This window comes from Diadema antillarum, unplaced genomic scaffold (genome assembly GCF_040938485.1).
Source record: "Diadema antillarum isolate AM-2024a unplaced genomic scaffold, OU_Dant_1.0 scf00000098, whole genome shotgun sequence".
NCBI classification, from domain to species: Eukaryota; Metazoa; Echinodermata; class Echinoidea; order Diadematoida; family Diadematidae; genus Diadema; species Diadema antillarum.
The window spans coordinates 3,023,188-3,167,366 of record NW_027270987.1 but is presented as its reverse complement, the minus strand read 5'-3'; the positions used below and the strand labels follow the sequence as shown (position 1 = coordinate 3,167,366).

At 39.3% G+C, this 144,179-nt stretch overlaps 1 protein-coding gene and 1 long non-coding RNA gene across 2 annotated transcripts; both read right to left on the bottom strand.

The window, feature by feature from the left end:
• Nucleotides 1–25,633: 25,633 nt before the first annotated feature.
• On the bottom strand, nt 25,634–131,185 carry LOC139718667 (reelin-like). Its single transcript, XM_071630123.1, has 56 exons — nt 130,972–131,185; nt 123,695–123,914; nt 109,021–109,124; nt 108,341–108,413; nt 107,398–107,546; nt 106,985–107,081; nt 106,082–106,322; nt 105,458–105,624; nt 99,388–99,539; nt 98,569–98,684; nt 97,424–97,764; nt 96,133–96,245; nt 95,333–95,402; nt 94,308–94,547; nt 93,601–93,762; nt 92,810–93,046; nt 92,224–92,345; nt 91,325–91,505; nt 90,897–91,034; nt 90,063–90,249; nt 88,912–89,123; nt 87,858–88,017; nt 85,052–85,216; nt 84,267–84,502; nt 83,578–83,729; nt 82,963–83,173; nt 81,968–82,212; nt 80,803–80,982; nt 79,840–80,116; nt 79,225–79,365; nt 58,722–58,908; nt 56,009–56,218; nt 55,399–55,679; nt 53,954–54,062; nt 53,040–53,266; nt 50,832–51,052; nt 49,851–49,998; nt 48,303–48,561; nt 47,880–48,017; nt 47,106–47,250; nt 45,839–46,007; nt 44,137–44,277; nt 43,250–43,433; nt 42,118–42,311; nt 40,998–41,367; nt 37,388–37,602; nt 36,705–36,900; nt 35,817–36,007; nt 35,232–35,338; nt 34,325–34,498; nt 33,709–33,929; nt 32,605–32,843; nt 30,158–30,315; nt 29,060–29,279; nt 27,603–27,902; nt 25,634–26,680 (listed from the first exon to the last, which is right to left on the bottom strand). Exons 1-56 carry the CDS (start codon nt 131,183–131,185, stop codon nt 26,632–26,634), a joined length of 10,356 nt encoding a protein of 3,451 aa, XP_071486224.1. The 3' UTR covers nt 25,634–26,631.
• A 2,428-nt stretch (nt 131,186–133,613) lies between these two features.
• On the bottom strand, nt 133,614–140,175 carry LOC139718642 (uncharacterized). The gene is made up of 3 exons (XR_011710044.1): nt 139,863–140,175; nt 136,935–137,034; nt 133,614–133,673 (listed from the first exon to the last, which is right to left on the bottom strand). It is a non-coding gene; the product is annotated as an uncharacterized lncRNA (long non-coding RNA).
• Between the last annotated feature and the right edge of the window lie 4,004 nt (nt 140,176–144,179).

Sequence of the window (144,179 nt, the reverse complement as noted above, 5' to 3'; positions counted from 1 at the left end):
CTCACCTCTCTGATGATTATGCAGTTAAGTAAATACTTCTTAATGTTCTCAATGGCAGACGAGCAAAGTGTAAGTTAATGCAATGCCTATTCCAAGCGGCACCATGGTCAAGGACGTTAGTTCTTGTTAGCATAATACAAAATCATTTAGCCGTATAGACTGCATAGTCACAGTTTGATAGAAAAGTAATAATTCAATTGTACCGAATGGATCCCTGTGGTTTCACACTCAAACGGTTTGTGGAATAGTTCAAGTATGTTTATACTTAATGCCAGATGACTGTTGTGAGTGTTGTGCCCACTGCAACGCAAGAGACCGGACCAGCGAGAAGCGATCACACCATTATATTAATGTAACGGTGCAGATCACCATACGTTGTACTTGTCGCATTGAAAGGACCGAATCCAATTAAAGGGAGTGTACTTTGGCATTTCCTGTGTTGTATATATATATATATATATATATATATATATATATACATATACACATATACAGTGTGTTCCTAAAAAAAGGTAACACAAGTTCAAAGGTCAGGCATTTGAAAAATGAAAAGTTTGAAATCATATGGTTAATTGGGATAAGAGAGCAACTCTCTGGCTTTCATTTGACACCAAGCGTGTAATCCTACTTCCATCGGTCACTGAATTAGATGCTTCTGAAGGTAATAGGTACAATATCCATTTTTCCAAGTTTTTAAAAATCAGAACCCGGAATAACGCTTTAAGAAATAATCAAATCGTAGTTTCTTTTCTGTTTGAAATCTTAAAAATGTGTGATATCATTCAACCCTTACCTTTTATGGGCCAACACCTTCGACGTGTCCACCTCCCCTGTCGACACAAAGCTGTGAACGACGTTGCATGTCTTGCACTGCTCTTCTAACCATTGCGGGATATGACGAATACGCGCCTGCAAGTCATTAAGTGGAGGTGTACACCCTGCTCTTCAGGTATCCCCAACTCTCTTAATTTCTAGGATTTATTTTTAAGTCCTAAGGATTTATTGCTATAAGTCCTAGCGGACTGTAAATACAGACAAAACCTTAGGACTTAAAAGTAAGTCTTAGCTAGGATTTAAAAATTTAAGTCTATGTTCGACTTAAATTTCACGTCTATAGGATTTATTTTTTAAGTCTTATTAGATTACATTTAAATCTTTCTTAGACTTGTTTTTAGAATAAATCCAGCTTGGATTTAAACGACGAAAGACTTATTTTAAGCCTTCCTTGGATTTATTTCAAATAAATCCATCATGGATTTAAACTCAGACTACTGAAAATGACAGCCAATTGATGCACTTTCTTCACATGTAAAGGTCTATTTATTTTAACAAAATCAAACTGATGCATTTTTCACAAACAACGATAAGTTACAAAATATACAGATGATTGTCATACACATGTAGGCTCCAGAAAAAATGAAATACCACATGATGAAAACAGAGCATATTTTGCAATAGTCTCAGATGGTCACATCTTCACATTCATGTTACTGATGCTTCTTTCACTGTGTTCTGTAAACAAGTTACTAGACGACTGGAACCTTCATTGCCAAATAGATTACTTTTTTTCACTTTTTTTTTAAATCTTGCAAGATGACTCCATACGACTCGATTCACTTTCATTTTATGTATTTCTTTCCCTGGTGAGCATCGTTAAGTCGTAAGATGGAAACTATGAACAAATATAAGATTATATATAAATTCTAATAACTTAAATTTTAGAAATGATGCCGTGTAATAAATAATACAGCCTCCATTAAGTTGACGTTTAGATTTACACGCTTTGTACGTCCCATGCATGCAATTTAAAGAATTATTTGATTTTTTGGAATGATGCATAGTATATATTTAATCAAGAGGGAAGTAAAGGCCAAAATTAGTGTAATCACATTAGAAAAGAGAAGAAATTTCCCTACACAGAATGGTGTAAAGACTATGAAAATCAGCTACGAAATAAGGAAGATATGCCTCTTTTCAATTTCACACATTTCCAGAAAACAGATCTTGTCCAGTCTTTACGAACGTCCAAATGAGGGAATTGATGATGTCATTCCTTCAAAATATTTTTACACTTTTCACCTGCATGTATTTGCATATTCATACGGACTATTCAAGAAATGTTTTCTGAAAACGTGTTACATTTCCTTATTTCTTACCAGACTTCCCTAATTTTTCCACTATTCCATAGGGAAAATTTACAATTGAATCCAAACTGTATTACATACAACAGTAGGGAGCAAGATCTATGTAAACTCTGAAGTAAATTCACCTTAAAACATTAAGAAGCTCAAATAACAATTAACATTCTAAACTTACTTCTAAAATTCCTTGAATATCGATTGTCTGAAATGGATTTACATAAGTACATTTCCATACTGCATTTTGGTAGACAAAATGTTTGACAAAAGAATATACAAATTCCTGCTTAATCTATTGATATTTAAGAATCCATCTCAACTGATGACAGGGAACCATCTCAAGAGACTGTTCAAGTGAGATGGACCACTAGTTTCTTAATTACTTTGATGTCATATCTCGTAACAAAGCACTATGTTGAAGTGATGCAATCTGAATTTTTAACTAGAATTATCACTCATTGTGATTAATAAACCCCCACCCACAACTGAGGGAATTAGCTCAACCAGGATTATTTTTTCTTACTTTTTAATAAAGAAAAAGAATTACCATGGCAATGCACTGTTCCTCCTCTCAAATCAAGTGCTCAAAAAATGAGTGAGCAAGATAAATAAACTGACGATTTCTATGGTTTTTACTAAAAATTGTGTAACCATGGCAACACAATGTTGGACATTAAGAAAAAAATGAAGTTTGCACAACTATAGGCCCTATATCATAGCCGTCATATGTGCCAAATTTCAAGCTAAATGCTAAAAGGGTGAGGGGTTTAGTTGAATTCACATTAGTGTATCATTTTCATGCAAAATATACTGTTACCATGGCAACACATTTTCCACACTGACAAAAGATTTTTTGCACATCTAGGTAATGTAGAGGTAACATGTGCCAAATTTGAAGCCAAAATGCTCTAAACAGAGACAGGAGAATCGAAATGTTTGTATGATTTTCATTGAAAATGCACCGTTACCATGGCAACACATTGTTTAACAATGATGAAATATGAAGTTTGCATATTTCTGAACTACAATGGTTGCAGGTGCCAAATTTCAAGCCAAATGCTCAAAGACTGAGGGAGTTACCTGAATCCAAAATATTTTTGTATGATTTTCATTCAAACTATGTTGTTACCATGGCAACACAATGATCAACAATGACGAAAGGTTAAGTTTGCACATGTACGTACCATAGTGGTCAGGTGTGCCAAATTTCAAGCTAAATGCTCAAAGACTGAGGTTGTTACATGAATCCACAATATCTTTGTATGCATTTTAGTGAAAAGATGCTGTTACCATGGCAACGCATTGTTCACCATTGATGAAAGATTAAGTTTGCACATCTATATGCTAAAGTTGTTGCATGTGCCAAATGTCAAGCCAATTACTCAAAGAGTGAGGGAGTTAACTGAATCCACAATATTTTTGTATGATTTTCATTCAAAATATGCCGTTACCATGGCAACACATTGATCGACACTTACGAAAGAATACGTTTACACATCTACATACCACAGTGGTCTTTTGTGCCAAATTTCTAGCTAAATGCTCGAAGACTAAAGGAAGTTAGCTGAATCCACAATATTTTTGTATGTTTTTTGGTTTAAAAAAAGCTGTTACCATGGCAACACATTGCTCACCACATTGTTTCCATATCTATATACCATAGTGGTCATGTGTGCCAAATTTCAAGTCAAATGCTCTAAATTTGTTTAAGGTGCCCATCTGCGCTGAATCTATCCTTCCTCGTGGGTTCAAGCACATATTTTGGCTGGAAAACCAAAGTTTATTTCTTTATAAATAGAGAGTTTCATATTAAAGTGTTTAGCCACAACGTCATAATGAAAATAGCAACAAATCAGCGCTCAATAAATGTGATGGACAATGGCTCAACAACACTGTGGGAGTGATGAAAATTAGGTAATCGTTGAACAATTACAGAAGTGTTCAGGGAACTTAAACTTTCTTCTTTCAATTTAAATCAATGCGGATCTGGCATTACTTTTTTTTTTCATCATCAACCAGACATAATATACAGAAAACAAGCCAAAGATGAACAGTAAATAAATTGAAACTGGACATGTATAAAAACTTGAAATATTGCAAAAGTGAGGCACACACATACATGATAGCACCTCTAAAGGAAACATTGCGGCATTAACTTTCCTTATTGTGTTATTTTCATTTAAAAATGCACACAAAAAAATTACAAGGAAACTTTACTACAACCAGGGCATGACAGACATGCTTCTTGTGTGCATGGATTTGTAGCTCAATATAAATGGAAAAGTGAGGCACACATAACATAACTCAATATCCATGAGTCAAACATTATGCATGATAGTATCTTCAAAGGAAACATTGCAGCATTTTACCTGTTTTACTTTGATTTAAGAATTCACCGAAAATTAAGAAAACTTTGCTGCACATCAGGGCAAGTCAGATATGCTTCTTGTGTGCATGGGTTTGTGGCACAATGTCGAAAAATCTTACTAGCATCATACACTGACGTGTTCTTGAAGTTCGTGGCTAATGCCCAGAACGAAGCCCTCACTTGGGATTGTAGCAGTACATGAATATGCCGCCACAAAATCAAAGAATGCTTCAAGCACCCAAGCATATTTGACGATGAAGACACAGTGGGCTTTAAAGAGTCTGTCAAATTCTTGCTTCCGGTCATCTCCAGCCTGGACTTAGTATGGTCTTGTCCAGGATGAGAAAATACTGGATGTACGTCTAGTCACTCCCTTATCTGACTAAGCAGGGCTGGCTGAAGGTGGCATCTTTAGCATCACTGAACTTCGCGCTTCTCGCTCGTGATGTATACGTTTCGCGCGGATCAACTTGGCGTTTCCCGTTTGCTAGGGCTTTCAGGTGGGAGAATCTCCAGATCAGAAGATGCTTTGGGCTGGGGTTGGAGTCTCTGCATCAGCAATGCCATGAACATTGGTTCCTACCTGAAAAGAGATTAAACATGTATAGCACTACTGATATTTCGAACTAAATTTCACTTGAATCGTTTGAGCAAATGACAAAGGCTACAATTATTATCAAATAAACTTTGCATCACATAGAGGGAAGTTAAGTTCTCAGTGAGAGGGCACTCTGGAGGGAAAAAATATTAAGATATAATTTTACATATTGATCTTAAATACAATGTACTAATAACATATTCATCACATAACTTTTAGTTTGTGATGTACAAGTAAATATTTCTGATATATTTCGGAACATATTATTTTAAAACATTTTGTCTCATCTGGTAAACCTCAAAGCCTTGAAAAAAGTTCCCAGAAATCAGATTACTTTTTGCCATCATCGGGGTGGGGCCTACTTGATATTTACATGTTCCAGACTCATAAGATATTTGATGTACATATTATTACAAATCAATAGAAGTCAGCATGCATTTTTAATCCGTAATTTAATGAATTTAAAAGAAAACTGTCAAAACACGGTAGATACCCCTACACAATACTCATTGCTGAATGTTCTAAAGTTTGTTTGAGAAGAATCGCTTCAAAAACACTGATATATCAGAGAAGAAAACTTTGTATTTCTCACGACAGCATGAGAAATTCAGATTTTTAAATTCCACCTGTTACTGAGTACATGCAGATTCTACACGAGTCTTGCTTTGTAAGATACGAAGCTCAAATATTCTTCTCTAAACATGAGCTGGTACCTAAAAGCCCAATGAAACATGCATATTGATAATTCTCAAAATTGGAAGCTCAATGATTTGATCATAAACTGATTTCAAGTCTATAAACATTAAGCATATACTGTACTTACAGGCACATAGTCATTCTGCACCAGGTACTGCTGGGCATCCCTCGGGAGCATGAGAGGTCCTCTCCCTTTCTTCTACATGGGGATGTTGGGTCTGTGAAGCATCGCTGCAAGTAGTGACATTCTACAAAATTCCTATAGAATGGAACACAATACAATTTTTTTTTTCAACTTTAAGTATTTCACCCATTCTCTTTAACATATTAGATATGACGTATTGTATCAGCTCTGACAATCCCTAACATTCAGTTTTCAACTTATTATCAATATCAGTCTATGAAGAGCAAACTCGTACACATTCACTTTCCTGAAAGGTGTAATAGCAATGAAGCATAAACAAATGAGTAAGTTTTACTCTCACACTTTGGACAGAAATTGTTCCAGTAATTATAATCAATGCCACAAGATCTACGAGGATTGGCGGAAGGACTTACTGTCTCCATCCATGTCTTCACATCTTCTTACGATGTCTTGCAACTAAGGGTGGTTTCGCTTGGCAAGTGCAAGATTCTATTGACGTAAAATGGCCCCCATCTGTTCACCATCTCCTGCACTTTTCTCGGTACAACTGGGCAAAGTCCGCATTGATGTGAAAATAAACACAAAAACTGTGAAATATCAGTGATCAGGAAGTGGAAAATGAAAAACAGAAACGCTTGACAAAAAAAAAGGAAGAAAACAAATATGCTTCGGGGGTATAAACGGTCGCCATAGCCACATTATTAGATTTTTATGTAATTAATTATTTCTTATTGGTCTCGAGGGTTGTATTTCATGCTGGAGGAAAAAATGAGACCGATATCTCTGATTTTTGTTTCAGATGTTATCGTTAAAATCAATTTTTAGAAATACCAGGGATGTCTTGCATATCTAAACACCAAGAAGGGATAGTCCTGACAGAGTACTCCTTGGAGTACAAATTATACAAATAACAGGTAATTTGCATTCCCTTTATCTTAAAAAAAATTAAAAGTAAAAAATAAAAAAAGGCCTCATATATTGTAAAACTTCACTACATTCTCTCACTGATGTATGTGATGCTTAATGCATACATCTCAGCCAGAAGTGTAGATCTGTAGAATTTTTAAGTCTAGATCCTTCTACTCAAACACAGATCACCACATTGATTATGCTACAAAGAGAAAGACTGGAGTAGAATACCTTTATCCAGGTGCGAAATCTTGTTCCATTGCACGAGTTAATCCCATACATTATTTGTTTCACACAACGCCTTCAACAATAACACTAACAGACTTACTAGTTCAAGAAAGAGTCTTGAATTCAGTGCAGAAATGGCAACCATAAGGCCTAGGTGTCCAGGCCTACTACTGAGTGGTAGTAATAATAGTAGAAGTATTTTCATGGAATGCAAATCAGTAGCACATTCACATTACATACACATGTATGCAGCCGAGTGCAAGTAGCATTGAAGTTGATTATTCCAGTAAAATGAGTGACATGATGCACGCTTGATAGTAAGAGTGTTGAGTGCACACGCCAAAGGTAATTGTTTATTGTGACATCAGACTCAGTAGACCTAGTCATGCAATGGAACAGAAACTGTTTATTAATTGTAGACCCCCTATTTTAATATGGGAGTCAATGGAAATTGGTGATGTCAGCCAATATGGCCCATGCGATAGAAGTTTTTACAGTTCAGAGCTTGACGCCACTGCACTGGCATTGCAACATTGGCGCCCTAAACCCTGGGGCGCTCATCACACAGGGGGCTTCGTGTTTGGGCTGGTCGCAGTTCTATTGTAGCGCCCATAGGGTCTACGTACTATTGGTGGCCTAAACACAACGTTAAAAATAAAACCCATCTAACAGCATATGCCCTACATTTTATCACAGCATAGTGGGGCATGATAAGGCCTAGAACTGTGCCTTTCTACGTAGAAATTGATAAATTAAACCTTACAAGAGTGTAAGAAGGGGTGAACTGACACTAACTTATTACTGTTACTCAGTGTTAGACGACAGTTAGGCCTACGCTACAGTAGCCTGTAGATGCCCATACTAGCTTTACCTTTCAGTCAAGACACCAACATCGTAAATCATTGGGTAGAATGGGCGCTTTATAAGAGTCCCTGTATTATTACACTTGTACTTGCAGTTTCACCGAAATAGAGCCCCCACAATACTAGTATAACGTTAGCCTACATGTAACTTGTTACAATGTTTGGATAGACACATTAGCCATGAACAGCTAACGTTAGCACTGGCGCTTCAGGGATGGACAGCGCTGTATACAGCGGCAAGGCTTAAACTCGCCAAAAATGTAGGGCGGTTAGTGCACATCTTAACATCTTTTGTCTTTGGTTACTGAGTCCCAGAGTTATCAAACACATTCTTAAGCACTCATACAGTAATATGCTCACCTTTAAGCAACTTGGTCAAGCTTCCGTCAGATCATGCCCTCAAAAAACTCCGGCCTGCATGACTTCTGCCTTCAAGACCAACTCAACTGTTCGAGTCAATAGCGTTTGTTTGCAAATGGTCGATGGTAGGTACAAGTACTATAGTACATGTACAATGTACATATTGTGCACTGAATGTGTGTGTATGACTACGCTATCTAGCATCGCATGAAGCAAAGTGACGGCCAGCGCCAATTCCGGTTTTAGGCGGTTCAAGATAGCGCATGACGTCATTTACAAGTCATCTGATTGGCTGAAAGTTTAAGTCCTTGTTAGATCTAGATTGCGAACAGCTTCGACACTCAACTTTTAATCGAAGCCACCTAAAATAAGTCTTAAAGACTTAAAATATTTTAAGTCGTAAGAAAGATTTAAAATTTAAGTCCTAGAAATTAAGAGAGAAAGGAAAAAGTCACAGGGTGTCAAGTCAGGAGATCGTGGAGGCCATTCCACTTCATGATTGAGGGCTATTATGCGTTGGCCAAACAACTTTACCAGCCTCTCACGGACAGCTCGAAGACGGTGAGCTGGAGCACTATCTTGAACCCACCAAAGGTACCGTAACACTTTTGTACCCGACAAACCAAAAACTTCGAAAAAGTAGGTTTTGTACCCTTCTCCTTCGATGGACCCTACCTCAGTGACCCGTGACAATGTTGACGCAAATAAGGTGTCAAAATTATGAGAGCTGATGAGTTACTTTGTACTTTAATAAACAAATCACAAGAATAAAACAAGTATTCTTTATATGGCTGACCTTTGAACTCGTGTTACCTTTTTTTTAGGAACACAGTGTGTGTATATATATATATATATATATATATATATACTTCTTTTGCCAGGCATGATCCTGATGTAGAACTGGTGCTCTTTTACACTTATTGTATGTAATATGATAATTATGCAGAAACAAATGATTGCTGTCCGAACAGCTTCGTATCCTCTGTAATACCCATTGCTATTATACTTATTCTGTATGAGCTGTTATTTTCACGAAGGCTTAATTTTCGCGAATTTCGGGAATCACATGTATGGATCGCGAATTAAACAACACGCGAAAATGTCTATGACCTCCTCATTCGCGAAAATATCTGTACACGAAAATAATAGCGTATGTATACAGAGTAAGTATACTGTCATCGCTATGCGCATTTACTTCACCCCGTGTCGTGAGAAATGATTCAGTACCTTAAATAATGTATAGGTCCTACTGTTGACCTATACAAAGCATAGCAGCAATCGCAGCGAGTGTGCTAAACTGCTAGCACCCAACAATCTGACAATTCAGGGTGATCAAAAAAGCTGGCGTCACACTGTCCCGAAAGTCGCACGGGATGGCCACTCGAATACGGAAATTTCAATTCGCGCGAAGATGGTTCCGGACTGTTGGTTTTTAAACTGTCAAAGTATGGCTTGAATGAGAGTACGCTCTCATGCATGGTTCACCAGTTACTTTACCGGGAGGGAACAATGCGTGTCTGTCAATGGGGTAATGTCGGATTTTAAGTCTGTTCAAACAGGTGTAGTACAGGGGTCACTTCAGGGACCGTTGTTGTTTTCCGTTTTCATTAACGACATATTGTGTCATTTGCCTTATGACAGTAATACCAAAGTTTGTTTCTTGTGGACGACACAGCCGTGTTTGTCCTCTCGAAGAATAGCATTGTTTTCTCAGAGCTGCTTCAAACGGAAATGATCGAGAAAACTCTACGTACAAGTGGTTGAACAAATTAGTACTATTAACATGATAGGCTCCAAACGGAGAACTACGGTCATTCCACTTTCAGTGAAGCATGGAATCGAACCGATCAAGCAATTGAACGATTTTAAGTACCTTGGTGTGATAACAGGACAGTCACTTGAAATGGGCCAACCGCACTGACCACACTGTACAGAGAATTTCTAGGACGATTTGTTAACTTTTATGGATTACTCGGTTAATATATGATAGTGTAGTTATGATTTTACCCCATTTCTGTGAATGATGTAGGGAAAACGCAGCCAGTTGTTACATAACAAGGTTGCAGAAGCTCCAAAACAGATGCGCTAGATTAATTCTCAATGTAGGTTTTCTTTAACCCCACACAAAATAGCTTAAGAGATGAAAGTGGCAATCAGTGACGTAATGAATCCAGTACTAATATTGCGTTCTTACATACAAAATTGTAAATGGACTAAGCCCAACCTTTCATTATCATGGATCTAAAATTTGGAACAATCTACCTGATTTCATTCGAAACGTTACATCTGTAAACTCATTCAAATGTCATTGCAAAAGATTGATAGACTGTAGATATCTCATTCGCAAGCACAGGTGTGTTTGTGGGTGTATAAGTGTGTGTGTGCGTGTTTGTGTGTGCGTACAGTATGCGTGTGGGGGGAGGGCATTTCGTAGAATCTTGGAATGAAGCGTATTCTAGAGGTAGTTTATCAATATCTCAAAGGCAAGGATTTATCACATTGATAGAAAAGGATGGTAAATTGTGTAGATTCTTTGAATTTTAGAGTTATAGACCAATTACACTCTTGAATGTTGATTATAAGATTCTTTCAAAAGCATTAGCAAAGAAAATAAGAAAATTTGAGTGAAGTAACACATATGGATCAAGTGGGATATATAGAAAACTGACATTTTGGAGAGGCAATACGATTAATAGACGATATGATTTTTCATTGTTTGACATACAATATTGATATTTATTCAATAGCTGTTGATTTTGAGAAAGCATTCGGTGTCGCACTCGTTTTTATATACTGCATTAAAACGTTTTGGATTTGGCCCATCATTTTGCTCTTTGATAAAGATTATGTCTACAGATAAGCAGTTGTGTATTGAATGGGGGTCCTCCACGGGATATTTTATAGGACGTGGAGTTCGTCAAGGTCACCCAATTTTCACCCTATTTGTTTTTCCTTGTTACTGAAATTTTAGCACGTGCTTTGAGAAGAGAGAAAACTTTGACAGAATTTAATGTGGGTGATTTTGAGGTAAAGCGAATACTATATGCTGATGATATGACAATGTCAGTAAGGATGCTGAAAGTTATATTTCAAACGTTCTTTGAAGTAAGTACTGTAGTCGAAAGGTTAACATGGATAAAACAAAAATTTGGTTGATTGGTAAGAATATCGAGGATAATACAATTTCAATTTGGAAATGTAGTTTGAAGAAATATTAATACAGATTTTAGGGATTGTTGTTGTTTTCATCGGATAGGAAAAGAAGTGATGAATTTGATTTTGAGGAAATATTGAGTAAAATGTAAAGATCAGTGGGGTGGTGGAAGCAAAGAGACCTTACTTTTAATTATGCAGAATTCGGCATCTGTAGTCCCAAAATGCCCCTTTGCTGAAATTCAAAAGATTTGTTTTGATTTTGTTTGGAAATGATTGGGTTAAAAGGATTATAATGTATCAGGATTAAAGATGGTGGTTTAAGGATGGTAAATTTTGAATTGTTCGTAAAACTCAGAGGTAAAACGGTGAAAAGACTCTTGTATGGGGAACGAAACGAGTTGGAAAATATATTTTATTATAGTTTTAGGTCAGAAGGGGGTAGAAACATTTCCTTTGCAATTATGAGGCCAAAAAATATCAAGACGTCTTTGTTTAATTTAGAATGTTACAAGCTAGGCAGGATCAGCACAACTGCTGATTACTTATGTATTGCTTATATACACAAATATCAGTATGGATACAGCAGATTTTACAATAACCCAATTCCATGTCTTATTGGTCGAATGGCTGGAGAAATTATGCAATACAAATCTTCTCTTTTTTTCGGCAAACGATTTTCACTGTCAAATATAGACATCGATAGACACCGAAGTTAACTGGGAAGACACAATAGACCGTGTTTTCACATAGTCGGACTCACACTTGCGAAACGGCACTCAGTATTGAATTCTTATTTGTTTGATGATAATACAAATATATCATATTAAACTCAGTGTTTTCGAGAAAAGAAATGAACTGTTCATTCGCAGAGTGCAACAACACGCTATCAGTAACGCCACTCCTTGCTTAAATCAAAGCATGGATGATTCTTCCCACAGGAGTAACAAGAGGAACCTTTTCCTCTTTAAGGTCACTGGCGTGCATCGCTTAAATCTGATTCAGGGGATCTCCTCTCAGTCAGATAATGCGTCATGGGAGACTGCTAAAAACTGCTAAAAGCAGAATGGGAGGCCAAAGATTGGCTCGCTGTGTCCGGAGGATGGAGGAGGGGGTGGCGCGCTCCATATGACTTGCTACGCACTCCCGTCGAAAATCACCGCTCATTCTTGTGGATTAATCACATAAATGCGATATATTTTAACTTGTATTCCTTCTTGCAAAGTAGTTGAGTGTGGGTTTGTTGATGTTTACCAATCATTGTGAAAAGCATTTATCAAACTTGGTAAATCGGATTTGATAAAATAACGGGGGGAATGTCATTTTATGTAGCGACGCCTGGCGACGCATGTAGGGCAATGTTTGTATACCCGGTACATGTTTCTATTTTTTCCATGCCATATTCGTGAGAAATATGAAATAACTTTAAGATTGACAAAACTGAATTCAATACTTTAATGCAGTCCTTTTCAGGGGGTGTTTCATCAATTTAGTCAGCGCTGACAAGTTGTCAGCGCCGACAATTTATCAGTAAAGGCTTGGTTTTGATTGGCTGAGAAGCTCTGGTCACTGACTGATACTATGGTTATTGTCAGTGACTGACGTACTTGTCAGCGCTGACAACTTTCGTGAAACGGTGCCTAGGACTATATGCCTGCATACGCCATTTAGCCTACATTTATGATATTTAGGTCCCGTTTAAGAATTGCAATGAATACAGTAGTATGATTTTTTTTTCTTTCATTGTCTATTTGGAATTAAGCATTGCCATACTGACGATAGTCACATTTTGGGGTTTTTCGCAGTCTCTCAGTACATGTAAATCACACCCTCTTTATTAGTACTGATCCATTTTTGGTGCATCATAGGATTGCAAATTTGCATGTATCATACATGTCTAAATGAATAGAACCGACTTCCTTTTTTTTCTGTGTAAGTGTGTGTGTGTGTGTAATTGTTTGCTCTTTTTTACACTAAGAGGATTAGTTTAATTTCTCCCCATTCTCACTGGCAATACAGAATTGCATTTTACGGTGTAGAATCTTGACCAGGAAAGATGGCATTAAAGACATTAGGCCTACCAAGCAAAATCGACGACACAAACACACACACACACACACACACACACACAAACACACACACACATACACACACACACACACATGTAGGAGCATGTTATGCCCATTCAGCCCTCTTCCACTTTTCAAACACAAGGCTATAGGATGAAGCTTTTCTAAACTGCTCTCTACATTTCGATGTTTGTTTGTCGTTTTGAAATTAATGAAACCCCAGTCATCTTTTTTTGCATGACAAGTGTAATGATATGCTGCTTACTTCACAAGATGAGCAAGTTAGACAGGAACTGGTTAGTCATAATGTGTTCTTTAATAGGGTGCACTGCAACCCATATCTCTGTGTACAAATGTAGTCTGCAGTGTGGTCACATACATAGGGTATGCATGTACAGTAGGCATGCATGTTAGTGGGGTGCCCTGGCACTCAGTCATTTCAAATTCATGCAAAAGTTTCAATTTTGGTACCAAATTGAAGGTTATGATCTGTAGAACAATTTTGGTTCGAGTGTCAAGCATGTATCATACAAAATTCAAAATGGCGGCCAAAATCCAAAATGGCCGCCAATTTCAAGGTTTTTTCGCATTATGACTCGTAAATCTTGTACTATTGAGTCTAGAATGAAGATTTTGCTCTCTATACCTATGATTGCATATGTCAGGAATTGAATACGAGTAAAATGAACACATTTAGAGCACATCTTCAATTCAAAATGGCCGCCAAAATCAAGATGGCTGCCGTTTTCAAGCTTATTTGCAGTATGACTCGTAAGTCTTGTAGTATTGAGTGTAGAATGGAGATTTTGATCTCTATACCTATGATTACACATGTAAGGAATTGAATAAAAATAAAATGAACACAATTAGAGCACATCTTCTAGTCAAAATGGCCGCAAAAATCCAAGATGGCTGCCATTTTCAAGCTATTTTGCGTTGTGACTCGTAACACCTGTACTATTGAGTCTGGAATGGAGATATTTGTCTCTACACCTTTGACTACACATGTGAGGAATTGAATATGAATAGAATTAACGCAATTAGAGCACATCTTCTATTCAAAATGGCTGCTAAAATCTAAGATGGCTGCCATTTTCAAGCTATTTTGCATAGCGACTCATAACTCTTGTACTATTGAGTCTAGACTTTAGATTTTGGTCGCTATGCCTATTATTGCACGTGTCAGGAATTGAATAGAAATAAAATGATCACAAGTAGAGCACATCCTCTATTTAAAATGGCCGCCAAAATCCAAGATGGCTGCCATTTCAAGCTTATTTGCTTTATGACTCGTAACTCTTGTACTATTAAGTCTAGAATTTACATTTTGGACTCTCTACCTATGATTGCATGCATTATCAATTGAATGGAAATAAAACGAACACAATTAGAGCACATCTCCAATTCAAAATGGTCGCCAAAATCGAAGATGGCTGCCATTTTCAAGCTTATTTGCAATGTGACTCGTAACTTTTGTACTATTGAGTCTAGAATGGAGATTTTGTTCTCTATACCTATGATTGCATGTGTAGGGAATCAAATAAAAAAAAACCCACACAATTGGTGCATGCATTCAATTCAAAATACCAACCAAATCCAAGATGGCTGCCACTTTCAAGTTTCCTTTTTTCTGCATCATGCCTCATAAGATTCATACTTATGCTATTGGTAATAACAGTCTCTCCACCAATTTTATTTACTTGTATGAGGAATTGACTGCGAAACAAATAGACATCATGGGAGCATATCTTCTTTCATTATTACATAAACAGTTGCTCTAAGAAATCCGTCCACAATGCATTAAAGTAACAGAATGGTTGACAAGTTATCCAAATATACATATTTTTGTGGTCGCATTGAAAAATGTTGTAGTCTAGCAACTTCTGGCATGTAAACACAATCTGACATGTGCACTTCAGCTTTGTCTTAACACATTTGCACTAAGAGCAGGCATTTGGGCAGGTGCACCTCGCATCCAGGTGAAAAACATCCTTAGCGAGGAGTAGCATGGTCCAAATGGGAAGCAGCTTACCATCTTCTTTTTTCCATCCATGGTTCATTGGCCAGGTTGTTGGCAGGCATCACTAACATTAAGGCTTGCTTCCAACGACGCTTGAAAACTGGCCTAGCGCTCATAGACCTTTCATCAGCATACAGCACAGTGTGGAGACGAGGTCTCCTTTTGAAATTTTCTCAAATCCTGAATTGCCAGACTACTCTGCGCTGCTTGTCTTTGGTCTAAAATTCAGGGTCACTCTGGGTAAACAGACCAGCTCTGTGTTGGTTCTGTGTTGGTTCCATTCCTTTTCAACATATACATGAGTGACATGCCCACCACTTCATCCAGGAAATTTACTTATGCAGGTGACCTCGCCCTTACATCTCAAGGAAGGTCCTTGGATGACATCAGCCAAGTCCTAACCCAAGATCTGAAGACAATGGAGGAGTACTTCACCTTCTAGAGACTTAGCGCCAACCCTTCAAAGACTACCATTACTGCTTTCCATTTTAGTAACCATCTTGCCAAAGCTAAGCTGAAGGTTGCCTTCTGTGGCAAGCCTGGAAGCATAAGGAGTTTCCAAAGGACCTTGGAGTTATGTTTGACCGCACTCTCACTTACCAAGAACACCTAAAGAGAGTTGCAGACAAGTTGAAATCACGGGTCAACATCATCAGGAAACTTGCAGGCAACACTTGGGGTTCAAAAGCCAGTACTCTCCGTACTGCAACACTGGCCCTCGCCTACTCAACTGCAGAGTACTGCTCGTCTTCGTTGGCCAAAAGCTGCCACACAAAATGAGTGCACTCAAGTCTACCCTCTTCACTGGCTACCTGTTTTGGCACACATCACTCCCCCCTTCCCACGCAGGATGGAAAGGATGGTAAGTGTCGCCAATGCCATCAATGCTGACCCTGACCTCCAAATCCACGACGACCTGAACAACTTGCCATCAATGCGCCTGAAATACCGCAGCCAGTCTAGATGTTCCTTCCATAACGCTGGAACACATTGACTCCAAAAGTGAATGGCGCAGATGCTGGTCTGATGCTGTCTCAAACATAACTCAAGTCACGTGCAACACCATCACTGACCTGACTTTAAAGCCAGAGGGCTTCAACCTCCCTCAGAAACAGTGGCTTACCCTAAACCTCATCTGAAACCTCCATGCAAGGACATATGTCACCGTCTACACAAATGGGGTTCTCCATGGCTAGCCCAGCGTGTGACTGGGGCCATCCTTTCCAAACTCTGTGCCACATTGTGGAAGACTGCCACCTGCCGAAGTTCCCAGCAGGGCTCAAAGAACTTATTCAAGCAAGTACGCGATGCTACCCTGAACTGGATCTGCAGCTTAGATATCAACTTATACTGTAAGTCTATAACCCCTCACCTACGACAGGAGAAAAGATAGACATGTGGGCTGTTACCCAGGCATTCGATTGAAAAACAATTCTCTTAGATGTGGATACAAAGCATCTCTGGATGGAGGAATTCTCTCCACGTCCATAGTCTTCTGTGAGAACAACTTCACTTGGACGAGGTCAACATCATTGTCTTCACGTGATTCAGTAAAGTAAAGGATTGTCAACAATACTTACAAATTGTCCCATGGGAACGGCATTTCATGCATCAACATGCAGCGGGATCGCTTACCCTTGAACTTGAAGGAAGAAGTACTATCTGATCCAGTTTATGCGTGGAAAAGGGTCATGGCATGCACACTGTCGCACCCAGGTTTGTGGCTATACTGTTCAGGGAGACCATTTAGTTGTATTTCTCATTTTGAAGGAGATCCAGATTTCTTTAGTCGGTTTCGACTAGAGCGTTGATGTGATGGAAATCACTTAGAAGGATTGCGACATTAGTGTCTCCAGTATACATCATACCAAGTGATGAAGAACAGAGAGCATTGGGCAGATGTACTACGACGTGTGTCAATTTGCACTGATCTATCGGTGAACCGTTTCCAGCATGGAGCACTTGATTGCCTGACATGACACAGACACTCTGTCATCAGCAAAATGCTCTCCTATGATCTTACTGGACAGGAATGAGAATAAAGATCCTCCTTGTTGCTATCATTTGCTAGAAACTTTTGACATGACAATTTCCCAGAATTATTGCGGAACCAGATATTCGTCATGTGCCCTTTCCAAGTTATTCTCTTGTCCCTCCTTTGCTTGATACTGGTCCCAGACAATCTCTAATCTTGATAATCACTTCAAGTTGTGGCAAATACCTGGGCAGAACATCTTGTTTAAATCTGATGAAAAGTTGTTGCCTCGGACAGTTATACCAGGAAGTGAGCGTATCAGTGCTACACCGTCGATGATAATGATGTCGTAACAATCTGGTGCGAGTGGTTCCCTGCTGACATAAATGGCACTATCTTTTGTATCTTCTATGCCAACAAATCTGACTTGGTACAAGAGTTGAGCTACCTTTCGGATGACAATGTAGGTGGGTGTGGGGAAGATTCATAATGAAAAACTGTTCCCAATCCCCTCCGCGATAGTATAGTAGGAAAGGTCAGCTGCCTTTTTATGCAAGGTTGTACAATGCTTGGTCAACTACCAACACTGGGACTTGGTGTAGGTCGGGGTGCGCAGTTTTCTCTTTCACCCGTTTCACTCCATGTGAAATCATTCATGGAGAGGCGGCCTTTTCATGGTAAAGTGGCAAGGAGGCTTCAATGTTTTGCTGCTTTTTTTTTGGGGGGGGGGGGAGGGGGTCCCTGGTTGTCCAACAGTGTTGAGCTGCACGGTAGGAAGACTATGACGCTGGAGTGTGCATTTTTTTATCTTAGGATGTCATATAACTGCAGTCATCCATGCCTGTTCGTGCTGTTTCTCCTCATCAAGCAAATTCGTTACTACTGCAAACGGTTGCGCATCTTTCATGGGAGGTTGGGTGACAAAATCTTGGCCCACTGGTGGTGCAAACATATACGAACGAGGAAGGATGGGTAACCCATCCTTCCTCGAACCCATCATGGGTTCACTGCTACATGTTCCTGCTTTCTATGAGTTGATTCGTAAGCATTCTCTGTCCAACCCAGGCTTTTGTGATGAGTTAAACTGAAATATTAAGACGCCAGTTCCCTGGAAGGATGAGCTTTATTGCAGTCCCACACCATGGTGTGGGACTGTGATCCAGGTTATCCAGGACTGAAACTGTGAAAATGTCTTGATGCAATTTGTAGCACAGTCTATACAAGTTTTGTTCCTTGTTTAATCTGCAACAGCCAACGACAGCCTCTGCAAATCTAGATTCAGTGCTAAGGACTTTATTGTGTGACACGCTGAGACTATACTTGTTAAGTAGTTCCACCAAGGAGGTTCGAGAGAATGGAGCCACATTGTCTTATTTTCTTTGAAACAATGTTTGTGAAAGAATTTACGAAATAAGAATCAAAATTACTCGACTGGACTTGCCACTAAGCTTACATGATAATCTGTAAGGAACTATACTTGATCATTGTACCACGGAATGAAGCAGAAAATGATAAAATCTGCTTTCCTGGAGGACACTGTTTCAAACATTTTGCATGATAGAGCTCTGATTTACACTTTTTCACATATTTCTGGACAGGATTGATTTTAGTTATATGATTATGTTTTATCATTAGGTGAAATTTCAGGTCTTTGATGATTTGACTGTCCATCTATTGAAAACTGACAGCTCATTATATAATTCAAGCCAGTTGGAACACCATGCTCTTGAACTTCCTTGGTTCTACAGTCCAGCTTCTTGCTCCTTGTTTGGGAAAGCAATCTGAGGAACAAAAACACTGGAAGAGGCAGCTCACAATTCAGATTCGCAGAAAGAGCAGTCATATTTAGCATGGCTTTCTGACTCACAGAGTATCTTCCGGAATTCTCTTTATGGCATTGATTTGGGTTTTGAGAGGAGTTGACGGAAGAAATACAGATGTTCTTTGGAACCTTTTGGGGAAAAAAAAAATCACCAAACCTGAATGCGGTTTCTTCATCCCAAACAGCTTTATTGAGAATAAATGCTGCCATTAATAATATACAAACTTGTACGTGCTGCCTCATCCACGTGGTGTTCGAGTTGCATCTGATATGACCTTTTTAGCATCTTTTAACAAACGATTTAAACTAGGTCTTTCCTCTGTCAAACTAGGGATGTGTTCTGGTATTCTTTCCTCTAGGCGTGTATGGTTGACAGTTTTCTTGATCACATATTGTTCTAATGTTTCAGTCATCATATCCGTCACATCAGGATTTGTACAACTTGTTGTCTCAGATAGATGAAAGCAGGTATACTTTATCACAATAGTCACGTGGGTGCGCTAGCAGTTCCAAGACCTTTCTTTGGAGTATAATGCCTCTGTAAAACATGGAGGTATTGACCCCATATTCATCGGATGTGCTGAAAATGTATTTTAGGACATTTCTGGAAGATTTTGCTGTAATTCTTTCCTCATTATCATTTCCTTGTGATTATTTCATTTTTATATACATTTTGTCTCTAAATAATTATATTTTTTTAAGGAAAAAAGCTTAAAAAATGGAATTTATGTAAATTTATGCAAATTAAGCAAAAGGCATTGATTGTTTTTATTTCTAAATGTGTCCAATAATCTCATTACCCTTGAAAATATCAGGTTCAGCACTTAAATCACTTCAAATGGAGAGTTTTATCCAAGTTTTTGACAAAAGTCTAGAAGTTGGCGGCCATCTTGGATTTTGGCGGCCATTTTGAGTATTTCTTACTTGTGTGCTTGACACTCGAACCAAAATTGATCTATAGACAATTACCTTTACAATGGTACCAAAAATTAAACTTTTACATCAACTTGAACTGAAAATCAAAAATAACACATGCAAGGCCCCCCACTATGTGAGAGCATGAAGGCTGAAGGCAAGTATAGCATATGGAATGCCAAATGTGCATAATGAAGGTGCAACGTATGGAATGCCAAGTGTGCACATATTACAACAAGAATTCTGAAGCTGATCATTAGCTTCTAAAACTTTTGTTGGTTTTGTTGTGGACAGAATGACTTGACTTGCTGATATCTTTAAAAGAAATTAACCGCCATAACGCGCGACCCTGACATGTGCTTCAATGCCTATTGTAATTGGTGTAATGTACATTGCACTAAACCCATGTATAAGTCCACAATTGGATTAACCCATCTGGTTTCAGAGTGGCGGACAACGGGCGGGGAAAATCATACCAATTATGAAAAAGATAGACAAGCACGCCAAAAATCGACACAAACAATCATGGTGTCTGCCATCTATACAGATAATGTCAGTCAGGACCACACTATAGCATTTATATAAGACTGTATATACTTTTTTTCCTTTCTTAAAGGTCTAATTTCTGCATGCAGAGTCATCAAATATAGAGAGAGGGAAATTATGCAAGCTGAAAATTATTACTGCTAATGCTCTTTATTCAAAATGGATACTGTCCAGGATAATTATCATGACATGAGCCTGTTTTAGCCAGATTACGATATATACAATTTGTTTGCATTTCAGGCCCAACACCTGACCAGTAGACAGGATAAAAGGGTTTCCTCTTCTCATAATAGGACATTATTTTAAATAAAATGTATATGTCTACAGCACCAATGACATCTTAGGCTACCAGATTTCATCACATATTAACCCCTTCCATACTGAATTCTGAAATATCCATAGACTCAATACACAGGCTAATAGGTTCCCTTATGGAACAGGTTAAATGTAAAAATTATCACAGTCACAAATCTGCTGGTCTTCATTGACAGTTTCCCTGTGTTTGCATGCATGCTGTAAAGTTATGATTCGAAAAACCCAGTCGGTAAGAGTTGGTTGGTATTTGTGTGTGTGTGTGTGGGGGGGGTGGGGGGGGTGGGGGTGTTTGATAAAAGAGCAGCAAGTCAAAGTGCAGAACAAATGGAGGATGAATCCATAGATTATGAGTCGAGTAAGTCGATCATGTGACAAGCTGCTACTACTCCCTAGCATCTTGACGCCTGTGCATTCACACACATATGCACACACACACACACACACACACACACACACACACACACACACACACAAAATGCTAGCTCATGTGTGGATGTGATTTTAGCTTACACAAAAAGTCACTGAAAAGGACTGTTAAGCTTTGTGACTATTAGGTACATTGGTGAACAGAGAACTTGGGTGTGAAAAGGTCATCAGTGGCGTATGGATCAAAAAAAATAGAAAATCAATGCAGAACATCAAAGAGGTGTTGAAGAAAAAAACGATGTCTGAAAATGCAATATGCACTCGGCGGAACATCAAGCTTCGATGAACGTTATCATGTATTGTTGCTCACTGCTGGCTGGCTTTTCATTGAAGGACACAGGTACTATATTTCTGTGCATTGCTCTTTATATTTACATGTGACTGAATTTTCACAATATGTGCCTTTTCCTACATAGGCATATGTAGAGAATACCAGAAATATGAGAAACATACAACCCGTTACTCACCCCCACATACACAGTACAACATACATTGCTCACACACAGCGCACACACGCTCATAAATGCTAGATAGAGATTGATGACATTATGGAAGACTGGCTCACTTTATATAGGGAATCATCACTGTCATTATAGAATGAATCTACATGACTCACAATCGACCATACAACAGCACAATAATTAATTACTTATAGAAGAAGAAGGAACAAGATATTCTGTAAAACAATATGCTATTAAATAACAATCCTTGCCAACACATAATGCAAAAAAAAAAAAGAATGATTATAGTGGAGAGATACCCATCAAACAGGGGTAACGTTTTGAATTGTGATATAGTATATATAGGTCATATATTTTCATTGCAAATTGCAGCTCCTTCAAGAAACAATGCCCAGTAGCACCCAATGAACAAGCTTTCTTACTTATTAACTGCCATATCATCAAGACACCTGGTGTCAACAGCAATATATGTGTTTAACCTTGTAGCAAACTACAGTCCAGTTTTGGTAAATTGGTATATGCAGAGGGGTGGATCTTTCCACTTACCTGGTACATATATGTTTCGACATACAGTCTGTATACCAATGCAATTACTCTTTTAAGCCTTGTCAATGCCTATGGGCAAATTAATGTTGTCAGAATATTTAGAATGGTTACCGTTCGTGTAGCTGAGTGAACTCCCATACAGAACCCTTAAAGCTTCAATAATGGAGGCTACAATAACTTCATCTAAATTTTGACATAAAACATGTACCACAGTGTAAGCTTAGGCCATCTCAAACTCAAAACCCAGGTTTGGTATATTGGTATAAACTATACAGTCAAACTCGGATACCTCGAAGTCGTCGGGACTGAAGAAATTGGTTCGAGGTACGCGAATTTCGAGGTACGCGTACGTCGAATTTTCTTCGACTTATCCGATTTTTGTCGATGTTCAACATGGTATCTGTTACAGTGCCTACCGATTGTTTGTATGCTTGTCAATTGGATTTGAATCAACTTTAATATGAATGAATTGAATGAAAATCGATGTTCTTCTTTCATCAGTGTTTTCTGGTGAACAATTAAATGACTTAAATCACCATAAAAACAAAAAGAAAATACCGGTACGTAATCGAGCGCAAGACAGGGTTGCAGAACATGCGTGCTGAATGTACATTGTCGCGTCGGCGTAGGTACCCCCTCGATCACTATTCGTTTTTCCTCCTTTTCTCTCTCTAAGTCATCATCTCGTACACAATATCCAACACAAGAATCAGTCTTAGCTTTGCAAACTATTAAAATTTCGCACAACTATGGGTGTACATGTAGCTCACCAAGACTGTGTAGAGCTACAGGGAGCGACGGCAATGTCGCACCGCTACGCACCGGTCTTCCATGTGTCTACCAGCAGCACTCACAGTCAGCAGGCGATACCGTTAATCATTTCCAAATGTAAAAGCAACGATCAGTTATTTATTTTAGTATCATACGGAGCAGAATATTACTGTTATTCATTTCTAAATTTCCAAGCAAACATCCGACATTCGTTTTACTACCATACGGAGCCCAATATTACTGCTGTCCACTTCCAAAAGTGAAATGAATTATCTGACAATCATTTTATCATCGAATGGAGCTGAATGTTACTGTTATTAATTTCGAAATGTATAATAGCAAATATCCGACATTTATTTTAGCATCGTATGGAGCAGAATGTTACTGCTATTCACTTCCAAATGTAAAAGCAATCATGACTGTGATATTTATTTTGGAATCTTCCGCAGCCGAATGTTCTTGCTATTTACTTTCGAAAGTAAAAGCAAACATCCGACATTTATTTAATCATCGTACGGAGTTGAATGTTATTGTTATTCATTTCCGAACATAAAAGGGATCATTCGACATTCATTTTAGCCTATCCCGGAGCCCAATGTTATCGCTATGTACTTTCGAACGTAAAAGCAAACATCCGGCATTCATATATTATCATCGTACGGAGTTGAATATTATTATTTATTTCCGAACGTCAAAGCAAACATTCGAAATTTATTTTAGCATCTTCCGGAGCCGAATGTCATTGCTATTTATTTTCGAATATAAAAGCAAACATCATACGGAGTTGAATACTATTGTTATTCATTTCCGAACGTCTAAGGGATCGTTCGACATTTATTTTTGTATCTTTCGGAGCCGAATGTTATCCTTGTTTATTTCCAAACGCAAAATCAAATATCTGACATTAATTTAAGCACCGTACAGAGCTGAATCTTACCGTTATTCATTTCCAAAAGTATAAGCAAACATCCGACATTTATTTTAGTATCGTATGGAGTCGAATATTACTGTTATTCATTTCCAAAATCAAAAGCAATCATCCGACATTCATTGTAGCAACTTTCGGGGCCGATTGTTACCGCTGTTCATCTCCAAAAGTAAAGGCAAACATCCGACTTTTTTTTTTTGGTGGCCCGACGTGCGTTTTGGTGGCCTCGGGCCACTGTAAGTGTCGAGCCCTGAATAAGTGCAGCACAGTACATTAAGGATGGGCTACTAGTGAGTGATATCGCTAGATCAGATTCCGGCTATGGCTTCTGAGGACAGTGCTATTGCTGTAATCATAAACATTTACTGAAGAGGATTGTTCGCATTAAAAAAAAAAAAAGAAGCGAAACAATCTTAGGGGGCCTTGACGATTGTGTTAGAAAAGAAAAGAAAAAAAAATACCGAAAACTCGAAAAAGATTCAATTCAAAACAGGGGTAAAATACATGATGATTTCTTTTTTTTTTTTTTTTGTCTGAAAATCGTAAAGCGTATTATTCCGTTACTTCGAAATTTATCAAAATAAACTGTTGTTAAATCATATCTATACTATTCTTTATTATGCTAGGCCTATACTTCCAGATCATATACCACACTATTATGCTTCATAATCTCATTGCTGGAAAAAAAAATATTCAGAGCTTGCGTTCTCGGGGAGGATTAATGAAACAAACTTCGTGAAAGGAAAAAAAAAACTAGCGGGAGATTGATGTTTGGACAGTGGACCTTGATTAATGCCAAAGATATAACTGTTAACACCTAAGCAGGTGCGCCACGACGGTTAAGAAATGTACGCGCACGGCATGACTATCACGATCGCAAATCAAAACAGAGCGTAGTGCTATTGTAAGCTCTCCATTTGCACGGCTGCTACAAGTATGCATTCCGGGTACGTGTGTAGGTACAGTAGGTGTTGGGGATTTTCCTTGTCAGCTGTGTATCGGGTATTTGAGCGCACGATCGTTCTGGGGCTCAGAATATTTACAATCGAGTGTGAAAAGATTTGTGACATGTCTTCGCTGTCCACGCGCGCTTCATCGGAAATGCTGAGTGATGTTTGCAATTTCAATTCGAGCAACATGCTGGGAAAAACAATAAGTTAATTAAGATCGGGACATGAGATTTCCCTTCGAGGTAACCGAACTTCGAGTTAGTTTTTTTCGAGCTACGCGAATTTTAACACACGAAAACTCCATAGGAACAATCGGGACTTTCATTTTGCCTTCGAGGTAAGCGATATTCGGCTTATCCGAGTTCGAGGTATCCGAGTTTGACTGTATATGCAGGGAGGGGAACCTTCCACCTCCCTGGTATATCATGTTTTGATGCATAATTTGGATAATTTGGATCACATTTGCTTTATATACATGTAGCTCGTGAATGCTTGAGGGCACATATAAAATGTAATTACATGAATAACATTTTTGTAGATGCTTGTAAGTATGGTCCCTTCCAACATCTTCCATCTTGAATAATCAAGGCTACATTTATTGTTTTTTGTCTTTCTATCTGATTTTTACATGTACATTTCCTTTTGTGCATCAGAACATGGGTGAATGACATTCTGTCAATAGAACTGTAGCTGTAACAGGTGGGTAACTATTCAGTGGAGGTCTTTATTTTTTCATGTAGGGCAGACGAATATTTATTCTTTTACAAGTAATTGATATAGACTTATCTTTTACCATTACTATAAAAAAACAGATAAAGAACTGTGAAAACAAACAAGGTACACAAGCCTTAGAAGTGGCTGGTTACAAGGTTTTAGTACACACTTACGAAATAAATAGGGTACAGGAAAGCATCGTAGCATATTAAAGGAAACTTGCACACATATACCAATCAGTCAGGTTGTCAAATATACATGTCGTGCCGCTTTATATGTCCTTAAGTGTGTTCAAACTGTCAACAGGAGCATGGAGAACAGACACCACTAGGAGAGAATACTGGAGTGATACGGAAAGGAAATATTATCACACGGTTGTGAGACTACCACTTTCGTACAAGGGGACTGTTAAATGCCCTACGAATCAGAAGAAACATAAAATGGATGACCAGAGTGGCCCAGAAGTGTGGTCAAGGACACACGAAAACTTTTATATCAGAGTCCACTGCAGATACCATCACTTGCAGCTTGGTACTGATACACGCAGAGCTTCGAGTAACGCTATCTTGGTAACCAAATCCTCACAAGGATGAGCAAAAAATTGTGTACGAGTTTGCCCGCTTGCAATACGAACAACTGTCTCTCATATAAGTCAAAAAATTGAAGTCTCTCTGGCTGGACGATGACTTATTTCCATCTATTCGTCCTCTCTGCATTATGGCTTCCCGGCGTCAACACCGGCACTTCGTCTGTGTCGAGTTGTGCTGAAATAAGAGAGAATAATGGGCAGAAATGGAGCAAGGTTCGGCTATGTACACTGTACCTCTTCACCATACATCATCATCTCATATTTCATTAAAATTTACATTCATCTGTTCATAGAATGGGAATTAACATTCGCTTGAACTTAAATGCAATTCTGGAAGCTGATGTATATAAGTCATATGATATGTTGGTTCGGAGACGAAGTGAATCACGTATGGCATGAGCATGATTAAGCAAATGGCAAGTCAAATCATCTGTTCCAGCTCATTGAATTGAGTGCCCAACGGTGATGAGTGACATAAATCACAAGTTCAGGAGGAAAACTACTTGAGATTTTATTGCTGTTGCTGTTGTTGAAAATTTGTTTCAATAAGTCATGATTTCGACAAAATTCAGTGGAAACTGATATGCAAAGACAGCATTCCAAGCTATCATATTGTGATTATGAAAGTAAGAACACAAAATGGGTATAAGTATACCAGAAAAGAAAATAAACCTTGAAAAACCACCACAACAATAACAAGATCAACGATAATACACGACAGGACTTTAAACAGGTACAATGTATTCATGCCTGATTTCATACTCAATTGTGATGAAAGACGGGGTTGGTGGAGAGCTACATAACACGCCTGAATACTCAGTGAAAACGTTCTTCCTCTTTTGGAATCAACGTAACGGGAGGAAAAAAAAGGCCACAATTCAATTTACTGACTTGGTAATAATTCTTCGCTCACGAGATGAATAGAGCTGGAACATGTCAACATGCTTGCATGGGTAAGAGCACAAAAGCCTTTAAACTTGGCACTGCATACAGAGTTCAGAGGTCATAGAAGTCTTTTATTACAATGTAAACCACACAAAACAGAAGTCTGAGTTGTCTTTGAGTAAGAATTCTGTGAACACCAAAGGGCATCTTACCCGACAAGCTCAATGTTGTCCAATGCCCATTGGTCGTGGTTCTCTCCATCGTGGCGAGGCTGCCACCACCGGAAGCGGATGCCCAGGCCGCGGGCCTCTTCGGGCAGGTCATAGGTCACTCTCGTGGGCTGGCCGTAGTCCTCCGGTTCGTGGGCCTGGACTAGGTTCCAGTGGACCCCGTTGTCTGGACTGAACTGGAGGAGAACCGACTTGGCCCGAAGGTTGGGTGAGGCCCAGTTGATGTGACAGGCAGAGTTATTAGGATCAAGACTGCCTATCTGCAGGACATATCCAATCTCACTATAGGCAGAACAGGGGGAAGAATTCAAAGAAATAACTTTTCTCACCTGAAAGAAACAATTCACAAAACTGTCTGAATTCAAATTGACTGACAAATATTTTATACAAGCATCACAACATGGATTCCTAGTTACATTTAGAATGATGTGAAAATTGCCTAGTCTGGATTTGCAGCCACAGGAAACGGTGATCAAAAGTCTTACACTGAATAAAGGGATGCATCTGATATAACCAGCTTCATGTCAAGCACGAACAGGTGTCATCTCAATTACAGCAGCTGTCATCAATGGATTGACAAATATCAAACGGGATAAATCTTACACTCTCTTCCATGGTACCCTGTATCTGTGTTTTAAATTGGGTGCATAGCCTCTCTTTATATGTAACCAAAAAAAAGAAGAAGAAAAAATACACAACAAATAAGGAAAAAAAACCCAAAATTTACATAATTGTCTTTCAAATTTTTTAAACAAAGGTTTACGGAACACCATACTACTTGCATTATAATTGCTTGATCTGCCATCTAAAAACATGGGGGATGAGTATTTTCATTGACAGTGTGAACCAGGCTAAAATGACTAAACAAAAAGACAATTAGTGTCTGGCTTTCACAATATAAACTAGAGAAGCACTCTGAGAGCGCACACCCCTGCCAAGCAGCTCATTTCTAGCACTGATCTTGTTTTTTTCGTGTGCGTATGCAAACATAAAAAAATGCACAGCTTGAACTCCCAAATTCATTGACTCTTCCTGTCAAAATATCAAAAATCCTTCATAAAAACCATACAAATTCCCTAATCACTACCAAAATTTAATCTACTGTTCCTTGTGTCATTTTCAACCTTCCTAGTAAGTTTCATTCAAATCTGTTCACAACTTTTTGAGTTATTTTGAACACAGACAAAGAAGCCAACCAACAAACAAACAAACGCTGATAAAAACATAACCTCCTCCCTTGGCAGACGTAATTATCTCTCATTTTAAGGAGATTATGAATTATGTCCTTCCATAGTTTTTAACGTCATTAGATAGCAAGCCATGATTCTGAAGATGTCTCAATCAGATGTATAAAATTGAATGATATACACATCATTGAAACATATCATGTCAAAAATGCAGGATATAATCATATCACAGAACCAATTTATCCCACTCACATTATGCGCCTGGTATCCAGCTCCATGGTAACAGCCTGTCTCAAGCCACACCCACTGAAATAGAGGGACATCCCATGGGCGTGGGGAAGGAGGGGGCTGCATCCTTGGCCCTCCTGCCCTCCATCCACCACCTTCCAGGGGTTCAGAGAGGGAATGAGTCCCTGGTCCACCCCATAGCGGAAGAAGGTCGGTAGTCCAACTGCTGGGGTGCAAGAATCTCCTGTGAAGAGGGGACACATTAGGTGCAGGTCAGAGATTTTGTTATATGGTACATTTTAAAAAAAAAACTGCAAAAAGGCTTTCCTCATTTTCAAAATTGTTAAAAAACTGCATAATTTCCATGCATTGCTGCCATCTTATCATTCTCAGTAAAGATTTATTCACTCCATGTTATTGCATGCATGCTCTGGCCTGGAAATAAGTACAAGAACCTATGTACAAATAATAGAGTACTGGTATTTGGAGCATTTGCTTTTATGACTTCACTGTAACAAAAAGTAATCATACTTTTGTCTTGCAGTCTATTGGCCTTTTTTACAACTGAATAAAGACAGATGACTACTAATTAAAAATTACTGATAAAAATCTTACAAACACTATCACAAATGCTCTATTAACTATTGTTAACCTGTTGAAGACTATAGTCCTGAATATTCTCAGGCTGGGGTAAATGGGGAGTGTGTGTTGTAGGAAAATCAGTCCATCTTCAACGGGTTAAAATACTCTAAGAAGATGTGCAGTGCCATTGAATGTTTTCTCTTTGAAGATGAAAAGAAAGAAATCTATTGATGCTTCATATGACCTCCATACAATGGCTTCCAGCACACCAACAGATACTTAAATTGGTAACGCATTTCAGATGACTGAAATGATACATTCCTATTTCACATCAGAAAACTTGTGTATTTTTTTTCCTGCACATTCCATGAAGTCAACCAGTTCTATCTAATCTTTCTGAAATATATGATATTTACATTTGAAAGAAAAAAAAAAGAGACAGAGGTGCCCTGTTCATGGTGCCAAGTCTATAACTTCTGCAGCAAAATTACACCGGGACTTCATGAAGTTAATACGCTGAAATCTGCTCTGAACACCTACCTTCATATCCCTGATTACACAAACATCTTGCCCCTTCTGTACACTGCCCATGACCACTGCACATATTGGGACACTTCTCTCCAATGTACACGTCGTCCACTGCCCACGAGGGCGCCAGACTAGAAGCCTCTCTTTGAATCCAGCGGAACTGGGTTGTGCTACACGTGCAGGGTGAGAAGTGAGGAGAAAACAATATTTGATGAATTTCCTTGTTCATCTGGCCTCTTTCTTTGCCACACTCAAAAAAAAAAAAAAGTCATACTTTCATTTATGGACAAGGCTTGACATTACTACTTGCCTGCTTGCCCGAAGCAAGTATAAGGTTGTATGTTGGGCGAGTGGAATTATGAAAATGCTTACATCGGCAAGTAAGGTTTTGACCCAAATATGAAAATCAAGAGCCCCTCAATTCAAATGATACATTGGTGTTTAATTTTCAAGCATGCTCTGTTTTTTCTTTCAGGTATGTAAACATTTGAAAGCATTCCTATTTAACAACAATCAGGAGCTGTTCATCACAATTGTAGAAATCCTTTCATCAGATCAGCAGAATTTAAATAAACACTTAGCAGAAAAATTTGAAGTAACTGAACACAATGCCCTCTAGCAGGAGGGGATGGTGTGACAACAAATTTGATATCTGTCCTTGTCACTTTATTACATGGCCACTTGCATGGGTATCCCTAGTTGTTTTGCATACAAAACAGAGTAGAAAGTTTCTCTTCTAAATTTTCACAAATAACTAATCTTCCTTGATCTTGAAAGATGTGCAACGACATGTAATATCTGAGACTAACTTTAAACAGAGTAATGCAGATACGGTGTGCTTTGAAAACAAGTCAGTATAAATGTATAAAAAACTAGAAATGTCGCTATGGCGACTGGTATGCCTCCGCCATAATGCATGATTCTCCTAATAGGTCTATAGTACATGTGGACAATGTGTGATTACATTTTCACAAAATTGGCAAAATATTAAAATGACATGTTTGTCACAAATGTATTGAATGTTTACCTTCCTTGACCTATGTTTAATTGGATGAATTGGAGAGCATGTACTTGGGGATTTAAGAACTTTAACTTGACTTTGACCATTTCATAAGTTTATGCACTGAGTAATTTTCAAGGTATGGAGAAAAAGTGCAATTTCTGTATTGAACAGTAATTTGTTATCATTTTCATCTGGCCTTTGATTTATAAGAGAAGCACTGTCAGGCAGAACATACATAAATTCAGCATGTACTAAGTTTCAAGATAACTTGAGCCACTTCCGAGATATGGAGAAAAAAGTAAGTTCAGCACTTTCACTTGATCTTTGACCTTTTGACCTTTGACCTTCTTGGCAAAAAAAAAATCCCAGAGAATCTCTATTGGGTTAGACATGCATACATCAAGTTTAAAAAAAAAAAATATCCTGCTGGCATTGCATAAATATAAGGAAAATAGTAAGATTTTGAAGTATTGCCCTTGACCTTTGACCCCTGACCTTTGACCCCATGAACCCTAAATTCCCTAGATAACCACTGCCAGTCAGTAGATGCATATACACTATGTTCCATGAAGATACCTTGAACAATTTCCAAGATACAGAGAAAAAAGTGAAATTTTAACATTTTACTTGACCTTTTGACCTTTGACCTTTTGACCTCATGACCCCAAACTTTCACCAGAGAATCTTAATTGGGTAGTACATGTATACACTAAGTTTCAAGAAAATATCTTCAGGCATTGCATAGATATGGGGGAAATTATAAAATTTTAAGCATTTGACCTTGACCTTTTGACCTTTGACCTTGAGCATGTGCACCCAAAAGTTGATAGGCACAACTTCACCCCCTAATACACATACATGCCAAGTTTCATTAGGATACCTCAAAAGGTTTTGGTAGTTACCCTGTCCACAAAATTCATTACGGACGGACGGAAGGACGGACGGAAGGACGGACGGACGGACGGACGGAAGGACGGACGGACGGACGGACGGACAACCCGAAAACATAATGCCTCCGGCACCACTTCGTGGCGGAGGCATAAAAACAACAACAACAACAAAACATACTATGCAAAGAATGTCCCATTCAAATCTCCAAGATTTTGCAAGGTGTGCTCTTTAGACATTTATTATTACATGACTTGGTGGCATTCAAATAGTACCAGCAAGCAATATAATTATGAATATAGAATGTATCTGCTGATTCTGATCATTTTTTTTTCCTTTTTGACTTCACTGCTTTCCTTAGAGCTCACTCACCTTCATATCCTTCCTATAGATACAGAGGGTCATAAAATTTCCACTTGTTTTTTCTGACATACTACTAGGACATCATGCACTGTAAGACTGATGAGGGATGGGGGGGGGGGGGTAATCCCTAATAAAGCACTGAAGGAGACAAAAAAGGAACCAAGTTGACCCCTCTCAAGTTCTCCAATAGTCAGTCAGTGTGTACCTTGAGATGGCATCCTCAGGAAGTTCCAGGGTCACTCTCTCCCATCGGTGGAACTCGTTCTCTGTGTACGAGCTGCCATCGTGGTATTCAAACGGATCGCATCTCGGGTCCTCCCCATCTCCCGGTAGGCATGCTGGTCTCAGGACTTTCCACTCTGTCTGGGAGGGATTGGTGGAGTACTCCAGCACGACTGGATGGCTCAGGGTGCAGGAGGGGTTACCTTGGCAACCAACAACAATCTAATACACAAGGGGGGGAAGCAACAAAATGCTTGAAATCATGTATAGTGACACATAGTGAATTATTGCAGACACTGCCATTAATAATAATAATAATAATTAGACAAATTTGTATAGCGCAGCTACTATGTAAATATACTCTACTGCGCTGTGATGTAACAGAGCTCTTGAAATTGTTACTGGGAGACCTTAACTAGAAGTTCATGGTTTCTGAAGTGCATTGATAAGATAAATTAACTATGTCTGAGCTCTTTTGATCAGTGCAGTTGAGTATTCTGATGTCTTTCTGTGAATGAGGGACAAAAATGGGACACAATTTTGTAATAAACATTCTTGAAAATGAAGAAACTCTTACAGTGCACTCCCATTATAATGAACACGATTAGAACGAAATTCCGGTCACAACAAAGTAAAAATCCAAAATGCAACATTATCTGCTCTATGTTTTTAATTGCTTATTTGTTCCGTTATAACAAAATTTCCATATAACGAACGAAAACTACTGGTCCCGAGGACTTTGCTATAATGGGAGTCCACTGTACAATACTTTCACATAATCATCTGACTTGGATACATCACCACACTCAAGATGCTGCTCTCTGCAACATCATTTGAAAAAAATAAAAAATAAAATAAAATAATGCCTCCAGCACCATTTTGTGGCGGAGGCATAACAAAATACACACATAAATACCCTGTACAGGTAATAATTTACAAAGGGAAGACACAAGTACAAGTAATTCTGTCAAAAAAACAGAGTAAAATTTATATGAACATATTGTACCATCTTTTATCTCTGCAAAGCAGCATCTCTCCATATACATGTAGTTACATCCTGCAAGAAAGGACCATCATGAAGACTTACCTTAAACTGTATCATGTAGTTCTTATCGACAATTAACTGCCTTGTGATGGCAGCACTGTCATACGGCGCATTCCTCTCATTTGACCAGTAGAGGGCGCTATTGCTCTGGCGGCAGACCCCAAACTCTTGGCGGCCGTAGGGATGGAAGTCCCAGAGGAGTTGACTGCTGCCACCATCTTCAAAGGACTCCAGGAGGGTGCTTGGGTTGATCTCAGAACCACCTTTGGTTTTCATCACCGTGGCAACAGAATGGAAATGGAAGAATTGGGTGAGAATATGCAATCAATTGAAGAATTAAAAGAATGGAAAGAAAGGAGTGATGCAAATGTAATAGAATATGGTTTAATGAGAGAGGGGTGGTATTAGAATAAAGCAGGTCATGAGTGAGAACAATGAAACAAATATAATGAGGCATGTAAAAAAAAATGAGAGAGAGCTAACAGACAAACAAACAGAGTGAATTTAGAATATAACACAATGTATTCAGATCATTCAGACTGTGTCCTAATACATTGTGCAGTATAAGTCCAGACACCGACATACGGACCTACGGCTGTAGGCTGACTCTGAAGACAAACAAACATTTTGCCAAAGGGAGGATATACTCTGTACCCACCAATGTAAATGTTGTCTAGAGCCCACTGAGCCTGGATGCGATGAGTATCCAGGGGCTGCCACCATCTGATCTGGGTTGCCCAGGTCCTGGCCTCCACCGGTAGAGGGATGTATTCATGCTTGGGGGTGGGATACTGCTGGTAGTCCAACTCCTTCAGCAACCTCCAAGAGATACCTAGGGAAATGAATGGAAGTCAAATTTTATTTTACCACTATATCATAGCATAGTAACATTCCTTTATTATGAACTAATAAACGAGTTTTGCTATGTTTGGATGAGTCCTGAATGCCATGTCAATACAGTAGAGATGTATACATACACATACAGATATATTCTACTTGCATCATATCAATCCATATGATAATGCTGACAATTACAGCTTTTTCAACATTGGCAGCAGACTTATTTTTTTCTGAGACATGTAACCTTTTCCAAGTACAATTATAGTCTCTCTAAATCAAATTAGCATCCATCCACCACTGCCTCCTCAGATTTTAGATCTGTATTTTTTTTGTATCCAATTTGAATGAAATTTTATTTACAATAGCATGTTTTTGTTGCCAATACAAATTCAAGGAAAACAAAACATTCAATGTATTACAACAATATACACATACATAATTTTTATGAAACTAATTGTTTTCAAAAAATTGTGTTATTGGAAAAGAGAGGCTCTATTATACTTCCAACTGATTCTAAAGTCAGAAGCTACAAAGTTAGAAATTATAATGATAACTGCTTTCTCCTTGTATAAGTCTTAGTTGCAGCACTTCTCATACACAAAAAAAAAAGGAATGTAAAAGAGTACAGAAAGAAAGAACATTTAGTTTAGTGGATGGTTTGTAAAAATTCGATTAAAAACTTTCTATAAAACAATGATTGTCTAGACAGAGAGTGATGGCCTTACCTCCATCAACTGAGAACTGCAGGATGACCGACTCTGACCTTTCACGTGCTGTAAGACAGGCGGCTAAATTATGCTGGCTGCCAATCACCAAGTAGAACTGGACAAATCTGACATACAAGAGAACAAGCAAGACGTACAAGACTGGATATTCCAGAATCATGACTTTTCAATATGGATTCGGACATTGTTGGGTGTTTTTTTCTCAAGATGAGGGGGGGGGGGGGGGGGGGAATCAGTAAAATAAATTTTGATCGTTAAATTGTCAATACTGCTTGTAAATGATTATGAACTCATTATGAAAACACTTACATGGCCAAAAGAATGATAAGAACACAGTGGAGTGGAGTATAAAAGCCAATATATGATTTCAAATGATGTTTAACCTGTTGAGGATGAACTGATTTTGCTATAACATGCATTTCCAATAGAAACATGCCCAAGTATTCTCAGGACTTGTCTTCAACGGGTTAAAAGAAAGATTAGTTGTCAATGTCATCTGAGACAAGAAATTATGAGTACTACCAAGCCAATTTGCAAAGGTTAGAACTTTACATGCTCTTGCTTAAATGAGACACACATACTCACCTGGCACTCCTGAGATCCAAGGGGGCGGTCTCTGCGAGTCTGGTACCATTGCCACTATAGTAGAGGGAGCGCCCCTCCCTCAGCACCCCACAGGTCTGGGCACTGCTCCCCTTGGTGATGACCCCGCCCTGGACCAGAGACCAGTCCTCTCTCTTCATCTCCACACCAACGATCTCATCTCGCAGGAAGGTCTGAAAATCAGGATCAAATATGAAAATATTTCATTGTCATGGTCTACGCCCATCAAACATACAATTCCTTCATCCATGTGCCACAATTAATGTCTGCCCACATGCAGTTGCACTTTACATACACATAAAATGTATGGTCTGTTCTCTCAAATCTGTTTATTTTTTCTTCATTTGTTTTTTGTTTGTTTGTTTGTTTGTTTGTGTTGTTGTTTTTTGCAGAGATTTTAGGTTCACATCTTAACAGCTTTCCAAAACTTCTAATAAAGGCAGAGAAATTTTAAATGGAAGAGATATCTCAAGACAGTGCAAAAGGCAGTCTGACAGCTATTACAGCAGTCAGTCTGAATTTGTTGGTTAAGGACCCAACTGATAGAGAGGAATGATGATAATGAGTCACAAATTCAACAGTGTCACCAATTAATGCAGGAGGTGAGTGTACTTCTTTAATTGGCAAATACATAGCACCAAAAATACTACTCACATACAAATCAGCAAAAATATATCGTAAATGTTAACTTACAAAGCTTAGACTAACAAGGAAGACTTGCTTCTATGCATTAAAATACAGATTAAATACAGATTGTGGCTGTGTATCTCAGGCACAACGTAGTAGCAAATTTGTGCCATAATTGAGATGAGAAGGTGAGAGGGAAAATGAGCAACAGTGGCCCAGTCCAGGGAGACTATTAAAACCTACTTGTAGTCCAGAGCTTATCTCGCAGGAATCTCCCGAGAATCCTTGGTCACAGACGCAGACTGGGTAGTCACATGACCCGTGACCGCTGCACATGTTGGCGCAGGGCCTGCCGATCCTCACGTCATCCAGAGCCCATCGCTGGGGACCACTCTGTGGGGAGGAGGTTGCCCTCTGGTACCAGCGGAATCTCAGCGGCCTGGAAGCACAGGGATGCATCATGGGAGAAAATTAATTGTTACAGTGATCTCTCCTTAATTCAAGAGAATCAATAGTTATTATCAGCATGACTAAAATTCTTGATAGAGGTACATGTATATATCATTCAACTACCATTTAACCACATTTATTTATCCTATGTGTGTCCGATGTGATCCCATCCCAAATCACTGCTTAGCAGCTTGAGATACAGTTGATTCCATGAGTACTCCTCTATCAAAGTTTCTAAGTTCTCTCAGTTTTTCACCTAACATCCTCAGCATTAGTTATTCATTTCCTTGTCAGCACTATGCAATTTCATCTTTCTACTGCAATGCTTGAAGGCTACACAGAAATTCTGCAAACTTGAAACTTCGATCAGTGCAAAAACAAGACAATTATGAATTTTTTCACACTCCTACCTCAACTCAAAAGGTTGTCTATTTTGGGAAATGGCAAGTCTAAGCTGCTCATATATACTCTAATACCTTCCGGTCATCCTGCTTGTCAGGGGAATAACGATGCGACGCCATCCCGGGAAAGAGTAGAAGATACTGGGAGGGGTCACCTCCCCATCACAGCGGGGGTCGGAGGGCAGACACTGCCGGGTGACCAGTGTCCAGCCAAGTCCATTGTCAGTGGAGTAGAACAGCTCTACGGGCTGAATGGGGCTGTCCCATGATGCATTGCAGCCCACACTTATCTGTAAAGGAAAGTATTTTGAACAGAGAAATGCTGAACAAAGTCGTTTATGAATCCCCCTCCTCAAACAGAAAAGACTAGATGGTTACACATGCAATCTTTCAACACTTCTTCCTCTAGTTAGGTACAGTACATTATAAAAGAGTATCTTACAAACCTCCCACACTCCCATGCTGAGGGACAAGGTAACATTTTGTGTAAAATTTGTAAATTCTGGGTAAGCATGAAAGCTGAAGGATACTAACAACTTACAATGTGTTAGAACCACAGTGTCGTATAATCATCAACATGTGTCCATTAAACAAGGAGTAGGGATCAGATCACTGCACTGTGCACTAAGGCTAAGAGAAAGAGCTAGACAAAGAGAAATAGAAAGAGGGAGAGGGAGGAAGCAAATGAGGGAGACAGAGATGGATCAAGAAAAAAGATAGATAGACAGACAGATAGATAGCTAGGTACGTAGAAAGATACATGTTTAACATAAGATAAGTAGATAGATAGATAGGTACATGTAGATAGATAGGTAAACAGATAGGTTGATAGATAGATAAGTGACAGATTGACAGATCGATAAATAGAGAGAGAGATGGGAAGATAGATATATAGAAAGATAGAGAACAGATACTGTAGATAGATACATCGTAGATACTTGTTGTAGATAGATAGATAGATAGAAAGATAGATAGAAGATAGATGACAGATAGATAGGGGAGACCCAGGAGACTTGAGCCACAAGGAGAGTTGATCCACCCCCTAAATCTCACACTTCCACTTTAGATAAAAAGTTAAAACTCCCTCTGCTGGTAGTGTATAATATAACTTTCTTGCCAGTTAAGTCAGCAAGATCCATGGTAACTCATGGGAGATTTTGTGAAAGGAAAACCAAATATCGCGCTGAAAAGTGGATTTGAGAGTTAGAGGTAAGACCCTTCTTATTATTCATATACTAGCAGTTACTTTGGTCGCAATATGGGCAACGCAGAGCCTCTGCATTGTTGATTATTTCTGATGTTTTTGGTTAAATATGATGCAACTGCTCTAGTGGTAGTTAAGTCACATGCAAAAATGGCCGACCTTTGGAGAGTTGAGCCACTCATCATGAGGAGACATGATCCATGGCTCAACTCTCCTTTTACCATTATCTTATTTATACACATTTTTACTTTTCTTTCAGACAATGCCACAAATATACAAAAGGACATCAGACCGTGGGAGTGATCCAGGATTGCTCCAGCGAGGAGCAAAAGCAGTCGAAGAGTTGAACAGTGTTCGAGCTGCCGCTCGAGCATTTGGTGTAGATCGAATGACACTCAAGAGATACATGGATAAACAGAAAAATGACCGTTTTTGTATAGGGTTCTTTATACATCGTAGAACCCTATAAAAAGGGTCTATAAAGAATCTTAAATACGGGACAAGAAGAGGTTCTAATCAGCACATTTTTTCTAAGAGTGAAGGGCACCATCATTAATTGTGTCATTATTGCTAAAGTTGTGTTGGTTCACACTGCAATCATGGTATTCTACATTTCGTTAAATCTAACAAATCATTTGTTGAGGTCATTTTGTTATTTTGTATTGTTTTGCCAGGTAGATGGAAGAGTGACTGGTTGGCATTATGTTGTTCATGGGACTACATTTCTTGAGCAGATATTGTTACAATATGATATCATCGTCTGAAATTTGAAAGGATGTGACTGGAAAAGATGTGACTGTATTCAGGCAATTCTGGAAAGTTTTGTGGCCCCTTGTTGTCTTTAGACGTTGAATGAAACCCCATGGAAATTGAAATTCACAACAAAGAGGATGATACATAAATATCAATAGCATAGCCTGAAGCTGACGTGAGCTAAATGAAACAAAATGTCATGTTAATTTCCACGCACTACAATCTTTATCTCCTGTTCAAGGTTGCATATCTGTTTGAGCGAGCTCTGAAAAGCATTGTAAGATCTAAGTAAGGGTTACATCAGTTGTGTTTTAATGTTCTTTTAAAGTTTTAATTAAGCTGCCAATGGTTTTTCGCTTACTCAATTATTGTCTTCATGAGTAATGGCTTCTCAAAGAAGTTATTGTGTTTTAAAGGGTGACACGACATATGCTCCGCCGACAATTATTGCTCTGACATTAATATCTCTCCGAAGAGAGAGTGAGCCTCGTGGGTATGATTGAGTTTTTGGGTCAGAGCAGGGTAAGGATTTTGATTAGGGTTAGGGTTAGGGTAGGGGTAAGGGTTTGTGTAAGCTAGCTTCAACATAAGCAATTCGTGCCGGAGCATTTGTCGCCGGAGCATATATCATGGAAGTGTTTTAAAGTTATTGATTGTTGGCCCCAGGTAGCCAACTCTAAGTCAGAACATTTCGATGACATCATCAATTTGTCTACAACTTGGAAAGCCTATCTTGAAGTTCTTTCTATCTGAAAAAAAAAATAGTTCTCTGTTAGAGTCACTGTATTTCAATTCACAAAATAGTGATATTCGATAAGAACAGCACATTAAATGTATTTATGCGGGCCCATCCTCACGAGATATACGACTTTCCCACTCCCTAGTACAGTGTGGCACAACTCTCCCATGGGCGGCTCAACTCTCATTGCGGGTATGCTCAACTCTCCTCGTCCTACAGGAGACTTGTGCCATTTGACATCTTTTTTTCAACGGGCTCTTATTCTGAAATGCAATCACCTTCCGTATAATTAACAAAACTGGATTATGACATATGATCTTAACTTCCAACCATAAGAAAGTCTTCAGCCCAAAATGCAATTAGGGGGAAATATGACAAATTATGTAAAAAGTGGCTCAACTCTCCTGGGTCTCCCCTAAATAGAGAGAGAGAGATGGGTAGATAGATATATGGAAAGATAGATAACAGATACTGTAGATACAAATGTAGATACATCGTAGATACTTGTAGATAGATAGATAGATAGAAAGATAGATAGAAGATAGATGACAGATAGATAAATAGAGAGAGAGATGGGTAGATAGATATATGGACAGATAGATAACAGATACTGTAGATAGATAGATAGATAGATAGATAGATAGATAGATACATGTAGATAGATAGATAGATACAGTTGTACATGTAGATAGATAGATAGAAAGATAGATAGAAGATAGATGACAGATAGATAGATAGACATATGGAAACATGTACACTAATTGAAGGAATAAAGTGTGAGAGAGGAAACAGCAGTCAAAACCCATTGAGGACGGAATGATTTTGCTAAAACACGCATTTCCCATAGACACCTGCCCGAGTATACTCGGGACTCATCTTCAACAGGTTAAGTAACCTGAAAAGACCAATATACGAATAAAAAAGCCCTGGAAAATGACTCACAAAGACAAGATACTAGAAAAATCTTGCTATTGCATGGTCAAACAAACCTTAAATTCCAGGACATCTCCTGCTTCCAGCACTAGGTCATGGGTCGTCAGAGAAGAGCTCTCCGAGGGGTCCACCGATCCAGTCCAGACGAATCCTCCTCCCAGCATTTCTCCTCCTCCCGTCACCCCCGACGATGCTGTGGACTGGCAGAACCCTCCCACGGCTGCATTATCGGAGAACAGCCAGTGCTCCTGCAGCTGCTCAGTGGCAAATGACTCCCTCAGAAGGTGTGGTAGCGCGGCGGACCCCCCTATGAAGACATTGTCGATAGCCCAGTCAGCATTGTTTAGTCCCCCATGAGTGGGCTGCCACCATTTCAGACGGGTGCCGTTGTATCTTGCCTCCAACGGAAGTGTCAGCGAGACAAAGCTGTTGATAAAGACAATTATCTTCTGCATGTGAATTCAGCTGATTGTTTGGATCTCTGGCAAGTATTACTGGAGTACTCAGAAATGCTAAACACTTTAAATTGTACTCACTGTACATGGAATATATGGGCATATCAATCAAATGAAAGAAAAATTAATCATTAGAATCAATACAGCATCATTAACCTACCATTTGCATCCCTTCCTGCCTTGGTTGACTATTCACACTAACTAGATTTGCATTTACTCTTTCCTATCTTGGTTGACTAAATATCACTTAACATACAATGACTCTCATTTTGGCTGACACATCACTATCAGGCTCGTTCACAGATGTAATATGCTGGGTACCTGGTCACTCTTATGCATCAGTTTTTTCTTATTTTTTGTATTTTGTTTGACCTGTCAAACATGTACACTGACATTTTTTTGAATGCTAACTCTAATGCAGTGACTTCTTATCATATATTGACTCTTTCTTGCACTTGCTGACTATAAACTCTTAGGCACTGACATTGCATTATGTTGGTTGACTGGTAACTCAAGATCTTATGCATTGACCCTTCCCTACTGCAGGTGATAGTTGACTCTTCAGTCTTATGCATTGACCCTTTTCATATTGATTGACTGCTAACTCTTATGCACTGACTATCTCTTATGTTGGCTGACTGCTGACTCTTATGCATTGAATATTCTCTAATCTAGGTAACTACATGTACCAACTCTTATGTAATAATTTACTCCTTCTTACGTTGCTTGCTGGTACTGGTGGTGATACAACTCTGTGATCAGACGCCAAGAAATTCCTCCGTCCACCGAGTACTCCAGAAGAACGCCCTCATCTCTATCACTTGGCGCCCCAAGGCAGCCAAAGCGGAAGTAAAACTGAATGTAGTCAGCACTGGTCAGGTCCAGGTCAGATGTAATGAGCTGCCTAGTGCAAGACTGCATCAAGAAAAAAATATAATGACAAAATAATCCTTATTTTCTCAGCCACACTTGCAGTCACTGAATAGACTATCGGAAAATCTATGTACTTCCGCATACTTTATTTATTTCTGAGCATGAAATTATGTGACTGATATACAATGTATATTGAGAAATCTACATTGTAGCAGTTTTGGAAATGGGAGATATATTTTTGGTATAATCAGAGCATACTAGACTTGGTGTCATTTGTCATTTGGCATGTTTCACTGTCAACATAAGGTACATGTGTATACGCCTTAAATAGGAGGATGACATACAAGAGTAGAGCAATCTCTACATTCATGCGTTTTTCCGGTATCTTATCTATCAAGGATCACAATTGCCAAACAAATCTTTTTCTCCTTCTTTGTATGGCTCAATGTGCCTGGTTGACACAGTTTGCTGACTATTACTATAGTCACCTATTGCTATGAGGGGTTGTATTATGCCCATATTCTGTGTGGGTATGTGGGTGAGTACACCACTTCACCCAGTTTAGCACCCTGCTCTTTGAGATGAATGAACTAAGTGGGATCTTTTACGAGCATGTGTCATGAATAGCTCGTATACAGGACCTCCATTGAATGCCCTACCTTCCCGGGACAGACTACTGGGCAAATAATAGCAAATGATGATCATGCATGCATGCCATTTTTAGCATTTATGTACTGCTCATGTAATATGAGAACAAGCTTTCATTGTTATATTGTTGATGCACTATGCCTTCACTGTAGTGACTGTAATACTGCTTCTGGCACTACATTCTTTGGGTAAATATTTGTTTTGGATTCTCTTTTTTCTCAATTTGGTGTTTATGTACACATGAGACAGCCAGAAGCCATAAACTTCACATAGCTGTAATGTGACAAATAGATATTACACTTATTGCATAGACACTGCATATCTTGTATTACCTCCCTGAAGTGGAGATAGGTCCCAGAGGCCACCGGTCCACACAAGTCCGAAATGACTGCTCCATTGACCTTTGACCAATGGCTGGCAAGTGAGACAAGATTCGTTGAAAAGGTGTCGCGGAGAGACTGACCGAGGCGAGACAACGGACGGCGGCAGGACGGTCCTCCCCAGCCCCGGTCGCACCTGCATTGCAATGAAAGATTCTTCAGTTTTGGATAGGGCAGAAATCTTCAATGGCACACCAATCATGCACTGCACATCTTTCATACAAATGCATATTAACATATTATTCTTGCTGCATGTGATGCACTGTCATGCTAGTGACTAGAAACTATGCAAATATACATACTGCTCTCTTCTATCTCTATGCTATTTTAAATCTTACAAAGCAAAACATATACATTGTACTGCATATAGCACATATTTACAGATTTTGGATTAAAGGAAAAAAAATAGGCAATAGCAGCATAAGACATTCAACAATAATAGGATGGGAAGGGCAACAAATGAGAAAAAAAAAAACCACACAATCAGAAAAGTTACAAAAGGAGGAAAAACATTGTTTAATTTTCACAGATTACTTATCCAGATAGGGATAAACTTATCCCCTTGTTTTGGAGATTTCTATTCATGAAAAGTTTTACATATTCAAGCAAAAATTTGAATGTGATGTGAACACAGTATCTAATTCAGCATTTTTTTCCTTTCACTTTGTAACAAAAGTCATCATCTAAATGATGCTGAAAGTATCCAGAATACACACACAAAAAAAAGAAAGCAGAAATTATCTAGTCTCCTACAAATTCTTTTCTATGAAGCTACAAAGTATATAATAAATTGGATTGAACCTGTCAGCTAACATCATTAATTCCACCAATATACTTACACACAGCTACCAACACTGCATGACCCATGACCCGAACAAAGGTCATTGCACTCCGACCCTATGTAGACGTTACTGAGAGCCCACACATGACCTGGGTCAAAGCGGGGTGGCTGACTCCATCGGAAGCGAGTACTCTTGGACCTTACAGGGCAGAAGGGAGATTAAAAATTATTGTAAGTCTGTGTGAGGAACAGGCAGACATCAAATGCTGCTTTGAAGTGAGACTACACACATGTGTACAATTTTTCATGAGCCCCTAAAATCAGCATGAATACACTAGCATTAGATGAACAATTACAGACATTTTGAAGAAGGAAATATAATATTCACAATAATAAGAAGGGAATGATCCACAATAATAAGGGAACTCTAACTGAATAACACTAAGTACAAATATGTACAGTACTGAATAACACCATTTACATGTACATGTATATACACTCAGCAAAAAAAGTAAGTTCCCCCCTAACATTTTTGGATATATCTCAAAAAGTTTTTTACGGATGTTCATAATTCGAACGGGAATGGATAGGGAATTTCGTTACTCATAACAAGAATGGCATATCATTGCCACCAGATATGATTATTGGTGTAAAAAATCGCATTTTATGTCAAAATGCATGGGAAAAAAAGTTGCACTTTAGGCCATAGGAAGCATATTGTATACATGTCCTATGTAAGTTAGCAAATGATCTTTTTAAATTGTGTAATTCTCAGGAATTTCTTCAGGTACAATGTGCTTCCCTATTAAACAGATGTTATGCATACTTTTTAAACAATAGGCCTTCACAATATGAAAATATTGGTAGAAGCCATGTGATTTGTAATTCCAATTTAGGTTGATCACATTAATGTGCCTCTGGGCATTTTGCATCATGCCCTCAAGTTGTAAATCAGTTTGCTGAGGGAAATGGCATCGAACGTATGGAGTGGCCTGCAAGATCCCCTGACTGTAATCCAGTATAGAATCTTTGGGATATCATGAAGTGGAAAGCGAGCAAGAAATTGAAAGATGACATTTCACTGCAAGAATTTCAGCGCATCTTGCAGAGAGCATGGGCCAACATTGAGCAGCGCCAAGTACAAACTTTAGTTAACAGTATGAGGAGGAGATGGCGGCTGGTTATTGCGGATGGTGGACATAATTATCAATTATCAAATGCTTCACTGTATGCTCATGAAAAGAAAGAGATAGAGAACTATGCAATAACCCATGCTTAAATGTTCAGAATCATGAGTGATTGTTTGATTATTTGTGTAAAAGTCATTGCAAATCACTAAAGTGCAACTTTTGTTTCCATGCATTTTGACATAAAATGCATTTTTTCACACCAATAATGATATCTGGTAGCAATGGTTTGCCACTCATGTTATGAGTAATAAAATTCTTTATCCATTTCCGTATGAATTATGAAAATCGGTTGAATACTTTTTGAGATATATCCACAAATGCTAGGGGGGAACTTACTTTTTTTGCTGAGTGTATATCATGATTTGGATTAGCTCCACTCAAAAAACAAACAAACAAACAAACAGTGATTACATCTCATTGCGTATCAACTCTTGATACAGTAATTAAAAAATTCCAGCATAATGTACACCTCTGTATAAATTCAGAATTGTAATTTTGTGTGAAATTTTAGACTTGGTACCTTTTTGTAGATTTGAGGAAAAGATCAGCAGACCTGCAATATAAACAAACCTTGTGTACTGTGGAAGTGGTATGGTAACCCTGTTCCATCCATAGTGGACGTCTGCAAGAAAGACACTCCTCATGCGATAGGAGGAGCACTCGACTTGAGATGGGAAACACTCAGTGTACAGTGGCTCCCAAGTCTTCCCCATGTCCAGTGAATACTCCAGCAACACACCTGTAACCAATACAAAGCAGACAGGTAACCTCTTCAGCACAAGTTTCCACCAATTGTTCGATGACATTTGCTCCTGCGACAATTTGCTCCCATGAAATATCTGCTCGCTAAGCCAAACATGAATTCTACTCACAAACACAACCCTAACCCTAATCCTAATCCTCACATCAAACTAAAGCTAAAAACCCTATCAAAATCCTAACCCTAACATTAAGTCCTTGGAGGAAATAAGAGCGGAGCAAATGTCAAAGGAGCAAATGTGTCATCTCCACCAATACAACAAATTGATACTGTAAAAATTGACATTTTTGCAGTGTGAAAATTCTCAAGAATTGTGGGTGTCTTGAAGGTAGTCCAAAAATAAAAGCATGTAAATTTTTATTTCCTTATACAATGTATAATAACATAATTTTATATCTTTGATCTTGATGTAGGTATTGTAGGAGGTACAGTTGTTTTTTGTTTTGTATAGTTGTTATGGCATTGCAGTTTTCTTAAAGTTCACTAGTCCTGTTGCATGAGTGCATTTTCTGTCCTTACGAGGACCAGTTACCATCTACCATAGATATGAGTTGTGCTGCCAAAGCTCTTAAATGCCATGATAGCAGTGAGCTGTTTGAAGTGCTCACTCAGTTGCTGTGAGGATTTACCTTACTCGGCCAAGTGTACATGTAAAATATGGCGCGTGCAAAAACTTAGAATAAAAATAAAAAATTGCTCTTACAGTACTACACAAGTGGAGAAAATAGTCCAAAGTTGCTCAACGTAGTCCACTTTGTTTCTCACTCTTGTCATTCCCACCTTGTGGCTACAAAGTTGGATTCAATGAATGTCATTTAACATGTATATTTGAAATATAATGTTGTACACTAACTTTGGTCAAATGGACAGATAAATACTCAAAGAAATGTTATTAAAGGTTAACTTACGTACCACTCAGGAACACAAAAAAAACATGTATTCTTGAACATTCTTGTTATGCTTTGTGAATCGCTGTTTAATACTGGTACTGGAATTCAGCAGATGTAGATTCTCCTTTTTTTTTTTTTGCAGAAACTATATCTTAAATGGCAGTTGTACTTCGCAAGCAAAACCCACCATAACAAGCTCGTGGTTGAGAGCACCCCAAGGCTATTTCAAACTGGAGGAAAGTGTGCTCCGTTACCATGACGTCGGATGTAACAGTGTATCGCATCAGCTCATTGCTTGAGAAGTACAGGGCATTGTGGGAGACTCCACAAACCTGCAGAAAAAACAAAAGAAGCCACACAACAAACGATCACTCAATCCAGGGGTTTCTAGAAGATTGAACATAATATCGGGGCAAGCAAGCAGTGAAATATCAATTTAATTATCTTTAATTGATATTCATTAATTTTCCTATAGCAACATTTGCATCACTCTTAGATATTCAGCGGAAACAAAGCTGAAATCTACCTCCTTGTTTCCAGTTCTGTGTTATAGAGAAGAAAGTATAGTGTACTGACACGTTACTGCTGTGTATTTTCATTTCAATCCAATCATCTAAAAATGTGTGGGCAATGGAACTCATGATCTCATCTCTATAAACCAAATCTGGAGCTTCATATTCAAGCATTGGAAGCAGTCATTCATCTTAACAGTTCATACAGTGTAGTGTAGATACTACAAAAATGAGGTTTTTGAGTAACCAACAGCTTTTAATATACCTTGGCCGATTCATGTATTTTACATCCCCTCACGAGATGTAGTTTATAGACACACACACATGAAAGCAGCCGACGCTGACAATGCAAGCACTCTTATGCAGGCTACGGCAATGTTATCTACTACTGCACTGGATAGAGGCTATTTCAACACTCTCACTGAAGAAAGTTTGGGTTTCATATCTACCTGCCCCAGTGTACTCCCGGGCGAGATGAGCCAGTTCTGGTCGTGGTATGTGAAGTACTGGTCTCCATCGTTCTGGAAGGACGTGGTGAAGTCGTCCTCAAGCACACGCTGGCCATGGATGAAACCTCCAACAAAGATCTGGAGAAAGCAGGAGAAAAGAATACATGAAATCACAGAACATGTGACAATAATTTGGACACACTTGGGGAAAAAAAAAAACATGATCAAGGATGGGGTGATGTTGAAAGACTGAAATAACTATCATGATAACTACTGTATAACGTTTATAACAACTATCATGATAACTACATGTATAACTTTAAACAAATATTAAAACAAGGATAATTATGATAATTTTAATAACTGTAAGGATGTTGGTTAGAATCAGTGCAGGAAATTCTACATAACCAGTTGGATGCCTACCTGATCAATGGCCCACTCATCGATGTAAGCCCCGCCCCGGGATGGCTGCCACCATCGGAGCCTGGTGGCATTGGAGTGGGCACCGCTGGGCAGCAGGAAGGCCATGTAGGTTGGGGCGTGGTTGGAGGTGTCAAAGGTCATCTCCTCGACGACGTCCCAGGTAATGCCACCATCAACGGAGAACTGGAGGATGACTGGAAGGTTCTTGTGGGACGTGGGCCGCTGGGAGCAGCCAAGACGGATGTAGAAGCTGATGGTGCTACAAACAGAGAGGATGCAGAAACAATATGTAAACGGGGTTGCATATCCAAAAGTTGAGACACTAAGATCACACTTTGGAGAGCCACTATGGAAACAAACTCATCAAGATTTCCTTTAGGTCCCATCATTCCCATTGGATGATATGTTTCTCATAAAATTGCTCACTCATTACCACTGCATACGACTGATAACACCAAATCATTATGACAACACTAAGTGCATGCTCAGTTGTTTTGTACACAAATTGTACATTGTACCCTTACTTTACAGTTTCATTACCATAACATTTGTCGATGAAATGCAGTCCTTTGGTAAGAAAATACACAGCAGCTCTTCTCAGATGAGATTGAAACTATGGACAAAGTTCCTTGCCATTGTATTGCTGAAGGGCTCAAGAAAATCAATTTTCACTCAGTCCATACCAACTGCTTGATTTTTTATTTCCACTTCGTAGTTTTTATCACACTTGAACGAGATGATTCTGAAATAGTTTGATACCATAAGTGTAATTTTTATGGCATTTGAATGATAATTTGTAAAAGAAAGAATTATTTTTCTTTTTCTCTCCATCTCTATCTATCTATCTATCTATCTATCTATCTTAGTATCTATCTATACCTGTCTATCTATCTACCTATCTATCTATCTTAGTATCTATCTATACCTATCTATCTACAATATCTATCTATCTATCTTAGTATCAATCTATACCTATTTATCTATCTATCTATCTATCTATCTATCTATCTATCTATCTTAGTATCTATCTATACATATCTATCTATCTATCTATCTTAGTCTCTATCTACAGCTATCTATCTATTTATCTTTCTATCTATCTATCTATCTATCTATCTATCTATCTACCTACCTACCAACCTACCTACTTAAATGTAGCTACCTAGAGTGTACTTACTTCTCGTACTTACAAAATTTACCTACCCATCTGTCTATCTATCTACTACATGTATCTTTTTATGAATCTATCTATCTATCTATCTATCTATCTATCTATCTATCTATCTATCTATCTATCTTCCTACCTACCTACCAACCTACCTACCTAAATGTAGTTACCTACTTACTTCTCGTACTTACAAAATTTACCTACCCATCTGTCTATCTATCTACCTACATGTATCTTTCTATGAATCTATTTATCTATCTATTTATCTATCTATCTATCTATCTATCTATCTATCTATCTATCTATCTATCTATCTTACTACATTGTATTTACTAACAAACATACAATCTAATCGAAGATTCAAGGTGGCTATTCCTCACCTGGCCATGGTGAGGTCCATGTCAACTGTGGTGAGCATTCTCCTACCAGGCCCAGTGAAGTGGAGGCTCTTCCCCGTGATCAGGGTGCCACACTTCTGGGTGATCTCAGCACCACTCCACTGGGAGAATTTCCTGGGGTCCAAGACACCTGTGAGGGGTAGGAGGTAGTCAACAATGCCACAGGTCACTGGAAGTCACTGCATTACCAAAGGGTCAAACTTTCTATAGCAGATGTTGAGAAATCTGTCACAAGATGTTTCATAAGGACTATCAATCTAGTCATTAGAGAGTATCAATATGTACAATGTAATTTCAACTCAATTCAAACTTTCAATTTTCATTTTATTCAACAAAACACACAGAGTATGATTAAAATTGGACATGCATTTGAATGATACACAGGAAAGCAAAAAATAACAGTACGTTCATGTCAAAGATATACAATGTACATTGTGCATACAAATATGCATACGGGAAGATCAAATACATAACATACTGATTCATGATTCTCGAGTGGGGTACTATAAGCAACTGTGCAGTGCATGGTGTAAAGTATAAATACACATTGCAGGAGACACGTTGTCATGAAAACAGGATACCACTCTTTGCACACTCTTATTCATACACAGTGATCTTCAAAATGTCTTGAAAAGAAAGCACACAATGCAGCAACAACAGCAATTATTTAATCATTCACAGGTCATGTCATAAGTTCCTGCTTTTATGCTTCAGGGAGAAATAAAAATACTTTTACGCAAAAAAAAAAAAAAAAAATATGCATCCGATCAGCATTATCATAAATTCCTGTGGGGAACATGCATTGGAGTATTAAAAACAGAGCCTCCTGACACACACCTGCTCATCATTTTGTTTATAAGTCAGTCATAATTCATGGTAAACCTGAACAAACCCTCACCCATTCAACTGGATCCAAATTCGACAGCCCTAAAAGTAAGAGCAACAAGACTGAGAATATGTTACCTTCGAAAGCTTCCTTCAGAAAGAAAGGGTTGGCAGCAGTGGCATAGCAAGATGGTCCCCCATAGCCGGGGTCACAGCGGCAGCTGACTCCATCCACACACGTTCCATGGCCGTTGCAGTTGAGGGGGCACCTGGGACCGATGTAGACCCCGTCAAGGCCCCACTGTTTGGGAGCATCAGCTGCTCCATACAAGCCCTGGTACCAGCGGAAGCGGACAGTGCTGGTCATCAATAGAAACAAAGCAATAAAGCATGACATTATTGCTTGGAATTTATTGTGATATTGCATGTACATTGTACTTGTGACCTGACTTCATAAAACCTGAAACATTGCACGATGGGCTATTTCAAGTTATATGTCAGATTTTGATAGGAGAGATTCCAAGCTTTAAAATTCCCTATACCTCATGAAAATGCTTCTGACCACCTCACATGATTATGATTGTCATAGAAAATCCAGCTTCTGGGAAGGTTACTTCAAATTCAAGTTCATTTCCATCAAAGAAGAAAAAGAAAATATGATTCAAAGCCGTACAAGTTTTCAATTTGACTTTCATTTATCTGGTAAGGACAGTTTGTCGAATACTTAAACAAGGAAAAGTAGAAATTACGCGGTGCGTAATATATGTCCCCGCCGGAAGTAGCATTTAGTAGCAAAATGTACGATATAGGTAAAAAGATCAAGGTCAACGGTCAAAGAAGTCAAAGGTCAAAATGCTATGTAGAAGTTTTGAAGCCCTCACCTAGTGTCATCACATAAAGCAAACGGAATCGAAATCGGGTTAGAAATGGCGAAGGAGTAGCATTTCGTAGCCAATGTACAATATAGGTAAAAAATCAAGGTCAGAGGTCAAAGAAGTCAAAGGTCAAAATTCTGTGTAGAAGTTTTGAAGCCCTCACCTAGTGCCATCACTTAAAGCAAACGGACTTGAAATCGGGTTACAACTGGCGAAGGAGTAGCATTTTGTAGCAAAATGTACAATATAGGTCAAAAATCAAGGTCAACGGTCAAAGAAGTCAAAAGTCAAAATTCTGTGTAAAAGATTTGAAGCCCTCACCTAGTGCCATCACATAAAGCAAACGGAATCGAAATCGGGTTAGAAATGGCGAAGGAGTAGCATTTTGTAGGCAATGTACAATATAGGTAAAAAACAATGTACAATATAGGTCAAAAATCAAGGTCAAAGGTCAAAGAAGTCAAAGGTCAAAATTCTGTGTAAAAGATTTGAAGCCCTCACCTAGTGCCATCACATAAAGCAAACGGAATCGAATCGGGTTAGAAATGGCGAAGGAGTAGCATTTTGTAGGCAATGTACAATATAGGTAAAAAATCAAGGTCTAAGGTCAAAGAAGTCAAAGGTCAAAATTCTGTGTAGAAGTTTTGAAGCCCTCACCTAGTGCAATCATATAAAGCAAACGGAATCAAAATCGGGTTAGAAATGGCAAAGGAGTAGCATTTTGAAGCAAAATGTACAATATAGGTCAAAGGTCAAGTTCAAAGGTCACAACTGAAATTCTGTATAGAAGTTTCAAAGCTCCCATCTAGTGCTATCATATAAAGCAAACAGAATCAAAATCGGGTTAGAAATGGCGAAGGAGTAGCATTTTGAACATTTTAACACGGACGCACGGATGCACGGACGCACAGACGGACACACGGACACACGGACACACACACGTACGGAGCCCGTTTCATAGTCCCCTGCTCGAACTCGTTCGGCGGGGACAAAAAACAAGGCCTTTGAAATAAGAGGGTTATCGAAATGCACTAAATTACACCCACTGTTCTCGGTGGTTGGATTAGTTTAAAATTTGTTATTAGTGTGTGCACTTCAAACTCTATTGAAACTCCTGTGAAGGGATTATCAGATAATCCCCAAATGTTTCACACACATTAAGCGTACATTACATTCAGGATTATTTCAAAGTATTAATGCTACTTCAGAATCTGCATACGCCACATATTTCACAAGGTTTTTATTTTTTTGACTTTCATGAGTAGGCCCTATTCGTGAATTTTACAATGTGTGAATGTACTACCTTTAATCCCGACATGAATGCAACATGCATGCTTATTTTTCTTCATCCATTACCGTAGTCAACGATCTCGCATTCATCCACATAGGAAGTTCCAATAAAAAAAAAAAGAAGATATTCACTGGCTGCATTGTAAATGGTGTATACAGTCTTATGAACTTGGTGGCTCACCCACAGATGTGGAGTCTGGAGAGTGGTATGGTGTGGCGAACCCATCTCTCGCTCTCCCCGCTGTAGTAGACAGTGGGCGTGTCCAGGTGCTCCGAGCACGAGAGACTGGCGGACTGGTTGGCGAAGCAGTCCGGTGAGAGGAGCTTCCAGGTGGAGCCAAAGTCTCGAGACACCTCCAGCCTGACTGGGTGGAGGGCGCTAGACTGGTTGGTGCAACCAACATTGAGCTGGGGGAGGGGAGAGGGGGATTGAGATGATAGAGTTTCTATTCATATATCACACTCTAGATAAACAACAACAACAAACAAAATATAAATTATCTTGGTGGCTATATACACGTCCATGTTTACCAGTACCAGCAACCACAAAGAAAAAAAAAAATGACAAAATGCAAAATTATGTTGATGAGGGCTTTATACATATTTACATGGTGGGTAGGTGACCATCGATTTTCTTGTTGTTTTTCTACATGACTGATTTTGCTATGAGACACATTTTACGATCACTCACCTTGAAGTGCTTCTTTTCCCTTTTCTACCTTCTTCAGAGGTCATAGATTGAAAAAGTGTTGTGCAACTAGATAAAAATCACTGATTATCAGTCCTACAAAAATTTGTATGTGCTACCATCACCATCTCTCATTTTGCCATTTTTGAACCCAAAGATGATGCATACCTTTTCCTCTTTTTTTCCTGATATATCACAATGATATTGGTCTAGCACCAGGAGGGTGTTCACACTCAACCTATATCAAACTTATACATGATGACAACATGAAGTTACTTCAGTGATATACAACAACTTCCCATGGATATCTATAGCTTTTGACAATAATCATAGTCAAAGCAAAAAATACTTGAGATGTTCATGTATTTACTAATAGTATGAGAAACAAGACAAGATGGTCAGCTCACCTCAAATTGTATGATGGTGTTTTCATTGACGTCAATGTCCCTGGTTGTGACCGAGTGCTCCCCGATGCTGCGGGGGAAGACCAGTGAAGGGGATTGGCCAATCTGGTACCTAAAAGAAAAGTCAACAGACAGAAGAAAAAAGAAGGACTGTTTAATACACTGGGAGCTGGAAGTTACATGTAGGTGTTGTTTGCACTACACTCTGCTAAGGTATGTACATTTCAGCCGAGAAGGGACACTGCTCTTTTCTTCAGTAACTCCATTATTTTCAGTATAATTTGATCCAGACACTGGCTGACAAATATTTTGTACATCAAAAGTTTCCTAGAAATCAAGTTTTCCGTAATTGAGAGACCAAAAAGACATAGATTGGTCTATACACTCACCTGCATAAATAAATAGGTGTACCAAATTATACACAACAAATAAGAACTGCATGAACATGATAGTGTGGTATGCTAATGAGATGTAGACATGAGGTGTCCAATGAAGGCACATTTTTGTGCTGTCATTAGAATGAACATATGACCAACCAGATATGGAATGCTACGTGTTATAATAAGTGTAGAAAGGGCAAAATAATGTGAAGTACAATGTGAGTGGAAGAAAAAAAAAGTTCCACTTTCAAAGGAAAATGCATTCCATTCATTAATCTGTTCGTAAAATTCACCTGTTTGTGCCGGCTACCATGTGCCTGGCTGTCAACACTGTTCATACCCAAGCTTGCAGTTTTCTACTCTGGTAATCATTTCTACTACAAAGGAATGACAAAATTTCTCTTTGAACCCCAATCTCGCATCAACCCATTTTTCATGACATCCCATCACACTTTCCCATCACACTTTGCAAGAAAGCTCAAAGATTCCCAAGTTAAAAGTACCAAACACACATCTGATAAGTATGAGATGAACCAACAAAGTGCAGCCTTGTGAAATAGACAACCTGTTATTCATATAGCAAAAGGAATCTTCTATATATACACACAGCACAATGTAAAGAAAAGGCACTAAACAGAAAACATGCATGCCATACGGAGCACTGGTCTGTGAGTGTCATGAATGATACTCAAAGAATGTACGTGTCTTTACTGCTGAATTCTATATCATGTTGATGCAATTTCTCCTCCTGTTCAAATGGACTCTGTTCATTTTAGTCAAAAGTTCCATTTCAGACTCATCATTTGTACTTATTTTTCTCAGTTTAAAATATCGTAAGAAAGTGGGACATAAAGATACTTTTGTGGCTATACCACCAAAGAACTGGTATTAAAGTATCTCAACACACATTGCAAGATGTTAATCAGAAATGTGGCAGTCTGAAGTGTTAGAAAATTATGAAATTTGCCTTTCAAGTGTCAATGTTGAATGTTATTTATGGGAGTTTAACCGATTGAAATATTAGGAATTATGAAAATAATGCTTCGTCATTTTGAGACTTAAAGATACCTCTCCACCCTTCTCCTTGCTACCTCATAGGGGCCAGAGGGTACATACGTGGCGGCCTGTGCCCCTCGATGGGGGCAGTACTGGTTGAACCACGCCCCCGGGTAAAAGAGCCAGTCGTCTCGGTTGAAGCTGTAGGGCTCAAAGTTCTCCCGTATGGGACCCCGCTTCATGAAGTTCCCGCCGATGATGAGGTTGTCCAGCGCCCACGTGTCTCCCTGGAGGGAGTGGCGGGGCTGCCAGAACCGGAAGCGGGTGGAGTTCGTCTTTGCCACCATCGGCAACTGATGATAGACAGAAAAGCATTGCAAAGATATGCTATCATATCTCTCCAATATGAGACCACTTTCATACATAGTGTACAACTTGTACTTGTACAAGTCAGGCAAATCATCAGCTACACTGTACCTCAGAGAAATTGTAACCAAACTAATATGTTTCTGTTTTGTTTTTGTTTTTCAAAAGCAAATCTAGCCCTTATATCACAATTGACCATTGATTGCCAAAGGTAAAAAATAAAAAAAAGAGGGAATAAAAGAGCAAAGACATGTCCTGTCTTTCAAATTTCAATATTTGGAATGACACTGTTCAAACTGGACTCAAGATACCTTACCTTGATATTGAAGAACTTTGCGGGCGTGGTCGTGTACGGCAGCTCCTGTAGGAGCTCCCAGGTGATGCCACCGTTGATAGAGTACTGCAGGAGGACAGCAGAGGACCGACCACTCTCAGCATCGTCATAGCAACCATACTTGAATGTGAACTGGATGTACTCCATCATGGAGGCGTCAACATCCACTGAGATAATCATTCTAACACCGGGCTGAAAGAGACAGAAAGCATTGCAACCATTATTTGGCAGATCTTGTCTGCAAAACTATATGTCTTAAGAAAGTTCCTGATATTTTGAAAAAAACAAAAACAAAATGTTTCCACAATATTTTTTTTTTCAAAAAACAGACCTATATTACTCACATGCAGTTAGCATATCATGTCTAAAGGAATTTTAAAAAATCAAATGGTAAGATACAGGAATGATTTTAATGTTGCAAAAGTTGGAAAATATATTTCCTTGAATTTCTAAAAAGTGCAGACACAGAGATTTGTGGTTTTGCCAATACAAGGCCATTCAGTACCTCATTTTCATTTTGAATGATTAACAATGCTAAAAACAGCAAAAACAAACAAACACTAAACAAACAGAATAAAGTTCAAACATACAAATTGTACAGCCACTGATATACCACCAATTTATGTCAAGTATCACAGAAGACAAATCATGTAGATGTTATGCTGCATTATATTCTTCATTCAGCACTGTATATGGCGTATACAATGTATTCTTCAACACTGCTCAATATATATCCCCAAAATTTTGTTCAAATACATCATCTGTCACAGTTGGACACAACAAAATTCTTGGACAATAATAAAAGTTAATGTTTGGATTTTTCTGTTCATGCATCTGAGGAACATAATACATGTAGTGTACTCAACATACATGTACAAATGTTCATATTGCCTACTTTATATCATTTCTTCCTCTTGTCCAGATCTACACATTTTTTGCTTTCACATCAGAGTTTTTTTTTTTTTTTTTTTTTTTTTTTCAAACCGCCTTATGTTTACTGGTAGCAGATCCTTTGCCAACTGTTTTGCTACAATAGCACATGCCATTGATATTATCATGCTACAATAATGTCATGTTATAAAGAGATAATAAAACATAATGTATAAAACTTAACAAATATTCGTGAAGAAGCTGCTTGCTTTCACATTCTTATCAGAGGATAGCATCACAAAGTGTCTGACCATTACAATAAAAAAAGAGAGGAATTCTGTAGGTTAAAGAATGATGAACTAGATATATCGCTATGGCGACTGATATGCCTCCGCAATAATTCATGGTTCTCCTAATAGGTCTACAGTACAATGTCTTGACAATGTGCGATGACAGTTTCACACAATTGGCAAAATATTAAAATGACCGGTTTGACACATTTAATGTGCTGAATGTTCACTTTCCTAGAACTAGGTTCAATTGGATGAATGATTAAAATGTCAGAGTGCAGGTATTTGCGGAACTGATGATTTTTACTTGACTTTTGGCCCTTTTATAAGTTTAAATGCATTTAGTTTCAAGGTATTGAGAAAAAATATAATTTCAGTATCAAATGGGAAAATAGCATTATCTAAACCTGGCCTTTGACCTTTGACCTCACAGTTCCAAAGAGAATCACTGTTAGGTTGAACATGCATAAATATGTAAGTTTCATGATGATACCTGAGTTACTTTTGAGATATGGAGGAAAAAGTGCAATTCAGCACTTTCACTTGACCTTTGACCTTTTGACCTTTGGGCAAGAAACTTCCCACAGAATATATATTGGGTAATACATGTATACATCAAGTTAAAAAAAAAAAACCTTTAGGCATTGCATAAATATAAGGAAAGTAGTGATATTTTGAGGAGTTGACCTTGACCTTTGACCCCCTGACCTTTGACCCATGACCCCCAACTTCCCTAGATAATCACTGCCCATCGGTACAAGCATATATACTAAGTTCCATGAAGATACCTTGAACCATTTGCGAGATATGGAGAAAAACATGAAATGTCAATTTTTTTCACAAAATAACCTGTGACCTTTGACCTTTGACCCTGTGACCCTAAAATCCACACAAAGGATATACCCTCATACCAAGTTTGATGTAAAACCACCACACGGTTCTTGAGATATCGACAAAAACAAAACGGGACGTACGGACGTACGGACGTACGGACGTACGGACGTACGGACGTACGGACGTACGGACGGACGGACGGACGGACGGACGGACGACCCGAAAACATAATGCCTCCGGCCACTTCGTTGGCGGAGGCATAAAAAAGAATGTTGTCCTGTATACCATTACTATCTTACAAAAATGTATACATACAGGTACACGACAACCATAAAATATGATAGTGAAGTCCCCTGAATTTGACAGATGATAAATAGCTTAGTGAAGTCCACTACATGTAGAGACTGCAGTGTTTGGCAATACTGTAAAACATGATATATTCGCGGCATGAAATTTTGGCGAATTGGAGCTGACAGCCTTTTTCGTGGCATGAAATTTTCGCGAAGTGCCACTGGCGTTCAATGCATATACACGTGTAGTGTAAACAAGAACTTTCGCGTGCATTTTAATTTCGCGAATCTTGGCGCTCGCGAAATTCGCGAAATTAAAGTGCACACGAAAATTCCTCGTTTTACAGTAACACTTTCAATCATGACAAAATGAATGCAAGTTACACGCAGGGTTCACAGAAAACACTGTACCTGGTTGAAGACGGCAGAGTTTCCCGACACCAGTACACCGTTGCACTGCGTGTCACTTCGTGACATACCGTACACCTGAAGCCAGCGCGTCGCATCCGTGGACGCTGCACTGTCGAAGGTGTCCTTCAGCTGTTTCGGTAAGGGCACATTGGGCACGCAGAAGCTACCGTCATAGCCATTGTCACACCTAATATGGTACATTTATAGCAAAGGTGGAGACACCATCAAGATAGCAACCTTAATCACATCAACTGCTTAAGTCTAGTTTTAACACAGTAACACAAATTCTCCACTAAAGCACAGACAACATAATTAATTATTATGATGTTTCAACACAAATATATAGATTTTTCTAGACTGACATTTCATCTTCTGTCCATACTAACCCCAAAACTTCCATCACACTTTGATGGTTCAATCAAGCAAATCATTTGGGTTCCTTGATATCGACAATTATGACTGACGTGTAAGATAGATAATGGTTGTGTCCAATACGATCAATCCATGTTCATGGGTGTTGAATTCAAGTATAGACAGATGAATTTCTTTAGGCACAACAGAAAAACTGTGTTAGGGAGATATCTTCGTCGCGACGATATGAGACAAAAGATCGTCGCCAATCGTCCCCGACGATCCAAATTTTGGGCCTCATGTGCTCATTACTGCGCTCTTTTTGGCTCATTATAAATATCAACAAAAGATGGTTCCGACGAGTCGGAACGAAGTCGTCTCTTTTCGTCGCGACTAATCAATTAAGGAGGTCTTTTGTCGATCGGCGAAGCGTTTCAGTGATTGTTCAAACGTCGCACATCGTCCCCGACGACTGCGTATTCAACTTGACTAACCGTTTTGTAAAGGTTTTGGTGATGGTTTCGCGTCGCTCATCGTCCCGACGATTGACCATTGAATTTAAATCACCGTTCCGTGGCGAGTTTGTTAATCCATAATTGTTCAAACGTCGCACTTATCGTCCCGACGATTGTCCATTCAACTTGAATCACTGGTCAGAGACGCGTTTAGTAATTGTTAAAGCGTCGCGCATCGTCCCTAGGCTTGCCCATTGAACTTAAATCACCGTTTGGTATGAGTTTGAAACGTCGCACATCGTCCCGACGATTGCTCATTCAATAATAGAAATTGCTCGATGCTGAGGTGTTTATTTTTTCTAACATCGCGAGTGGTCCCGACGATTGCCCATTGAATTGAAATTGTCGTTCAATGATTGCCACCAGGGTAATTCATCTTCTGTGAAGCCTCGCTCTCATGTTTGCCATACTTGTCTGTAAACAATACAAAAACATCGTAACGAGATCCGATGGCTGTCAGACTCCCGAAATTCTTGAATGAATCATGAAAAAAAAAGTAATGAACGTACATTATTATCTTTCCACAAATCCAGAGCTTGAAAGAAAACATCCGGCATTTATTTTATCAACGTACGGAGTTAAATATCATTGTTATTCATTTCCGAACGTCAAAGCAAATTTCCGACACTTATATTAACATCTTTCAGAGCTGAATGTTATTGCTATTTACTTTCGAACGCACAAGCAAATACCCGGCATTTATTTTATCATCGTACGGAGTTGTATATCATTAGTAGTCATTTCCGAACGTCAAAGCAAACATGCGATATTTATTTAATCACCGTACGGAGTCGAATATTACTGTTATTCATTTCCGAACGCAAAATCGAATTTCTGACATTAATTTTAGCACCGTACGGAGCTGAATCTTACCGTTATTCAAATCGAAAAGTATAAGCATCCTTGGTATATATAAGCAAACATCCGACATTTATTTTAGTACCGTACGGAGTCGAATATTACCGTTATTCATTTCCAAAAATAAAAACAACATCTGACATTTATTTTAGCATCTTATACGGAGTCGACTGTTACCGCTGTCCATTTCCAAAAGTAAAGGCAAACATCCGACTTTTTTGGTGGCCCGACGTGCGTTTTTGGTGGCCCCGGTCCACCGAGCCACCGTTAGTGTCGAGCCCTGGTGTACACCTCACTAACCTCAGCTTGTTGGGGAAATTTATACTGCCACACGAGGGGAGATGCTTTCATCTCTTCTAGAGAGCTTCCCTATGAGCGAATGAAAATCTTTGTTTGGCATTTTCATTTCTATACTCCATAATCATTCGTTGTTTCCAAACATTTTCATGATGTCGGTATTTCAATATCATAATATTTTTCTTAATGTATTCCATTTTCATTCCTTGACCAAAGTCAGTATGTCCGCCACAAGTACGGTAATCGCTACGTTTCGCGCAGTGCAATATGTGCCGAAGTGCGAAACACGTGGTTATCAAGTTCAATGAAACGCGCCGTCCATGCGTGCTTCTTGTTTGGTTTCGTAGTAGCTCCATGGTTACGGCAAAGACAATAAACGGAGGAGGCACTCCGTATAGTTTTTTTTTTTTTTTCGTTTACAGTAAACAGTTTACATTCGATACAAATAAATTAATAGTCACGTCTTTTACTGTTTGATGATCGCCAAGTCGGGAAGAAGTATCTAGAGGAACTTCTCAGTTGATATGTCCGTGATGTTCATTCTAATTTTCACACGCAGTGGTACGCAGATTTTATGAGTGTGAGATCGAAAGAAGTTTCAATATATGTTGCCATGATATTATGTAGGCCTACTGTTGTGTAATTGGGTAGGTATAGCTCTTACACTATAAACTTCAGCTTGTTGCAGCGGCATCTAGGAAAGCGATATTTTCTTCGGCATTCGGGACCTTTTTTATATCATCATTATTTTTTTTGACACGTGATTTGATTGTAAGTATGAAGCGACGAATAACCCCTTTGTTTTGTTTTAGTGTTAACATTAATGTGTAATACACCAATACTGTTCAACGTGTGGTTTTTTTTTTTTTTTTTTTTACTGTTAAAGAAGCCAAGATAAGGCGACATTTTAATAGAATTATGCCGTTCGGTCGGTTTACAGACTGCTTATAACCTGAAATAGTTGCAGTGCGCGCATTTTTTTTTTTTTTTTTTTTTGGGGGGGGGCCACCTGTTTTCGCAGAAATTTATACTAGAAGGGTTGTCAGTTTTTTTCTTCTGCCATTATTTCCTCTGATATGATTTGTCGTGGCCATTAAGTTAGTTTCAACCTAAAAGATACGTGTCACGTAGGTCTATTGGTTGCCAGCACGCATTTATCTGACTTGTTGTGCGGTTAAGTCTGTTGTTGTTGTTGTTGTTGTTGTTGTTTTTTATCATTCATGGGAGGGGGCAAACAAGAGTGAGAAATGAGGGAGAGGTGAAATCAGAACAAGGAAACATCTGTTCATTTAGCTGTCACTTATGCCAGCAGTAGTAATTGTCATCACCATTGCTATTCAGATCAGTTTTATAGTCATATCCTATAACATTCAATACACGACTATCATCATCATGACATGAGAGAGAGAGAGAGAGAGAGAGAGAGAGAGAGAAAAAAAACCGCCACCCGTTCAAGGGCGTATACAAAGCAAACGAATCGCAAAGTAGATCAACGGGGGGGGGGGGGGGGGGCGTTTCATCAACGAGTTCGTCGGAGGTTTTCACCGACAAATTTGCCATCAGCCAATCAGACGCAAGGATTTCAGTAGCTTTTAACAGTTGTCAGTGTAAATCACTGACAAAAAGTTTCATGAAACGGTCCCCAGGAAGGTGGAATCATGGTACAATATTCCGTATGGCATACCAGCAATACAAACAGACACGTTACTGCAAAATAAATGATAGAACACAGCAAGCGAGCAGGCTAGAATCAAACCTCCTTTTGTAGGAAAGTCCAACAAAAGTCTTACAACATACCTGTAATCGGGGGTTCACACGTACACAAATTAGCATGTTACAGAACTCAATTTTTGTTACCCTTTAGCAAACTCCAGTCTTTTGCACATGTGGACACACACACACACACACACACACACACACACACACACACACACAACAGAAAATTAGTGCGAACCAGTAGCGCGATGCATAACCTCAGAAATCTTGCTGATATTTCTGAATGAGCGCGGTATTTGCCCCGGCAGTACTTGAACGGTCGGGTTTAGAAACTTGATTGAGTTCTTTTATTCTCATCATTAACAACAGCGTGCTCTCCACACCACTGTGAGGCACAAGAACAATAGTTTCATCGATTGGCAATTAGCGGGTTATTTTCTGTACGTGTGAACGGTTGCAAAAAAAACCCCCTCAACTTTCCGAGGGTGGCTGGAGCGTCTGAACCAAAAAGTGTACAATCCTCGCGTGCACACTCTTTTGTCTGAGAAGTTGGAAAAAAAAAAAAACCTCGAGTATTGGAGCATGTTCAGTAACGCGCTATTTTGCACATCGTGAAGGCGGGTATTGATATATCAGACTCAGCATGGGGGGGGGGGGGGGGCTGATGAAATCTAGCATTAAAAGAATGAACTACACTGACATACTAAAAATGATAAAACTGGACATGAAGTTCATGACCTCTATCCGAGTGCCTCGGACACGGGAAGTACTATGCATGTATCTACAAGCTACATTAAAGTAAAGCATAATGATATAATCATAAACGCTGCGATTCAAAGTGTTCTTCTGTTTTGCTTTCAGCAATAACCAAAACTGTATTTTTACGCTCGATTCACAGTGGAGCACTAAATAAATCGAGTGTATAATATCAATACTAACTCTTTAACTCTTAATGTGCCACGTTCGCACCTCCGACTCAGTCGACGGCGTGCCAACTTCGCATATTCTGCTCAACAAACAAAGCCGCCAAGACGGATCAATAAACCGCTAATTACTGCTAATCCCGCGGCACAATGAAAGCGTTTCTCGTGCTTTTGTTCCTCTCATACTAACATACTTGCATTCTATGTGGTGAACGACTATCAAGCGATGTTCCCAACTAGATTTACTCGTACATTCTATGTTTCTGTCACGGTTTAATGTGCAAAAGTCATGCCTTTATAGTAATGTAGCAACTGGTCATTAAAAAAAAAAATGAAAATAGAGTCGGCATACAATTTATATCGAAACAAAGCTTGGCATTCCTCTTTAACTTTGCCTACTATTACGCCCATCTTAACAGAAATTTGTAGAAGTTATACAAATTGGAAAAACAGTATTCTTTCTCAAAGCATGACTACCTTCGTGTCTCAGAATAACGTGGCACACAGGGTGTTTCCACCATGGCACATAAAGAGTTAAGAAGCAGGCCTGTGATTAGTCTGTTGAAGTATCTCATTGATATGATTTTTTTTTTCAGTCAATTGTGCTCCCCTGACTAAGCTATCAAGAGTATAGCTTTTGTGTTCGGAAACTGGATTTACGCAAAGCATACATTCACCATGTATAGTACAATGCTCCAATATTGATGAAAGCGGTTTCGTGTGTGATATACGTATTCCTCTTTCGGGTGAGTGTGCTGTGAAATCCGGTCATTTTGTTTTATTTTCAACTGCATCTCCTTATTTTGTAACTGTGGATGAGACTTTATTTCATTTTCTAAATCATGCAGGATGAGCCATACGATTATTTTTCGGCATAGATAGATAATTCGCCTTTTTGAATGACGAACCTTCGTGTAATTTTTGGATTAACAGATTTGTTACAGCTGCACTGGGATGTCTTCTAAATTATATTTTGAGGCCACTGAGATCAAGATGATCATGCGTAGGCGTATATAACTCTCTACACTTTAATGTACATGAAGTTGATCAATTAAGAAAAAATAACATATTTACTTTTGCTTACAATCCAGCACATTACAACGCATCGCACATCAACCTGCCATTGCCCAATAATCTTGGTAACAGCTCATTATTCCGAAGGTTCGTTATTCACAAGACTCTTTAGTCCGAAGATTCGTTTTTCCGAAGCTTCGTTATTCCGAATTTCATTTTCAATCTAACGAATCTCCGGAATAACGACCCGTCGGAATAACGCAATGTTCGGATTAACGAACCCTTTTTCATTTTCGGATTAACGAACCTCGGTATAGGAAATTTGTGCGTTTCAGATTAATGACCCTTCGGAATAGCGAACCTGGGAATAACGAACAGCACCAATAATCTTATAAAGAGAAAGGATGCCCGATATATACATTAAAAATATTGAGGTATAATTAAGATACAGCATTATGTACATAACAGCAACAACAATAACAACAACAAGATTAGGATTGAGTAAGCAGACAAGTTTTCAACAATGATTTGAACATATCGACACTTTCAGCTATACGAATATAGAGAGGGAGTTTATTCCAAAGGGGTGGGGAAATACAGAAAAGGTCATATATCACCATAGCGGGTATGTGCGGGACCACGTGATAATTGGAGAGAAGAGAGAGAACAGGCTGAAGTGGAGGAGCGGAAGGGAGGTAAGATTAATCCATAATATTTGTCTTGTAAACAATAAGGATGATTTTAAAGGTGATAGTTGATGTATGGGGAGCCAGTGGAGGGATTGGATAACTGAATTAATTTGGTCAGATGTTTTTGTCAGGGTTACAAGCCTTGCAGCTGTATTTTGAATTTTGAATTTGGTGCAATACTCGAAGCAGGGAGACCAACAAGAAGGAAATTGCAGTAGTCAAGATGAGAAGTAACAAATGCGTGAATTAGACGTTCGGTGGAAGACTGCTCCGATAACTTACGGATATTAATAATGTATTTTTACAAATACCCCTGAAGCAGCAGAACGACATGAGTTCTTAATGTGTGTGTTATTTCATTTGTTCGTTTGTTGTTGTTTTTTAAAGTTCAGATGCTTATCTACCATAACTCCTAGATCTCTGACGGACTGGGAGATAAATTTTTGTGAGAAAACTAGCCCGCCTGACAATTCTGATTTATCAGAATTCAATTTCAAATGATTATCGCGAGACCATCGCTTAATATCATCAACACAACTATGAAGTTTGCAGAGCTCTTCGACGTTGGGTATTTGGTAGTATGATTATGTAAATTTGAGTATCGTAAGATATCTTCACGACCTTTCACAAATATTTCTTAAAATAATGATCAATATTGGATGCCCGCGTTCTACAGCTGATCTAAATTACAGCGAATTATGTGTCCTGTCAATTGGAAACCTTCACAATACCGCAATTTAACCGTCAAACGCAATAGAAATGCCACAACCTAAGGATTTGAATCCTCGTTCATCATTATGGTTTCTATTAATGAAAAAGAAGGGACAGAACGAAATGAGATTAAGACTTTTATGTTAGTGAAATTTATCACTCTCAGCTGCATATATTTTGAAGGAAAATTAATGATTTCGGACATGTGTTAAAAGCATCGTCGACAGCGCGATGCTGCTCCATTTGGCATGTTTGGTGAAGCCTATTATATCCCCTACTCCATTCCCCCTTTCTTTATGAATTTTGGGGATCACATAATAGGGTACGCGCTCTTTTGAAATGAGTCAAGTCTTAGTTAGGCATATAATCTTACCTGTACAGTGATCACACTAAAGAACCCGATTCCACATCATTCTATCTAATCAGAGAATCGAAAAAGATAGCTTTTCTAATTGATGTTTGTTGATAGACCAAATCAGTGTATCCGTCCCGTGATTGCCTATCAGTGACGTAACAGCGCGAATACTATGCCCATACAACTGCTTGTGTTATCATAGGCCTAATCAGTTACACTAAGAAGCTGTTCGTGATGTGTGGTGTTTGCACCAAAATTAGTATGTAAAATTCATACAAATTTTACACTATTAAAATGGCTTACATGATTTCTTAGCTAGTTGGCAAGAGGGATACCCCAACTCACAAGCGAGCGCACCCTCTGCGAGCTGTGTCTAAAACGAGTCTCGTTGTGTGTGTTGTTGAATCAGCGTGTCTTATTCGATTCTTCTTGTATTGTTCCGCCAGGATGGTGTCTTTCAAGACAGCTGGACACTGCTTTCATTGTTCCTGGGAAAGGGTCATCTTTCTTTTGACGGTCAAGCCTTTCATTACTATCGTGGTGAACTTCACTAATCGTCCCCACGCTAACGTACAAAGGAAGGAAATGCTTTTATTATGTATCAATGCACGCGTAATACCATCAGTATAGGCCTATAAAACGAAAGTTTGACTCTATGTCCCGAACTGTAGGCCCTGTAATAGCAACTATACATGAAGTCAAGTATGGAAACGATGGATTCCCACTGCCAATCAAATCTCTCTCGACAAGGACGCGATCGGAATCGATCTGGATGTGATCGATCTACCTTGATCGACATTGGTTTTGGCTTCCTCCTATACACGATATTTTTTAACACTCTGTCGGACTATAGATCATAACATGCAGATTTGATCGGCAGTGGAACCCAGCCCTAAGGCGGATTCTTGTTCGAAAAGTAATAGCAGAAAATATCCTACACGAAATTCAGCATTGCATATACCGAAAGACAGATAGAGAGGAAAACATCGAGAAAGTAGTTCCAATCTAGGATTGAATGGATGGTATATATATGTAACTGAATGCCATAAAAAGATAGATAAATAAATAAAGAAATACAGCTCCAAAGTTATTCGCTTTGCGACGACCGCCACGTACACAATCCGAAAGTGAAGTTGGCTGTATGATTACATATTGCGCATAATGTCCGTTGGTCTGTCGAGGCGGTTGCTCAACCAAAACCCGTAGCATTACACTCTTAAAAAGAAAAGGGTAAAACAGCGTTTTAAAAGGGGCGAGGAGCGACAGCGTTTTCAAAATGTTGTATTCACCCTTTTTCTAGCTGTATCTAGCACATCTAACGTTGGATTCAGCTGGATAGATAGGGTGAATGCAACATTACCTTAAAAACGTTGTCACTCCTCAGCCCTTTTAAATGTTGATTTACCCTTTTCTTTTTAAGAGTGTAGGAGGCTAATTTCAATTTCAGATCGAACAGATATAGTCACGAGTTGTTTTGATCGATGCCATGCAATTTGCCGTAATTCGCGATAACGGGTTCGGTTCAAATTTACGAAGGTGATCGGAAATTCTATATTTAGCGTTCTCGTCATTTTGGTGCAAGTTGGTACTTGTTTAATTTGATAAGTCCCCATGGGTATGAAAATAGGCCCTACACTAGCGCCTGATTCTCTTTATTCGAGACAGTGTGTATATTGGTATTGTGCCATCATCACACTTGTGCTTGTTTTGTTCAAAACAAACTGTCTTTTTCTCCATCCTTTACACGTTACTTTCAATACGCAGTAGTTCAAAGGATGTTTTGATATACAGGAAGGTAAACGAGTAATTGCTGTTCGATCACCGCGATCCCCTGACTTTCAGCTAGAGCCGCGTTGGCCAGCACGCAATGCTAAATCCCTCTAACCAAAGATTCTACGGAACAGTATTACCCAGTGATGAAAAAAAAAATCCAACAAATCTTTATTTCCCGTTTTTTGTTGTTGTTTTTTCTGTCTCAAACACTGTCATTTCTCGTTGTAAAGTTATCTTTCGACATTATTGCAATAGTCGGGTAACGGGAAAACAAAACGTAAGGATTTTGTGTTTGATTCCGCACATATTCTCTTTATTTTACATATGTAGAGAAAGAAAGAAAGAAAGAAAGAAAGAAAGGAAGAAAGGAAGAAAGGAGACAGACAGACAGACAGAAAGAAAGAAAGAAAGAAAGAAAGAAAGAAAGAAAGGAAGAAAGAAAGAAAGAAAATGATCCCATGCTCGTCTAAAGAAGTTTAAGCTTTTCACGCTGCAACCTATTAGGTGACGTCTATTCGGTGTGGCGCTCTCTCACAATGAGTACTATGTCGCACGTGGAGTTTTCCAGTATTGAGCCAGAGATGAAGGGGATGCACTACTCGGGTCAAATAGGGAAGTTATTTAATGACGGATAATGATTCCTTGGTGTTTCATTTATCTGTTCAGAAAATTTCAGTGTGAAAAATTAGTAAAAGTGTCCCAAATCACGGTTGCTTTGAGACATTTTTTTTTCCGTTACATTTTTTTTTTCCAACCATCGACTTTACGGTGCGCTTTGCACCCATTGTTCTTGCCCGATCGTAGCCTTTTGTCAAGGCCCTCTCGCTGTAATGGGCGAGCGAAGCGAGCCCAGCCGACCGCGCCAGCGCGCAACCCCACTCAGCTACATTTGGGCTTTCTTCACCATACAGGCAAGAGGGCCTTGACAAAAGGCTGGCCCGATCGAGACTCCGCTTCCGTTGTAGAGCATAAGATGCTAATGAGCATTGCTCTTGACCCCATTGAAGACAAAAGGCATAGAGCGTGCGGCGGCGAGGGCTTTAGAATTGCGCAATACTGATGAGCTGAGCAAGACTCTGATCGGCGATATACACGCACCACATTTCATGAAGTGGTGATTGGCATGACGCACAATGGCGTTTGAAAAGTGTAGACACAAAGTACTATATGTATATATATATATATATATATATATATATATATATATATATGTGAGATATTTTATAACAGCTAAAACACAAAATAGCGAACTTACGACAGCTCTCCGTGTGTACATTTACAAAGGTTATTGGCTTCATCAATAGATAATTCATTCAAATAATGATAATAATCAGCTGTTCCCTACTATGTGACAGGCTGTTCAAAGTTTATCTTTGGAGATATACAAGGTTAATTTCCTTTTCGCAAAGACAATTCGTGTAATAATTCATTCGCTAATTCGCCAAATGAATATATGTGTACTTTTCCCAGTCCAAAGACTTATTGAATAAGTTATTGCCGGCAGGGAGAGAAATCGGAACAATAACTGATGCCCATTTTTAACTCGTGTTCTCTTTGTGAAATCTCTTCATCTGAGCACTTTTAGAAGTAGGGCCTATTTGAGAAAATGACAGAAAGCTTTGTCGCTACACAAAATGTGTTTGTTAAATAAGAATGTTTTTCGTGTAGTACGTGTACCTGACAGTTCAGAGGTCAAGTGTGCAAAGAATTTGCCTCAACAGCTTTGCGAAACTCGAATCAGTTGCCTGTATTGAAATGTGTAATCAGAATGAAAAGACTCGGACCTTCACGCCTTGTAACTGAGTACCACAGAACCACACACAACGAAACACACACACAAGAAAGGTGAGCTTCCTGCAATCTCAAGGAATGGATAATCAAGCAGCCATCATCCTTTCTTCGCCATTGATAGCAGGAAGTGACGTAATGGAGCGATGCTGTTGGAGAATCTGCATAAATGTCTGCTACAAGTACTATGTACAAAAAAAATTCAGACCCCCTTTGTGTTCATGTTTTGCCAAAACAAAAGAACCACAGTCAGTGAGACGCTAACTTACTTCATGTCCTATAAACCAGGGCTCCACACTAACTTTTATTTTTGGTGGCCCAAAGGTAAACATCCGTCCTTTTTTGGTGGCCCGATCAGGCCACCAAAGTCTTCATTTCTGAAATTTTGGTGGCCCGATGTGCGTTTTTGATGGCCCCGGGCCACCGGGCCACCGTTAGTGTCGAGCCCTGGATAAACTATGGTTACTATGAGTTGAACGTTGAAACTGCCTTTTGCCTCCAGGCTTTTATAATAGCATACAAAGCTCTTATTGTTTGCCTGTATAAAAAAGGCGGGAATACATGTACACCCTTCTCGCAATCATCCTGATCTGATAACAGAGTGATACATTTTTTTTTTTGTTATCTTTCCCCCGACCAAGACCGATGCCATTAAAAAAAAACAAGATCAATGCCATTAAAATAATGACCAAACAAACAAATAAACAGATCCATGCATATAACGAACAGAATATGCGTTTGTTTCATGTTTGTATAGGTTATCTCTTGATAATTGTTTTTATACCGTTTCCTAATAAGTACCTCTAGCGAAAACCCGACTTTTTTGTTCTTTTTCTCAAGGAGGGAAGTTAACTTCAACGTAAAGATAGCTTACAGCTACATTCAAATGGGGCAATCATACATTTGCATTGTCAATTGTAAATTTGTCGGATGACGCTTATAAACGTTTGATGATTTTTGTCTCCTAAGGCATTTTGGTTATGATTACAGACGTATCTATTTACAAGACATAAGTGATGGTTTAAAGAATTGATCTTCAATTTAGCAAGGATTAGTCTTATAAAGTCATGAATTCCCTTTACCCATCATGGTTAATGGAACTGCGACATCGTTGAGGTAACCACACCTTTCAATTTTCATAGTTCAAACCTAAATCGTAACATAATCAAAACTTAAGCAAAATATCTCAAAATGCTCAGAGGATGGCATGAATCAAAACTTTTTACGGAGATTGGATATGGCAATCTTTATTGACCTATGTTTAATACAAGTTTTCCACAGCTATAATTTCCGCCTATGATAGCATTCTGATGATTTCGATTGCGTTTTGAACACTTACCGAGCTATACTATCGAAACAGCTTTGACCTTTATACATGTAGTTCAATATGAACGAGTGTTTCGGACTCATAACCATCGTTCGTAATCGTAACCACACAGTAACAAATCAAACGAATATTGAGTAACGACTATCTTTATACATAGGCTGCCTAACTGATCACATGGTTTGACTACTACTTCAAGCAGGCTGAAAATAAAAGAAGAATGAATACACTTTTAATAATGATACGATGCTTTACAGCGTATTCACAGTATAATGTTTGCTTGCGTTTCTGTGTGCAATACGGACGGAAAATAAAATGCAGATAGATGCTATTAAATGCTAACACCCAACGCATCCAAATGTTTTTGAAATACATTTCATTGTTTTACTATACTGTTTGAAACGTCGAATTTACGAGTCCTTTAAAGGGTTACTACTCATATTATCAGGCAAAAAAAAAAGTATTAGGATTTCGATTTGCTCGCAAGACTAACGATGCTATGGCGATCGTTCGCAGCAGTGACAATCCGCTTCAATAGATCTATTCAATTATTCTGTTTACATTGAAAGAAGAAGGAGAAGTCAACTTTAAACTTCATTAGTTTTCTCGCCTTTTAAACATGTTTTCATGTATCATGCGTGGTATCGCTATTCCTTCTCATGGTAGTGCGTGAGATGGAGCGTGAACGCCGTCGCTAAGCAGGACTGCTTTAGCGTTTCGTCCGAGAAAAGAAACAGGTTGTAAGCCTCTCTGATATACAATTCAATGGTACGCGGCAGTTTCTTTTTGAATGGACTCCTATATTGTACTAGCTACTTTCAGGAGATTAAGATGACCACGCGCTTAACGTTTCACATAATAAAAGAACCTTCTTCATCCCCATCCCGACAATAGAAAGCGTCGCCTAAGCATCCACATCCTGTGTACCACCGATGCTTTTCGTCCCGTCTCTTTCGCGTATTCTACTGGGAATGTCTAGACCATAAAGTCTTTATAGATCCGAGCATGAATCATAAGAGGGCTTGCTCCAGTCGATTTGAGCGACATCATTAGTCGTCTTTAAGATGACAATAGCCTTTCAAACACAAAGTTCAAAATTGATGCGCCCCTCTAGCCTGAAATAACTATCATTCTCATATTCTATATAGACACTGAGGTGTCCACCGCGTACAAAAAAAGAGGGAAATTTGGCTCTTGCATAAAAATGGGCCAATGGTGCAATTCTAAGCATACTAATTCTTAGTTGTAAACTTACTAGACATTTGATAGAATGCATGGTACTGAAAAAAAAAGCACTTTGAATATGTTTAATGTAACAAACCGTTGTCAAGAATAACTCTATTTGACATCTAAAGTCAAAAATAACTCTATTCAATATCTAAAATGGCGCATGTCCATTTTGATACATAATATATATACTGAAAGTTAACGTAAAAGACGAAAATCGCAAAATTATAATTAAAGATTACAGGTAACAGTGTATCGTATAAGACTCGATAACTTATAAAGGCGGGCACCTATATCTCAGCCATTTCAAATCGCACTTCTCTTTGGGTTTTGGATTCACGATGAGCCCTTCCTGTCATACTAAAAAAAAATAATCACTGTCTGATTATGTCAATTACTATCGCAGTATATCAAAGTGAAATGAATATCCCTACTAACTAGTTACTACCTGTAAAAGTGGAAATTTTCGCGGTGTTGAAATTTTCGCGAATTTCGCGCAACCAGAAACTAGCGTGAAAATAAAAGCACGTGAATATTTTTTGCTTGCTGTATGTTCCTGTGCGTGATGTCTTTATTCCGCGGAATTAAAAACACGCGAATCTCTTCTTACCCGGCCAAACGCGAAAAATTAGTCGCGCGAAAATATCCACTTTTACAGTACATGACACAAACATAATGATGTCTTGAAATTTGTTGTGAAGATGATAGATGAATGCTACAAAGAGATAGGAGGTAGAACATATCCTAACCGCATTCATGCAAGACTAATGATATTGTAGCAATAGTACCCTCCCCCCCCCCCAAGAAAAAAAAAACAACCCCGCAATAATCATAATAATAACAATAACGATAACAATGATGATAACTGCAAAAAACTCTTCTCTATTTAGAGTAGCCTCTTCAATGCTATCAGTGCTCTAGCTATAAGAGGGCCCGCCTGACATTATTATCGTATATAGAGTTGCTATAGGACGGAATAGGACGTAATCGCTGCGGGGAGGGAATTGAACTCGGGTCCTTCGACTGGGAGTCGTGAAGCTTAAATATCCACCGTGCCACGGCGCCCTCGCCCCCCAAAAAAGAGGAAAACCAAAAAACACCCAAACAAAAAAAAAGAAAAAAAACAATGTTATTTGGCATAAAACAGTCATGATTATGCTTGATTTTTATGGTTCATCCCTGCAATACTGAAGATTTGCGATTCTTAATATCATTAAAGTATCCGTGGCATAAATAATAATTATGCTTATTGTCGCTGGCATTCAATGCATATAGTGTAGGCAAGAACTTCCACTTGCATGCTAATTTCTTGGTTCTCGGGAAATTTGCAAAATTATCATGCACGCAATTATTCCTCGTTTTACAGTAAAACCTTGTGTTCGCATGTTGCAACTTAAGCGGTAAAACAATACAAAACCAAAGGCAAGGTTAAACTTCGTCTTCTTTACACATCATTCTTAGGATGATCACTGACATGACAATTTTGTGTGTCCACCGCTTCAGAAAGATTAACTGTCTTATAATTTGATCGACATTGTGGGATTAACATCTGCAGGAAGAGAACCTGAAGCATATTCCAAAATTCGGTTCAAATATATTAGGCGCCAAATCTTCAAATTTCATTCTATGTTGACGAATTCATATACACGGACGAAAGGGGAATGGTTAGCAATGTATACAAATTTCCGTCAAACTTCCAATGGCCCATTTAAAATATTATGCAACATGTAGGTTGATTGTCAGATCATCAAGTGATCAGCAACAGTGTGAATACCGCTGTGCCAGCGTGTAGTCATCACAACAAGCAAGAATAGCTTTTTCGTATAATGTACAAGCACGTCAACAGTACGCGGCAGTTTCTTTTTGAATGGACTCCCGCTATCTACTTTCAGGAGATTAAGTTTGCTACGCTGAACGTTTCACGTTATAAAAGAACCTTCTTCATCCCCATCCGGACAATAGAAAGCGTCGCGTACATCATCATCCCCATCCCGACAATAGAAAGCGTCGCCTAAGCAACCGCATCCTGTGTACCACCGATGCTGATGTTGTTCTTTTAGTTTTGTGGAGCTCTCTGCCGGGTGTGCCGGGTGGGCAATTTACTCCAAAAAATATATTCAATTTAAATATACACTTAAATTCAATTATAAAAACCTACACTATACTTCTGATTATTTACAAAATCTAATAATAATAATAATAATAATAATAATAATAATAATAATAACAATATATATATATATATATATATATATATATATATATATATATATATATATATATATATATATATATATATATATATATATATATATATATATATCAATATTTACAATCGAGATATTTACAGAGAAAGAAAGGGGACACGTTTTAAGAAAAGATATCGCCTGCCTATACTCCTGCACCGACATGCAGGGTTACGCCGTTCCCGTCGGCAAGCAGGTAGAGGACCCGCCCGCCGACGCCGGTGAAGTCTCGGCCTTTCCCGGGGGCAGGCGCCTCTAGTGTTAGCCTATATGATAGGCGGGGATATCATGGAAGAGGAGGGATGATAGAAGAATAGAGGAAAGGGTGAGGACAGAACAGAGAAAACAGACACCGATGCTTTTCGTCCCGTCTCTTTGTTGGGTATATCGGAGCACTAGACCATAAAGTCTTTGTAGATCCGAGCGTGCATCGTAAGAGGGCTTGCTCCATTCAGTCGATTTGAGCGACATTATAAGTCGTCTTTAAGATGACAATAGCCTTTCAAACACAAAGTTCAAAATTGATACGCCTCTCTAGCCTGAAATAACTATTCTATATAGACACTGAGGTGTCCAACAAGTTCAAGAAAAGGAAAATTTGGCTCTTGCATAGAAATGGGCACATGGTGCAATTCAAAGCATAAGATACTCATTCATAATTGTAAACTTACCCCAACGTTTGAAAGAATGCATGTAACTGAAAGAAAATATCTTTAATATGTTAAATGAAACAAACCATTGGAAATCGGAGAAATCTCTCCACCTGAAGCTTAACAATATATTGTTATATCAATAACAGTCAAGTTTCTTTACAACTCGTCGTAGCTACCATCAACCTTCTTGGCGACCATTTCTTCGCACTCAGCCGGAAAAGGACAGCTGAAACAAGTTCTGCAGTCGAATTCCCGTTTGAAAGCTGGACAGAATCTCTCCTCCAGCTCTTAGGTATTACAGGACGACATAGATTTTAGCAATTATATTACAACCATCACGAAGGCCGACGACCAGTTGAAGTAAATGCCGCAACAGAATAAAAAGGCAAACCCGGTGTTAAAATACAAAGATTTGATTCAATGGTGTGTCAAAGAACACAAATATCAATGTATTCTACAGCAACAAGAATGACAGAAGTTAACGGAGTTTGACAAAGAACGACGACCAGCTGAAATAAGTATTAGAATGTTAGTCTAGTTCCCGTTTGGAAGTCGGACAAAATCTCACCACCTGATGCCAAACAATATTATATCACTAACAGTCAAGTTTCCTTACAACTCGTAGCTACCATCTTTTAGTATCATCACAAGCCCCTTTTTACACTTTCACGGATTGCTTCACGGATGACCACGGATCGTCATCCGTGGTGTTCCGGCATGCAAAATATCGATTTTCCTTTCAATGCCGGTGTGAATACAGTCCCAACTGGTTGTCTACACGGACAAGTACGGAAGCTACAAGGACAAGTACGGTGCCTTCACGGACAGACAAGGAATGAACGCGGACCACAGCGGAAACGATACGGAGCTAACACGGATATCAAGGAAGAGCACGGATGCAACTGGGTCCCTTCGCGGTGTTTACGCGGATATCCCCAAAAAGTTGACACATTACATTTGCTTTTTCTTTTGATACTTTATCATTCTTGGGCGACATGCTTCCAGAGCTAAGTAATATGTAACAAGCACACCAGAAAATCTACAGCAGATTACATACGCATCTGCTTGTCGACATCATAAAGGCATATCTCTTTGTTGCAAAATCTCATTTTGCGGGAACATAACAACATAAACAAAGCAAAACGAACTAAGACAAATCAACCCCCCCCCCCCCCCAAAAAAAAAAAAACAGCAAGAAGATGTGTGTGGGTCACTTGAAGATTCTCATGCGATATAAACCTACTAGATGAGTCTATTGGTTGTACTGATGGGTGAAGATGTGAGCAAATTTCTTTGACTTTCTGAGCTTGTATTGGCAAAATATACACGAATTTCTCATCCCGGATGGAGCCGATGCTAATACGGACGTTCCGATGTCTTCACGGAGGCAACACGGAGTAGCCGGTGCCTACAAGGAAGGAATACGGATGCAACACGGAGTAGACGGTGCCGACAAGGAAGAGTTTGTATTGATTTCCATCCGTGATGTCCGGGATGAAAAATTAAGCAAGCTCATTTTTTTTTTTTTTTTCGGCGGACATGCCGGATGATCAAGGATAATGTCGGATGACTTCACGAAGTCAACACGGTCATGCCGGAAATAGTACGGATGATCCCAGACCGACGATCCATGGTCATCCGTGATGCAATCCGTGAAAGTGTAAAAGGGGCTTATAGCGACCAATTCTTCGCACTCGGCCGTGAAAAAAAGAGTTCCGTGTGTGTGTGTGTGTGTGTGTGTGTGTGTGTTGTGTGGTTTATTTTGTATGTGTGTGTGTGAGTTCCCGAAGACATCATCTCCCGAAACATAATGGCAAGTGAAAACATTTGCATAATTTTCCTTTGGTGCTAGTTTCTGGTTGCGGAAAGAGGGCGAAAAAAAAAATCCGCCTTTACAGTAAAGTTAAAAGGCGAACGCAGATGACATTCTATGGTATGTTGACAACATGAAATCAATTTTTTCTTTGTTTTGTTTCTTTTTCTAAGAATAAAAAACAATAAGAACAGTTAACAGGGATCGACAAAAGCGGGATGGACAGCTGAAACAAGTTCTTCAGTCGAATTCCCGTTCGAAAACTGGACGGAATCTCTCCTCCCGCTCTAAAATTTTACAGGACGACATAAATTTTAACAATTATATTGCAACCTTGACGAAGGCCGACGACCAGTTCAAGTAAATGCCGCAACAAAGTAAAAAGGTAAACCTGGTATTAAAATACACAGATTTGATTCAATGATGTGTCAAAGAACACAGAAATCAATGTATTCTATGCAGCTACAAAAATGACAGAAGTCAACGGAGTATAACAAAGAAAGACAACCAGCTGAAATAAGTATAAGAATGTTAGTCTAGTTCCCGTTTGGAAGTCGGACAAAATCTCTCCACCTGAAGCTTAACAATTAATTCGATAACAGTCAAGTTTCCTTACAAGTCGTCGTAGCTACCATCAACCATCTTAGTGGCCAATTCTTCGCACTTGGCCGTGAAAGAGAGTTTCGTATTTTACCGAAACCAAGACATCATCTCCTGAAACATAATGGCAAGTGAAAACATTCGCATAATTTTCTTTTTGCGCTAGTTTCTGGTTGCGCAAAGTGGGTGAAAAAAAATCCGCCTTTACAGTAAGGTTAAAAGGCGAATGCAGCTGACATTTTTGGTATGTTGACAACATGAAATCAATATCCTTTTTTTAGCATAACAAACAATGAGAACAGTCAGCAGGGATTGACAGCTGAAACAAGTTCTGCAGTTGAATTCCCGTTTGAACGCTGGACAGAATCTCTCCGCCCGCTCTAAAATTTTACAAGACGACATAAATGTCAACAATGATTACAACCACGCGAAGGCCAACGACCAGTTGAAGTAAATGCCGCAACAGAATAAATAGGTAAACACGTTGTTAAAATACAAATATTTGATTCAATGTTGTGTGAAATAACAAAAAAAAAATCAATGTATTCTACAGCAAAAAAAAATATGACAGAAGTTGTCGGAGTTTGACAACGAACGGCGACCATCAAATAAGTTTTGCAACGATGGTCAAGTTTTCGTTTGTAAACCGGACAAAATCTCTCCGCCGTGTTTCCTACGCGTAAAGACAAGATAATACAAATTCAATGTCTATCGACTGCGGTCAAGTCTCCTTTCACATCGCCGTAACTACCATTTGCACAAAAGACAGAAAGTCAGCCTGTTATTCACAATTATCTATAGCAGCGAGAATACTTTTTTTTTTCTCGTGAAAACGCAAAACTTCCCATTCATTATCGTACTCGGCATTGCGAATCATATCACCCAGCGGATTAGCTGTAGCCACGCGTTTTGGACGTTGCTCGACGATGGAACAGAGACGGAATTTCGGTGGTACTGTACAGTAATGGTAATTCGTCGGGACGATATGCGACGTTTTAGATCACACGGATAACAGGCTTTATGCTGTGACAAGTAAAGCTGAACAAAACATAAACTTGAACACGAACGGCATTGAAACGAAGCCATGTAGTCAGAACGTCTCCCGACGGTTGAACAATGATTCGTCGGGAACGATATGCGACGTTTTTAACAAAAGAAACGCAAGGCACAATAGAAGCCGAACTTTGAAAATAGCTAGTAAGTCGGGACGAAGAGCGACGATTAGTGAAAGGGAATCCTTTCTCTATCGTCGCTTATCGTCGGGACGAATAAACAAAGGTATGAATAGAAAGTACGTGTATTCATATGCACGGTTGCTTATTCATATGCACGTGACGCCTGTTCATATGCAAATCATCAAACATGCACAATGCGACATCGTCGCGACGAAGATATCTCTCTATCAGGTTTTTCTGTGGTGCCTTAGGCTACTGAATATGAATTCTGGTGTGTGGTATGCAGTCATACAGCTGTGTGTTCATCAAGATTCAGCCATGTTTAGACTCTCCTAGTCTTGCTCCAAGGCTCTCTCACATTAACCATCAACACATGCACAGACATCATCCATCCAGCAGAGCTATAATTTACAGAACAAACCAATACTCTTCAAAATGACTTTAAAGCATCACTGTTAGTCACTGTTTGACATACATGCAAAAGCCTCTGTTACACCAGCCATGGCCCGAACACATCCAAGGGCAGCCGTTGCCAAGGTACACATTATCGATGGCCCACGTATCCCGCCCAGCCCGGAAATCTGGTTGCTGCCATCGGAAGCGTGTCGAGGTTGATCTGGAAGAAAGTCCATACAGAGAAACAGATGTCATAGATTTCCCAAACATCATACGAGTGATGGTGTTAAGGATTCCAAATATATGTCCACACATGAAGATACAAATTTATAAAAGAATGCTAAAATTGCAGATTTTACAGCAGACTACATGTAGTACCTATGATTCTTGCTGCAGTTGTAACAGGGCAAATATCCTACAACAAAGCTACTTAGAAAAGCTATAAAGAAACGTAAGCTCCATACAGCAGAAACTTTGCTTAACCTTGCTCATTCCTGTAAACAATACTTGCAAGCTAAAATTTTGTCTCAGCGTCTTTGTGAAAGAGTTCTTACGTCATTTTTGCAATATAAGATATGAAACTATTATACATGGCAGTATACTTTGTGTTGAAATGACATTGAATGACATGAACTACAATGTACGCATAACTTTCTACTAGGCGCTAATAAAAAACAGGGGGTTCCCCACTCACATGGCAGCCTCCGGAAGGTAGATGGTCACCCTGGTCCAATCCATGTGCATCTGGGAGACATAGCGACTGCCCATTCCGTAGCGGCCACACCCTACGTTGGGCGGGGCGCACTCCTCCTCCACTGGGTGCCAGGTTTGGCCCATGTCCAGTGAGTAGTGGAGCTGGACGGCGTAGGCTGGCAGGGAGGGGTTGCCCCCGCACCCCATTGAGAGGTCAAACTGGAGAAAGGAGGTCATGGTGATGTGGAAGTCCCACGTCTCGGCGTAGCGAGGCATATCTGTGAGAGGGCCAAGCCAGTGTCATCATGATACTTTGTGCTCAAGTAAAGCTCAAAGAGTTGAAAGGTCACTTCAACACAAAGGTATTCTGCAAGAACTTGTTGCTCTGGATCAAATAATCATGACTGATCTCAAGTCATACAATTGTACACCTGTAGGTCATCTTAACAAAATGATAATTTCGACCAAGAAGTTTAAAATCTGAGACTGGTTGTCTTTCTGGCCTAACAAAAAATCTGGCCCTATGGGTCCATGTGCATCTACAAAAATAATGTGGACCAAATTAATCAATATGTATACATGAATTGTGATTTGTTTTCTTCGGTGCATTCAAAGATGTCAGCATCATAGAACAAGGAACTAATAATTGAGTGCCTTAATAACGTAACAAAATTGTCAACCATATTTTGGACACACCATATCACTCTCATTACTGTCAACTAGGTTTTTGTAATGGTTTCAGTGTAGCCATACAGTTTGTAGCTGTTAACCCGCCAAAGACTAGTCCCGAGTATTCTCTGGCTCGGGTGACTGGGAAATATGTGTTATGGGAAAATTAGTCTGTCTTCAACGGGTTAAGTAAAGTTACTTGAAAATGAGTCATATCTTGGCAAAATTAAAAGCACTTTATCCTTGCTTAAAGAGTTTAGAAAGTAAAAACTACAAGTACAACGTATATGATCACCTGTGACAGCATCAAACACCAAAGCATTGTTCCCTACACAGAACGACTTGGCGACTCCTCCCATGATCATATACCAGCTGTCGCTGGGCGATGAGTGGAAGGCATCCTGGAAGCCAAAGGAGCGTGTCTCGTTGGCTCCGATCACGACGTTGTCCAGGGCCCACTGGGCACGAGGCAGACCTGATGATTGATCACAGAGAAAATATGTAACAGCAGGTGAATACAGCAAATATAACATGCAGTTGCTTTACCCCTGCTCTTGCATCAACATTTCCTTGCTTTGAACATTTGACCATAAAGTATGTGCGATGCAAACTCCCACAACAGTTTGTAATCCATTAGCGTTTCGTGCAGGAAAATGCTTGAATAATGGATAGTTTCTGCTCTACCTATCCTTTTACATCGTACCTATACTGTAAAAGTGGTTTTTTTCGCGTACAGAAACTTTCGCGGTTTCCATCGGTGCCAACTTTTTCGCGTGTGTTTAAATTCGCGGTCGGTAATGATAGCATTGTAACAAGCGACGAGTTCAAGACATTTTTGCGTGATTTTAATTCGCCGTTCAACCTCAAAGCGCGAAAAGCGCGAAAATAAAACCACCGCGAAAGAAACCACTACAGTATGTTGATCTATCCATTTCTGTCTGTCTAGATGCATCTATTTCACTATTTGCCAAACAGTCAAACTTTGTGCATATTCTTAGCAATCGTTCTGTATGCAAATTAAGATGTGCATTGTGGCTCTTGTGATTATATTACAGATGTATATATTTGACGATAATTTTTGGAAATGGTCATGTTACTGTTATTTTGTACAATGTTAAGATAATTGCAGAAAATTGAAGGAGAGCAAAAAATAGATAGAGGTTTGATTTGATTTGATTTGATTTACATGTATTCTCTGTATGCCATTTACTTTTTACAAGTACATCAGATGTCCGTGTAAAAAAGAAATGGCATACAGAGAAAACATGTAAATCAAATCAAATCAAATCAAACCTCTAACTATTTTTTGCTCTCCTTTTGCTATCTATGTATATAAAAGTGCACACATTGTATATCTTATCTATTACCTTTCATATACTTATCAGTCTTCCCATTTTTGCCTTTATCTTTTTCCTCTTTCTCTCTCCTTTCTCTCTCACCTTCATCTGTAGCTTCCTTACCTAGTGACACAAATGGCTGCCACCACTTAAAGATGGTGTCTGGGGTCTTGGCTCCCAGCGGGAGTGAGATCGTGACCTGTGTTGACCTCTCGTCCAGCTGGGTGGGGTCAAGCACCTTCAGCGTGTGCCACTCAATGCCCGAGTTGTTGGAGTACTGGACGATGACCGCCTCGCCGCGGTCAATGGCGGCCACACACTGATCACCCTGATGGGTACTGCCTATCTGAATATAGAATTGGACAATTCTGTGTGGGGAATATAGAAAAGTAGAAGGAGTTGAAAGTTTTGCATGATCAAACATATTTCTTTCACGATAAAAACTTTTTATTCAATTGAACATATCAACACCATTTCATATGCAAGGTAGCATACATCATGCAGGTACAACAAAGGCTTGAAATGGACCTAAGAATTGTTTGTCATTACTGGAATGTTAAATTGAAAGAAAAATATGAAGAAGGACCGTTATTTCAATGAATATATTTATGCTGATACAGTATGCATATCAAGCTAAGGACTACATACTTGCAAAGTACAAAACACAGGACTTCCAGCTTCACTTATCCCATATATTACTGCATCATCTGCTTGGAATATCAATCAAATACATGTAACACTAAAATGTCTTGCTCAATCACATGGATGACATGAAGAACTATTATTTTAAAGAATATAATTTTGCTGATTTGACTGTACATGCCATATGCATGTATTTCACAAGATTATTATGTTTGCAAACTTGCGAGTCTGGCGCTATGCCCAATTGAACAACATGCAAAAATATTAACTCTGATCCCCAAATGAATTTGACATGCAAGCAAACATACATTTACATGTTCATTAGTAGTACTCAAAGATTGCAAATTTAACCAAATGCAAAATTGTTTGACTTTTCAATTTGCAAAAAGTAGACTCGCTGACTAATGGCATTTACAGTAGAATGCAGAAAAGAAGCCACATCAGATCAGAAAAAGAAAGTTTGGAATGCCCCTCACTTGATGGAGGTGGTATTGATGGGTGCAGTCTGGGCCTCCCTTGGACCAGAGGAGCTGAAGTAGAGGGAGTCGCCCATCTTGATGATCCCACACGCCTGGCCCACACTGGACCCCAGGGTGTGGTCCCACTGTCCACCAGTGGGGGAGTCTGAGGCGTCAAAGCCATCCTTCAGGCTGCGGGGGTTGGTTCCCTTCGGGGTGCAGGACACACCTGCATCAGAAACATTAAAAAAAAAATTCTAAGTGTATTCTCCCTTTTTTAAAACTGTTTTTAGCTTAATCTATGCACACAAGGATATAAAAAGAAAACACTTAGAGAAGTTAAGGTTCAAAGGTTGTGTCACAGAATGTCTTTGATGATGGTACACAGTATAATAACAGGGATATACAATGTACAGAATAAAGGGGATAAGAATTCTGGTTTTGTCAGCACAGCCATTGAGAAAACTTGTGCATGCATGTAGGTTATGATGGAAGATTACATGTATTTCTGTACACAAACAAGTCAAACAGATCACTTGTCTGGAAATACTGTTCCTTTTTTTAATGCATTCTTTACTCTTCTTTAAAAACAACAACAACAGCAATGCAAGTTCATTTTTACGGAAGCATTACCATGGTAACCAGAGTCACAGTCGCATTCTCCGTTCCTGCACACTCCATGGCCGTTGCAGTGGCTGGGACAGGCCTGGCCGATGTAGACATCATCGAGACCAAACGCCGGAGCATAGGGATCGGCTGCTTGCCACCACCTAAACTGGATGTTGCTGGAATGAGAAGGCATAAAAATCAAAATGATGCTTAGCTGGTTTGAATGTAGAGATACACAGTAGGATATACATATAATAAAGATACAACATGTAGCAATGATACAATGTAGTATGATAATGATGATATCATGGTCTCATTTACAGAGAGTAGCCTCCATCAAAAGTGTAATAAAGATCAATTACATGTACAATTGTGTACATCAGGAACCAAACATTACACATACAATGTTCATAGTTGTACAATTGTATGAACAACAACTGTATTCACCGAAGTATATAATAGAAACAAAACAAATTTTGCATTCAGCATACTAGAATTCACACACCAGTACTCTTTTACAGCAATCTGCCACCAAGATTTACATTCTTAGATTTTATTACGTATATCGACAAAGTACTTTTGTACTTGTGATAAAACTGGACTGGACAAATACATAGAAGTAAAACTTGATACAAGAATATATATTTTAGAATGTATATGGCCTAGAGAACGTTGAAAAAAATAAAAGTAATTTGTTATGTAGCATCTCTCACCTGTGTGACATGTCGCTAGTGACAGGAACAACAATGAGCCTCCAGTCGCTGTACTTCCCCGCGTGGTACACACTCCCATCGGTGAGTTCCCCTCCCTGGCCCTCACACAGTGCACTGCCGTCTGTGAAGGGGTAGCAGGGCGTGGTCACGAGCTCCCAGTGCAGACCCCCATCGCTGGACTTCTCCAGGTAGACGGGGGCAAAGTGGGAGAATGCCGACTGGCATCCAACCACCACCTGCCAAGAAAGAGATATCCCCATCATCTCACTGAGAACAGATTAACACTTTTCTTGCCAGAGGGCTTGGACAGTGTTTACAACACTACGTCTTTGTCATCGTCGTCGTCGTCGTCGTCGTCGTTGTCGTCGTTGTCGTTGTTGTTCTTGTTGTTGTTGTTGTTATTTTGTACAGTTCTGCACTCAAAGCACACAAACATTTTAATTGTTTGTGCCCTTATTGAAGAAGATTCCTCCTAGGGCTCCAGTAGAAATGTTATCATCATGCTCAGAAAACAACTCACATGCTACGATGTCTCAAAAAAAATTCTTTTGTTGCCTACAAAAATGTCAGTAAATTGGTTCAACATTTCCTCTTTAAGAGAGGAGATGGTGCATATTCAGCACTGTTATATGTACATTGTATCATATTCTCAGCCTATGATATGTGCTTTACTGTAGGTGCAACAGAGAATTTTAATTTTTTCCTTAAATTCATTGACATAGTAAAATGTCTGCATAGAATAAAATATGTATGATTACTGATTGGTAATGTGAAGATAGTATTACCTTAAACTGGACCACATCACGGGTGGTCAGTCGCAGTGACCGAGTCACAGCGAATCTATCTTCACCAACTGCATCAAAGAAGAGAGCTGGACCTCTTGAGCCACAGTGGGTGCCCACTTGACCACTGCTAGTGGACATCCAGATTTCAGGCTGTGGACTGTCATTCTGAAATAAAGATGTAAATCATTTCACTTCTTCAACAACTACAATCATGTAAAAGTGATGTTGAAGAAATAAAACAAAGAATTCATGTGTGAAAAGTCCATTAAGTGCAAAAACTTGTGAAGCTTCCACTTTTGCTGTAGCAACTACAGCGTAGTCTATGAATGAACGAAAATGCAATGTCTTGCATAACTTTCAGAGCCAGGGTTTTCGCAGCAGCTGTATAAACCATCAAATTCTCTGACTGGATCAGTCCATGGAGAGATGCCCTCTCACACATTCAACTCACACAAGTTACTTCAATTTGACTTTATAGGAAAGGCTAATCTTACATTGAAAGTTGGTGATGAGACCATTCATTCCACACAGAGGGTAGCAAGGGCCACTAGTCTTTGTTGAAGACTGCAGGTGATATTCATAATTTGCAAACAATCATGACATGGAAAAAATCAATGGATCAGCAAAACATACAGTATGCATCACATACACCTGGCATCAGTTTCACTCTTTGAGATGAAAGGACAAGAGAGTTCAAAACTTTGCAAGCTGTGAGGGAAGTCAAGTCGAAAACATGACCCAGTTAAAAGGGCATTGTACCGGTTTTTTATTTTTTTATATGTTGTTCTTTTAATTCTAAATGACCCAGCGGTGCAAACAGAATCAAAATTTCATAACGATTTAGCCCGTAATTTCATGTTGAAAATGGAACTTTTTCAGTGAGAATTATGCTAATGAGCTGACGAGCCCGGATGTCGTGATGTCACAGGTGCCAAATATATCTTTGATTACAAGCCCTCGCATACGCGTGCGTTAAATCGTGTCGAGTAGCAGACGACGCTTAGGCCCAATTTAGCTAGCAGGCGGCACTTGTGTACTGTCCTATCCATGCAGCTGTCTCAAATTTCGCTGAACCAAATCGCACCAAAATTACAGGATATACTTCTAAGCATATTTCAAAATACTGTATTATATTTGAATGAAATCGGTAATCGAGAAGTATCAATATTGACGCCAACTTTCAAGTTGTCACTCAAAAAAAACTCACTCTTCCCGAGAGATCTTGGTAAACGCGACATGCACAATCTAGAACTAAAGTTAGCCGACTAGTACTGTGCGAACGGGGAATTTACGCGGGAACTAAACTAAAAAATGTCATGATTTTGGCGATTTGTGTGATTTACGAACTTTGTTTTTCATTCAACTTAGCTCAAATAATTCATAAATTGATTTTTTGCTCCCGATTACTTGAAAGATTTGTCTCATGATATCAGATGGCTAACTTCATTCTGTGCGTGCGCAGGCCGTAGGGCTACTACGCCGCGATCACTCTTGTTTAGTCGTACAGAGCAGATTGTTTTATAGCAACGACAGGAAAGTCGACAACTTCACTTACGCTTCCCGACTTGCGATTTGGTTCCAATTAGCGTGAGCAAGTGGACATGAGTCATAAAATATTTCTTGTGATTTTGGTGCAATTTGGTTAAGTGAATTTTGAGATATCTACATGGATACGGAAGTACTCTAGCACTATGCCTACACCAGCGCTTGGATCGGGAAGCGGCAGCACTGTTTGTATCTACGTGGTCAGGCCACTCTCGAGGTATGGCTCCTACTAAAACTAGATCTAAGTTAGTCCTTGGTGTTAATACGACCACCATGAGAATTATCTCGACTACAAAAACATTGAAAATCCATAAAGCAGATACCTTACCTGCAAAATTCAGCACAGAAACAACAGGGCCTGCAGGGCAAGGGCCTAGATCTAGCGGCAACGCTAGACCTTGGAAGTTGGAGTCTGGACTTTCGTCTGGACTTTCTTCAAGTTCTGGCAGCAGGGGTATGTATTGCATACTAAACGTTTACGCTGTGTCTATTGAGCGCTGTGCACGTACAGCTGTCGACGGGGCGGCGAGTAGAATCTTCTCGGTCCTTGACTGCTCACTAGTCCTAGTCCTAGTTCTAGTCTAGAGTCTATATGTACTGGGTGCTGTTTTCTTCTAACTAGGCGTAAACCGTGATTGCCGTTGACTATTTTTTGGATTTAGATTTTAAGAATCACTCAGTCCTCATCTTCGTTAGATAGTTTGAACTGTGATGTCGAACCATTATCGCTTATCATCAATGCATAGTTAGTGCAACGTTACTTACACACAGTTTTCTATGGGCAGCACGTTCGGACAATGATGCCAATTTCATTTTGCATATCTGGAATATTCCCCACAAATTTTATCTCAATAAAAAGCTTTTGAAGAGATTCCTTTTAAAAATTAATAAATATTGTTTAACATGTTTATTTCAGCTCCATATTGCAATTTTACTAAATAACAGTTTTTGCAGTACTTCGTGTGAGATTTCATCAGTAAATTGACATGTGTAGTTCATTTTGCTAAAGTCGGAGGTTGGCACCTGAGACGTATGCCAAAATGTGTGGATCGTTCCTTGGCTTGCTCGTTTTCATTTATTTCAAAAAATCATTACAGGCTTATCCTGGGTTTTAGAATCCTCTCTTTCCAGTTGTAGGCATCAAAAAATGTAGATTAGAATTATCAGACAAGTAGAAAATGTCAGTACAGGTTTCTTTTAACAATTTAAGTTTACCACGCCATAAATGGATTTTGAGGGAATAATATTCATCATGGCCTACCACAAAGGATGCCTGCAGTGACTGCAGCCTGAAGTCGTTGCCAATGAAGACATCATCGATGGCCCACTGGCTCCGGTAGGCTCCTCCGTGGCGAGGCTGTCTCCATCGGAACCTCACTGAGGGAGTGTGGGCCTCTGATGGAAGATCCTTTCTCACAAACCTTGAGATGGGGGGGGGGGAACCCACATGACATAGTTACCATGGCAAATTTGCAAATGAATAGACACAGGGCAGCAAGATATAATCTTGCAGACAGTATACAAATGAAGTAATCAAGAAATGTTGTGCTTATATACCAAAAGCTTGGGGCATTACTTAAAGGACCTGTTTACCTTTGGGAGCAATGATTTAGAAATGTTCAAGATAACACATTTGATGCATACATGTATGTGTAGGTCAGTTGTATCACCAAACATCCTACCATATAAGAATTTCACAATAAATCCTAAAATATAAGGAGATATCACTGTTTTCCTCAATAAACCATAACTGTCGATGATTTAGTCTGGAAACATCTTTATTATAACTATTGTTTACATTTTGTATATTCAACAATACTTAACATCCACTATACTGACTTAAATTTTTACATTGGTTGTTTCTATCCCTAACTCACATTTTAGAACTTTTTTGAAGCACAAATGCTGGGTTTTTGTTTCATCTGCAAATGGTAAATTATGCCTTTAAAGACTTTAAAAAGAAAAGACTGATAAAAGAAACAGTTCATTGGATTGAAAAACAAACAAACAAACAATCAACAAACAAAATCTTTGATGTGACAAAGAAGAGAAGGAATACGCAGAAACATTAATTACAAGGAATACAACAGAAAAGTTACCAAAAGAAACAAAGCATAAACTTTTGTACATGTATAAAGGATGACAGCACACAGATACGATAGAGATCTTTGTCTAAAATAGCAAAAGTAGTAGAAGCTACAACAACAGCAGACTGTTCTGTGGGAGGAAGACGTGTAGAAAGAATGGACGAACATCCAGGTGAACACGTCAGTGACTTCAGTGACTTGAGGGGACTTGAGGGGAGAATATGGTACCTTGCTGTGGTGTAGTCCTGGTAGTAAAGCTCCAACAGCCCCACCCATGTGATGCCCCCATCGGTGGAGTACTCCAGGAGGACCCCCTCCGCCCTCTCTGTGGACCTACTGCAGGACCGACTGTCCTCCTGGCTGCCGATCCGGATGTAGAACTGGACGTAGCTCGGCTCCACCATGCTGGTGTCGTGGCTGACCAGCTGCCTCACTCCGGGCTACAAATTTTTAAGATCATCACATCATTAAAAAATGCTGCTATGCAACTGAGGGGGGAAAGTTTACACTCTGCAGTGGCACACCTTCAATCAAAACAATTCAACTTTTACACAGCTGATATCACCCCACTCGAAAAATTAAAGCTAAGTAAAACTCAAAATTTTTATGAATACAATACATCAACAAAAAATTTTGGAAAAGATTTTTGGATGAAATACAATAAAAATATCAAATGTGTCTAAAGTTTGAACAATGCAATAGACTGTACAAGATGTATTTGAAATAAATGCAAATAGGTTATCCTTGAGCTGATTGAGATCCCCTATGCAAGTACATCTTGTACATGTACGTAGCATATAAAATAAACAATATTTCAGAATTTAATGTGTATCACAAAGTAGCAAGGTAACAAAGTGAGCAATAGACTGAAATGCAAGAGTACAGATACACAGAAGCCTAGAACTTGATGGTCCACATTCAAAGAAATTCATGCCACAATGTACATCATACAAAGAAACCATCATTATTTATCATATTCATGATATGTACAGTGTAACAATGATGATACCAATCAAACAGACAGGGTTTGTTTGTTTTGTTTGTTTTTTTTATGCATAATCAGATGTTACCAAAATATGAATAGAAGAAAGAGTTAATTTTTGTCACTAAAAAAAATACTGTAAAACGTACATGATATATTTGCGAATTGGTGCCGACAACCTTTTTTGCTGCATATCATTTTCATGAATCGCCACTGGCATTCAATGCATACAATGTAGACAACTTTTGCGTGCATTTTAATTTCGCGAATCTTGGCGCTCGCAAAATTCGCGAAATTAAAATGCATGCAAACATTCCTCCTTTTACAGTAATACTACATAGGATCCTGACACTTTGCCCTACTAATGGCAAAGGGTTAGACCGACCCCGCCCCTTACCCCATGGAAGTAGAGGGAGCAACCGGAGGAGATAGTTCCGCAGCCACGCCCCCTGCAAGAGACGCTGCCTCCCTGGATGGTCTTCCAGACGGCATTCATCGCCGACATCTCCTCAAAGTCGGACCGGATGGCAGTCAGTCTGTTCGACGCCGGGACGCAGCTCTCTCCCACATACCCCGTATCGCAGCTGTCCATTCAACATTAAGCAGAAATTGATTGACACCATGAAATCGTTTCCTTGATTGAAATATGCCTTTTTATTAATCAAACCAGTGCCAACATGCACTACATGTATGGGAAATAACATGAGGACATTCATAATTCATCAAAGGAGTTTTGGCAAAAGTTTGGCACAAGGTAAAAAATAATCAAGGCATACTAAAGACTGACCAAAAAAAAAAAAAGATGGATAGGAAGCAGGAAACTGATTACTGTGATATATTGTATGTTAATACAGTCAGTCTTATTGCTGCATTTAAAATTCACCCTACATCACTCATTTCCACTTCCTCATAAGATAAATCACATCTGGGGCTACTATTTTAAAGAAGAAAGTACACTTTTGCAGTGTACAATGTATTTTGCACAAAATGCAGAATGCTGTGTTCATTATATCCTTATCAGAGCCGGATTAACGGCATGATTATAATATATATGTACAAGTACAATTGTATATTGCATGAAGCACAGATATTGTGAATTCTGTACAAGATTAAAGTATGGAAGGGTCTGCCTGTGGACTGTGAGATTTGTTCAATCACCTAAACCCAACAATCGCTCTCATCTGTAACATAATATAAAACAAAGCAGCATTGATTCATATGGTACACGCACCTGCATAATCCCTCTTGACACACACCATGCCCGTGGCACATGTTTGGGCACTGTTCGCCCACGTACAGATGTCTAATGGCCCAGGTGGCACCTGGCGAGTGGTGAGACTGCCTCAGCCTGAACCTGGTCACTGCAAACCTGTGTGGGAGGCAAAGAATATTTCATCACAGTGGACTGGCTAAACACACCTACTGTAAGCTCAGACAACTGATTGGTTTTGGGCTGTAGGGAGAGCACAGAGAAAATAGAATGAATGACTAAATTTAACTCCTCTGGCTCACCTTTATGGATAAGCAGTTTCCTGTGTTTTGTTTTTGTTTTTCCCCTACAAAGATATTTAGTACAGGTGTATTTATGTTAAAGTGCAAATTCACCAGGCTACTTCATCAGTCAGAAACAGTAAGACACTGTACAGTTATACACAATACCTAAGTTTTGAAGGTAGTGGGAGACTGATCCGCGTCCACTCTGTGTATTCCGACGAGTGATAGAGGGAGCCCTGCTGGTAGCCAGTGCAGCCCACCTGGCCTGGCAGACACGTGGGAACAACGTCATGCCATGTGAGACCGCTGTCCGTGGAGTATTCCAGATGGATTGCGAAGTCATGACCTTGTATTAGTGGGGGAGGGTGAGAGAAGGGTAGGGGGAAAAGGATAAACATGCCCAATTATTTTCAATGATGCTATCATGAGAATATCGTGCAATATACAGCAGTAGTCTCAGAAGAATGAGCACAGAAAATGTGAAACCATTTAAAGATGATGCTATTCATTATTTCACAAATTGAGTACCAAAGTAAGAAACTGAAGACAAGCATACTTTTGTTCATATCATTTAAAAGACTGTATTATCTGATCTCAACAGGACAGATAGTCATTGCAAATGCAGGAGTTAGTATCAAAGTACAATGTATTAGACATATTTTCACCATCACATATTCCATATCATACACACAAACCATCTCATAAACTCAAGACACTTCTGATGTCTGGTATGATTCCTTCATCTTCTTTCTCGCCTGCAAGTGTGCTTTTCATATTTTGTAACAGATACATATGAGAAACCTTTCAACATACACTAACACACAAAATGATTAAATCTAGCATTTAAGAAAATAGTTCATTATTACCATAATTGCAAAACACGGAGGAAGTGGGAACTCAAACTACATGTACATGTATGCAAATATGGCAAATGCTATTTGAAGAAGACATTTCTTTATTCTTCTATTTATTTCTCTGAGAATTACCACTATATGCATTAAAACAAAAAAAACTATTTGATATTCGTGGACTTGACAAAAAAAGACATCACATACCTTGACCACGTGGTCTGGCAGCTTGACCACACCCAATGGCCAGGTAGAACTGGATCATGAAAGACGCCCCGATACGCAGTGATTGGGTCTCTAGGATTGAGGCACCGCTCGTGTGTGATCTGCCAGGCAGTCTGGAGAGTGAACGATATAAAGAAGTGAACACAGTAAGATCAAATGGAGACTACACTAGTTCATGCTTAGGTATAATGTCACCTGCTAGAAAGAAAACCGTCTCACAAAGCTAAGAAGCCAATCATCCATCATATACATTATGTTGGTATTGTCAGCACTTTACCAACAAATTTATCACAAATACACGTCAATATACCATTTACATATTTTGTGATTAAATGTAGCATGCTTTCATACCAAAGCAAATATTACACTCCACTGTGTTGTTGTTGTTTGCCGTTGAAAGTTAAATTCATCTCACCGCATGTTGGTAGTTTCTATTAATCTATGAAATCATTTTGACAAGCTGTATGTACACTTTATGAGCAAAACTTGAAGTTTGATACATGGTTCTGTTTGGTTATGTTATGTTATGCATGGTTGTCTTAGCTTGGACTGGACATACAACGTATCTCCCACTTACACCAGAGCTGGGCTAATGTTGCAGGCCTCTCCGATCTGACCAGTGTGAAAGGTCAGTGCCTGACGGACCTCTCTGTGGTCAGTGAAGTCCAGGTTGATGATGTTCTTGAGGGACGGCGTCAAGAAAATGTTGTCGATGGCCCAGACAGACAGATCCTCTCCGCCATTGGTCGGTTGCCACCACCTGACACGGCAGGCATTTCCCCTGGCAACATCTGGCAAGTGTATCAACACAGTCCTGGGGGTACACACCATATACAAAGTATATTATATTAATAACAACATTGAAGCAAGTGAAATCTTTGACGTTTTACATTTCATCATGGCCAGCTGCTGCCTATAATTCATCTTGAATTATCAATTTTATGCTTCATGTAACAGTACCTTCACTAGGGTGACAAGACCTTGTATCTCAAATTTTGGTGAAAATAACTTTTTTGGATGAATGGTCAGATCATCAATTTGAAGTGATGTCCTGTCAAAGTCCTAGCTGTCTTACCCCAAAAATGAGGCCACCACAGCATGTCAAAGGAAAGGCTATCTCATTTGCCATAGTACTTTGGCTGCCATGGTTTTTTTTTCTCTCCTGAACATTTGACATTTTGTAGATACGAGGTCTTGTCGCCCCAACAAGGGTATATTTCTGTAACTCGTGGGAATGTGGAGATCAGGAAGAATTAACAAAAAAATCAAAACATTGCAAAGAAATCAAATTTTCCTCATGAATAATTTGAATGCAAAAAAATTCTAGTCCCAGATTGTTGTGGACCTCCTTTAACAGGCAATCATTACCTGGCGGTCTTATAGGCATCAAAGTCTAGATGCTTCAGAAGCTCCCAGCTGATTCCGTTGTTGCAAGAGGTCAGAACCAGGACCGACTCACTCGAGTCCCGCGGCGGTGAGCAGCTGCCCACTAAACTGTGACCGCCCAGTCGAACGGTAAACTGGAGGTACCTATGCATTCAAGGGGAGAGTAAGTTCTTACTTCATTTTTTAATCAAAGGTATGCATTAGTTCCACTTGCTACTGATGTATGATGACAGTAATGTTATTCCCTCTGCCTTTTGAAAGAGGTAAGCCAAAGCCAAACACTCTTTTATTATGCTAGAAAATTGAACATAAATGTAAGCTGAATTCTCTTTATATTTTCTATATATCGTTATCCTATTATGACATCACAAATTGTTGTAGTCTTCTAACCCAGCAATGGCAGTACTGGAACTTTAAAAACAAAATATAACTTTTGAATGGCTTGTCATATTTTCCTCAAACTTTTCCAACTTGTTCAACTAACATTACTGCACTCATTCAATCCACATTATGCATTTGGGTTTCATATTCATATTCTAAGCTACTGTGTGCATTGATATGTTAGAGATATCTTATGCACTGAGTCTTTACACCATCTAATTTGACCAAAACTATGATTTCCCTCACTCACTAACATTGGTATTAGTAGGGAGCCTACTTCTGAAATAAAACATTTGCTGTTATGTTACCTGACTCCTATAGTGTTTATTTCTCGGGTAATCAGCTCTCTGCGTCTGGCCTGGTTGAACACAAAAGCTTTCCCGGACGCCAGCATGCCGCACTGATAGCCAACCACACCTCCCTGAATCGTGCTGAATTTGTCGTTCTTGTTCAGTGTGAAGGAGAAGTCCTCAAACGTCTCGGTGAGGTTGTGTGGCAGGATTTTGACAGAGATCTGGCACAAATCACCCGAGTATCCCTGGTCGCAGCTGCGGAAAACAACATGTTATTTTGCCACACCGTGAGTGACAATAGGGAGTACAAAATGTGCTGTTTCAATATGTATGCTATAACTACTTCCTAAAATTTAATGTTTTCTACACACCTGTATGGAATACCGCAAGCCTACCAAGTCTCATACAACCGTTCCCCAAGGGTTTTTTTTCATGGTTGACATGCCTGACAAGCTTTCTCTCATAAATCACCATCACATCCCCCCCCCCCCAAAAAAAAAAAGAAGAAGTATGGACTAGACTGGCACAGTCTACAGCTTAAAAATGCTAAAGCTCCTTACTGTTTGGAGGGGGGGTGGTACACACCCCTTTCACTCATATGCTTATGTGAAGGACTCCAATTCTGTATTTAATGGATTAACAGGGTAACTACAATGTACAATGTAGAACCCAATATTGTTTTCAATCCATTTCTGTCAATACAAATTTGTGACTGCTTGAAGAATCATCAGAAGCCTCTGAATCACTATATGAAGCTCGATATTCAAATTGGCACCTTTATTGTGAAGTTTAATGTTGATTTTGTTTGTGTGTGTTTGGTTGTGTCAACTGGCAAATTTTTGGACTTGTTTCTCTGACTGCATCAAAGCATATGAATTTAACCTGTTCCACCACATTTTTTTTTTTCAAACATAGGATATACATGGACATGAACAGGTACAGTAAAATTCAGTAAAAAGGAGAAGATAATCTTTTTTGCAGCAAAATTTCCCAAGGGATTGATAGGCCAGCTGCTAAATGACTGAAGCATGATCACGCACCTGCAACCCGTCTGAGTGCATTTGCCATGTCCATTACACATCGTCTGGTCACAGGCTTCACCAATATAAACTGTTCCAGGATAAGGGGGACAATTTTTTTTTTTTAAGACAGACATGATGAGAAAAGCACAAGAATAGATATGAAATTGTCAGGGGAAAAAAAGTACTTAGGAAATTTATAACTAACGTAACAGCAAAGCGAAATGAATGCTATACCATTAAATGACTAAAATTCATATAAAGCTGTGCTACTAATAACACAAAATTGTATATTGCCCTGCATCAACTCACATCTCTGTCGCTTTGTTCACTGATGCATACTACTGATGCATGAATCTGAAGTATAATTGTATCTTGTCCTGAGTTAAAGTAATTGTAGGACATATTCCTATCACTCTAGCTTTGTCTGCGGCAAAGTAGGACACAAAGACCACGTTCACATTCTGCCTACCATCACCAATCTAACTCTTGGATCTTTCGTCAAATGCTCTACTCGACTGATTCATATGAAACTTGCAGTGCAAGCCCCATCAATTCCAACACTCCTCAAATTTAATAATCTTGAGAATAACACTTAACCTTTAATAGTCTAGGAGAGTGCATCATTATCCAGAAAATGAACAAGAGTCTGCATGCTGAAACCAGGTACTATGCATAAATGGAGGAAACAGCACACACTAATAAGTGTCATATGGGTGGCAAGATCACTTTTTTTCCTTCCCTTGGAAAATTTGTACTTCATTACGATTGTGCAATTAAAGAGGGAATTTAAGCATGAAGAAAGAAGCTATAAAGTCTACCATTGTCCACTGCCCACTTGGTGTCTGCTCCTTTGTCCATTTGTTGCCTCCAACGGAAGCGGGTGTGTCTCGTCAGTGCAGCCGCAGGGAGTGGGATCGTGATCCTCTTCCATCTGAACAAAAGAGGACATGTCATAGATATTATCTTTTCTAAAAGGAAATACAAGCAAGTGTTAAAAAAAGCCAATTTTCATCACTATTTTTGACAATCAAGAATGACTAAAATAACTAACCAGTGATTATGAAATACATAGTATCTTCTGAATATCACCCTATCTACAAATACATTACGTTGCTCTTGTAGAGACCCCCAGTCACTCACATTCGAAGACATACTGAATTAAAACATTTTCTGAAGCCAGTCTTCTTAAAGATGTTGCTTTGCTTAGATTATTTTTCCCCACTTTGTTTAGGGATGTAAAACAGTGTATTTGTAGCTTCAGAATATGTTAAAATTCAAGAGCTACTGCTGTGCATTTACTATACACAGACCTAATGGTGTGAGGTGATTTAAAGAGACTATATTCATATCTACTGCTGATGAAAAGCAATAGCCGCCTAAATGTACAGTTACAATTTGTGGCTTTGATGTTGAATGACTGCTACACAAGTCTATGAGATTGTTGATCTCTTCACAGCTGCATTAAGATTTGTGTATTATTTCAAACTGAGCATTATCAAAATATGATATTTCCATTTGAATATCATCTTTAAATTGACACTTCCTCTCACCATTTTTTCAGTACTATGCATTTCCTCAGTAAAATGTACAGTGTAATTGGACATTTATGATTTGTGCATTACAATGCTTTGCAAATTAAATCAAACATATGTAAGATTCAGAAGTTAACCTAAGATACAAGAAACAAAAGAGCAAAGAGCCTACTCACGGAAGATAAAAGCATACACATACTTGCCAACTCTACGGTCTTTGGCGGTAGACTACCGTTTTTGAAAGATTGCAAGCTAGCACTGTTCACATAGGCAGCCTAGATTCTACCGCTTTAGTATGCAAGTATGCAAAGGATACATGACCTTGTTTATATATTCCATCAAAATTAATACTTTGTACGAAATCAATAGAATACATGTATTTTAAGCAACTATTTAATCTTTTATTTGAATATCATACAGTATGTGAATGTGTACACAGGCCATCAAATATTTTGTACTGTAATTATTTTATAGGAGCTTCGCACTGTGATTCAAACTACACGGTACTGCAAATCAAAAAGAGATGTACAGTAGATGCACAAACATCTTTTGATCCGGGGACAAAAAGATACTTTACCTTCCGGAAAAGTCTCCCGTGGAGTAAATGGTATCGTCCAGGGTCACTACTCCCTTGCACACACCAGGCAGACACTGCTCACGCACCAGTGACCACGACCGGCCCTGGTCCGTCGAGAACTCCACGCGGATCGTTGTGTCGTCCGCCAGCTCCCCGCACTGCAGGTTCAGGCCGAACTGCAGGTGCATTGTGGGAGCAGCCGGAAGTGTTGGAAGGAGCTGGAGGTTGTCCACTGTCCACACGTTTCGATTCAGCCCATTGTGGGTGGCCTGGGCCAGGCAGAATCTGGTGGAAGGGGACTGGATGCCGGGCGGGACCGCAATGGATACCAGCTGTGGTCTCTATGGAAGCAGTCAGACACAGAGAAGGACAAAACACAGATATTAACTCTCCCACTGCCACACCATGAAGAGATTAAGCACAATCTTTCACATTTTACAGGAGGGACTCTTTTTTTTTAGGTTGAAATACATCTACGGGTTGTTACGAGCAAGTGAAATTCTGGCTACACTAGAAATGCCCATTGAACAAAACATGGCACTGTCCTTGCATTGGGTATTTGACAAAAGTATCCATCAATACCGTTCCCTTGAATGGAATCAAGAACACAACTAAATTAGACCTGGAAACATTTTAGAACACAAGGGATTATAACCATTTACATGTATGTACAGGGGGGCATTTCACTGCTTTGAATAAAGACTTACAGCAAAGAGCACTTTCATCTCCACAACACAGTATAAGGGCTTCAATTTAGGAGTCAGTGATAGGAATGGAGACTACCAATAAGACAAGTCATAAAAATCTAATAAAGATCAAAAGTACACTGTACATAAACATCTTTGTCAGTGTGATCTCAGGGTAACAATAAATCCATATCAGAACTGTCATAATATAAACTTTTTAATTACTCATTATGCTGAGATGAGACATTATTCAAGATGGTGAAGTGCATCATCTGTTACACACAGGCAATCACAGAATATCTGGGGGGCGTTTCATCAACGAGTTCGTCGGAGGTTTTCACTGACAAATTTGCTATCAGCCAATCAGACGCATGGATTTCAGTAGCTTTTAACAGTTGTCAGTGTAAATCACTGACAAAAAGTTTCATGAAACGGTCCCTGTCTTGCACTTACATATACCTTGAATGAGTCATGAGGCAACACATGGAGGAGTGTCCGATCCAACTGGCCAGACGCCTGTGCATACACACTGACCTGGACGGTTTCTGTGTCTGCCGGGTCACATGACCCACCACCTGACAAAGGAAGCCAATTAAAGGTATATATCACATAAACAAGGAATATTACAGATTGCGTTATAATAAATAATGTAAGATTTATCTAACAGAAAGAGTAACTTTGGACTATTCAGAAGTTACCGAGGGTAGGCAATTTTACTAATGCCCGACAGTGCAATTTGCATTACTAGTATCTGTTTTGTAGAATGGTGACAATACATGTAGAAATTATGTGGCAGCCATTATTGCAAGATTCTAAAGCTAGTACGAACATGTACTAGCTCCACGAAAACCAAGCAGCACACAGAAACAATTGCAATGCATACAAGTATGTAATACACAAGGAATATAGCTGAACACAGTTGAGGAGCCATTACTACAAATGTATCAGCCATTAGTACACTAATGATAGATGAAAAGTAAAGTTGGGCCTATAGGCAAAATTAAAGACTTTGATACCTCTACGCCAATCACTTGATTGGGATCAATATCACCATTTTATAAAATCTTTCTACCATTTATCAAAAAGTTTAACATAAATTACTATGGTATTTACTAGGCAATCACTCAAAATCCCTCTAACATTTGCAAAGATGGTGACACTTTCTTAAAATACCACATACTGGGTGCATCAATATGTGAATCAGTGCACTACATACAGCAGTGTTGTGTGTGAGCATGTCAAAATGCAATCACTGAAAAGCAATGTGGAGTGTCTCACCCATGATGTAGTAGAACCTCAAGTTGCCTACACTGGTGATGTTGAGGAAAGGAGTACATACTAGTCTCTCTTCCAGACCATTCATGACCAAAGAATTGTTGGAAAACACCACATCGCACATTGTGCTGACCTCACCTCCCTGAATGTCCCACCTGCATATAATGAAATTAATCAAGTAGTATTTTCCAGTTTATTACACTGTACATTGACAGAAACTGAGCACAAAAATGTTGTCATGCAATGGACTCTGGCAAAATGAATGAAACTCCTTAAGAGCTTCGAAGCTGATGCATTACGCATTAAAAAAAAGTCTCCTTAACTCGTGACAATTGATCTCTTCACTTTCATATGAAACACTGGGTATAGAATTGATCAAACAGAGTAGTTTACTGAAGACATGATCATTCAATAAAACAAAACAAAAAACTTAGAATGTAGTCTCCTGTTGGCCATGTCATCTGAAAACTGCTTATAGAATTTCAACCTTATAATGACAATAGCATATGTAAAGATACAGTGTATTGTGACGAACTCGCCTTCTCGTCGTGAGTGTATTAGAGTGTATTCGACTGTTTGTACAAATGTCTCCGCGAGCCGTGTCAGGATGGTCGAGTAGGCGGGGTTCGTTTTGTTGCAGTTTACAACAATCCCTTTAAATTATTAAAACTACTAGTCTGTATGCTACAACTGTACCATGTATTATGTTGTGTCAGAAGCAGCTCACAAACACAAGCGGCACACATACCAAGTTCAGCATCACTTAAAGTATGTCACTCCCAAGCGTCACTTGTAGAGGATGTTAAATTGGTATACTTCTTTTGTTACCAACTTTTGCTACCAAGTTCTGCTACCAACTCTTGCTACCAAGTGCTGCTACCAAGTTCTGCTACCAACTCTTGCTACCAAGTTCTGCTACCAAGTTTTGTTACCAACTCAGTCACGCTAACGTGGAACACCTTTCACAACCATATGGTGGCACAGGTATCGTTGATGGCACGGGGTAAAGTGCTGTATCGCACCGTTACCAACTTCCTCAGGCGACGACTGGAACTTGGATTGGGCACGGGGCATATGCGACAAGTCACATTACCACTATTCCCGAAATCCAACGGCGACGCGACGACTGGAACTCGGATTGGGCACGGACTATGCGACAAGTCACATTACCAATATACCCGAAATCCAACGGCGACGACTGGAGCTTGGATTGGGCACGGACTATGCGACAAGTCACATTACCATTATGCCCGAATTCCAATGACTTGCTAGTTGGTCTTCTCAGGAACATGTACCACCACCCTACAAGCTGTCGTATTGTGGTAGAACACTCAAGAAGACACAGTGAAGACAGCAATTCAGGAACACATGTACAGTTTATTACAGATAGAAGTGAACATTAACAACACATTGGAAATGTATCATACACGGGCTGCTTGTTGCGGACTATGTCACACAACGGCCAATTTATATGCCTCTCCTCCTATCGCGGAATGAGGAGGCAATCCCGCACGGCCGTGAGCAACGTGAAAATTACCCGCAGTAGTCGTTCAAATTATTTACAATGTTGGCGTGGTTACAAAATTCGTACAATGATTATATGTTTGAACAGCATCTCTTGTACATGGTTACTATAACTCGGCATGTATCATCGGTCTAAACCGGAGTTGGTATTAAATAACCCAAACTTGCCCATGACAAACAAGTAACCACATATTTAATAATAAATGTTAAAACTCATAATAATGCATTACCACATTAAAATGTTTGTCCAACATTCCGATAATGCGCCCTTTCTACGCTATAGGCACAATCGATCATACCAAATTATAATCGAAACGGTTAAATCGAATCGGTTCCACCGAGTTTCGTTACATGGCTTCCCTCCCCATGCAGGCTTCGTCCCTGGAGCCGAACACATGAAGAAAGAAAAAGTGACAAAAACAAAATTCACTTACTACTAAACGTATTGTGCACTTATTCTGTCACAAAACTCTTACAGTTCATAACAACATTATGAGACAACTACAGTCTTTAGTTCAAAGCTGTCCAATTGTCATATAGACTAATTGTTCGTCAGAATCTCATCTTTTAAGAGTTCAACAGTCTCTTCATTTGATTTCCTGACCGGGCTGCTCCCTTGCAGCAGACAGGTCGACACGAGAAATGTCACATTTCACCCTGGCATGGTGTGCCAGAATGAATCCGATGTATGACGAGAGGAACGGGCGTGCCTCAAAGGAGATCGGCTTCTCGATCGGGGTAGATAATCAGGTGGCCTTCCCGGTGACCGAGAATAGCGTGCAGGTGAGGAAGAGTCGTCACACCGGCGATGTCCACTGGGTAGCTTTCCCGCAACCACTGGTGCTGTCGCGCTGACGCTGACACGTGTCCCTGCTCGGCCTGTAGAGAACACCTCTGAGTCGTCTCTCAGAAGCTGGTATGCCGATGAATTGCTTTCTGGGGGAATTTCTGTCAAACTGCATTGACAAAAGTCAACCAGATGTGGCGGCACACAATTCTGAGTTATACCTTCGTCGAGAGGCGTGGTCTCTGTGTCGTCCTCAGCAAGGCTGGTAAGGTTGGCTGGCGCTGTCCCTTTTACCAACGTCGGTGCTGTCGTTGCTGCACATATCTGTTTCTCATTGTTTATACATGGGAGAGATACCCATGGAGTATGCAGCTGCATGTTCTCGAAATCTAGCGTGGTTTCCAGACCAATCAGGAGATCCAGACCAAGGATGCCCTCAGCTCTTATGTCAGCTACTACCAAGTCAACATGGCACAAGCAGGAGCCAAGCTGAAGTTCCATGGTTGCATGTCCCTTTGTTTTCAGCCGAGATCCATCTGCTTGACGAACGATGCCTGTCATTGGTTCAAATGGTGGCTTTCGCTCGGGTCTCATTCGCAGGTACATTCCTTCTGAGACATATGACTGCGATGCACCACTGTCTACCAGAAACATCACCTCCTGCCCATTCACGTTCAAATTCACGAACAGTCCTTTCTGGAACGTGGATGACAGAAGTGAAGCTGCGGAACTAGGTAGTGGCGGTTGAGATGTCTCTGGCTCGGATGCCTCTCTGGCTGGTGTGCACCCGTCGTCTGGAGGATTCGTACCCTCCTTGGATGTGTCCTCCTTGTTGTCAGAAGGCTGACTGTCCTCCTTCTGTTCGCTTTCAGGGAGTGTCTCAGTCTTTGATGCCAAGTCGTTTCTCGGCACTGGCGCTGGTTGTTCCTTCTCCCTCTTCATGATGAGATCGCTGACTGCTTCGATCATGAGAGTGGTGTTATTTTCACACACCCCCATGGATTTGTCAGCAGTGCCTTCTTCCTTCACAGCCACGTCTTGTTCTTCCTCCTGTGACAACAAGACCCGGTTATACTGCCGACGGTCACTCTCCATCCGCAGGAAGGCTTCTGTGTTGAGAGCAGCTTGGATTGCCTCGTCGAGCGTACGAGGCTGAGCCCGGAAGAGGCCGATTCTGATATCCCGGTCAACTATAGCATCGAGAAAATGACCTCGAGCCAATTTATCTTGGCCCGCTTCCTCGAATTCAGGATATGCCATGGATGTCAGCTCGCGAATGCTCTGTCCTAGCTCCTGCAAACTTTCCTTCGGTCTGCGTTGTCTGGTGCGCAGTTCTGCCAGGAATACTTCTGAATGCGAAACAGGTCCAAAGCGGTGCTTCAGGCGGTTCACGAGTTCTTGGTACGTCAACTGACGTCCCGTCTGCTGTGCTAAAACTTTGACAGCAGCTCCTTTCAAGCTGGCAGCCAAATATTGAAAAGCTTCCACTTCCGTCCAGCGGTTAACTCCAGCGCAAGCTTCGAAATGGCAAAGATAATCCAGCACAGGTCCTTTGCCATCATATCTATCTGGTATGACAGCCGGTTTGCTGGTTCCGTTGCCCTGAACATCATAATGACGTCTCTGGTCCCAGAGCTCTGTTCGACGGGTGTGGCATTACATCTGGTTGTCCACCAAATGTAACAGGCTGGTCACTTGTACGAGATGAATGCGACTGCTGAATTGGAGTTTGATGCTGCTGAGGTAGTAGCTTTGCCGATGGCGGAGCTGACAACTCCACCTCTCTATTCGCATCTCCAAACAGCTGAGGTGACACCACTGGTGAGGGTGGCAGTGACGACTGGTTAGGGCGCCCTCCAAGTGTCATCGGTGAGCAGCGTAAGTTAGAAACCGAAGTTGGTGCTACTCCAGTTTGTTTGCGTACCGACTCTGACACCTGAGCAATCAAGTCGTCGATTTCGCTAATCTTGCTCTCCAGCAAAAGTGACAACTCCAACAATGGCGTTTCGCGTGCCATAGTGAAAACACAGTTAACTACATTTATTCATACAAAAGTTTCAAATAGGGATCCCACTCCTGACACCATGTGTGACGAACTCGCCTTCTCGTCGTGAGTGTATTAGAGTGTATTCGACTGTTTGTACAAATGTCTCCGCGAGCCGTGTCAGGATGGTCGAGTAGGCGGGGTTCGTTTTGTTGCAGTTTACAACGATCCCTTTAAATTATTAAAACTACTAGTCTGTATGCTACCATGTATTATGTTGTGTCAGAAGCAGCTCACAAACACAAGCGGCACACATACCAAGTTCAGCATCACTTTAATAAAGTATGTCACTCCCAAGCGTCACTTGTAGAGGATGTTAAATTGGTATACTTCTTTTGTTACCAACTTTTGCTACCAAGTTCTGTTACCAACTCTTGCTACCAAGTGCTGCTACCAAGTTCTGCTACCAACTCTTGCTACCAAGTTCTGCTACCAAGTTTTGTTACCAACTCAGTCACGCTAACGTGGAACACCTTTCACAACCATATGGTGGCACAGGTATCGTTGATGGCACGGGGTAAAGTGCTGTATCGCACCGTTACCAACTTCCTCAGGCGACGACTGGAACTTGGATTGGGCACGGGGCATATGCGACAAGTCACATTACCACTATTCCCGAAATCCAACGGCGACGCGACGACTGGAACTCGGATTGGGCACGGACTATGCGACAAGTCACATTACCAATATACCCGAAATCCAACGGCGACGACTGGAGCTTGGATTGGGCACGGACTATGCGACAAGTCACATTACCATTATGCCCGAATTCCAATGACTTGCTAGTTGGTCTTCTCAGGAACATGTACCACCACCCTACAAGCTGTCGTATTGTGGTAGAACACTCAAGAAGACACAGTGAAGACAGCAATTCAGGAACACATGTACAGTTTATTACAGATAGAAGTGAACATTAACAACACATTGGAAATGTATCATACACGGGCTGCTTGTTGCGGACTATGTCACACAACGGCCAATTTATATGCCTCTCCTCCTATCGCGGAATGAGGAGGCAATCCCGCACGGCCGTGAGCAACGTGAAAATTACCCGCAGTAGTCGTTCAAATTATTTACAATGTTGGCGTGGTTACAAAATTCGTACAATGATTATATGTTTGAACAGTATCTCTTGTACATGGTTACTATAACTCGGCATGTATCATCGGTCTAAACCGGAGTTGGTATTAAATAACCCAAACTTGCCCATGACAAACAAGTAACCACATATTTAATAATAAATGTTAAAACTCATAATAATGCATTACCACATTAAAATGTTTGTCCAACATTCCGATAATGCGCCCTTTCTACGCTATAGGCACAATCGATCATACCAAATTATAATCGAAACGGTTAAATCGAATCGGTTCCACCGAGTTTCGTTACAGTATGTTCACTTTTCATACAAGTTGTATGTCACGATCCATATCATTGGCAAAGACATGCACTTTACCGAAAGATTGTACAAGAGTATACAAGTTACAGGCAATATTCATGCACAATGCATGGTTTAATGATCTTAAACCGTCTACAGTCTCTCCAAAAACATTAAAAAATGGTATAAATGGGAAGAATAAATGAGGTTTAAACAACAGTAGATCTATTCCAACAACTAACATGGAACAATCTGTTCCATCAAACCAGAGATGAAAATATAATTGAAACATGTGCTGCAATTGGTCAAAGTCAGAACAAAGAGGCAAAGGGTCTCTTACTCATGGAGGTCTTGCAGGGCCTCAAACTGCTGGTCAAAGACCGGACTGACCGAGAGCTCATCTCGCCAGAGATTGAGGTCATGAGAGGTCATGTACAGGTGGTCATCTTCCTCCGATGCGGCGTCGCCCTGGAAATAGAGGGCATTTCCTGATGACTGGCACTTCTCCTTTGAGAGAAAATCACAGGATTATCACCATCATTGTCCATCATACTATGCTGCCATTTTTTCATTGCATTGACGCTCACAAGAATAATGTATATGTGGGACTGGCCACTCGGCCCAAAAATGTCATGATTGTGACATCATGAATAAGCTTTGCATATGTTGCTATAGATTCACTAATTTTGAAGATGAAACTCAGACACCTGAGGATACTACCATGTATGGAGTTAGGGGTAAGCAGTTTTAAAAGAATAGTTATTGAGGACAAATCTTACTAATCTTTTCTTTGTAGCTCTTCTGCTTTAACTCAAGATATGGCAATATGTTAGAAATGAAGGGTATCTAGCCCATTATGTGGGTAAGTTGCTGAAAATTTTAGATAGCATAAAAGCAGGACAAGCTTGTGTGCAATCTAACAACATCAACACTCTACTGCAGTGATAGTAGAGCGCCGACTCACCCGAATGGCACCATTGGGAAAGAACAGCCACTTGGTGGGGTCCACGGGGTCAAAATCCTCCTCCAGGGAGGTGGGCCGGTGGGCCATGTTGGTGATGAGGATGTTATCGAGGGCCCAGCACCCCTGGTAGTGATGGGCGTCCATGGCCAGGTCCTGGTGGAAACGGATGCTGATGTCCTCCGTCCTGGCAGCCAGCGGAAGGTGGATGATGTGGATGCTGGTGCTGCCATCAGAGGGCGCCCTGCAATAGTCAAATCATTTTATCGACACACAAATCCTGATGATACATTTGTACCATTCCCATGACTTTTCTCGTAGTCCTCCATTAATAAGGGAGGGGTAAGCAGGAAACCCTGTGCTTGGAGATGCTCTTATGAATTAATACCACCCAAATATCTACATCTGAATCATAGCATCAAGCCACTACACATCATAGTCACAGTTGATACAAGTAGAACACAATTGTTTATAAAGTTTACAGATATTGAACTTGTTAACACTTGTAAAATCATGAGTGTGATAGTTATACCAGTAGTTTTCATGATAAACTGATCCATAGTGGCCATAGCAACCCTGGTGAAATGATGTGCTTTATACTCTATTGTTAATTCTTTCCAAACAAAATTTTTTTTGCTTGTCAAACATATTCACGAATATAACAATCAACCTGCTGACTTCACGTGACAAACTTATGGTAATCCCCCACATGGTTTAAAACTTATACAAGGTGTACAATGTAGGTGGTTCCTATTCAGGATGGGTTGATGTCATTAGTAACTATTTAATTGTTCCCTTGTTTCTTTATGACTGTTGCTTCTGGTGATGTTTTCACAACATGAAACTAACAGCAACACTAAACAATTAACAGCAAAATGGAAGGTACAGAAATAACATGTGACTAACCTGACTCTGTCAATGACATGCCAGTCTATTTTGGTATTGATGGCGTAGGAGACGGTGATACTGTAATCATTGGTGCCAGCTCTGCACTGACCAGAGCCTGGTGGGGGGGGGGGGGAAATAACAAAACAAAACAAAATGGTAAAACTGAAGTCAAACCCTTCCATGGTTCCAGTAGATGTACGAGACACTATCCAAGCTTGTTCAGAACTTCACGCAATTGCACATGTACTGTTGTATCCAGCAAGCGCATTTACAATGTATCTAGGGATGTAAGTTATAAGTATTACAGGCAAGAACATGGTCAATCTTGATGGATTAACCACTTAAATATTATGCCTGTTTAGAACATATGACAATTTTCATATCACTATTACATAGATCATCTGCTCTTGCGATTTAGGAATTGTTCTCACTGATGGCAAATTGGAGTGCAGAGGCTGTGGTTGTGTTGAGGTGGACAGTGTTTAACTCTCGTCGTCCAAAGGAGTCACAGAAGACGGCTGCGTTGCCATGGAGAATGGAGCCACATGTGCTGCTGATGTTACCCCCATACATCTCAGACCTAGTGGGGAAAAAATGAATTTGATATGAATGATCTGAATTAGAATTAAACTTCACTCCATGGAGGCCAATTGTGAATACTGTCCTCATTCATTAAATAAATTTACCAGATAAGGTATCAAATAAGGACAGCTTTTCTCAGTGTGTGGGTGAGTGTGTGTGTATGTAAAAAAAAGAAAAAAACAAACACAACAACAAAGAAACATTGCAAACATGAATATTTGATCACTGCAAACCATGGCAGTGAATTGTGTCCAATCATTAATTATTCAGAAATACAACATTCTGCAAGATCAAACATCTATCATGGATAGCATGAACACAGTAGGCCTACACTCGATGTTCAGTTGGCTAGGACTATGATTTATGCCGATAACAAACATATGCAGTGTTGATGTCAATGGCAAGTATCAGAATTATATTTAGGCAGCTTACATCCTGACACTCTTCTCTGGAATGTTCTGTGTGTTTGTATATACAGTGTAATTGTATAACGCAAACAAACAACAATCAGGACTAATTCTTTATGCACACTGGAATTTGTGTAAGCGCTATAAAAATGGAAATTTTTGCGGTGTTGAAACATTTGCGCATTTCATGCAACCAGAAACTACCATGAAAGTAAAAAGCTCAAAAATATTGTTGCTTGTAATGCACTATGTATGAAGGCCTTGATTCCGCAGAATCAAGAACATGCAAAATTCATCTTACCCAGCCCAGAGCAAAAACTTTCTCGCGCAAAAATTTTAACTTATACAGGAATAATTCGCACTCCTCAAGACTAAACATGCTCACCAAATGGTGTAGTCCAGAGCTGCTGATGAATCAAAGTCATCCCGAAGGATCACACCATCACTATGGATCATTGCTAGAGGGAGAGAGAGAGAGAGATATAACAAATGAGAGAGACATGTTATGGCAGAGGATGAAGAAGAAAGATGGATGGTAGTTGATGACATAATCCTTCTTCTCTTTCAAACAACCTAGCTGTTTTTGTGACTGCTTTCATCATCTCTAGCATTTTCATACAGTCAAATGATTTGCAAACTTACGCATTTTCTTTTTACTGTATTTTGAAATGTTAATTCATGCACTTATTTTCTGTAAAAACTTATATCAATATATTTCTGTTCGAAATAGAAAAATATGAATAAAAATGAATGAATGAATGAATGAGTGAATGAATGAGTGAATGAATGAATGAATGAATGAATGAATGAATGAATGAATGAATGAATGAATGAATGAATGAATGAATGAATGAATGAATGAATGAATGAATGAATGAATGAATGAATGAATGCATGCATGAATGAATGAATGAATGAATAATATGAATGAATGAATGAAAGAATACCCAACATTGCTGTGGATAATGTGTAGTCCTAGAAATGCAAACTAACACCTTGTCTACAAAACAAAAATGTCAGCTAGGTGACAAGCCTCTCTGATTAATAAAGCACCATGTGACTTACCAAGCTGTGGTCTGAATGGTGAGGGTGTGGGTTTGCCAGCCTCACAGAGCTGTAGAGCCATCAGGTCCTTGAACAGGAGCTGCTGGTAGGACACAGCTGTGACCCTGTGGAGATACAAAGGAATTACAGTATTAGGACCCCGTTTACAGTGCGGGGCTAGGCCGAGCCCAGCCTCAATTGCGAGGCCGAGCCCCGCAATTTTGTCCGTTTACACTGCCGGGCTCGGCCGCGCTTTTGATTCAAACCTTTCAATATTTTGTCGTAGTGGCGCTCTGCTTGTAAACAAATGCAATTTGGTATTGTCTGGTTTTCGGACCCTTTGCCAAATGAATTCCATGGCAACGAAGTCGCTGTTCGGGCAAAGGTCTTTGCCGAAGGAAAAAATCCTTTGCAGGACAAAACCACCTTAAACTATACAAATTTTCGACGTTGAGGAGGTTGATGTCCTGAACGGCGAAATAGTACAGGCAGAGGGTTTGGAAGCCAGACTAAAATTGGCCGCGCATTTGTCCCAGTTTACGTTTACACTGAGAAAAGGCCGGGCTCTGCCGCGGCTCTGCCGCGGCCGAGACCACCTCCAGAGCGAGGCCAAATGCGAGACCAATTTTTGCCCAGCATTTGGCCTTTTGTGCGTTTACACTGAAGCGGGGCTGGGCACGGCCGCGGCAAGCTGCGGCCAGCTAGCCTCGCACTGTAAACGGGGTCTAAGCCCCACATTAAAACAGGGTAAAGATATAGTTTGTGTCTTCTTTTGTAAAACACTGGAACATTCCCGATCCAGCCCAGTCCTAACATTCCCAGTCCCAGTTCATTCAGCAAGGCAATTTTGTTTGCTTCAATTTCCAGTATGTACTATAAAGTCACTTTCTTGGCTTCATATGGCCAAACAGCGACAGCCAACAATATGACAAGGAGACAATGTGTCTTTTTTACTCAGATACCATATGCAGATATCAGTCAAACATTCAGAGTTGAAAATAGTAGAATTTGCTGCCCTTTTGCATGCCCATAAAATTCCAATGGCCCATCACATTTGATTTGGTCACCCCCAAACTCAAAGAAAATTGCAATTTGTCACCCTATTTTGCAAGCCTATAAACATCAACAGCATAACATAGCCAGTCGTTGAAACTTGCACTAGGATACTTTGATTTTGTTGCCCTGCTGTTCACCTACAGTATATGATTGCATGGCTTGGCACAGTCCTTCCAGCGCAATATAAACGTAAAGTGCATGTATATCCCCTTTGAGCGGATATTTTGTACCAGATCAAATGTTATCAGCATACAGGTACTGTGCATGTATTTCTGAGATACATTACAGATGAAATCTAGAATCCAACTGAAACTTTGTCTGGTTTTATTGGTATCAAAATTGCTCCCAAATTTCCCATCACTCTTTACAGCTCTTAATGGAAGATCCCCTCCCCCCTTTGGTTTACAAACAGTAGCAATCTCTTCTAGATTTAATATGTGTACTGTAGCTACAATTGTATGTAAATAGCATTTTGATAAGCATGTTAGATTGAATCTTAGATTACTCAGCCACACAGTGAGGTCACAGGAACTGGCAACATTAGGTAAATGTAACTGCTTCGAATAAAAGTTACACCACAGCCTTGTAGCAAACCTTGGAAACCTTTTCATCGTTCCAAAGTGGCCAACAAATTCTTCCATATATATATGCCATATGAGGCCTTCTAAATCCAAGGCAATGTAGGGTGGCATCAAAGCAAAAACTGTAAGATTGTTGTTTAGATTTATCACATTTTGACCTCGCTAAAATGACACAGCACTAATGAGTATCATCAATAATCTTTTCCAGTCTATTAGTTACAACTCCAGTGACATTTGTGTGCAATGCTATGTACAATGCAAGGCTTCAACGCAAACATGTAAACATGCATATAATCTCCTTGACTTGTTGCCTGCGTTTGTAAGGTTCCACAGGTTATATGGCTTCCAATCCATTCATGAAGATCTGTATAAATCCAACCACCATCTTATCTCAGACTGACTCACAAAATGAAATATGTACAGCTTCATTCAGCGCCTGACGCCATTAAAGACAGACCTTACAATGTACACAGAAGGGTCAAGACTCAAGACGACAGGAATAAAAACGTTTAAGAATAAAGGTGATGTGTGAGCAAAACAAGATAACAACAAATTTGATGCCATTCCACGACACATGGCTTTGGAATACTAATTAAACTTCTCAAACTTAACTCTTGCTTTCCAACAATTTTGGCTGGTCATATATAGCGCCAGTGTGTTATACTGCCCTCTTACGGGCAGTGTTTGAGATGTATGTTATATTGTTGTTGTACAACCTTCGCCCCTTTTCGGCCGGCAGTTTGTGTTGCGTGAGCATAATAAAGTTTGCTTAAACCTTAACTATTGTGACTGGTTATCCATCCCCGAACGATGTTCATTTAATGGCGTGGTGGCAGCTACATGGGATAAAGTACCCTGCTCTTCCCTCATTACCGATGGATTTTATGCATGATATGGCAGCCAGTTGGTCGGCAAAAACGTGTCGTGATAGGTAGTTATGGTTTGCTCGCATCTGCTGTAGTCCCATACGTAGCCCTTGAATGGCTGTTCCCTGTCCCCTTTTGAGGCAACGACCTCGCACCCAGGCCCGAGAGAGAGGCCGCCCCTACCAGTATTGTAACCAGACGTACAATGTACCAGGTACCTTACCGTGTTCATGATTCTGAGCCAATTCAAATCAAAAGAAATGAAAGCAGAAATGAATGGATGACCGAAGATGATTATGTCGGTCTTGATTATGATGATTTCTGTGATGATTATGATTATGAAAGTTGTGACAGTTGTGATGAGCCCTTCGGGGACCCAAACCAACCTCGTTCCCATGATGATAGAGTATTGCATGCTACTCGGTATGATGCAGTCGGTCCCAGTACATGTAGCAGCACTAGTCATCCTGTTTCTATGTGTATGAGTAGTTTTAGTGTTAGTGAGTCCAGTCGTTCTACCGTTAGACATAAAGTTCACAGTTGCCCAATATGTCTCGTTGCCAATCGCCCGAACCAGCATCACATCAGTGATTGCTCATTCCTACCAGTGCATGAAAGAGATATTACATGTGCTTGCCAAGCGGCGTCCATCCTTGGCTACTCTGATTCCCTATGTCCATATGACAACTATCTGGATGATTATGATGAGCTAGAGTCAGAATGTGATTTCTCGGAAGTTGATGAATGTTTTGATGATCTTCATGACAGTGCTTTGGCTACAGATATCGTCTGCTTGTCTGCTAGGGTATGTGTTGCTGATTCAGACAGTACTAGTCTTGGAGATGCAAAGGATATGTCAGATTTAGACAGGTCAATAGGGTTTCAAGACAATTCTTACTGCTATGATCGTGGCTCATCGGAGTCGGATGAGCTCCACTTCCGGGTTGATCAGTCGCCACAGTCTCCAGTAGCTAGTCCCTCAGTGTTGCCTGAAAAGGCCTGTATGTCTCCCTACATTGATCTTGACCATGGCCAACAGAGTGTCCGGGTTACTCTTGTCAGCGGTTCTCCACAGAACTTGATTGGCTACTCAGTGTTTAAGAGTCTTGGAGGTGTTTTAACGGACTCTTCTGAGGCATATTCAGTTGACCATTCTTCACCGTATGCAATCATTGGAGGGACGTGCCTTACACTCACAAGAGATGGAAGGGCATTTCTCTTTGAAGGGTTAGTTGTTGACTCTCCGGATGTTATAATTGAGGCAGGCATTCCGTTCATAGTGTTGCACGACATTTCCATCCGTCCCGCAAAGCGCAGTATCACAATCGGTGATGGACCTTCGTACACCTATGGTCCTGATCCTACACCAGAGGTAGATATTCGTCTTTCCCGCACACCTCCGATGTCTCTCAGCCTTCCCCGATACAACCCGCCTTCCTCTATCTCTGATGATGTGACCGCACCTTCACCAGCCAGCAACGGTCACCACCAAGGCATCGGCCTACACCCTCATTCCCAGGATGCTGAGGCTGCACGTCAGTGTCTAGCTCAGTCGGAGCTAGCCATCATTCCCACCCCTGAGATGAATCGCACCATCCCTGATGTCACCGATGATTCCTCTGGTGCCCTAACCACACCTCGTCATCGCTCTGGCTTGCTAGCATGCCAGCCATCTTCAGATGTCACCCAGTGTCCCTCACCCACTGATGAGCTTCCTGTGGATGTTCTCAATATCAGTGTTAGTAGCATCAGCACTCCTCATCGACGCAGTGGCCCCCCAGACCATCCTCGCACTATCGAGATCAACGACCCTCCTGGGCGCCCCCCAGATGCATCCAGAGGACCCCGTGCCTTCACCAGTACCTCCACTCCTGGAGATACATCTCACGTTCCAAGGCGTGAGAAGAGTACTGCTCCTCGTGTTCAGCTCTGCACATTTGTGATGTCTCCAACCTCAGACATTGCTCCTACTCCTCGACCAGGTCACTCCACGGGCTTGCATGTAGGACCCCCTCCTGGCCGTCCTCCAGACATTGACTGTATGTTCAGAAGCTCCCTGATAACTGATAACCCCCATTTTTGACCTCAGCTACCGGATGTTCCTGGACTCTGACTTGTGAATTGAATTGTGTGCCACATGCCTGCTTCATTTTTATGAGTTTGTTAAGCCAATATATTTGTGTATACATGTAATAGGATACATGGATGTTGTTGATTAACTAATGCAGGATCTTTAAGGTTATTGGTTATTTTTTCTTATTATGTATAATGTACATGTGAAATTAGTGCTTAGAAGTGAGACACAAAAAGTGCGATGTATAAGTTTGTGATCTGTTATGTTTTATTTGCAAGGTAATATTGTAAATTTTAGTTGCTAATTATGTTAGTTATATTGAAATGTTTTCTTACAATGGGTGAAGTTTGTGTGAATTGTGTATAATTCTGCCACTTTTGATATTTTGGCACTCTGAGATTTAAAACTCGGGTTCATTTTTTGTTTGTTTGTTTTTGTGATTGTATGAAATCTATGCACGGCATGCATTTTTTTTTCTTTGAGCATACTATATTACAAAGTTGCTAATAGTTTTGTTCTGGTCTAAAGTGTTTTGCATTTATTCTGATTCATGTAATGTACGGAGACGGTGCATGTATATTGTTATTGGATGCAAGTACATGTTGTAGTATACATCATATAAGCAGCCAGTTGACTTGCACATAGCAAGTTGTGCAAATCTGAATAACATGTTTACCGTTTTATGTATGTAGCATACACATGATGGTTTTGCCAGCAACTCAAGTATAAGTCAGCATTTTTATGTTTGTGTTTTTGCCTTTCAGTTTGCCCAGTGTGTATGATTCTTTGAGTCATTTCCTCTGTCTTATGTCAAATACATATTGCACACATTTAGGAGAGGTGAAATTTTTACATACGTATGTATGATGCTCGTTTGATTTTTTTTGTTGTTGCGTATGCAAGGGTAGAATATCAGTAACAGGTTTATTGATAAAGAAAAGATAAATGTACGTATGATGATAATTTGTCATTATATGAAGTTTATATGATATGTATGGTAACACATTGTACATGGCATATACAATGTAGTTTTGATGGACCTCATGTAGCTCATTCTTCCCCTTTTTGATATGTAAGAATCATGTGTCAGGTCATATTGTATGGAGTGACGTCAATGTCGGAGTCCGTTTTTGATACACTTGAAGGACAAAATATGTTTCCGAAGTTTGAGTATGTTTTTAAAAGTATAATACACCGTACAGGTGTATTTGATCTCTGCGTTTTTCTGATACAAATGTATATTGTAATTTGTTTTTATATACAGTACATCTTTTATTGGATGTATCATTGTCGGTTGTTTCGTTTGGTATTATATGCCGAAGGGTTGTAGTTATAACTCACATGATAAGTTAATGATGACATTAAGGTTTTGATATTGCTACATCAGATGGGTGGCTATTTTCAGCGGCTTTCATTCACATGCGTGTCTTACTCATACCGATTTGAATACATGTATCAGGCATTATTATGAACTCACCACATTGTTGTTTTCAATGCCATGTTGCTTTCATTTGATTTATCTAGGGATTTTTGTCTCTGCGCTTTTCGAGCCTATGTTGATGTCTATTTGGTTCTAATGTAACAACATTGTGGTGGTGTGTATGTGCTTTAAGACTGTAGAGGAAAGACAGCTATAGTGTAGTGTTTATGTACACTCGTCCCAAATCCCAGCATATGTAGAAGAAAAGGGATTACAGCTGTATGTGCTGTGTTTAACAGTGTTGTAACAAAAGAGTGAATGCGAGTGGGGAGACCATGGTACTTACGTAGGCCTACAGTAGTAGTGTTTCATATTGTGAGAAAAGGTAGAAAGTGAGGTAGCTACACGTGTTTGTATGATATTTGATAGTTGACATTGTGAAATATTTTCTGTTTCGTTTACACCGTAAAGTAGTTTGTTTTATTAAGTGTTTTATGATTGGTAGAAGACGTTGTACAGGGTATGTATGAGGTTATACATGTATAGCATAGGTTATTGGTATTTTTGTATGAGCATGATTCTGATTGGTGATCCATTGAGTAAGTACTGTATGATAGCAGTGCTTATCATAGTGTAATGTTGGTGTGTCATATTAGTTGGTTGTCAGTCCGTACAAGTTTCTAGAGACTGTGTCTATATGGGGATAATATTTGTATTAATGTTATCAAATCATTGAGTGTTCGTAATGTGGTCTAGCTATCCACATCATTAGTCAGAAGTTTGATTGGTTTAATTCCACACACATTCTTGGCATATTGAATGTGCATGATTATTCCATAGCCAAGGGTTTTCCATTGTGTTGTGTAGAAGAAGACAGAAAGAAGAAAGTGATCGCGCCAGTGTGTTATACTGCCCTCTTACGGGCAGTGTTTGAGATGTATGTTATATTGTTGTTGTACAACCTTCGCCCCTTTTCGGCCGGCAGTTTGTGTTGCGTGAGCATAATAAAGTTTGCTTAAACCTTAACTATTGTGACTGGTTATCCATCCCCGAACGATGTTCATTTAATGGCGTAGTAATTATCAATATTAAAGAAGCATTTTTCAGTTACTTGTAAAAAAAAAAAGATACTCACTCGAGATCACTGTCATGTATGAGCTCTCATTGTCAAAGATATAGGTCTAGCTTTCTTTTTATTAACTCTTTATGTGCCATGGTGGAAACCCCCTGCGTGCCACGTTATTCTGAGACACGAAGGTAGCCGTGCTTTGAGAAAGAATTCTGTTTTTCCAATTTGTATAACTTCTACAAATTTCTGTTAAGATGGGCATAATAGTAAGCAAAGTTAAAGAGGAATGTAAAGCTTTGTTTCGATGTAGATTGTATGACAAATTTGTTTTCAATTTTTCTTTTGAATGACCAGTTGCTACATTACTGTAAAGGCATGACTTTTGCACATAAAACCATTACAGAAACTTAGAATGTACGAGCAAATCTAGTTGGGAACACCGCTTGATAGTCAATGACCACATAGAATGCAAGCTGTATATGAGAGGAACAAAAGCACGAGAAACGCTTTCATTGTGCCGCGGAATTAGCAGCAATTAGCGATTTATCGATCGGTTTTGGCGGCTCTGTTTGTTGAGCAGAATATGCGAAGTTGGCACGCCGTCGACTGAGTCGGATGTGCGAACGTGGCACATAAAGAGTTAAGGTTGAAATACAACCTTGAAAAACAATGAAAACACTAAAAACTTTGGATAGTATGGATCGTAGGCTACTTCAATTGCTACAAGCTTTTTAATGTTGTGGATAGTTTTAATGCACAAAGCTTTTCAAATTCTTTTGTTGATGACCCTGCAGTTAACATGGCAGAGATTTTGCTCTTTAGACAAACCACCCATCACAAAGCTTTTGAAAACAAGATGGGGTCTCAGCATCAATCACCACCTGCAGAACCACATAAAGACTGCTGGTATTTGAGCAGCTCAATATCACATTTAGGAAAGCACTTTGTTTGAGCAGACTTGTTACACCCTTGTCATTGGATTTTCCTGCTGCGCAAAATCGTAAAACTTGCAAACGATGTTTTTCAATAGTGTGACATCATTGAAGAATATATAAGCATACTAAATATATAAACAAATAAACTAATAAAACAACATACATATGGTGGGCACCCTGTATCATATACCTACATGTATGAAGGTATTTGCTGCTTGGCAGTATGATTCCAGTGAAAATAAGCAGCTTCTTTCTTTTTTCAGCAGTACCTGCACTGGGTAGCTGACTTCAGCCTCGACACCGAGCACGTGCCATGTTTCATATTTGATTTCTCTTGTCTAACACCGAACTGGAGTTACCTTTCACACACGTGCACTGCATTGATACCCATTCGAGCATAATTGTCACATTTGATGGGGCCTGGTAAACATTCTTCAGACAAAAAAAAAAAAATCCCCATTATTGGCCACTATATCTGACAGGCAAGCAGCACTGGACTGCACAACAAGTGGATCGGAGGTGCCATAATTGTAACATCTGGAAACATTTCTGAAAATGATAAATGTCAGAGATCGGTAGCAAACGGGCACGAAGGCCGAGACTAAAACTGAAGAGGAGATACAACTGTAGTGATTAAAACAAGAGGAATTTTCCTGTTGCCAAGAGACTTTAATGGAGGGAAAAGGGATAAAAGATGTGTGTACATAAATGTCAGGGGCAAGATAAACAGCCTCGGGGGAGTTCAAGTGGGAACAACAAGCATGATTGATGTCAATCATTGAATGACAGAGGAGATAACATGAGGATGATCAGAAAGGTATAAACAGAGAGAGCTAACCTCTGGGGATCAAGTTAGCAGTACTTTTCTCAACACAAGCTCTGCCCAACAACATCATGTTGACTGCTGTCTAACGATCCTCCTGGGAGCTTGTTAAAACTGTCCTCGGATTCGCTACCCTAACATTTTCTGAGCTTTCCTTGAGCTGAGACATTCACAGGAATCTATTTTCCCACATAAGACGTACAAAGTACATGACTCCACAGTCCAATCATGGGTGAAAAATAATACTAGAGCAAGAACTTGACAGAACTATGGCATATCATTTAGAAGCGTGGAGAAATCAATGGCAATATTAGTGGTTGAAACGATTCATCTGATTGGAATGTCAAATGGAAAAAAAAAAAGTTCATTTTGCCACAATCAGTTGCAATTTACCTGTTTGATGAGACTTTTACCAACTGGATCTGTAGGCTTCTTCAGATCAATCACTACTGTGAGGTACATGTAAATTGCAACTGATTGTGGCAGAATGAAATTCTATCCAATATTAGAGGTTGTAGCTGTACACTGTAGTTGCAACAGTGATGGTGAAAGTAATAGAAATGATGACATTTAAGGTTATAGTAGCAGTGTAGGATACAGTTGTAACATTGGCAATGGTGGCAGCAGGAGTGGTGACAAATGTATGCGCTGGAAGAAGCAGTAGTAGTAGGGTGGTAGTTGAAGTTGTGATGGTCTTCACAGTAACGCTGAGTGTGGTGTTAGCAGTTATAATTGTTATAATGGTTTAGTAGCGTGCCTGTGCAGGCGAATTGATAATACTGCAACAGGAAACAATCATTCAGACCCACTCTATACCACAATAGCCCATAATACCTGGGCACTCTCGCAGAAAAAGTTGTGACTGTCTTAAACTATAAAAAACAAACAAACAAACAAAACAAAACAAAACTCCACTCCAAATTGCTCTTTTCTCTTTGGAAAAGCATCAACTTGATTGGCAGGTGCCAAACAATCAATCAAAATATCCAATACAGCAAAGCTCTGCCAAGTGTCTTCTGAGGCAATTCAAAGGTGAAATAGTATCTCTATTTCTATCCCTTCCCTCCGTCTGTCTGTCTGTCTGTCTGTCTGTCTGTCTGACTGACTGTCTGTCTATCTGTCCCTCCCCCTTTTTTTAATGTTGTCTCTTGGCCCTTTATTTAGACACCTTACTTTTGAAGAAATTTCTCAATAGTTTGCCATGGAGAAGGAGCAGAAAAACCATTCCCAGTGTCATTACCCTTCAGTTTTACCATCACTAGTCACAATGTTATTGATGCCAGCCTTTTCCTTACACTGTAATTGTCTGTTTTCACAGCACGAATGACACGAATGTTTGTCATTCGAACATTGTTGCCGTCAGAAAATTGTCTCCAACATTCTTCTTCTAATACTTCAGAGGAGGAAGGAAAAGACCTGGTGGACAGGCTGCAGGCACACGAGGAGACTCAGCAGGAAAAACAGACACAAAATGTGCAGGAAATGACCAGGGAAACACAGTCTACAAGACGCCAAATCGGGCACATGATTACTGCGAGGGGATACGTCCAAGGCTACTCACCTTCAAGGAATATAATGTGAATGTTGGCGACTGAGAAATACCATTTTTGCAATTTGGTGGTCATAAAATCTTATCAGATGATCTGATCACACATTACAAGATTTGGGACCAGACACAAATTCGGCTTCTTTCAAATTTTCTCTTTTTTTTTTACACTCATGACTCTGCAGCAATTATGACACTAATGTGCAATAACTTCCTCTGTTTACCACATGTGCGCCTGTTTCTTTGTTCTCGTTAAATCAAATGCTTTAGACTACAGTACTTGCTCCTTTTTGGAAAGAAATATTAATAACACCTCTTTCAATTGTTTTTTTTTCACTACTAGCCAATCTCAATCTCAGTATTCACATACAGTGTATTTTGCAAAGTATACAAAAGAATTCTTCAAAACTTTTGCTGTTAAAGAAAAAGAATAAGAAGCACTATATCATATATGAAATACCACTCTAGTATACTATCAAACACAGACTTTTGACTATCCACAACAAAGTTATAGCCTACATTTTTGTAATCACAAAATTATAGCACTAAAACTATGTTTCAATACCATTGACTGTATTTTTTTTTTTTCAAAATGGAAGGTATTGAGTGCAGCATCTAGTGACAATGAAAAACAAACTTCCTGTGTGCCATAAAAATGTACCACAAAAACCACAAATTTCTTTAGCTCCTTCCTGGGGACACATTTTCTAAACTGTCTGTCAGTCGATCAAATGCACGTCAAACACAGGAAAGCGTAAGCTCGGCAGGAAAGGACTAAGCAATGTATTCTCAAAAGCTGGAATGGCATTGACAAAGGTCTAAAAGAAACAGAAAAGCTTACAGAACAACAGCAGCTAAAAGGAAATATGTCTCAGTCTGACAGTTATAATAGAGTTGTGTGACCTTTCTCCCACATGGCTATCAAACCTTGCTAATGTTAACCCGTTGAGAACAGGCTGATTTCTACAACATGCATTTCCCACAGACAACTGCCCGATTACATGTATACTCGGGACTCGTCTTCAACGGGTTAATACACATAGCAATATTTATGTACAGGAAAAAGGTATTCAAGAATATGTGCTCATATTAAACACAGATATGGCCCAGTCACCTTTACAGCTGTGTAAAGGTCTTTGGGGGAATTTGTCCATGGTATCGTAAATCTAACTACAGTGTATGAACAATTCTCTGCTAGCTTGGCACTATGGGGATAAGTAGGAATGCAGCAGAAGATATATTATAAAGATTACTATTTCAACATTACATACATGTATGTATTTGAAATCTATTCAATCTACAATGTATTCATTTATCTAACTATCTGTCTACCAAATCATCTAATTGTTCATTGTGCACACATTTGTACACTTTTTGTACATCAACACACACACAAAACACACACACACACACACACACACACACACACACACACACACATCGAAGGACCACCGTATAAAAGTTTGGACATATCAACACTATTTCTGCTGGAAATCTGCTGAAAATCAATGACATCTTATAGCAGAGGTCCCCTGAGAGTTACCATCCCGCAAAATACTTTTTAACTCCAAAGTAACAAATATTATGACACATGATAGATTCTTAATGCTTCCCAATTTTTCCTTCAAAAAAAAGAAGAGTTGTATCAGCCTCCATCACATTGATGAGGTAATTATGCCTGGTCTCACTGTGGAGAGGGGCAATATTTGCTGTTACAATTAATAAACCAATAGGTGACCTGCAAAATTATGACATTATGAAATATGCATATGGGATTGTGACTGATATTTTTCAACAACAACAAAATGCTGAAGTATTAACCAAAAATCCTTTCACTTCATATTTTTCTTTGTCTACTTTTAATGGAACTGTAATTGTTTAATTTGTATTTACTCTACTTGTTGAAATCACGTCAATGGCAGTAGGTCCATGCTGAAATCAACTTCAAAAACATCTTTCTTTTTTTTTTCTTTTTTTTTCTTTTTTTTTTGGGGGGGGGGGTCAAGTTAAATGAAACTTTTGATATCCTGTTTTCTCCAATGCACACTCCTCTCCTGAGTAGGGTTGATTTTAGCATGGAGCAAGATTTCCAGACCTCCCAACCTTCCTGACTGAAAAATAGGGATGATTTGGTTCAAAAGAAGGAAAGAAAGAGCAGTTCCCATAGGAGTGTGTAGTAAAATTATCCAGAAGAATAGGAAATTCCTGTTGGAACAAGAGCTGGGAGTGGTCAAATTTCAGATTCTTTCCTCCAAATTCAGTTTGGTTGGGAGATCTGCATTTCATTCCAAGCCCTAAACAATTTAGTATTTGACCCCCCCCCCACCCCCCCAAAAAAAAAAAAAAGCCTACAGGGGTCATCATTGTGTAAATGCAAATTTTCCAGTTCTGTGTTCTTCAAATGTTGTCCAACTGCTCCTAACCCATTGAGGACAGGCTGAATTTGCTACAACACGCATTTCCCATAGACATAACCTGCCCAAGTATACTCAGGACTCGTCCTCAATGGGTTAATTAGCAAAATGGAAACTCCACTTTTATGATTTCCTCTAGATGAGTCAATACATCCCATGATACTAATAGTCAAACATTTCCCCTAATTCCTTGTCTCAGGATTCCCATTTAGTCTCTTCTAGGAGATTATATCCAAGGACGCTCCAAGGTACATGTGTGACATCCACTGTGTCATTTCCTAGTTGCAAAACTAACATTTTTCTTTTCTCTTTAGATTGCACTCTTGAGTCAATACAGATGTTTTGGCAAAACATGGAAATTTAATTTAAAACCAGGCCTCCAACTGTTATTTTTTTATCGTTTTGATTTTGACTGAAGATTTACGACTGTGTAACACTACATGTATATCTGTGTGATTGCAAATGTTTAGTATGACCTCATGTTTACTGTCCACATTTCCACATCTCAACTCTGTGCAAGTCTTGAATATTTCAAACATTTCTTGACTGTCTATCCCTTCAATTGCCCATGCACTTAGTAGGCCTATAACTTGCAAGTCTTTTTAAAAAGCCATTTCTTTTTCAAAAGTAAAAATCCACCCAGACTTGACTTACATGTAGTTATAGATTAGCAATCCCATCCAGGTGTAGCAATATGCCTCAGTCCAACTGGAAGGCCATGGTGACACAATACAGTTAGGGGATAGATAATCTCTATTCATTCAGAATTAGCTCCCAGGCATCTGCGCCAATTGGTGAAAAAAGCACTCCAGCATGCATGCCTATTTGCAAAGTTTCACATAAGCACAGTATGGGTTTAGCAAATTTTTCCAACTGTCCTGACCTACTGTTTTCCTCTACTTGACATGAATAATACATAGATGTCATATCCTTCAGAGTTTCAGTGGCTGAATACTGTGTTATTATTATTATTTTTTTGTGTGACTAGGATGGGGAGGTGGGGGACTGGAGTGGGAGTATCTGTGTGTCTCCTTGCTCATCAAATTTCATTTTTCAAGATCTCAAAATGGCAACTTTTAGTTACTGATTTCTGATTAATTATTCTTTTCTGAATCAAAACGAGAATGTTGCATGCTGCTCTTTTATTCAACAGGCTCCCAGTAACATTCTCTAGTGGAATCTGTGCTCTGTCTACATTCATTTGAACATCGATCACTCATTAATCTCCTTCAAAATTGAGACCAATTCAAAATGGCAAGTCATTTCAGATTATGCTTCCATTTTTTTTTTTTTTTTTTTTTTTTTTTGGGGGGGGGGGGGGTAATTGAGGTTTTTGTTTCTGTTGTGGTAGTGTTTTTGTGAGAAAGAGGATAGGCCAAAGCAATACAATGAGTAAAAAGACCAAACTGGTTCTTGAGGAACAAATTTATCATTTGCATGACAATATATTTCACTTCTGTAAAGAAAATGACACAAGTTGACTCCCTAAGAGTGACACCCACTAGAACAATTAGTTCATCTCAGTTGAGACTTTGTAAATTCATTTCTTTTCATCAGGGCAAAGAGGAAAACTCCCAGAGCACAGTAAAGTAAGACAATGGTCTGGTTAAAATAAATGCAAATACATATGTACTTTTCTCAGGTATAAAATTTGTGCTAGCCGGATAACCCAAAACCAATGCAAACAGCATCTTAGCCAATATTTCATGAACAGTTAATCTTTTTCAGCAAGTAGAAATAGTGTATGACAAACAAACAAACAAACAAACAAACAAACAAAGAACATACACATGTACATGTGGATCATAGGCTTTGTTAGAAGAATGTGTAGTTAGCTGTACGAACACATAAGGACAAATTGATCAAACAAACACACACAAGAACAGAAAATTAAACATCAAAATTATTTACATGAAGTTGATGCAGCCGGTTCCAGCAGGGGGCGCCATCCAGAAGAAGGAGCCGTGGCGCTGGCGTGAGATGCTGTGGTGCTGGTGGATGACGGTACAGACAGATGAGGCAGGGCTGCCACTGAGGAAGAAGGGGGACATCTGGGGAGGTTGGGGCGTGGCCGACTCGTAGAGACCAATCACCTGCACCTGTGTGAACTCGCTACTGCTGGACAGGGTAACTGGAAGAGAAGATATATATATCATTATGAGAAGATAACTCATAACATGAAGACATACCATCATGAATGCATATGCTCATACAGTGTATAATGTATACTCAACAGATGTTATACTTATTATGAAAATATATACACACTCAAAAAAAGATATGTTCCGCACCTGTGTGAACTCGCTACTGCTGGACAGGGTGACTGGAAGAGAAGATATATACTCGTATATCATTATGAGAAGATAACTCATAACATGAAGACATACTTGTACACCATCATGAATGCATATGCTCATATAATGTATACTCAACAGATGTTATACTTATTATGAAAATATATACACACTCAAAAAAAAAGATATGTTCATTAAAAAGAATATATGCTCATATACTCAGAAAAAGAAGTGTATAATACCAATTACTGATGAAGGACAAAGTCATTTTATTTTAGGTAAAATCTAATATTAATCTGAATCTGATTTCACACAGTTTGAACAGTCCATGAAATATGGACAAATTCTGTCATCCTACAAGCGATAACTCAACTTTTTTTATCCCAAATTTAGATCTGTATAAGAAAAGCATTTTGAAGGTGGTCTTGACTGTTTCTCATCCCCAATGCACAAAGAAAGAAAATTATGTTTTTGAAAGTAGGGAACAAGGAAAAATCAGGTACTTTACTTATTCATCTTCAGACATCAAGCTCCTACGAAACGTTACTACAGATGTCCCTGCCAATCGGAAGTTGTAACATTTAATGAATGCCATGTTGTGATATAAACAATATAAAATCATGAAAACATGCCTTTACGATCAAAGAATAAATGCAACAGAGTTCATTAAGATTGTCAAAGGTATAGCAGCAAATCCTGTGGCAAATTTTGCTGCAATCCATCACACATAACCACAACCATCTTCTGAAACACATGATGCAAATTATACACTACATCCTTCTTCAGATGGAAACTTGTTATGGGTTAAAACAGGCACTTAAACTAAAGACTTAAGATCCCCTCTAACCCGTTGAGGATGGGCGGATTTTGCTACAACATGCATTTCCACAGATGAGTGCCCGAGTATACTCGGGACTCATCCTCAACGGGTTAATGTACATATAGGCACATTCATCTTTAAATCACATCTTGTAACCACACCCTACAAAACGTATAAAGAATTGACAGATAGATGCACTGACGATTAAAGTTCAGCTACAACTATGCTATCTCCAACTGATGGGCACCCGCCACTCTGTGAACCTCGGCAAATTTATGACCCGTGTGTATTTTGACATGTGTAAGTTACCATGGCAACTACCCTATCACTTGCAAAAGTTCCTCTTGAAACATAATCAGGCTTCAGCGGACAAACTACTTAAGTTGCACTCCCCGAATTTTTAACTGCTCCTCCTCATATCCTATCTCAGATGATGATTGCATTACATGACTAAGCGGGCAAACATCCAGCCTCGTCAAATTCTTGGAGTGAAAATGGAGAGTTTGGCATCAGCTCATGAGTCTCCAGGGTAGATTGGGCGCGACGAAAGATCGGTTCCAGAACACCGTAATCCTGAGAGACCGATCAATTCTGAGCTGAGGATGTTAAGGTTTATATTAAAGACTAACAACAACAGTCACAATGTCCAAGGAATGATATGGAGGTATTAAGAAGGAAACATGATCCACACACAAGCCAAGGACTTATCACACACACACACACACTGGCCTGGGAGTGTGAGTGATGGAAAATGGCGTGCCTCAAGGAGGTACCTGTTGTTACCATCATGGCATTGTTAAATCCGTTTTTCAGAACGAAATGTTAGCGGAAACATAATTGGAAGGACCTCATTTGATCCATGGGGGGAGGAGGAGAAGAGATAATGTCCTTGTGAATCACAACCTGATTAATGAATAACTGACTTTGGCTAGAAAGCTATCCATTCTCATAAAAGACCTCTCTTCAGAACCAAACAAACAAATCAAATATTCTGGATTCACCCAGAAAGGTAATGGGTCCTGACTGAACAATGATGAATGACACTTAAAAAATTTTGCATCATATCTGTATGATTCAGAAATACTTTCCACTCCAATTATTCTGTGCAGATGCCAATACTTGTACTCGGTGATGATGAATACTTTTTTTTTAATTGTTTGGCTTTATTTTCATACCTTTCTTTTTCTGCACTGCAATGCACTTTGACTCATTCAAATCAAGTCCAAATTATTGTATACACGCACTGATGGTATAGCACCACATAGTCATTTTCCAAACTATCTTTATGATTTTCATCACATATTGCCATATGAATACATACACGTATGCACTTACTTATTTTGACAATAAAAAGGACCCTTTCATTTTTGGTCAATAATCTATTACAGAGTATTCAAAGGTAGCAAGATAACTGAACAATTAATGGCTGGTCTAAAATCAATATTGCTCTGAATACATGTAAACCTGATGTACAATGATGCACTTATCATGGGGAAAAGAAAACTCTTATTATTTTATTGCCAGAATATTTTGTGTATCATTCTTAATTATCAACTGATTGATAAACAATAGGTTTTTTTAAAGAGAAACCATGATTATCCTCATGTAAAGGATGTCAATTCTTTCACACGTCACTTTAAAACTTTTGATGAGAATTGTTCTTTCATAGAAGTTAATTCTGTTTGCGCAGTGAATGTGGCTACAATGCAACAATGTCATTGTCATGAAACCAAGATATGGACATTCACTACATAGGCCTACATGTCACATTTTTTTTTTAAAGTTTGAGACATTTAGCAGGTAAAAATGTCTGTTACCTTGGTCTCATCTGCTTAGTATTTTCCATTTATGTTGCCAATTTTTGTATGCACTAAAAAGCAATCTCTTATCATATCTTTTGTTTTAATTTGTAATATGTTATAACATGTATTTCAAGAGGTACTCTGATATTGAGAGTCAGCTGTACGTATCAAATATTCAACTGGAAGTCGAAGACTAATCCAAAGCCGGTAACCAGGGGTGAGTGTGTTATCACTTGTTGGAGATTGTGGGTGACAGGTTTCGTTGACCTATGACCCCTATACTCTCATCCAATCAGTCTGCACCTTCTCCAAACTGTTTACCTTCAGCAGGTGCCCCTGCTATTCAATGAGAAGAACTCCTCTCTCTGTGATTTCACTCAGTAACCTGTGGGATGCCATAGTTTGGATTATATATCATATCGTTCTATTACCTCTGAAGTACCTCGTAAATAACGACCAGGGCTCTTATATATTCTTCTTCATTCAAAGGCCTAAATAAACGCTACTTCTCTGATATAGACATTAACATTTGAAGAATTTGATTGTAAAACACATTAAGTGACATTTTTAAGTACCGTAGGTCCACCATCAGATTGAGCAAAATAATATCTTTCTTCTGATACCACACTTGTTGCATAACAATGAATACTCCTGAAGTTGTGATAAAAGATATGATGTATTTTATATTTTCTTTGTGGGTTTTTTTCAGCAGGTTTAACTGCAAACATCTTTAATTTACAAGAAAGGATTTAGCTCTCTTTCCTATGAAATTCTTAATTTTCTATTACGTGACTATTAATCAAAATCTCTCCATCCTGTGAAATAATTAAACCTTATCTTAAAGTCTGATTTTAATGAAACTCAGCACTTTTCTGTCCTTTGTAATTAAACCCAACAAGTCCAGCGGTGATTTTGCTGCCAATGTTATCCCATTTGCCATCTTTAAATTAGCAGATCTATCCTCTAAATTTTACTGCATATGACATATTAATTGAAGATTACATGGAAGTAGACTAATTCAACAACATCAAGAAATCAAACAAAAATACATATTAAATTCGAAAGATAAACAAAAAATGTAATTTTCTAAAATGTGTGGTCAACATAGAAATAATATTTGTTTCGTATACAGAATGTTGAAAATTCTGCAAACCACAACAAAGAATTGAACAGCAGAGGTCTCAGAATGAAAATCTTTCATTTACTGTATTTTACATTTCAAAAAAGAAAAAAAAAAACCTGAATACAATTTAAAAAGTATGGCAAAAAGATATCAATAGCACAAAAACTTGAACATTGGGTAGGCTTTCCCTTTAAAGTCCTTGTCAAGCTGATCTTGACCATGGCAACAGGCAATAAATGGACAATATGGAGCTATTATGATGATTTGTGCACAGTTCTACGGCCTAAAATGATCACGGGGGGGTTTGACTTCGACTTCTATCCAGTAGAGGCTATAGCTGCAGGGAATATTTATCCAGAAAAAGTGTGCAAATCTTTTAAAAAATAAAAGCTGTGCTTGACAAGTACGACCCAAGTGCAAAGTGTGTGAAGGTGTAAAACAAATATGAAGTCATCATATCCATCAGACAATAATCTGCACCTCAAACACAGGTTATGACAAATGATGTCCCATTGATGTATCATGGTAAATAGAGTCACATGTAATCACTGTAGAGATATTGTCAATATTACCACTTTACCAAAAAGAGTTTGTAATGAAAACACTGATCTGCATTCCTTGGGAGTGTGCTCTTGCAAAGTCGTGTCAATATTGAGAGACAGAGAGAGAGAGAGAGAGAGAGAGAGAGAGAGAGATAGGACTTTATCACTTCTGATTGATGTAATTTAGGTTGTTATGAATATTTACAGTTCAGTTGGAATGTTTGAGGTGAGTGTTCTCACCCCATGGAGTTCTACCCCTATGGTGTTCCACAGCACAATCAGTGTGCACATGTACAAGGTACAAGTACATATTTGTACCTGTCATTGGACATGGACAGTGTATGAATTTACACACAAAAGGATTTCCTCATTTGGCGCATGTGTAAATGTGTGTGTCTGTCTGTCTGCCTGCCTGTTTATTCATTGCTTTTGGTTTGTTTGATCCTATTCCAGAAATATGGCCTTCTGCAGAGCTTGTGTGTATACTTGAACAAAATTCCAAAATCCCAATAATTATCATTGTCTCGCACCAAACATAAAATGTATTGAATATCAACAGTCATAGCCCTCTAACCTAGTGAATTTTCTGTACATTGTTCGAAAGAAAGAAATATATCCATGTTTACAAGCTGACAAATGGTACCACTACTACTGTTTTTATTTCATATTTAGTCTTGCGAACCGATCAACGGCATGGTTTCCATGTCACGTTCCTAGAGCAATGTGTCAGGATGGATAAGGTTATCATTTAATCAAATCGAAGCAGAACCTTTTTTTACACTAATAAGCTCTGATGCCAGAAGATTTGCATATCATGAATAACTTTAGCCTAACCTGACAATTTCTGACACAGTAGGCCTGTTCATTCATGTTCAAAGTCAACTTAAAAATGCAACATGATCACTAGAGTGATCATAGTCACATTAGCAACGCACGACATGTGTAGGTATCATAACATGCAGCTACAGCCCCCCATGTTTAGTGTATTCTTCTCTTCCATTTCCAAAATCTCTTGGTTCAAATGTTTGTTCTCTTATCTCCTAGGCAATATGACTTCATTGTTGTGAACCCTATAACATCACATTGCCTGATAACAGCACACAGAGATATAACCTGCCACCTATCTACCCTCTAAATATTTTGGCAGACAAGTGCATCCGCTATACAGGAAATGATCTGTTACTGATTTACTCAGCTGCTCTCATAGCAGTCAAGGGAAATGAGGGGGAAATGCACATATTTTTATGCTGTCAATTCCAGTGCAGTTACAGCGTACACTGATATAACCCACGACAGCAGGGCCGGAAAGCAATGGAAGGTTCATTTATATCTGATTGCAACCAGTGTTCAACAAACCACAGCATGCACTTCCTTCTGTAATGTCTGGGAAGTTCAACTGGTGGCAAAACACGCAGCCAACAATTTCACCTGTTAAAAAGTCTTAATTCTAAACAAAAGTGCATTTCCTGCCTACCTAATCTAAATTACTTTGAAGTTCTATCATACTGCTAGAAAAGGGAGCCTATTATCAACGAAAGTTCAAAGTTATGGCTGCGCAATGGTGTAGACACAACCAGTACTGAACTGGCATGGGGAATTACTTCAGGAATAAAGGATTCAGCTGGGTACTTCCATGCAGTAACATATAATTCAAAGAGCAGCTCTTCCTTTCTTACTTTTTACATTTGCCATACTGCAGACAAACAAATGCACTTTGAATATAATGTTTTTATATTGTACAGTTCTGTAGAATTACTTGAAGTTTTTACATGGCATATTCATTTGAATGGGCAAATGTGAGCTGAGAAAATTCTAGATCTTGGTCTTCACTGGGGGGAATGGCAGATATCATATCCACCACGAAATGTAATCACTCTGTTAATCAATTTCCATTGATAAAAACGTCTGGCAGCTGACCTACATTGTACAATATCATAACAACAATCCTGGGTGATCATGATACAGGGCGAGTGACTGATCAATAAGCCTTGAAACCACAAGGTTGGCTACTGATAAAACAATCCAGGAGGAACACAACTACTTGCAAAAAGTTGGATAGTACCAAGTCATCGGTAACACAGTAATTCCACAACTGTATCAAACCTTAAAACAAGTTTATTTTGCATACTTTTATACTGATATTGCTAAACTCTTTGTATACAAAAAATAAGGGCACATTTTGTGGTGGTGGTGGTGGTGGTGGTTACATATCGAGTCCTACTTACAAGGCAATACCCATAGAACTGTTTTCAATTCCTTTACAATGAAAAGGTAGACATAAAGGTGTAATAATACTTTCTGCTACGCATTGCTTTCATGCAGGAGTATTGCATTTTCTTTTATTATTATAATTTCTTTTTTCTTTGGGGGGGGGGGGGGGGAAATTCCACTCCTTTAGCTCCAGAAGGTGAAGTTAATTGCAGTGAAATAACACGATTCCACAACTCTTCAGATGTTGCAAATGAATTGAAATTTGTACTCCTATGGGTTGATTCTGTTCCAGCGTTATTTGTATGTTTTTGCTCTTATCCCTCACTAAAGAGTGGGAAAAAAAATGTCACATGGCTTGCTCAATGAGGATTAGCATACAAGGACATCATACTGTACCTTGATAAACTTGTTGAGGCACATAGTAGCTTGGGTTGCCATGGATACTGACGGACACTGCTACTTCCCCTTCATCCGTGCTTCCTTCGTCCGACACGCTGCTGTAGGAGCAGGGGAAGGTGAACGGCATGAGCTGAGCCCCAGATGGATTCGCGCACAGCACACAGGATGCAAGCAGTCCCAAGAGCAGTGACTTACACACAGTTCCCTCCATTGTCAAAGTTTTTGCACTTTGCGCTCAGAATGGCACAAAAATAAAAAAAGAGAATGCAGCCGATGGAGAATTTGTAAGCAGTTTAAATCCTCTATCCTGGCTCCTAATTCGCACTTGGTAGAGATGGAGCTGATGATGCCTTCTCCAAGAGATATTCACACCTTTGTCTCTCTGGTCTCTTGCTGACTGGATGATATTCCTGCCTTAATCCTAGTCTAGAGAAGGAGGAGGAGGCGGATGAGGAAGTCAAGAGTCATCCCAACACAAATGATGAAGCCAATGTCAGATTTAGCTCCTGTTTATCCTGCAAAAACATCATGGACACAAAAACAGACATTAATTTGGCTGAGTGGTGGATGGTGCAATTGCACTAACTTTGCAGTCTCAAGAAAGATGCAGTGAAAAGATTTCAACGCATTTCACAACCTGGCAGAACTTCCCGAGTCACAAGAGCTGCGTGCTTACAAATCTCCGGATCCAGAAATCGTAAATTGGGATGTACAGTGTAAGTTGATCAGTGGAACTTGCATACACTGCACACAGCTGAACTGGACAGATAGGCACTTGTCCCTTTGGCAGACAACCTGTCCACTGTCTAATAAACTCTCTCTTTTTTTTCATCCCCTCAGCTGTAATGTGTTGTAACTCCCGTTGCTCAGAAATCTCTGCCCAGCCGTCAAAGCCCCACCCACCGTCCGTGAATGTCAGAGTCAATTTTCTAGCAACTGGATGCATCTCTTTCAACAGTCTTTCATGAAATATAAATAGACAGCTACCTGTCTTTTTCTAGGAACTAGATGTATCTCTTTCAGAAGCTGTTCAGGGAACATGTGAACAAACAGCTATGGCTGGCCAAACCTAACGATGTTATGTTAGTTTGCCTGTGTGCTAAATACACTTTTCTTTTTCTATCTTTTTAAACATAATCTGCATGAAATTCTAAAAATGTCCATGCACTACTTTAAAGCTCTCGCAAAATTTGCGAAATTAAAATCATGCAAGTGAAAATTTCTGGTTGTACAGTATGAACTAGACCCACTAGGTTGCAGTAGTGGATGGGTGAACACTACATTGAGTTACTAGAGTTCATGGACAGGTGCATACAATACATTGTGTTCATGACTGAACATATTTCTTTGCCAAGTTTTAATCTAATTCAGGGCATGTTAAAACAGGAAGAGGAAATGTTGTACCAGCAACAATGCACTACATGGGTAAAAGCAATGATTCACCACATAATTAAGAGAAAAGGGAAATGCTGCAACTGTTTTGGGATAATAAATCAGCTTCCCCAGCCTGGATTAGTCTTACATTGCTGTAGTGAGACAACAGGAGTGCTATCACTTTCATCTCTCTATTGCTACAAGAAAAGAACAAATGTAAATATGCCTTTTTTTCAATATCTGTCATGTTTTTGTGTCTGAAATATTATGCTTATATATGCTAAATTCCAAAGCAAACTTCCCAATTTTACTGGCTTTGAAGCCCTTTTTGAAATGTAACAAGGACTACATAGCTGAAAATGACGTGGTGGAGAAAAAGAGGTGCACTTACAATATTGTAACTATTCATTTCAAAACTTGGTAGTTTGAGATTTGACTGAATTCAAAGTTGTTTATAATCATAAGTTGTTTGTACATATTTATGAACATCATTGTTATAGTTTTAGGGGGATTTTTATCATTTTATGATAATCTTGACTCTTTTTTTTGTCAGAATCCTTCAGAAGCCAATACATTCAACTAATCAAAAAAAAGACACAATGCTCTACAAATTATGGTACAGTCTTCTTCCATACATACATTTTCCAGGTGTATATAGTTTTTAGTTTATAACAACAAAAACATGCCTGAACGAGTAAATGAAAAACATTTCCACTTTTTTAGTGTTACTCACAAAAATTTCACATTAAATCACATGCTGTGTCACTTTCTCAGGGGATCAACTTTAATATATTCAGTATAATATATTTCCACCAGGAGTAAAAATATCGCAGAGATGATACGTTTATAAATAATTCATGACAGCTAGATATATTACGAAAATTTCTCATTTCGATTACAATGCATACTTATAAATCATGGAGATTTCGCAGATGGAAAGTATTTTTGTTGTGATGCTCATAATCTTTCAACCATGTGATCTAGAAGTAAATTTCCCGATTCTCATTATACAAGTACATAAAATTTGTGGCTTTAAAATTAAAAAAACAAAACAAAACAAAACAAAACAAAACAAAATCCAAACAACCAAACCCTAAATAAAGAAAATTCAACAATCTAAAATCTCACCTATCACAGCTACTTGATAAACCTTTCATGGGAAGCATACCACAAGAGCGAGCAAAGAGAAGTTGGCTATCTCTTGTCCTCTGTGGAAGAGTCTGGGAGGCATCTCAACATCTAAACAGAAATCTGGAGCAAGTCGCGTCCCTCTGCATCCCCTCAGCGGACAGTGGAGAATACCGTGATCCCCTGGCACCCGCTAGCTAGTGGAGAGGAACCAGGGAACAATGTGTGATGTATGACAAGTCACAAAAAAGCCACCCAAACCCCGGACGACATACCACGCTCCAAATGGTCTCCTCATCCAAAACCAGCGATCCTGATAAGGATTCCTCTCAGCTCCCCACCCCCTGACAGTTCCTGAAAAGATTAGCCTCCAGTTCCCTTCGTCCCACTGATCTCCCCAAATTTCAGTCAGAGGGGAGGTTGTGTAGGGACAGCCCACATTTCTGATTTAGCCGTTGTTGTTTGATTACAGTCTCTGTCCCCTTTGGAATACAAAAGAATGACTGGTTTCCCCTCTCAACAATGTCACTCAACTGTCAATAACTTGGCTGACTAACTGGGGTGGAAGCCAATTAGATTCAAGGACCCATAAATTATCGAAATGATATATCGCTCCGAACATTCTGACACCAACATCTCTCCCCTCCCCCCCCCCCCCCCCTTGGTAATATCCTGGTTACAAATCTGTGTCTGCCTTGAAAACGCCAAGGGCCAGGGGCCTGTAACTAACCAGGTCTTTTCCCTTGTTTGTCTATGTCCCTTTGATCTCTCTTCATTCATAATTTCCCCTCTAAGTCCTGACATCACTACCTTCCTGCATAAACAATTTGGTGCCTCCCTGAACTGTTACTGTCTGCTCAGCATTTTAGTTTGTCTCCCTACATATGATTTGCTCAAATCACACATACAGTGGATACTTTATGTAATATTATTGCCATCCGCCCCTCTTCCCTCTCCATAATCTACCTCCCTACACACACACCATCACCACACAATCCTCCCTCGCACATACACAAACAATCCCACGTACAAAAACTCTCTCTCCCTCCCTATGATGTGCATATTCCCCCCTCCCCCCCATCTTTATCATTTCACTCTCCCATGCAACTGGATTTCAAAAACATGTATCGTAGATTCTCCAGCACCACCTGTAATCCCTTATGAATTTATCTGTACTACATGCACCATACAGGCCCTAACAAACAACCCCATTTTAATATGACTCATCCTGGATACATTTTGTAAATCAATCCACCTGCCCCTTCTCACCCCCCCTCCCCCTCCCCCTCCCCCCCCCCCCACCCAATTTCTCTACCTTTCTCTATCCTGCCCCTTTCTCCTGCCATACACAAGGCAAGGTCACCCTCATAATTGGGCCAGCATCAATCACCCCTATTCACAACAATGGATCAGACCACAGGGCAGAGCTGTCTGTGAGGAAGACTTTCCACCAATGGGAGCACAGGGATTACTGAGAGGTTAGCGATCTGTGTCAGAGGAGGAGACTTGCTGTCTCTGTGTGTCTGTGAGACACACTCACTGACCATCCAAGTCTTACAATTTCACTCACACACTGTACATCGTAGGTTTCATTTAATAGCCGCTTATCCTATCAAATACTAGTAAGGTTTAATCCAGCGATTAGGCATCCCTATTTTCAGCTCTCCTCTTCAAGTACCCAAGTAGACCATTGTCTAATGACTACTCCATGTCTGAAGGACACAGTTCAGTTACTACATTTGGTTTGCATTCTATTCATGAAAAAAAAAATAACAGGAGAGAAATGTTCTCCTTGCTGGGGAAGCAATTAATACATGATAATAACAACATTGTGCTACAACATGATTGAAACATTGCAGCTATATTAAAAAAACATTGAAGAAGAATATCATGATCAAGAGAAATTACACATTGCCTTGATGATGCCTGAATAGTTAAACCCTTGTTGAACAGAGTGCATGTATTTACATACATGGCTCCAAACAAGATAATTCCTGAGATGAACAGATACACAGGGAAGGAAATACTGTATACGCTATATATTTCGCGGGGGTTTTATTTTCGCGAATTTCGCGAGTCGGGAGCTATTCACGAAATTAACAACACACGAAAATATTACCTTCCAAAATGAATCCCTTGCCTTGATGATACGAACATTTCAGTACTAACATTAGTATACCATGTCATGGCTTACCGAACAGACCAACATATAGTTACTGGCTAAGCTTGTTTACGTACATATAACACGTCCACGTCTACTTAAGAATACTGTAGAGAGCCAATTCATTATCGCAAGGGGACCACTCGTCAGAAATCTAGCGCGATGGACTTAACCACTTCAAAAATGTTGAATTCTAACTTACTACTGTAGTTCGCAGAGTTTGGTAAGTTTTTTTCATGCAGTGTATAACTAGTATCATTCTTATTTGCTAGTAAGTTGAAAATTCACACTTTCTTTGCCAATTCATATTTTCTCTGGTCCCCCCATCGCGAATTTAACCACTCGCGAAAATGTGTGACAGCGGCAATTCGCGAAAATTTATGTACGCGAAGATTATAGTGTATACAGTACCACATTCACATGTACACCTCACTGTTCTAAAATTAAAGTAACATCTCCCAAAAAGTGAATGAGAATGTGAACAACTAAAACTCAATGTGAAGAGGTAATTTCTTTGCAGCTAAATTTCAGATGAAGTTTGACAATTAAAATTCAGCTACAGTGTACTGTAAAAGTGGAAATTTTCGCAATGTTGAAATTTTCGCGATGTTGATATTTTCGCACATTTCGTGCAACCCGAAACTAGCGCGAAAATAAAAGCTAGAGAATATTTTTGCTTGCCATATGTCCCAGTAGTTGATGTCTGATTCCGCGAAATTAAAAACATGCTAAACTCTTCTTACCCCGCCGAGCGCAAAAAATTAGTCACGCGAAAATATCCACATTTACAGTAGTTTACTGGTGCTTGATACCCAAGGCAGATTCTACTCTGAGTTTCTTTTTTTGTTGGGGGGGGGGGGGAGGGGACTAGGGGGAACTTTGCATTAAAAAAGAAAGCTAGACAAATACATAATATTCAATACAGAAAACTGTTATGGTGCCCTGCTTGTTCAAAAACAGAGATGTATGCCTTAAACTACAGACTTGCAGATGGGAAGGGAGAAGGGGGATGGGGAAAGGAGGGTGGGGTGGGGTTGGGGGGGAGAAGAAAAGGTTTGTTCTGGTGAGTCTTCTATACTGCCATACTTCTTTTGAAACTTTTACGATTTGCGGTTTTGGTATGCGTCAGGCTGAAGACTGCACACTGCAGAGTAACTCATTAACTTCGCACAAATAGCAAAATACAATGCGTGTCCAGGTACAGTGGTGGACTGTTCGGTGGCAAACACAAAATGAATGACAAGAAACAAATCCTCAGAGAGCACCTCTATTCAATTATTTCCATTGATGGCGATACCTTGTTTGAATGGCTCCTGGTTGGGCAACCACAGTTCTCACACATTTTCAATGATCGGCTTTGTGTTCTGTGTCCATGCATTCTTCCCGTTTCCTGCCTGCTGTACATGTAAGAAACAAAAGGGCACTTATCGCACTGCATAAAACATGTGCCGTCAATGCCCTTTTGTTCACAGTGGAGGGCATTACTGCTACACGGCAGCAACCAAGACCTTACTTGTTTATGTTCCACTATTTAGGATTCCTGTGTTTGACATTTCTGAAGAGAACTTGTTCAACACCATATCAAACTTCTAAGATTTATTGCTTGGACTTCCCAAAAGCAAGGAAATGAGTCATTTTCCTATTGCCATATATCACAAAAAAAAAAACCCTCTTTAGAGCATCCCCACATGATAACACACATGGCACTATGAAGAGCTTACAATCCTTGAATATAAAGGAAACTATGTACTAGCTCTAGCATCACCATGTGGAACAAGCAAGCACAAAATGTTTTTTTTTTTTTTCCCTCTCCAAATTCTCACATAATAGCTCAGGAATTATTCGCAGTCCAATACGAACTGTATCATGGCCAAACCATGCTGAATCTGCCAGCCAAGTCATACACAATTCATTTTGGTAGAATGCTGTGCACTACTGAACAGAAAAAGATGGTCAGATACATACATAGATATTCATTATGCCTAATACGCACATTTCCACGGACAATGTCATGCTACCTTTATTCTTGACAGGACATCTGGGTAGAACCATCAAAAACCATGTGTGTTTGTTATGCATTCTTTCATTTGATTTTAATGTTTTGTTTTTGTTTGTTTTTCATCAAAAGTGAAGCACACTATTAAAAGCAACCTCCTTCCCCACTCCCCTCCCCCCCCCCCCCCAATTCACCAGCCCTGCAATTGGTAAGGCCACAATGAAGATATCTCTGAAAACTACCACTAGTTTCCATTCCTCTGAAAATCAGAGCAGTACCAGCATTGTTCCTGTGAGTCAATGTTGATATCTTACCATCACACATGATCTCTCTGTAAAAGTGCAATGGCCTACACTTGTACATTTACAACTTTAATACAGAAAGCCTCCAGCAGTTTGCGCAAATATCTGATACTGGACCCTAGAACTATCCTGGGTGACTGGGAGAGGGGGTGAGATAGATTGGGAACAACAGCTGAATCCCCTTGCTGCTTTAAAAAACAAAAAAAAAAAACAAAGGGAATGAATGATCATAAAAGTTGAGAAAATTAGCTTCTCACTTAAAAGGATGGTATAGTTTTGGTTGAGATGGAGCTTCAGGTTTCCAACTTTTGTGTGAGATAATGAGAAATCTCTCATGAAGTACAACAGAGCATACAATTCTTTGAAGTGGCTGAGATATCCAAAAGCAAAGAATTCCTAATAAAAGGTCGGATCCACCATTTTATTAGGACCACTTTGTTTTTGGATATCTCAGCCATTTCCAAATCGATTTTCATCAAATAAACTTTGAATACCTCTTAGAACTGTATGCTCTTCAATATATATCGTAAGTGGTTTCTCATAACATGTATCTCGCAAAAAGTTAGAAACTGAATTCCCCAACTCCAGCAAAACTATACCATTCCTTTAGACTATAAAAGACTGGGCTACAAACATTGCTACATCAATATGACCAAGGTTCCAAAGAGCTTTCAGGGGAGATACTTGCATGTTGCATGCATGTCAATATGCAAATATTATTCCCAAATCGAGGATGATTTCATATCGTCGAGTGAGAATGATAAGGGCATTTTAAAGTTGCCACTAAACCCATAGTGTTTGAGACAACTTAACACCCTTTTCATTCGCAACCGACGATTTTATCTTGTCAGGACATAAAAAGACACTGAAGATCTAACATGGAATCACCCTGAGAAATAAGGAGACTCATCGGCTCATTTCAGAAATTATTAAAACTCCAGCTCTGCTGACTTTACATTTTTGTTCTCTTGTATCTCTATGTTGTTAAACAGGTGGAGTATACCAGTCACATGAAATAACTTTTATCAAATTCACCTCTCTCACAACCAAATACAAGAGGGCATCTACAGTTGTATATCATTTCACAAAATGTATGGAAATATGAATAGTTCTAAGGAGACACGGTTCATAGTTTGTCTAAGCATGTGAATTAATTCCTACTTATAAGCAGTTTGCACAGGCACAACCTGTGTACCAATTGCCAATTTGTGCAATACCACATAACTTTATTTAAGTTCACTGCAGGAAAAGAACTCAGGAGATAACTGGTATATGAATGTCTACAGGAGGAATTCCGGACAATTTTCATAATTTCACCTCATATAGTGCGTAAGTTGGTAGAGCTATGTATAGATTTATGGAATTTATTGTGGTCCTTGAGCAGATAAACCAATACTCTGAAAAAGAAAACCAAAACAACTTACACTAACAAGGATGATGACATAGAAACAAACATATTCCAGACTATAATTTTGTACATACACGTATATGTAGCGATGTTATTCCATCACAATTCGACAAATCCTGCATTCTTATGGTGAAGCTGCTTCGAATGTCATCATCCTTGTTCACTATTAAATTTTGAATTTTTCCAATCACTATGAATTTTGTAACTTGATCTTCAGCTAGCATAACCAATTTATAGATGTTCACATGCAAAAGTCTGAAAATCATGCGGAGTCCTCCTTTAAACTTCAAAGGCCCACCATGAATCTTTTGCTTACCAATACACCTGGGGTAGCTACATTGTACGCATGACTGTCAACAAGAGAAGGTAACATCTCACTTGACACATAACATCACACCTGTACGCTGATAATCGACCATTCAACGAACGGCACACTTTAACACACAAAGAACTGCTACAGGTGAATGATAAACTCCTCAAAGCACAAACCAAGCCGTGTGTACGGAACTGCTGACTCACCTGAGGTCGTGTCAGGCAAATATTTAGCTCCACCAGTGCTCAGACGACGTCTGTCTGCCATCCAAGGTGTCTACACGCAGAACAGGAGGTCCAGAGGTTTCCATTAGCACCCTTCTTCCATGATTCCAGCTTGTCTTTATTGTGACTCCACGAATCTTTCTCCCTCCACTCCAGTCTCTCACTCACTCTTGACTCTGAACCTGACTGAGAGAGATCTGGGAAGACCTTTGTCCCTTCCATGAAGGCGATCCAGTGAGTCACCTTGCTCCCAGACTCCTCCATTCATGCTATTCCACCTGGGGATCAGGTAGGCTAAAGACTTGAGCAGAAGGGGTTGTTCACATTGATCAGCATTTTCCAGTACCCTAAACACTGTCTTCTGATAAAACAGCTCTATAAAAGAATACAAATTATATTGATGTATCTATACAGCATGCAGTAAGATCCATTATTATTATTATTTTTTAATTACTTGAGATAGGCGCAATTGATGATACTCCCTGTTACTATGACAACAGAATATGTAAATCCCACTTGTTTTCTATGTCTAACACAACTTGAATTCAAGGGTCAATGATCTCTGTCTTCATTGTAGTGCAACATAGTGTTCACGTTACAACTTGTAAAATCTGTGAAAGTGTCAGAAACTTTAAAAAGTGTTAGTCATCATTTGCAAAGTATCTGGGGAAGCATAGGGTTCTCAACAGATGCAACAGACCCATCATGGATTAAAGATGAAGATTTATTGCGGTAGAAATAATACGTGTGCCAAATGCTTCAGACTTTTCACTTTAACTTCACAATAACCAAGATATGGTACATGCATCTTCAGAAAGTATGAACTTACCTCAAGATACAAACGTTTGATTGTCTGTGCCAAGGACGTCATATGTCTCAGGTGTAGAATGACATGAAATCAACATTGATTCATCTTCATAACAACTTCTTTAAATCATAGGTAAGGGGGCTTGCAAAGAATCTAAAGGGGGGGAAATAAGTGCACTGATGGTCAGCAAAGACAAGTTTTTGTTCTTTTTGTTTTTTTAAATCTCTGAATGACTCCCAAATTTGATAGGTCATCAGCTGACAGCAAGGCAGGTGGTAAAACTGAAAATGATTTACAGAGTTACCATCCTTCTGTTCTAATTTTCAGTAAACAGAAGCTTATCTGAGTAAGCCATTTTCATCGACTTTCTAAACATGACCCTTCCTTTTCCAAAGGCCCTTCTTTTGGTACTCATATTCCTTTCCTTGACCCCAATGCTGTAGAAAGCGGAAGAGGTGAAGTAAAGCGTGTATAGGTATGATGAAACCCTCACATTGTCTAGCCACTGCCAGTCATGATGACATTATGAACATTCATTTTGGTGTGAACACTACTTTAACGAGGGAATTAAGGGAGGTAAAAGGTTTGTTGACCCTGTGGCAAAATGTAAACACCACTCCAGTCTGACTTTATCAAACATGGTGTCAAATCTCATCTGAAACTTGTTGGAGTAATTCCTGGAGTTCTATTTAGGACAGATGAAATACAATACTGCCAGAAATTCACTCCAAATTAAGACAGGACCAGAACCAAGGTAACTTTCATCATAGCATATTTTGAGAAATATGAAAGGTGCTGCTATCAAGTGATTTTCATTCCACTGTTGAAAAATGGAATAAAAAGAGAAAAAAAATGGTAACAGCATTCGCAGTTTGAAGTTTTCATTATTTTTTGAAATGGCACAATCATAATCATACCTTTGAAGTGGGCTTAAAGTTATAAAAAACTTATCACCTCTGCACCAAATAAAGATGATTAATTTCTGTGTGAAATGCTTTGTGCTGCTGGAGTAAATATAAGAGAGTTGAAAATTTCACCTATGTTAAGTCATCTATCCTACTTGCCCAAATTTCTTCAGATGTGTTTTTACATGTGATGAGTTGATTGAAGAGCTATCTACTACATGTGATGGTAGACAATTCCATTCTGTTATTACTCTTGGAGAAAAAGAGGATTGCCTAAACTTTGAATTTTTAGATAAATTCTCATGGTTTGTGATGGATACTTAACCCGTTGAGGACGGTTTGATATTGCTACAATACGCATTTCCCATAGACGCTTGCCCGAGTATACTCGGGACTCGTCCTCAACGGGTTAAAGTACAAAACTTTGACAGTTATAATTTATGTATGGTACACACACACACACACACACACACACCACAGAATTATAATATGCACATAAACAAAACACCATTTGTCACTATTCTCAATAATAACCTTCTTTGACCAAATTTTTCCATTCTTTTTGTAACTTTTAAAGCAATTCTGTACATATGAATTAAAAACAAGGAAAAGTAGAAATTACGCGGTGCGTAAAATATGTCCCCGCCGGAAGTAGCATTTAGTAGCAAAATGTACAATATCGGTAAAAAATCAAGGTCAAAGGTCAAAGAAGTCAAAGGTCAAAATTCTGTGTAGAGGTTTTGAAGCCCTCACCTAGTGCCATCACAAAGAGCAAACGGAATCGAAATCGGGTTAGAAATGGCGAAGGAGTAGCATTTTGTAGCCAATGTACAATATAGGTCAAAAATCAAGGTCAAAGGTCAAAGAAGTCAAAGGTCAAAATTCTGTGAAGAAGTGTTAGCCCTCACCTAGTGCCATCACATAAAGAAAACGGAAATGAAATTGGGTTAGAAATGGCGAAGGAGTAGCATTTTGTAGCAAAATGTACAATGCAGGTCAAAAATCAAGGTCAAAGGTCAAAGAAGTCAAAGGTCAAAATTCTGTGTAGAAGTTTTGAAGCCCTCACCTAGTGCCATCACATAAAGCAAACGGAATCGAAATCGGGTTAGAAATGGCGAAGGAGTAGCATTTTGTAGCAAAATGTACAATATAGGTCAAAAATCAAGGTCAAAGGTCAAAGAAGTCAAAGGTCAAAATTCTGTGTAGAAATTTTGAAGCCCTCACCTAGTGCCATCACATAAAGCAAACGGAATCGAAATCGGGTTAGAAATGGCGAAGGAGTAGCATTTTGTAGCCAATGTACAATATAGGTCAAAAATCAAGGTCAAAGGTCAAAGAAGTCAAAGGTCAAAATTCTGTGTAGAAGTTTTGAAGCCCTCACCTAGTGCCATCACATAAAGCAAACGGAATCGAAATCGGGTTAGAAATGGCGAAGGAGTAGCATTTTATAGCCAATGTACAATATAGGTCAAAAATCAAGGTCAAAGGTCAAAGAAGTCAAAGGTCAAAATTCTGTGTAGAAGTTTTGAAGCCCTCACCTAGTGCCATCACATAAAGCAAACGGAATCGAAATCGGGTTAGAAATGGCGAAGGAGTAGCATTTTGAAGCAAAATGTACAATATAGGTCAAAGGTCAAGGTCAAAGGTCACAACTGAAATTCTGTGTAGAAGTTTCAAAGCTCCCATGTAGTGCTATCATATAAAGCAAACAGAATAAAAATTGGCTCATAAATGACAGAGAAGTAGCAAATTGAACATTTTGATCACACACGGACGCACAGACAGACGGACGGACGGACACACGGACACACACACGTACGGAGCCCGTTTCATAGTCCCCTGCTCGAACTCGTTCGGCGGGGACAAAAAGTGACTAACTTGAAAGTAGATTTGGAGACCACTCAAAACATTGATTTTCGCATGATCTCTTTGTTTTTGTTTGTATTATAATGTCTTCTGGAAATTAAATGTAACAGACAAGACAATTTTTAATGGTGTTATCCATGTACTACTCAACACAGAGATACGATTTGCACAATAATTGCATTGTATTCTTGTTAGTTTGGATCATGGAAATTAGCTAAAACCCTAACCACTGTTACATTATTAGGTTTCTTTCTTAGGTATTTCCTGGAATTCCTATGGTATAAGTCAATTTATTGCTCCTTTAATAGTACATCAAATCCCTTCCCCCAACCCACTATCATAGGTAAAGTTGTTATTTTTTCTAGTATGCTAGAACTTTGGCAAGAGCTTGTTATAGGAATGATCACAAGATGGCGCTATGCTATGATTACAGAAAACATGCCATGGAAAAGGTAACAACAATCCCATATTCTTTGAAATTGTCACTTGCCCACTTGTGGCAAATATGCAAGTGGCAGACAACTGTCATATCATATGACTCGCTCAGCATGACCTTTAGTTGTCATTAACAAGGAGGTAACATAAGTTTGTAACTAAAGTTTGTAACTATTACTACTTTTTGGCTTTTGGCTACACCTGCAGCTGTACAGACATGGGAAGAAGAAAAATACACACACACAAGCACACTCACCTTGCTTCTACTTTTGACTACTAGGGTCT

Coding starts and splice junctions, on each gene's coding strand:
- LOC139718667 (XM_071630123.1), bottom strand. CDS start 131,185: ATGGAGGGAACTGTGTGTAAGTCACTGCTCTTGGGACTGCTTGCATCC. Junction 97,765..98,568: donor TGCCTCATGACTCATTCAAG/GTATATGTAAGT, acceptor CTGCTTCCATAG/AGACCACAGCTGGTATCCAT. Junction 46,008..47,105: donor TCAACCACGAGCTTGTTATG/GTGGGTTTTGCT, acceptor TATTGGTTACAG/GTGTGTTGCTGGAGTATTCA.